General features: G+C 38.7%; 3 protein-coding genes across 17 annotated transcripts; 2 read left to right on the forward strand and 1 right to left on the reverse strand.

Moving 5' to 3' along the window:
• Positions 1–2,920: 2,920 nt before the first annotated feature.
• Positions 2,921–50,921, reverse strand: TOR1AIP1 (torsin 1A interacting protein 1). Of its 8 annotated transcripts, XM_025285538.3 has the most exons (12): positions 50,009–50,915; positions 47,545–47,622; positions 41,236–41,295; positions 39,834–39,878; positions 22,238–22,279; positions 21,233–21,316; positions 19,209–19,265; positions 16,679–16,720; positions 16,081–16,149; positions 7,801–7,845; positions 7,387–7,443; positions 2,921–5,446 (listed from the first exon to the last, which is right to left on the reverse strand). In XM_025285538.3, exons 1-12 carry the CDS (start codon positions 50,487–50,489, stop codon positions 4,659–4,661), a joined length of 1,848 nt encoding a protein of 615 aa, XP_025141323.3. In that variant the 5' UTR covers positions 50,490–50,915; the 3' UTR covers positions 2,921–4,658. The 8 variants fall into 8 exon arrangements, with proteins under 8 accessions (XP_025141323.3, XP_044798710.2, XP_025141324.3 ...); XM_044942775.2 differs by lacking the exon at positions 47,545–47,622 and having other exon boundaries at positions 50,009–50,921; XM_025285539.3 differs by lacking the exon at positions 7,801–7,845 and having other exon boundaries at positions 50,009–50,921.
• TOR1AIP2 (torsin 1A interacting protein 2) lies at positions 50,038–71,315 on the forward strand. 4 transcript variants are annotated; one of them, XM_006048583.4, is made up of 3 exons: positions 55,632–55,770; positions 67,484–67,577; positions 68,699–71,315. In XM_006048583.4, exon 3 carries the CDS (start codon positions 69,363–69,365, stop codon positions 69,756–69,758), a length of 396 nt encoding a protein of 131 aa, XP_006048645.1. In that variant the 5' UTR covers positions 55,632–55,770; positions 67,484–67,577; positions 68,699–69,362; the 3' UTR covers positions 69,759–71,315. The 4 variants fall into 4 exon arrangements, with proteins under 4 accessions (XP_025141331.1, XP_006048645.1, XP_006048644.1 ...); XM_025285546.3 differs by lacking the exons at positions 55,632–55,770; positions 67,484–67,577 and adding an exon at positions 50,038–50,171; XM_006048582.4 differs by lacking the exon at positions 67,484–67,577.
• Positions 50,039–90,837, forward strand: LOC102405684 (torsin-1A-interacting protein 2). 5 transcript variants are annotated; one of them, XM_025285543.3, is made up of 5 exons: positions 50,039–50,171; positions 82,991–83,169; positions 85,083–85,592; positions 88,464–88,568; positions 89,383–90,837. In XM_025285543.3, the coding sequence occupies exons 2-5, from the start codon at positions 83,136–83,138 to the stop codon at positions 90,141–90,143; spliced, it is 1,410 nt and encodes a 469-aa protein (XP_025141328.3). In that variant the 5' UTR covers positions 50,039–50,171; positions 82,991–83,135; the 3' UTR covers positions 90,144–90,837. The 5 variants fall into 5 exon arrangements, with proteins under 5 accessions (XP_025141328.3, XP_006048643.3, XP_025141327.3 ...); XM_006048581.4 differs by having other exon boundaries at positions 50,040–50,171; positions 83,026–83,169; XM_025285542.3 differs by lacking the exon at positions 50,039–50,171 and adding an exon at positions 55,639–55,770.
• Positions 90,838–110,416: the final 19,579 nt, after the last annotated feature.

Raw genomic sequence — 110,416 nt, forward strand, 5'->3', positions numbered from 1 at the left:
GAAAAAAAGAGGAATACAAATACCGTGTTATCACTTATATGTGGAATTTAAAGTGACACAAATGAATATATCCATATTACAGAACCACATTTACAGACAACTGACTTGTGGCAGCCAATGGGGGAGGAATGGTATGGAAGGGAAGGATTGGGAGTTTGAGATTAGCAGATAAAAACAATTATATATAGGATGGATAAACAACAAGGTCCTACTGTATAACTACAGGGAACTATATTTAATATCCTGTAATAAACCATAATAAAAATAACATGAAAAAGACTATATAGTTAACTGAATCACTTTAGTGTAGAGCAGAAATTAACACAATATTATAAATCTAATTCCATTGTAAATACAATTTTTTAAAAAATAGGTATAAAAACATCCACTTCTGCTTCATTGACTATGGTAAAGCCTTTGACTGTGGATCACAACAAACTGGAAAATTCTGAGAGATAGGAATACCAAACCACCTTACCTGCCTTAGAAACCTATATGCAGGTCAAGAAGCAACAGTTAGAACCAGGCACGGAACAACTGACTGGTTCCAAATTGGGAAAGGAGTATGTCCAGGCTGTATATTGTCACCCTGCTTATTTAATTTATATATGCAGAGTACATCATGCAAAATGCTGGGCTGGATGAAGCACAAGCTGGAATCAAGATTTCTGGGATTAATATCAATAACCTTAGATACACAGATGACACCACCCTACTGGCAGAAAGTGAAGAGGAACTAAAGAGCCTTTTGATGAAGGTGAAGGAGGAGTGTGAAAAAACTGGCTTAAAACTCAACATTCTAAAAACTAAGATCATGGCATCAGGTCTCATTACTTCATAACAAATAGATGAGGAAACAATGGAAATAATGACAGGCTTTATTTTCTTGAGCTCCAAAATCACTGCTGTTGGTGACTGCAGTCATGAATTTAAAGGATACTTGCTCCTTGGAAGAAAAGCTGACAAACCTAGACAGCATATTAAAAAGCACAGACACTATTTTGCTGACAAAGGTCTGTCTAGTCAAAGCTATGGTTTTTCCAGTAGTCATGTATGGATGTGAGAGTTGGACCATAAAGTTGAGCACTGAAGAATTGGTGCTTTTGAACCATGGTATTGGAGAAGACTCTTGAGAGTCCCTTGGACTGCAAGATCAAACCAGTCAATTGTAAAGGAAATCAGTCCTGAGTATTCATTGGGAGCGCTGACGCTGAAGCTGAAGCTCCAAGACTTTGGCCACCTGATTCCAGTTGGCGAAGAGCCAACTCATTGGAAAAGGTCTCGATGCGGGAAAGATTGAAGGCAGGAGAAGGGGACGACAGAGTTCGAGGTGGTTGGATGCCATCGCCGACTCAATGTACATGAATTTGAGCAAACTCCAGAAGATGGTGAAGGACAGGGAAGTCTGGCGTGTTGTAGTCCTTGGAATCACAGAGTTAGATATGACTGAGCGACTAGACAACAAATATGGTAGTGGGAATGAGCTAAATGTGGTGTCAGGAGTAATACAGGCTGAACAAAAGCATAAAGAGGCACCTGCACCAGTATTCCATAGTAGGGACTTAAGGAAGGTTTCAGTGAATTTTTGCCTAAAAAAATAAAGGCTTCAGAAAAATTAAGAATTAGCAGAGCATAATTAGCAGAGACGAGAAAGAGAGAAGGCAAGATATATGAATATTTCTGAAGTGTTCAAGAGTATGCAGAAAAACAACAATTTGAAAATTGCCAAAGGTTTCTCCTGTTTATCCTCAGATGATGGGTTATATTTCCCCTACCATCCAAAAGAACCTGAAAGCCAAACAGGACTTCTCTGAATCTAGGCCAAAGACAGGCTTAAAGCAGGAGTTTCCTCTTTTTCCAAGTCAATGGCAAACAATGGAAGACTTCTCAGTTTGGTTTCCCAAACTCAGGACTTACACTTTCATCTCAGGTTGTTAAGGTCAGTAAAAATCTTCATAAGATTTTACTCTGTGGCCTTGATAACAACAATGTAGAAAAGTCCACTGGTTTTTTTTGCAGTCAATGAGAAATGTTTCTTCATACTGTGAACATCAAGTCCACTTTCTGATGATCTAAGATCAGAGGTAAATTTGGCTTTACAGCTTCAGTTTAGGTATTAACTATGCAAATTCTAAGTTACAAATTATAATTTCTTAGAAATTCTAAGTTTCTAAATTCTCTTCATAGAACGAAAATCAGGTTTTCTTTCAGTTTTTGTTTTGAAGATTAGAGATTAAGAAAACTTTTTTACAAGTAATATGAATCATTAAAAGACGGGAAGCAAATTATGTTTACAGAAATCTGTAAGGTCAGCATTGCACTGCGGTTTTCCCTGGGCCCATGTAGTCACCCAAAGTCACAATGGCCTAATTTCTAGAGGCCCAAGTTCCTATTTTCAAGCCAATGATTTATTACAATTTCCCCTCCAAAAGTATTATTGGTAACATGAACAAAACAGTGTTTCAGGCATCAATGATCTAAAATACAGATGTTCTTGAGCACCCATTTTTAGTGAGGGCAACAAAACCTTACCCTTCATGTGTATAAAGCATAAAAATATGTATATGATTCACAGTCTGTATGAAGTATTAAAATTTCATGGGGGTAGATGATTAGGGGGGAAAAAAAACCTAAAAAGGTTCCTTAGGGAGGTGAGAATGAAAAAATTGAGAAACATGGTGTAGATTTTTACCAAGTGAGGAATACTTTAATTCAACTTTCGTGATAATTCAAAATCCCCAGATGAAACAGAAAACCACAGTGACTGTATTTTCTACCAACGTACTTGTGAGCAGCTCCAGTTTTCTCTTTGCCCTTTGTTTCTCCAAGCAGAAGTCACTAAAATTGTTCAAGTATAAAGAAAACCCTAGGAATAATTTTTTAAAAGGTATACGAGTCATTAAACTTACAACACACAGAGTACAAACCAAAAAAGTAAATTTATTTAAATTACTAAAATAGCTTTTAAAGTCATTTACAGATTAGCTGCTACAATCATTTTTCCTGATATAAGTAATATTATTTTAAAATTTTGGTCAATGAAACAGTTAATAAAAACATCTGTTTCTCCATATAATACATATATGTATAAAATAAGCCTTTTCAAAAATTCTTGTTTTAGAATCCTCTATAAATCAAGAATATCTGACTTCTGACAGTGTCGGGAACAAATTATAATAAGGAGTATAAATTTACGAATACTGGTAGTCCTAGTGGGAAGAAATAAGACCATACTCTACCATCAGTTATGGGATCCTCAAAAGGTAAATGAAGAAGCCACTGACAGGCTTTAGTATTCTAAAAACAATATTGTCATTTAAAGGTTTGTAGACAATAAAAAAATAAAGAAAGTTGATCCAGAATTTTAAGATTCTAAGAAAACCAAAGCTGTTGACAGATGAGAAAGCTGTTAAGAGATGCAAAGTTAAAACTGAAATCCTATGGTACAGTTATGTACAGCAGAACATCTTAACATCCTTCATATACAGTAAACTTCACTTTCTTTTTGGCTTGAGGCACTCAATAGAATTTATCACATGCACAGTAAATCTTTATACTTGTTACAAGAGTGTCATTAATGGATGTAGACTGCAACAAATGGGCATTCAGAAAATCAAATCCCTCTTCAGTCACTGAGAGGTGGTTGACAAAACGGTTTACCAATTTCTGACATTATCTTTCTTAACAAAATTTTCAGGATATGAACAAAATAAACTGCCTGGATTTGCCTGTTCTTAAGAGCCAAGTGAGCAAATATACTAAACCTCATCATATACATGCTTCAGAATCCTTGGGAGGAATAAAAATTTCTTAAAGAAAAATAAAAGTCTCAACAGAATTCACTGAGAATGGAGTTCATATAGCTATGTTTGATGAACCCCTGGTGACAGTGACTTTTTTTTTTTTAATTTCTGAGTGTGCATGGGGTGGCTTGCAGAATCTTAGCACCCCAACCAAGGATGGAATCCAGGCCCTTGGCAGTGAGAGCATGGAATTCCACCCACTAGACCATCAAGTAATTCCCCCAGTGACTTATTTTAATATTTCATCTTGAAGACTTTTCCTCCCCTTTCTTTCTCCATTCCACAACTTTTCCCTGGTATCCTTTTCCCTGCCCTCCAAAATTAAAGAAAAAAAGAAAGAAACACCCAAACACTCAGATGGCTCTCATTATTGCCCTTCATTATTTTTGTTCCTATAAGGAGAAGCTGACTAAGGAATTCACATCTAACTGATGTAAAAAGAGAACAAAACAGGAAAGCCCACAGTTGCGTTCAGGGAGCTGTCTTACTAATAACGAACTCTGTGAAAAAAAATCCAAATTAAAAAATTGGGCAGGATTTATAGGAAGGAGCCAAATCCCTCCCACTGGTCATACCACAGCAATAATGATTCACTCTGGAATCTAAGTAGATCCTCTATGGGACTGTATATAATTTATAGTCTGTAGATATCATTAACACAGATCTCAGTGGGAAACGAGTCTCTTATGTAACAGATAATTAGGCTGAATAAACAATACAGATGTTCTATGTTTACCTAAGAACCTAACCTCCTTTAAAAAGAAACCAGTTCTTTCAAAAAGAACTGAGTGCTGTCTCGTTCAAGTTTGAAAAAATTCTCAGCACTTGAGACATAATTTTCTCTTCTGTCTTCCTTTATAAGCAGATGCCCTTTTTCAGGTCATTTTCAGGTTGTACAGGCAAGACTAAGTGAGAAATACGGCTCCAGAGCCCACTCAATTTGTCTGGGTCCATATGTTTGTAGGAGTTGGGTGTGTCAGAGTTGGTGAACTTGACTTGGAGGAAATCTCTCACTTTTTCTTCAATTTCCTTTAGGCCTAGACTGGTTCCGAGCGTCTCCTCCTCCAACAAGACAGTTAGGACTAAGGCTACATCTTTGAAGGCTGCACTTTCATGGTCACAATACTTATAGAAGATCAAAGTAGAGCCTGCAGGCAGTGACTCAAAGCGGTGGACCACAGCCGCATTCTGGCCATTTCTGAATCCATTGCTCAGTTCCTGGTCTACTTCTTCTTTGACAGTATCACTGTCTCGAGTAGCTTTGCTGGCCCCATCGATCCGTATGGCAGGAACACTCCGGAAGGAAGAGTAGGCATCAGCGATTTGTTCGCTCAGACACCTGAGTGCTTCTTCAGCATCTCGGGCGGCAGTGAGCAGCAAAATCGCAGGCTGAGGCCGAGATTGGGAACCATTGAGATGTTTTTCTAGGAATGTTTGGCTCCTTTTCCACAGCTTCTCATCTTGACCTTGGTACTTATTCATCAGTTGTTTCATCTGGTTCTGGAACTCTTGAACAGCAGTGGTTTCTGCTTCAGGAGGACGAGTGTACAAAAAACTCCCAATGAGAAGAGCGGCTATCACAACAAGGGGCCAATACCACTTTGTCTTGACAGAAGATGCACTTTTGTGTTGCCCAGTCATTTCTGCTCAGGAAAAAAAAAATGACACGCACAAATATTTTCTTAGATTCAAGAGCAAGTGACTTTTAAAGCCCACATTAATATTTACAAACATTAGATAAGAGAGGGAGGAATTTAAAGAAGGGAGCTGATAACTTACTTTCTTAAAGAAATAATTCAACACATGTATTTTAAGTTATGTATTTACATATGTATGAGTATGTATATGTCTCTTCAATATCAAAATGATAGGAAGTCTTAGAGGAAAAGTAGAATTTAAGTATATGAAATGGCATATGCAAATTGGAAAGAATATAATTTACAAAGCAGAGCTATCATTACTACTGCTAATATCTGGGAGGTAAACAATATTAGAAGACTCTGTACAAAATAGTTTTAAATTTAGAAACTAACATGGATTATTCTCCAATGTGAAATATTTAATTATAAAAAGGGATAAACAAAAGGATGCATTATAAATTAAATCTTCCATATAATTGCACTGATGCCTATCTTTTGTGGCATGCAGTTGTTAATATTGGCAAATTTTGTTTGTAACTCACTCCTAATTATTATCGGCAATGATATCAATTTATATTTACCTAGTGCTTTGCAGCTGCAGTTTATAAAGCATTTTCTCATATACTGTATCATTTAACCATTTAAATATGACAGCAATAATATTTTTACTTTCTCTTTATGGACCCTGTAGACCAACAGGTCTCAAAGTACGGCTGGTAGGCTATCTCAAGATCTCCTCAAGGGGGTCTTTGAGGTTAAAGCTGTTCTCCTATCTTATTCAACCTTTTCCCCGCCATATTGGTACCTGCACCAATGGTGTAGAAAGCCTTGGTAGGAAAAACAACTGACGCTTTAGATGAATCCCAGGGCAGTGGCACCAAACTATACCAGGACTGTCTTTGTATTCTTCATGGCCATGTATTTAAGGTTATCAATTTCACCTAAGAACATCCTTCATGAAGCATTCAAAGCTATTTACCTTATTAACACTCAATCCTTGAGTATAACATTCTATGTGAAAAAATGGGAAGTATATATAAAGCACTTTGTGCAATTGAGTTGTCAGCTGAACTAGTGCTTTTTTCATAGAATTTTTACTGGAAAGGACAAGTGACAAACCATGGCCCGTCAGACTTCATATTTGGGAGAAATTTTCTTGAAAAGGAACAATGTGAGCCTCTTGCCTTCAAGGAAACTGACAATCTTTGTTCCCAGTGATAAAATTCAAGGTTTCAAGTGAAAATTAGAATTGCAGGATATCTGCCATCATGAATTTAACAGTTCTCAATACTTATGACTTCTTTGTCTTGAGACTGGTGGTGATCTTAACAAATGTGATCTTTTTATATAGTATTAAAAACATGTCAGCATTTGGAAGGTCTATATAACTTAGTGAACCAACCTTTTCCAAATGACCAGTGCATGATACTCCAAGTACAAGAAATACCAATGGGTTTTAACAGAATGTAAAATGTAACAGAATACAAAAAGTTCATTAATATGGCTTCAGATTTCATATTTCAAATAACATTTAGAAACTAATGTTATCTGAGTTTGGGAGAGTATCAAAAGAGAATATTCACAACTGTCTAAAGACTATTAAAACATTATATATCCGTACAAAGCTAAATTTTTGCAGATACCTCAACCAAAACAATATATGGTAACAGGCTAAATACAGAAGCAGAATGAAATTCCAGCTCATTTTATTAAACCAGGCATTTAGAGATTAGAGAAAACACAAAATTACTTAAAAATAATTGACAAACATTAAAAAAATTTTTTTTTCAGTTTTAATCTCTAGGTTAATTATGGACAGGTATAACCCTTTTTTTCTCAAAGGTCTCTAGGGATACTTATTAAGGGATACTTACTAACTTTCCTAGTGGAAAGTGGTATTGAGACAGAGACTCATTTAATAAAAGGTGAATAGACAAACTTACGTTGGTTGGAGGTTGATGGAGATTGGTTTCCAAGCTCTGATTTCTGAACACTGTCATCTAAAGATAGGAGTAATAAAGATTATCAATTTATGTTTCATAATTTCAGTATTTCCAATAGAAAAAATAAAATTTCACGAAGAGAAAATAAGGGAGAGATCAGCCAGAAACAGAAGAAAAAGCAGAAGATTCAGGTGTCTACTAGATTGACAGATGTTTGAGACATAAGATCCATTTCTTTCATAATTATTCATGGCATGTAAGAGTCTAGTACAAAGCATACTCTTAATACATTAGTTTTGTGAGAAAGCCTTGAATTTGATCCAAATTATTTAATGGGAGTGGTGAAATTTCCGGGACAAAAGTAAGAGGACAAAGAAAACAAGTACAACTATAATAAAAGGAAACATATTATACCATCTGAAAAACTGCCATATATTGAACGCATGCCTGGTGATGATGCTGTAAAGAGGGAAAGAAGGACAAAATATAGATTATGGATTACTGAGCTATTTGGATGAGGGATTTTTAAGGTAAAACTCAATCTTAAATCTTATTTTCCACCTCAAACTGACTCAATACTGCCTCTGATGCTTCTGACCATTACAAATATCAGTAATATTTTAGAAATTACACTAAAAAACTTTTCACCATTTCTGTTAATAGACAAGTAATTCTGTTTTAGCTTTGTGGCTAAACAATAGACATAAAAAATAATTTTCTCACAACTCCATCAAATCTCTATTTCCATCGTTACTTTAGAAAATAAATAAAAAACTACCCAGCTCTTTCCTTTTCCCCCTCCATCTTTTTTGGCATGGTGACAGATTTTAACATCTAAGAAAATGGAAATGGAAACACAGCATTCAGAAGGTGAAGAGGATAAGTTATTCACTTGTATGAATTACCAATATTGTCTACAATATTGTCTACATTACTAATTTGTCTACATTACCAATATTGTCATCCATCACTTGCCTGGGACTTTATAGCTTTTATGTGTATAAGTGATCTTTCTAGGTATATTTACCAACATTTTTCATTGGAGAAACACTGGACTAAACTGGAGGAATACAATTTATGCTGTTGTTTTTAATAGAAATAGCCTTAAAAAAAAAAAAAAAAAGAAAAAGAAATAGCCTTATTTCTGGTCATATGACAAAAAACCTCAAATGAAACAAAATGACATCAACCGTAACTCTAAACTAATAATTGCTTTGCCACTACTAGTTTAGTCTAGGAAATGTCATTATTTAGAAGCTTCAAAGTTAGGTCACCAAAATTAAAATTAAAATTCCACTAGATAATGTTTATTTTAAATACCTTACTCCATGACTGCAAAGATCAAATGAGACAATATATGAAAAATCTGTGACGTACATGATGATATTAATAATGGAGAATAGCTACTAGTTATTATGAAACATATGTAACATTTATAACTCATAGAACATAGAATTAAGAAAACGAAGTTAACACAAACAGAACTCCCATTTACAACAGCAACAAAAAGAAGAAAATATTTAGGAACAACAGACTCATTCCAAATAGGAAAAGGAGTTCGTCAGGGCTGTATATTGTCACCCTGCTTATTTAACTTATATGCAGAGTACATCATGAGAAATGCTGGGCTGGAAGAAGCACAAGCTGGAATCAAGATTGCCGGGAGAAATATCAATCACCTCAGATATGCAGATGACACCACCCTTATCGCAGAAAGTGAAGAGGAACTAAAAAGCCTCTTGATGAAGGTGAAAGAGGAGAGTGAAAAAGTTGACTTCAAACTCAACATTCAGAAAACAAAGATCATGGCATCTGGTCCCATCACTTCATGGGAAATAGATGGGGAAACAGTGGAAACAGAGTCAGACTTTATTTTTCTGGGCTCCAAAATCACTGCAGATGGTGACTGCAGCCATGAAATTAAAAGACACTTACTCCTTGAAAGGAAAGTTATGACCAACCTAGATAGCATATTCAAAAGCAGGGACACTACTTTGCCAACAAAGGTCTGTCTAGTCAAGGCTGTGGTTTTTCCTGTGGTCATGTATGGATGTGAGAGTTGGACTGTGAAGAAAGCTGAGTGCTGAAGAATTGATGCTTTTGAACTGTGGTGTTGGAGAAGACTCTTGAGAGTCCCTTAGACTGCAAGGAGATCCAACCAGTCCATTCTGAAGGAGATCAACCCTGGGATTTCTTTGGAAGGAATGATGCCAAAGCTGAAACTCCAGTACTTTGGCCACCTCATGTGAAGAGTTGACTCATTGGAAAAGACTCTGATGCTGGGAGGGATTGGGGGCAGGAGGAGAAGGGGACGACAGAGAATGAGATGGCTGGATGGCATCACTGACTCGATGGACATGAATCTGAGTGAACTCTGGGAGTTGGTGATGGACAGGGAGGCCTGGCATGCTGCGATTCATGGGGTCACAAAGAGTCGGACACAACTGAGCGACTGAACTGAACTGAAGACTAATCGAGGAGGCAAAAGAATTATAACTGAAACTTCTAAAACACTGATGAAAGAAATTAAAGCAGATATAAGTAAATGGAAAAGACATCCCATGGTAATGGATTAGAGAATATTCTTAAAGTGTTCATACTACCAAAAGCAAGCTACAGATTCAGTGCAATCCCTATAAAAATTCCAATGGCATTTCTTTTTTATAGAAAAGGAAAACAATCCTAAAATTCATATGGAACCACAGAAGATCCCAAATAACCAAAACAGCTTTGAATAAGAACAAAACTGGAGGCACCACACTTCCTGATTTCAAAATGCATCACAAAGCTAGAGTAATCACAGCACTATGGTACTGCCATAAAAACAGACATAATAGACCAATGGAAGAGAAGAGAGTCAGAAATAAACCTAAGATGTGGTCAACTGATCCTCAATAAGGGTGTCAAGAATATGCAATGAAGAAAAGACAGTCTCATCAAGAAATGGTGTTGGGGAAATTGGATATCCACATATAAAAGAATGATATTGGATCCATATCATATACCACACCCCAAAATCAACTCAAAACAGACTAAAGACTTAAACTAAGAACTGAAATAATACAACTCCCAGAAGAAATATGGGGCAAAAGCTTCTTGAAGTTGGCATTGGCAATGATTTCTTGGTTATGACACCAAAAGCACAGACAACAAAAGTAAAATTAGACCATGGGATTACATTGAACTTAAAAAAGCACAATGATTTACGCGATCAAAATCACAACATCACCTCACATTATCAAATGTATTGTGTAGCTATTATCAAAAAGCAAAAGTGCAAGGTATGTGGAGAAGATGTGGAGAAAACAGAATCCCTGTACATTGTTGGTGGGAATATAAACTGGTACAATCTCTAGGAAAAGAATTATGGAGGTTCCTCAAAAGATAAAAATGGACAACCATATGATCTGGCAATTCAACTTTTGGATATATATCCAAAAGAAATGAAATTAGGTACTTGGGAGAGATATATACACACTCATGTTAACTGCAGTAATATTGACAATAGCCAAAACATGTATGCAAACTAAATGTCCATTGACAAATGAATGGATAAAATGTGATACACACACAAAGTGGAATTATTATTCATCTTTTAAAAAGAAGGGAAATTTGCCACTTTTGACAACATGGAAAGCATTATCCCAACGAAATAAGTCAGATCAGTTCAGTTCAGTTCAGTCGCTCAGTCGTGTCCGACTCTTTGCGACCCCATGAATCACAGCACACTAGGCCTCCCTGTCCATCACCAACTCCTGGAGTTCACCCAAACTCATGTCCATTGATTCGGTGATGCCATCCAGCCATCCCATCCTCTGTCGTCCCCTTCTCCTCCTGCCCCCAATCCCTCCCAGCATCTGAGTCTTTTCCAATGAGTCAACTCTTCGCATGAGGTGGCCAAAGTACTGGAGTTTCAGCTTTAGCATCAGTCCTTCCAAAGAACCCCCAGGACTGATCTCCCTTAGAATGGACTGGTTGGATCTCCTTGCAGTCCAAGGGTCTCTCAAGAGTCTTCTCCAACATCACAGTTCAAAAGCATCAACTCTTTGGCGTTCAGCTTTCTTCACAATCTAACTTTCACATCCATACATGACCACTGGAAAAACCATAGCCAGTATGAAAAGGCAAAATGATAGGATACTGAAAGAGGAACTCCCCAGGTCAGTAGGTGTCCAATATGCTACTGGAGATCAGTGGAGAAATAACTCCAGAAAGAATGAAGGAATGGAGCCAAAGCAAAAATAATACCTAGTTGTGGATGTGACTGGTAATAGAAGCAAGGTCTGATGCAGTAAAAAGCAATATTGGATAGGAACCGGGAATGTTAGGTCCATAAATCAAGGCAAACTGGAAGTAGTCAAACAGGAAATAGCAAGAGTGAACATCGACACTCTTGGTATCAGTGAACTAAAATGGACTGGAATGGGTGAATTTAACTCAGATGACCATTAAATCTACTACTGTGGGCAGGAATCCCTTAGAAGAAATGGAGTAGCCATCATGGTCAACACAAGAGTCCGAAATGCAGTGCTTGGATGCAATCTCAAAAATGACAGAATGATCTCTGTTCGTTTCCAAGGCAAACCATTCAATATCACAGTAATCCAAGTCTATGCCCTGACCAGTAATGCTGAAGAAGCTGAACAGTTCTATGAAGATCTCCAAGACCTTTTAGAACTAACACCCAAAAAAGATGTCTTTTTCATTATAGGGGACTGGAATGCAAAAGTAGGAAGTCAAGAAGCACCTGGGGTAACAGGCAAATTTGGCCTTGGAATACAGAATGAAGCAGGGCAAAGGCTAATAGAGTTTTACCAAGAGGATGCACTGGTCATAGCAAACACCCTCTTCAACAACACAAGAGAAGACGCTACACATGGACATCACCAGATGGTCAACACCGAAATCAGATTGATTATACTCTTTGCAGCCAAAGATGGAGAAGCTCTATACAGTCAGCAAAACGAAGACCAGGAGCTGACTGTGGCTCAGATCATGAACTCCTTATTGCCAAATTCAGACTTACATTGAAGAAAGTAGGGAAAACCACTAGACCGTTCAGGTACAACCTAAAGCAAATTCCTTATGATTTTACAGTGGAAGTGAGAAATAGATTTAAGGGACTAGATCTGATAGACAGAGTGCCTAATGAACTACGGACGGAGGTTCGTGACATTGTACAGGAGACAGGGATCAAGACCATCCCCATGGAAAAGAAATAAGTCAGATACAGATGTGCAAATACTTCATGATGTCATTTATGTGAGAAATCTAAAATAGTCAAATTCATAGAAGCATGTAGTTTTCAGTGCCTGGGACAGGGGGATATCAGAAGATACTAGTCAAAGAGTACACAGTTTCAGTTAAATAAGATGAATAAATCCTAGACATCTACTGTATAGTACCTGCATTTATTGTCCTATATATTAAAAACTTGCTAAGAGGGGTAGATCTTATTTAAGTGTTCTTATCTCACATACATAACAATAAGTAAAGAGGGTGGGAAAAAACTTTTGGAGGTGATACATATGTTATGGTATAGATTATGGTGATGGTTTCACAGATGTATACTTATGTTCAAACTCATCAAGTTGTATACATTAAATACATAAGTTGTATACATAAAATGTATGTCAGTTACAGATGAATTGATAAAGATGTGGCATATATATATATATACACATACATACATACATAATAGAATATTAGCCATAAAAGAGAATTAAATAATGCTATTTGCATTGGATGGACCCAGAGACTATCAAACTAAGTGAAGTAAGTCAGAGAAAGACAAATACCGTATGATATTCTATATGTGGAATCTAAAATACAACACAAAATGAACATATCTACAAAACAGAAACAGACTCATAGACATAGATAGACATAGAGAACAGGTTGACCTGCCAAGAGGGTGAGGGTAGGGGAGGAATGGACTGGAGTCTTGGATTAGCAGATGCAAACTATTATGTATAGGCTGGATAAACAAGGTCCCTGTGTGTAGCACAGGGAAGTTTATTTAATATCCTGTGATAAACCATAATGGAAAAGAATATGATAAAGAATATACATATATATATATAAAACTGGATCACTGTGCTATACAGCAGAAATTAACATAATGCTGTAAATCAACTATACTTCAATAAAATATTCTTAAAAGGAAGAAAATCCACCAAGATGTTTATCTGGAATCCATGGTTGCAAAGATCCAATGTGACAACACATAAAAATGTTTTTATGTGCCCCTGATGATTTTAAAGATTATGGAATAGCTACTACATCCTGTATGAAAATTTACTATTAACAGTTACTATACACTGTATGAAATATTTATTTGTAGAATTCAAAGAACACAAACTTTGCAGGGCATATACTGTTGAGGCAGCACACTGTCTAAAAGGTAAACTCTATCTTCCTTATTAAAAATATTTTTAGAGACAGTAATAAAAATTCCTTTAAAAAAGATCTTTTTAAAAAGATAAAGCTCAGAGTTTTTTTTAGTATGAAGAGTAGGTAACAATCAATCATTCTATAAAGTCAAAAACAGAGGGCATGAATATTTCATAGGTATTACTACTGATTATTACACATATATAATTAACAATAAATAAGTATTAATTTTATGTGATACATGGGGCTTCCCTTGTGGCTCAGCTGGTAAAGAATCTGCCTGCAATTCGGGAGACCTGGGTTGGATCCCTGGGTTGGGAAAAACCCCTGAAAGCCTACCCACTCCAGTATTCTGGCCTGGAGAATTCCATTGACTATATAGTTCACAGGGTTGCAGAGAGTCAGACAGAGTGACTTTCACTTTTCATGTGATACATTGAGACCTGGGCTTCCCTAGTGGCCCAAATGGTCAAAGAATCCACCTACAATGCAGGAAACCTGGGTTGGGAAGATCCCTTGGAGAAGGGAATAGCAACCCCCACTCCAGTGTTCTTGCCTGGAAAATCCAATGGACAGAGGTGCCTGGCAGGCTATAAAGTCCATGGGGACAAAAAGAGCTGGACATGACTGAGTAACTAATACACTGCGACTTAAAAAATGTGTTCACATATCGAGCTCATTAGAATAACCCAGTTATAGGTACTACCGTCTCAACTTTTAAGTTAAGAAAATTGAAGTTGTCAACAGTTAAGTGACTTTACCAAGATCACTCAATTAGTAAATAGAAGATCTGGGACCACAACCCAGTAGCTCTAATTCCAAGCTCTCCTCTTTTCTCTATACTACTTTCGAGGCAGGTTCCAAAACATGTATACTGAGGAAGCACAGACTTAGAGGCCTGACTTTCCATGGACAGTCTTCCTTACTCTCACTATTTTATCACCTGGGAAACACCAAAAGTAAAGACAGTGGCTCTATCTTTCCCAAAAGGTTTGGATACAGGCAGAAACCTCAACTGGGACCTGTCTACCCAGGAAGCCAGGGCTAACAAGGAATAATAACAATCTGAAATCCAAGTTCACACAAATCTAAAAATGAGTATTTTTTTCCTCAAAGAAGCAGAAGTTCAGAGTTAAGACAATGAGATATGAAACTCGGAAACCTAAGGAAAAGTTTTTTCAAATGATCTTAGGTTGAAGAGAAATTTATAAGGCTGTCTAGAAACCACTGCAGTCTTCTACTTTGAAAATTCTTCCTGTTTATTGTTCTTATCTTCAAGTCCTTGTGCAGTCAAAAATCTAAAAATCTTGTTATCTGCACCTTGATGTACAAACTTCTGCTACATAATTTCTATTTAATTCTGGAAGTCCTATATATAAAGTGGATGGCTATCAATCAGCATATAACTGTTTAAGCCATAGCAAATGTACAAACTTAAGACAAAGCAGAAATGCAAACAGAGAATATACTACATAGGAGTTATCAATTTAGTTTAAGGCATGGCATGGATTTTTTTTTAACACAAAGTTTAATGTGGATACATTGCTATAGATGTTACGATAGACACTGAATTCAAAGTTTTACAGCACCTATTTATTTCTTAAATAAATATTTCTTAAACTCTATGACATCTACTCTATCTTAAACCTAAACATGAAAATACAATTTGAGGATTTCAGCATTTATAACTTAAAATAATGGGTATGCAAAGCTGGTCTAAGTGTTTATTTACATAATGGTAAACAACTGTTTACCTTCCCTCGTGGCTCAGCTGGTAAAGAATCCACCTACAATGCTGGAGACCTGGATTCGATCTCTGGGTTGGGAAGATCCCAACCAGAAGAGAACAGCTACCCACTTCAGTATTCTGGCCTGGAGAATTCCACGGACTGTAGAGTCCATAGGGTCGCAAAGAGTCGGACACTACCGAGCGACTTTCACACAAACAATTGTTAAATATAAAAAAAAACAACGAAAAACAGGTATTGTCAAAAGATCAGAATTTCATTTTCATGTGCAGATTGTACAACTGCTGGATAGAACTGACAACTTGTCAAGTACAGACGTATCATCCACTGGTTTTCTCACACTATCTACATTTTTTACCAGTCCAAACATAGAAATAACTACACTAGCAATTATAATAAAAGTCCTTTATTAATGAGATCACAAACAACTCAAATGCTTATCTGAAGAATTAAACAGCTTTATCCGTTAAATAATCAAGAAAACAGCAAATAAAATTACTTCAATAACAGATTTAAAAATACTTCAATAACAGGTACAGATTTATCAACTTACTTTGCATCTTAGTCCTTATTCTTACGGTTTGTTCAGTCCTTTCCTGAGGAGTTTTCTGATATCCTGAGCCTGCAACATATCAAGATATCACTGCACATACTTTGAAAATGTATACTATATCTAAGTGTTATAAGGTACATTTATCAGAAAGGTACAACAAAGTTAAGGAGGGAAAAAACAAAAGCAATAGGTTCAGAAGTAAACAATAATGTCAAAAGATCACATCAGTGAGGATGAACTACTTCCCACAACAAAAAAGGCAACAAATAAACACATAATCTCCTAACAGACAAAACTATGTACAAGTCCTTTGCTATGGTCTATGAGACTGGGATTGTCAATACTTAATTAACACTTTGGTGTTAATTAAGAACAGAAAGGTTAACCATTTACTTTTGAAAATAAATTATGTTTGGTAAAGTAGTCCTGAACACATTTCCACATTACAGAGTACCAATATTACATATAGTACCAATCTGTGGTGGATTAAAAGGCAAAGGGGGTAAAATGACTTTCAATCCTATTCAAATTTTTGTTGGCAGAATAAGACTGGGTTAGACTTGGTTAACTGATAAAGAATAGACAACCAACCACTTACTTAGCTTTAATGGTTGCTCATCAAAAGCTGTGAAGTCTCCACCTGAAACAGAAGCCAGAGATAAGGTCATAGAAACCTTGGGGAAAAAAATGAAGATGGCTGGATGCATAGACATTTTGCTTGTTTACTACTGACACCAAAACCAAACAAAAAAAATCAAACCTTTCTGTCATCAGTCCCAAACATATACAACCTGTGTTTTCCTTTCCTAAACTTCAAAATGTTCAGGAATTGGATAATAAGAAGCTAGCTTTAAGAGGAACACCATCAAAATAATGGCTAAATGTACTGACTGCTTAACCAGTACTAAGTATAATTTTATTAATTCTCACACTTTATGTGGTAGATACTATTATTCCTATTTCATAAATAAGGAAACTGAAAATTTCCCCAAGATTAAATATGTAAAGGTAGTAGGACTGAGATATAAACCCAGCAGTTCATATATGACAGTATATACCACACAAGCAGATTTGTGAACACCATATAAGCAAAGTAGTGCAAGACGCTACTTCATGTTTTGGGATGCTATTTAAGGACAACTATAAAATGATGCAAGGGGATAATTAGAAAATGATATTACAATTATAATGTGGTAGATTTCCAAATCTGCCCTGAAGAAACAAGTTACTTCTACCTACTGATACAAGCATCAATATAAATTTATGTTCAACGTAATTTTTTTTCCTGACTATAAATGTAATATATATGCTGGCTGTAATACAAACACACCATTCTAGAAATGCATAACCTAAAAATTCATTAACATCTACTATGTGTCTACTATGTGCAAAACACTGTAGGGAAATTATGATGAATAACACAGACAGACGTATATTCCAGATTTGTTTTCAGTCTATACTAACAAAGAACTTCAAAAAAGTAGACACATGCTTTTTTGTATTGTCTTTCATTGATTCTATGAAGTAATTTTTAAAAAAACACCTTTGCATTAGGGCTGTAACTTACAATCAATGGTATGACACAGTTTAACTAGATGGTTTTCTTTCTCAGTGACATGTAAAAGCGATGGCATTTTACATTCAATGAAATATATACTGATCACCTAACTGTATACAAACAACTCATTTTCCATAACTGTATATACCATAAGTATACCATAAGTATAGCATAATTAATATAGGGAGACACATTTCAGAGCTTCCAAAGAGTAAAGATTTAGAATAACAAAGGGCAAATATATAAGATGATTCAGAGAGTAATTTTCCATAAAAGACTGATTTTTGTTTCAGCTGCTTTAAATTCCAAACTCAGAACCTACTAAAAACTAATACATTTATAGTATATATATATATACACACACACACATATATATGTATGTATATAGGTTTAGTAGGTTTGTGTGTGTATATATGTATACACACACACATATATATGTATACATACATACATACATATATATATACACACACACACACACACACACACACACACATATATAAAGTGGAATTCTCTGAACATATTAAATAGTCTCACGGCTAGTCTCATGGCTTCACTGGTGGCTCAATGGTAAAGAATCTGCCTGTTAAGGCAGGAGACATGTGTTCAATCCCTGATCCAAGAAGATTCCACATTCCATGGAGCAACTAAGCCCATGTGTCACAACTATTAAGCCTGTGCTCTAGAGCCCAGCAGTGGCAACTACTGAAGCCCACGTACCCTAGAGCCCAGGCTTCACAACAAGAGAAGTCACTGCAATGAGAAGCCTGCGCCACCGCAACTGGAGAGGAGCCCCTGCTCTCTGCAACCAGAGAAAAGCCAGTGCAGCAATGAAGACTCAGCACAGCCATAAATAAATAAATAAAATTACATATATTAAAAAACATGTTTCTTTAAAAATATAAAAAGTCTCATTTTTAAAATGGTCATGTGGGAGGAAAACGAAGTCCTTGAAGATTTTACATTCCAGGATATTTTTGATTGATTATTAATTTGAATTTTGGAATTTTACTTAAAAATGGAAAAGAAAAAAACACTGCAACTTCTGCTTAATCTAAGAAATACATACTCATTATAGATAATCTATAAAATATAGATTAAAAAAATGAAAAACATCAACAACGGTTTTACTGTCCTGAACAAATCATTGTTAGCATCTTCATATTACCTCCCAATCTGTGTTACATTTTCTCAACATTTTATTATGAAAAATTTCAAAGTTGGAAGCAAGGCTGTAAGACTGTTATATACACACCAACCAATGTACCATGAATTTACTATACCTGATTTATCAACAAATGTGTACTGCAAACAAGGACATTCAACAAGCCACAGAAAGCAGTAGTTTTTTGTTTTTCTTTCATTCAAAATCAAGGTTGAGTACAGAGGTGATTAACTCAAGAAGCAAATTCAAGATATAAGATGAGTTTTTTTTTTTTTTTTAAACATTCACTATACCCTCTTTCAACATTTTACACTAAACTGCAAAAGAAAATCTTCAAAAATAAGAATAGCATTTGACCACAATCACATCTAGACTTTTAAGAGTGTAAATTACGGTTTTACCTACTTTGTGATGACTGCCAAAATGATTCTTTATATTGACTTGACGATCTGGTGGTTTGGTCTAAAAACAAAAAAGAAATATAGTATACTATAAAGCACATTTAACTTTCTAAGTGCACATTTACCAGAAAATAATGAATAATCAAAAGAGCAAAAATATTCAGATAAACCTCAGGGAATTCAACACTTAAATGTGAATGTATAATTTATTTAAAAAAATAGTTTCTAAAGGGTCATGTTATATCTGAAAAATTAATTATCTGTCTTTTCTTTTTAAAGATAAAAGTAAGACACAGAACATGGCAGGAGATAAAAGAAATAATGACACCTGTGAATGGGGGAAAATCTTAAAATTTTACAATAATGGATCTTCCTGGAATCATTACCATCCATTTTGCTTTAAATTTTTCTTATAAGTGATCAATATGTTATGTATTTTAGTCTTCCCTTCTTAAAAAATCTGCATTTTTTTTTTCATTTACAAGTAGAATTTATAACAAATTATGTTTAAAAGCAATCAGATTGCTATCTTGGGAGCAAAAGTACTTGACACATCCAGGCAGTGGCTAAGTAGTTTTGCTAGCGTACTCCTATGAACTAAAAAACTTTTGAGCATCAATCTCCAAAATATACTTTAAATTTATATATAAGCATTACTAAAATAACATTAACTAATGTACGTATTATAAACAAGCTAAAATAGACATTTTAAATGGATGAAATAAAAGCTGTAACACACTAAAATCTAGTATTTCCCTTCTGCACTCCAGTGGGTTTTCTCCCACCTCTGTGGTGACAATAGGCCCAGAAGAGAATCTAGAGACATCAGTACTCCTCCTAATATGCTTCACTTCTTTGTTCTTTAGCTAGAGTTTACTTCTGCATGGGGTATATGTGGTTCAGTAAGAATTTATTAGAATTCAAAGTGATTACAGAGCCTGTGGTTTATGTAGTTTCAAAGAGTAGCCCTGGTGGCAATGGTATCGAGCCAGCGGCTATACGAATGGCTTACTCAGTCTCTCAGTTTTAGAGCATAGGTGTATGCATATAGGAAAACTAACAAACACTAACAACAGCACATAATTTGAGTGTTTACTATTTGCCAGGCACTCTGAGTAATTCAACCTCACAACAAACCAGTGAGGAAACTGAGGAACAGAAAAGTTAAGCAATTGCCTGAGGGCACACCACCTATCGATAGTACTGGAAGAGTGAAACCCAGTGAAACTCAAGAGCCACAATCTTAACCACTATATTAGACTCTTGCACATCTCCCTTGGGATTTATGTGTCAAGAAAGGATGGGGAAAAGTGACAAAGGATGGGAAATATAAAGAATATCAACTGCCCATAAACTGGCTTCTGAGCTCATTTTGAAAGTACAATGATTAAGTAAAACATAAACAAATTATAGAAATTCTCGAAAGGTGGGGAAGAGTAAATAGAGATTTAATTGTTAATGGGACTAACATATAAATAAAACTACTCATAAGTTACACTGTTTACAAATTTGATCGGCACTCTCATTAAGCCTCAAGCTGGTACTTCTTTTTCCTTCAGTTGATTTTTTTCCTTGAATAAACTTAAACATCAATTTTCATGAACAATCAGAAACTGTTACTGCTAACTTGGTGTGAATTTGAACAATTCAGAGATAAAAGTAGTAATCTAAGTTTACCAAAACTTCCTAAAACCTAGCTAACACTCCTGACAGTATAGTGAGTCTATGCCAGTGTGATCAGTTTCTCTACCAAAGTTTTTTAAAAACCACAAATAACTTTTTTTTGGTGCAAAAAAATATGTTCCACAAATAACAAGGCAAGGTAGAAGTGATTTGTTTGTTTAGATATTATATTACTAATCCAGATACATAAGTGGAATTTTAATAAATGTTTAAAAGTACACTTTTTAAAAAGTAGTTTTAATACTTTAAAATATTTTTTAAAAAAGCAAATTCACAGAATACTTTATACGCTACCTAGAACTACAGCTCCTAAGATAAGAGTCATAAAGCATAAAGCAATGTTACCTCCAGACTCAACAGAATCCCCGGATCTGACCTTAACAGTAACATCACTGTCAGAGTTGTCTTGATCATTTTCCTCAGTTTCCCCTAAAACAAAATAAAAACACACCATTATAGTCTTTATTCTATGTCTTAAAAGATCTGGATTAAAAAAAAATAAAAACAATGACATTAAAATGAAGCCTTTTAAATAATCAGATATAGAACTATTATGCTTACTATCCAGAGTCACAAAGTTCTAAATAAGCTAAAGTTGAGCTCATTTATTTCATGTTCTCTGAAGTACATAATTATATCCCAAACGAATATTCAGTAAGATTGTATTCTAAGGCTTTAGACTAAAAAAGTAAACAAACGAACATTAAACAGAAGGAAAGTTTTACCTTATGGTGAGGAAAAGTACATACAATTAGTGTACAAATTCATACAAGATTAGCATATGCACTAATGTGTTTACATATATGTGTGTATGTTTGCGAACAGGGTGTGTGTATACATACACCCATACACAAACATTTCAGTATGCAGGGGACTAATCTCAGATTACGGTGAACTTAAAAGCAGACTAAGCGATGGCTGATTCATGTTGAGGTTTGACAGAAAACAACAAAATTCTGTAAAGCAATTATATTTCAATTAAAAAATAAATAAATTTTAAAAAACACACTAAATTTTATGGTACTATTCAAATATAAGATTTGGAAAACTGGTTATTTTAATACCATAATCAAAGGCTAGAACATGACAGAAATGGAACATATTAGCTTTGCTTAAATTAATTTCAACATACAAAAGATGCTTAAAATATACATAAGAGCCATCATCATGCATTCTATCCTATTTTATCTGTTCATTTAACAGTTCAGACTTTAAGCATGAATATTTTTTTCTTGAAGAAAAAGGCCTTCTTTACTGTCCTCTCTCTTAAATACCTACCAAAATTGCTTCTAATCTTAACAACAACAAAAAGATTTAGAAAATACTGCATGGTATTTTAAGCGAAAATACCTTCTTCCAAGAAATTGACCTTCTGTTGGACACTGGCAGCTTCTAGAAAAGAAAAGCATACATGTTGTATATAACATCATAAACCAAAATTCAGGAATAAATAAGAACATTTAATTTAGTTAAGTGAATATTACATCACACCAATTAAACTTTTTTCCCCGTTAAATCATAAAAAAGAAAGGATTATTTCCCTTTACACTATTTCAGAAATAAGTGTGCTACAAACTAGAATCAGAAACTTTGTTTCTTCAGAGAGGTCGATTTATATTATAAAATGTAACCTGTGTTTGTAGAAAATGTGAAGCTCTATGTTGATAAAGAGGCCCCTAGGTTGGTAAATAGGTTTACTGTATTCTCTTTCTCATATCTGCTAGATTTCCCATACTCCTTTGAAAAAGCCAACCACAAAAGCGGAGCTGAAAAACCAGTGTTTTAATGCACAGGTGTGTCTAAAGAGATTGTAAGAAAGGTAAAGAAACGCTCCTAGTTCCAGCAGGTCCATATACACCACTATTCTCAGAGTCAGAGAATTTGGACAAAGATAAATGAGTAAAATGTGTCAAAGAAATGCAGTATTTTCACATGGGCTATTCTGATTTTTGGGGGGTTTTTTGGCCATGTAGCTTCGCTTGTGGTATCTTAGTTCCCCAATCAGGGATTGAAGCTGGGGCCTTGGCAGTGGAAGAGCAGAGTCCCAACCACTGGACCACAGGGAATTTCCTGATTTTTTGTTTTTTAATAAAGGAACATATACCCAAATGTTAAGCATTGCACAATTGGGCTAAAATATTGCTGAATGATCATATGAGAATAGAATGAACCAGAATGAAAATTTGTTTCCTTTCAGATCTTCCTCTGTTGACTGTAACTCCTATTTGCTTTTCAAAAGAAAAAAGGATTGTATTGTAGAAGGCAACTACCAACAACCCATCGTACTATGAATGTGGAAATACTTTTTAAAAATCAGTTTAATTAGACTGGTATAACATCAATACTAGCCAAGCTACTTTTACTTGATAGTGCCAAGTGCAAATTGACATTTGACAACATTTTTGCTATAAAAAAAATTAACTCTGAGAAAACGGCTAATAATACTATGCAATTCTTTCTTTGGGTTTCCCTAGTTGCTCAGCTGGTAAAGAATCTGCCTGCAATGCAGGAGACTCAGATTCGACTCCTGGGTCAAGGTCTCCTGGAGAAGTGTTAGGCTATCCACCCCAGTATTCTTGGGCTTTCCCGGTGACTCAGAGGTAAAGAATCCACCTGCAGTGTGGGAGACTTGGGTTCAATCCCTGGGTCAGGAAGATCCCCTGAAGGAGGGCATGGCAACCCATTCCAGTATTCTTGCCTGAGAATCATGGACAGAGGAGCCTGGTGGGCTATAGTCTGTGGGGTTGCAAAGAGTCGGACACAACTAAGCACAGCACAGCACAGGATTCTTTCTTTAGAAAGACTGTCTTTTCATTTTATCTTCTTTTTCCCAAGCAGAAAACTGCAAAGTCAAACTTGTTTTATCGTTATTCTATTAAAATGTTAATATTTCCATTCACATTAAAAGGTATTGCCCTCTTTGACATTTTATTTTCTAAATTCATAACCATTAACAGTACTTCTTTTTTATACAGCAGTTTTGCTTTATTCATTTATGCAACTATTTACAAAGCATATAAAAAATATTTTAAGAGCCAAAGCATTTCCTCTAAAGTCAGGAACAAGACAAGGGTGCCCACTTTCACCATTACTATTCAACATAGTTTTGGAAGTTTTGGCCACAGCAATCAGAGCAGAAAAAGAAATAAAAGGAATCCAAATTGGAAAAGAAGAAGTAAAGCTCTCACTGTTTGCAGATGACATGATCCTCTACATAGAAAACCCTAAAGACTCCACCAGAAAATTACTAGAACTAATCAATGACTATAGTAAAGTTGCAGGATATAAAATCAACACACAGAAATCACTTGCATTCCTATACACTAATAATGAGAAAACAGAAAGAGAAATTAAGGAAACAATTCCATTCACCATTGCAACGGAAAGAATAAAATACTTAGGAATATATCTACCTAAAGAAACTAAAGACCTATATATATAAAACTATAAAACACTGGTGAAAGAAATCAAAGAGGACACTAACAGATGGAGAAATATACCATGTTCATGGATTGGAAGAATCAATATAGTGAAAATGAGTATACTACCCAAAGCAATCTATAGATTCAATGCAATCCCTATCAAGCTACCAACAGCATTCTACACGGAGCTAGAACAAAGAATTTCACAATTTGTATGGAAATACAAAAAACCTCGAATAGCCAAAGCGATCTTGAGAAAGAAGAATGGAACTGGAGGAATCAACCTTACCTGACTTCAGGCTCTACTACAAAGCCACAGTCATCAAGACAGTATGGTACTGGCACAAAGACAGAAATATAGATCAATGGAACAAAATAGAAAGCCCAGAGATAAATCCACACACCTATGGACACCTTATCTTTGACAAAGGAGGCAAGAATATACAATGGATTAAAGACAATCTCTTTAACAAGTGGTGCTGGGAAATCTTGTCAACCACTTGTAAAAGAATGAAACTAGAACACTTTCTAACACCATACACAAAAATAAACTCAAAATGGATTAAAGATCTAAATGTAAGACCAGAAACTATAAAACTCCTAGAGGAGAACATAGGCAAAACACTCTCTGACATACATCACAGCAGGATCCTCTATGACCCACCTCCCAGAATATTGGAAATAAAAGCAAAAATAAACAAATGGGACCTAATTAACCTTAAAAGCTTCCGCACATCAAAGGAAACTATTAGCAAGGTGAAAAGACAGCCTTCAGAATGGGAGAAGCTAATAGCAAATGAAGCAACTGACAAACAACTAATCTTGAGAATATACAAGCAACTCCTACAGCTCAACTCCAGAAAAATAAATGACCCAGTCAAAAAATGGGCCAAAGAACTAAATAGACATTTCTCCAAAGAAGACATACAGATGGCTAACAAACACATGAAAAGATGCTCAACATCACTCATTATCAGAGAAATGCAAATCAAAACCACTATGAGGTACCATTTCACACCAGTCAGAATGGCTGCGATCCAAAAGTCTACAAGTAATAAATGCTGGAGAGGGTGTGGAGAAAAGGGAACCCTCTTACACTGTTGGTGGGAATGCAAACTAGTACAGCCACTATGGAGAACAGTGTGAAGATTCCTTAAAAAACTGGAAATAGAACTGCCTTATGATCCAGCAATCCCACTGCTGGGCATACACACTGAGGAAACCAGAAGGGAAAGAGACACGTGTACCCCAATGTTCATCGCAGCACTGTTTATAATAGCCAGGACATGGAAGCAACCTAGATGTCCATCAGCAGATGAATGGATAAGAAAGCTGTGGTACATATACACAATGGAGTATTACTCAGCCATTAAAAAGAATACATTTGAATCAGTTCTAATGAGGTGGATGAAACTGGAGCCTATTATACAGAGTGAAGTAAGCCAGAAAGAAAAACACCAATACAGTATACTAATGCATATATATGGAATTTAGAAAGATGGTAACAATAACCCTGTGTACGAGACAGCAAAAGAGACACTGATATATAGAACAGTCTTATGGACTCTGAGAGAGAGGGAGAGGGTGGGAAGATTTGGGAGAATGGCATTGAAACATGTAAAATATCATGTATGAAACGAGCTGCCAGTCCAGGTTCGATGCACGATACTGGATGCTTGGGGCTGGTGCACTGGGATGACCCAGAGGGATGGAATGGGGAGGGAGGAGGGAGGAGGGTTCAGGATGGGGAACACATGTATATCTGTGGCGGATTCATTTTGATATTTGGCAAAACTAATACAATTATGTAAAGTTTAAAAATAAAATAAAATGAAAAAAAAATATTTTAAGAGCCAATGGTCACGTCTTAGTTATTTTAATAATAGTAATCCTTAGTATCTTCATGTTGCTAGTTTTCAAAAAACTTCATGTGTTAATCTGATTCCCATAGCATCATAAGAGATACTATCATAGGTAAGGCTCAAAGATACCAAGTGCCCTGTCTAAGGGTGTCAAGACTAACAAGTGACAAAAAAGGACTGGAATAGACTCTTCTGATTTCGAGTCTACTATTCTACCACATCGGCTTTGTTCATAATAATAGCACATAGTAAGCACTCAGTAATTTAGAAAATTTTATTTTTAAATTAATTTTTTAAAGCAGTTTAAGATTCATGAAACTGGGGGAGGGACAGAGATTGCCCATATGCTCCCGGCCTCTACACATGCATCGTCTTCCCCATTACCAACATTCCTATCACAGTGGCACATTTATTACACCTGATAAACCTACACAGATACATCATAACCACCCAAAGACCGTAATTTACATTACAGCTCTTTTCTTTCTTTTTTCAGTTCTATCTTGATGCTGCACCTTCTATGGGTTTAGACAAATGTACAATGACATGTATAATACCATTATGGTATTATACAGAATATTTTCACTGTCCTAGAAATCTTCTGTGCCAGACTTATTCGTTGCTCCCCCATCTCCTACCCCCAATCCTTGGCAATCACTGATCTTTTTACTGTCTCAAGAGTTTTGCATTTTCCAGGATGCCATATAGTGAGAATCATACAGTATGCAGCACTTTCAGATTAGTTTCTTTCACTCAGTAAGATACATTTAAGGTTCTTCCATGTCTCTTCATGACTTGATAGTTCTTAACACAATATTATCCCATTGTCTGGATGTTTATTTAGCCATTCACCTATGGAAAGATATCTTGGTTGCTTTTAAGGTTTGGCACTTATGAATAAAAAGGTGCCACACACGTGTACAGGTTTGTGTGTGGACCTAAGTTTTCAACTCCTTTGGGTAAATATCCAGGAGTGTGATTGCTGGGTTGCATACTAAGGGTATGTTTAGTTTTTTAAGAAACTATAAAAGTAACCTCAAAGGGGACCACTCTGCATTCCCACCAGCAACAAACAGGACTTCCTGTTGCTACACATTCATATCAGCATTTGGTATTAAGTGTATATGGCACCCCACTCCAGTACTCTTGCCTGGAAAATCCCATGGACGGAGGAGCCTGGTAGGCTGCAGTCCATGGGGTCACGAAGAGTCGGACACTTACTGAGCGACTTGACTTTCACTTTTCACTTTCATGCACTGGAGAAGGAAATGGCAACCCACTCCAGTATTCTTGCCTGGAGAATCCCAGGGACAGGGGACCCCGGTGGGCTGCCGTCTATGGGGTCGCACAGAGTCGGACACGACTGAAGGGACTAGTGGTAGTGGTGGTAGTTGTGGTGGTGGTAGTAGCAGTGGTATCTCATTGTTTTCAATTGCATTTCCCTGATGACATACAATAGAGAGCATCTTTACATATGTTTGCCATCTAACTTCTTTGGTGAGGTATCTATTATGCTCTTTGACCCATTTTTAAATTAAGTTGTTTTCTTATTGTTGAGTTTTGAGAGTTCTTTGTATATTTTGGATAACAGTACTTTCTCAAATATGTCACTTGCAAATATTTGCTTCCTATCTATAGCTTACCTTCTCATTCCCTTGACACTGTCTTTTGCTGAGCAGAAGTTTTTAATTCTAACAAAATTTGGCCTATCAATTATTTCTCATGGATTCTGCTTTTGGTTTATACCTAAGAAGGCATCACCAAATCCAAGATCATCTAGGTTTTCTTCAATGTAATCTACAAGTTTTATAGCTTTGTGCTTACGTTTGGGTCTGTGATCTATTTTGAGTTAATTTTTGTGATAGGTGTTAAGGTCTACGTGCAAATTCTTTTTTTTTTTCTTCATGTAGATGTCCAGTTGTTTCAGTATCATCTGTTGAAAAGACTCTCTGTTCCATTATATTGCCTTCACTCCTTTGTCAAAGATCAGTTGACTGTATATGGCTCTACCTATGGGCTCTGTACTCTACTCCAATGATATATTTGTTTATTCTTTTGACAGTAGCACATTGTCTCAGTTATTGTAGCTTTAGGTTTAGTTTAGCTTGGAGTTCTGTCCTACTTTATTCTTCCAGTATTCTGTTAGTTACTCGGGGTCTTTTGTTTCTCCACATAAACTTTAGGGCTGATTTGTTGATATCCATGAGCTAACTTGCTGGGATTTCGTTCAGTGTTGCATTGAATCTACTGATTAAGTTGGGAAGAAATGACATCTTGACAATATTGGGTCCTCCTATCCATAAACATGGAACATCTCCCCATTTACTTAGTAATTATTTTATTTTACTCATCAAGTTTTGTATTTTTTTAAAATATAGTTCTTATATATATTTTGTTAGACTTATATCTAAGTATTACATTGTGGGATATGCTAATGATAATTATATTGTTTTCATTTTCAAATATCTCGTTCATTGCTGGTATGTAAGAAATTGCTTGACTTTTGTGTATTAACCTTGTATCCTACAAACTTGCATGACTGCTTGTAAGTGCCAGGAAGTTTTTGGTCCATTCTTTTGGATTTTCTACATAGACAGTCATATCATCTGTGAATAAAGACAGTTTTAGTTCTTCCTTCTCAATCTCTATACCTTTTATTTCCTTTTCTCTTACTGCACTAGCTAGAACTTCGAGCCTGATGTTTAAAAGTGGTGAGCAAAGTCATCTTTGCCTTGTACTTGAGGTTAGTACAAAATGTTCCAGTTCCTTACCATTATACATGATGCTAGCTGTACTTTCTGCAGATAGTCTTTATCAAGTTGAGACAGTTTACCTCTATTCCTAATTTTTTATCATGAGTGAGTGTTAGACTCTATCAAATGCTTTTTTCTGCATCTACTGATATTATTGTATGATTTTTCTTTACTCTGTTAATGATTATATGAGTTGATTTTCAAATGTTAAATCAGGCTTTGAACACCTGGAATAAATCCTATTTGGTTGTAGTGTATTCTTCTTGTACTTTCAGTGTCTGTGTTCATGAGAAATATTAGTCTGTAGTTTGTAAAACAATTTCAAATATTTAAGTAACACTGATCTATAGGTTTCATGCATACATCATTACATATCTACATCTATGTGCTCACAATCAAATATTTTATCCCCCTTTACCTACTTCCCCTTCCCCACTGTTCTTTCCCTTTTGATAATCAATACTTTGTTCTCTATATATCTACATGCTTACTTTTGTTTGGTTTGTTCACTTAAATATTAGCTTTTTATATGCTACATATGAATGAAATCATATGTATGTCTTCCTCTGACTTATCTTAGCATCATGCCCTCAAGATCCATACATGTTGTCACAAATGGCAAAATGCCATCTTTTTATTAGTCATATTACACTGTATGTATGTTATATATATATGTGTGTCTGTGTGTGTATATATATACACCACATCTTCTTTATCCACTTATCTGTTGATAGGCACTTGGGTTGTTTCCGTATCTTGGATACTGTACGTAATGCTGTGATGATCGGTAAGTGGCGATGCAGATATCACTTCAGATTAGTATTTTCATATTCTTTGGATAAATGCCCAGGAGTGGGAAAGCTGGATCATATGGTAGTTCTATTCTTAATTTTTTGAGGAATTTTCATACAGTCTTCCAGTCACTGTATCAATTTACATTTCCACCAATAATGTATGAAGAGTCCTTTTCTACATCCTTGCCAACACTTGCTTTATCTTTCCTTTTTTGAGAATTCTGACATGTGTGAGGTGATATCTCACTGTGATTTTGATTTGCATTTCCTTAATAATCAGTTATAAACATTTTTTCATGAATCTGTTAGCTATCTGTATGTCTCTTAGAAAAAAACATCTATTCAGCTCCTCTGTCCAATTTTTAACCAGGTTGTTTGGGGTTTTTTAATTTTTGAGTTGTATGAGATCTTCATATATTTTTGATATTAACCCCATATTTGATATATCATTTGCAAAAACTTTCTCCCGTTCAGTAGGTTATTTTTTCATTCTCTCAATGGTTTCCTTTGCTGTGCGCAGGTTTCTTAGTTTGATGTAATCTCACTTGTTAAATTTTGCATTTGTCTCATCATTTATCCAATAGTTGTTCAGTTTCCGTATTTGTGACTTTTCCAGTTTTCTTCTTGTAGTTGATTTCCAGTTTCATTCCACTGTGATCAGAGAGGATGCATATGATTTCAATCTTCTTAAACTTACTGAGACTTGTTTTATGCCACAACATATTGTCTATCTTTGAGAAAGCTCTGTGTTCACTTGAGAAGAAAGCATATTCTGCTGCATTTGGACGGAATGTTCTTTAAAAATCTATCAAATCAATCTGGTCTAATGTTTAATTTAAAGTCAGTGTTTCCTTGTTGACTTTCATCTGAAAGATCTACTCATTGATGAAAGTGAGGTGTTATGCCCTATTATTATTATGTTGCTGTCGCTTTCTCCCTTTAGGTCTGCTAACAATTGCTTTAATACACTTTGGTGTGCCTATGTCAGATGCAAATATGATAATCATTGTAGTGTCTTCTTGATGGGTTGTCTCATTACTATATACTGTTCATTTTTACATCTTGCTACCTTTTTTGGCTTGAAGTCTATTTTTCCAGATATGAGTATGGAGATAGCTTTCTTTTGGCTGCTATTTGCTTCATGTATTATCTTCCATGCCTTTACTTCTAGCCTATGTTTAGAGTTCTAGCCTCTTTAGAGCCGAGGTCTAGAGGCAGCATGTACTTGTTTTTCAACCCATCCAGCCACTCTGTGTCTTTTGACTGGTGAGTACAATCCATTTATATTTGTGGTAATTACTGTAAAGACAGTTACTACTATTATATATATATATATATATATTTTTTTTTTTTTCCTGGTTGATCTATATCTTCATTGTTTCTCCTTGTATTTCTGTTGCCATTCTGGTTTGGTGATTTTCTAAGATATTTTCCACAGGTTCCTCTCATGTTTTGTGTCTCTGCTTAATGTTTATCCTAAGTTTTGTATGAAATATCTCAGTTAAAATAGTCCATTTTCTGTTGATAGCATCTTATCTTCATTCACCTATACAAGTTCTGTCCTTTTCCTCTTCTCCTTTTATGTTTTTGTTGTCTTAAATTATCCCTTTTAAAGTTGTGAGTCTGTTATCAAAGTGAGATAGCTCTATTTATTCTTCTTTTTTTTTCTCCCTTTAATCTTTATGTAATAAAAGATGGTTTAAAAACCTTTTTTGATAGACAGTTGTAATTTTCTGGCTCTACTTATCACCTTGCTCAAAGTTTTGCACATTTTGGCCACTTTGTTTCTGGTTGAAGATCCCCTTTCAATATATTTTGCAAGGCACGTTTAGTGTTGATGAACTCCATCAGTTTTTGTCTGGGAGAGTCTTTTTCTCCTCTATATCTGAATGGTAACTTTGGAGGATCGAGTATTCTTTTGTGACAGTTTCTATTTTTCAGTATTTTGAAAATGTCATTCTATTCCTTCTTGGCCTATAGGGTTTCTGCTGAGAAATTCACCAATAGCCTAATGAGGGTTCCTTTGTAGGTCACCATTTTTTGTCTGGCTGCCTTTAAAATACTGTTATTGAATTTTGAGAATTTAGGCCTCCTTCATTTTTAAAACATCTTATTTCTCTTTTCTCATCTACTTGTATCATTTCTAGATTTCTATCTAGACATCACTACCTCTCTCTTCATTACTTTGACATTACTTTGCCAACAAAGGTCTGTCTAGTCAAAGCTGTGGTTTTTCCAGTTGTCATGTATGGATGTGAGAACTGGACTATAAAGAAAGCTGAGCATCGAAGAATTGATGCTTTGGAACTGTGGTATGGAGAAGACTCTTGAGAGTCCCTTGGACTGCAAGGCAATCAAACCAGTTAATCTTAAAGGAAATCAGTACTGAATATTCATTGGAAGGACCGACGCTGAAGCTGAAACTCCAATACTTTGGCCACCTGATGCAAAGAACTGACTCATCTGAAAAGACTCTGATGCTGGGAAAGATTGAAGGCGGAAGGAGAAGGGGACGACAGAGGATGAGATGGTTGGATGGCATCATCGATGTGATGGACATGAGTTTGAGCAAGCTCCGGGAGTTGGTGATGGACAGGGAGGCCTGGCGTGCTGCAGTCCATGGGGTTGCAATGAGTTGGACACGACTGAGCGACTGAACTGAACTGAACTCTCTCTTCATGTGGTCTGCTCTCATTCTAATGAATTCTTCATCTTATTTATTGTGTTCTTTAGCTCCAGAATTTGTTTCAGAATTTTAATATCTTGGTAAGGTAGTCTTTCTGCCCATTGGTTTTATCAGTGAGCTCATTAAACTGAGTTTTATTATATCTTTGAGTATTATATCTTTATTACATCTTTGAGTATCTTCATGATAACTTTTTAATTCTCTAACAGATTACAATATTTCATGACTTTTTGTTTTTGGAGATCTGTTTTCTTTTTGTGGTATACTGTTACTGTGATTCTTCGTGTTGTTTGATGATGAACTGTTCCTCTGTCAGTGCATTTGATATTAAATGATAGGTTAGCAGTTAGACCTTTGTTTTCCAGTTGGTGGCACTATCACATGGGTTTTGTTTTTCTTACCTAAGCTGCCACTGGTTACATCTGAATGGCATTTTACAGACTCCACCTTCTCTGTAAGAGGTGTGACTGTGCCTTTGTTGTAGGTTTTTGTGCCACCAGGGTCACAGCTCCTTGCTTGTGCTAGAGCCTTTGTCATCACCAGGATGGTGGGCTCTTTCCATTCCTTGCATCTGGGACCCCCTGAGACACAAGCTCCATCATGAGGGAAGATGATGGAGGGGGCAGAGGGACTGGAGTCACACAGGCAACTCTACCTTGTCTGTTATAAGGTTTGCAGGCTCTGCCACTGTGAATGTGAGGTGATGTGGATGTGGGCACCTCAGCAGCTATTGATTTGGGGTCCCAGGCCCCACTGCTGCCATCGACCAGTTACCTGTGGCCTTGGGTGCCAGGCTGGTTGGTTCGCTCGAGTCATGTGTATAGCCTTTCTTGCTGTTTCTGGGTTCTCTGTCTCTGGGCTCTGCTGTTCCCATCAATGGACCCAAATTGCAGCCCCATTTCCACTATTACCTCAGTTCCCCTTCCACTAAGTGTTACATTTCACCCACCTGTAGATGCACAGGTGTGTGGAATTCTCCAGCATCCTGTTGCTTTTAGCAGAGACACCTTTGTTAAGCTGTGGATTTTTCACTGGTTATGGAGTGAAGAGGAGACAAAGGTAGATGTTTCACACTGCTGTGTTTCTGAGGCTGGTGGTCTATAGTTTTTTCTAATGTTTTTGTCTGGTTTTGGTATCAGCATAATGCTGGCCTCACAGAATGAGTTAGAAAGTACTTCCTCTGCTTCCATCCTCCAAGAGACTGTAGAGAATTGGCATAATTTCTTCCTTAAATGTTTGATAGAATTCACTAAGAAACTCACTTGGGCCTCATGCTTTCTATTTTGGAAGGTTATTAATTGTTGATTCAATTTATTTAAGAGATATAGAGCTATTCAGATCACCTATTTCGAGTGAGTTTTGGCCAATTATATCTTTCAAGGAATCAGTTACATCTCATCTAGGTTATCAAATTGGTGGGCATAAAGTTGTTCATAATATTCCCATGTTATCCTTTTAATTTCCATAGGATATACAGTGTCCCCTCTTTAATTATTGACATTAGTAACTTGCATCCTACCTTTTATTCCCCTCCATTTTTTTCCTTCTTTTTCTTTTTTTCTTAGTTAACTTGGGCAGAGGCTTCACCTTTGAAGGACAGGTTTGCATGGTACAATATTCCAGGTTGGTGGGTTTTTTTCTTTGAACACTTTAAATCTTTTACTCTGATCTCTTCTTGCTTGCATGCTTTCTGAGATGTTAGATGTAATTCTGACCTTTATTCCTTTACAGGTCACGTGTTGTCTTCCTCAGGCTTTGTTCAGGTTTCTTTTTTTTTAATTTTGACTTTCTGTGGCTTAACAAAGATAGGCCTAAGTGCATTTTTATTTTTGGCATTTATCTTTCTTGGTGTTTGTGAGATTACTGGATCTGAGTTTAGTGTTTGACATTAACCTGGGAAATTCTCAGTCATTACTGGGCTTCCCAGGTGGCTCAAGTGGTAAAGAATCCACATGGCAATGCAGGAGATGCAGTGGATGCAGGTTCAATCCCGTGGATCAGGAAGACACCCTGGAGGAAGAAATGGCAACCCACTCGAGTATTCTTGCCTAAATCCCAAGGACAGAGGAGCCTGGCAGGCTACAGTTCATGCGGTAGCAAAGAGTCGGATGCAACTGAGCACACAGGCACACAGTCATTAGTATTTCAAACATTTCCTCTGTTCCTTTCTTCTCTGTTATTCACAGTATGCATACATTATACCTTTTGTAGCTGTTGCACAGTCTAGGATATTCTGTATTATTTAGTCATTGTTCTCTTTGCTTTTTGGTTTTTAAGGATTCTATTTTTTAAATTGAGATATAACTGATATTTAACATTGTGTTATGTGTAAGGTATATAATGTGTTGATTTGATATATTGCTGTATGATTATCATCATAGCACTAGCTAATAAATCATGTCATATATTATCATTTCTTTGAGAATGCTATTGATATTCTATTGCTAGAGAGTCTAAGCCATGTCCACTCCAACAAGCCCATCAAGATTCTTCATTTCTGTTAGTGTTTTTTTATCTGCAGCATTTGACTTTCTTAGGATTTCTACTTCTTTGCTGACATTGTTCATCTATTCTTGCATGTAGTCTACCTTATCTATTAGAGTCTACATCATATTAATCATAGTTGTTTTAAATTCCTGATCTGATAATTCTAACATCCATGCCATATCTGGTTGATATTGCTCTATCTTTTCAAACTGCTTTTTTGCATTTCGTCATGTTTTATAATTTTTTTCTTGATGTACTGGGTAAAAAGAATACTGCTGTAAATATGTCTTTAGTAAAGTGGTGGTAAGATGTTGAGGGAGGGGCAGTATCCTGGGAGAAGGGAAGTGTCTTCCAGCTCTGCTACTGCTACTGCTAAGTCACTTCAGTCGTGTCCGACTCTGTGCGACCCCATAGACGGGAGCCCACCAGGCTCTCCCGTCCCTGGGATTCTCCAGGCAAGAACATGGAGTGGGTTGCCATTTCCTTCTCCGATGCATGAAAGTGAAAAGTGAAAGTGAAGTCACTCAGTCGTGTCCGACTCTTAGCGACCCCATGGACTGTAGCTCACCAGGCTCCTCCGTCCATGGGATTTTCCAGGCAAGAGTACCGGAGTGGGGTGCCATTGCCTTCTCTGATCTTCCAGCTCTAGGTGTCCACTTTTTAGTAAGCTCATGCCTCAAGACCATGAACTTCACAACAGTTCAAAGATTTTCCTCTTCCTGTTTAGGTGAAATAGAGAGCTCAGAGTTGTCTGGAGTTGGGTTTATTTCCCATCTCTCAAGTGAGCTGGGCTTTGATATAGTAGGTTCAGTTCGGTTCAGTTCAGCCGCTCAGTTGTGTCCGACTCTTTGCAACCCCATGAATCGCAGCACGCCAGGCCTTCATGTCCATCGCCAACTGCCGGAGTTCACCCAAACTCATGTCCATTGAGTTGGTGATGCCATCCAATCATCTCATCCTCTGTCGTCCCCTTCTTCTGCCCTCAATCTTTCCCAGCATCAGGGTCTTTTCCAGTGAGTCAACTCTTTGCATCAGGTGGCCAAAGGATTGGAGTTTCAGCTTCAGCATCAGTCCTTCCAATGAACACCCAGGACTGATCTCCTTTAGGATAGACTGGTTGGATCTCCTTGCAGTCCAAGGGACTCTCAAGAGTCTTCTCTAACACCACAGTTCAAAAGCATCAATTCTTCGGCGCTCAGCTTTCTTCATAGTCCAACTCTCACATCCATACATGACCACTGGAAAAACCATAGCCTTGACTAGACGGACAGGCTCCAGTTAACGAGATTTCCTTGAGGGCTTGTCTTGTTAAGAACAGAATACCCTGACATGTTTCAAAATGCTGCCTTTCTCCCTCTACCTTGCAGAAGTATGAAGGGATTTTTTTTTTTTTTTTAATGTGAGCCTGGCTGAGCCTCTGGAGGTAAATTTCACAACACAGTAGGGGCCCGCCATAGACTGGGTCCTGTGAAATTTTTTAACTCTTCAGACTTGTCCACACAGAACATCCAACAATTCATGAACTGCAGTTCAGGTTTTCCTACCCAGCACTACCTCCCGCAGAGGCTTCCACTTGTGAGTTTCGGCTCCAGCAAGCTATGACTTCCTGTATTTGCCCATTTCTCCAACCTTGGGGGCAGTGATTTGACCTGTGTCATTTCCTCTCTTATGGATCTAAGAAGAGTTGTTGATTTTTCAGTTGTCAGTTTTTGACTTGTTATTAGGCTAAAGTGGTGACTTCCAAGCTCCTTACATGTGGAACCTTTTAAAAAGTCTCCATCAATAATTTTTTGAGTAAATGAATGAATGGGGGGAAAGCTGAAAAGTGAATTCTTTCTAAAATGAGAGGTTTCAACAATACCTAAATGTAATACAGTAGCTTTGTTAAAATCACATTCATATTGAGGCATTATGGTTTTATATATTTCAAAAATTATTTGTTGTAGCAAAATTTAAGGCTGAACTGATTTTTGAATCTATTAATGGAAATAAAAGTATGTTGAAAATTTACATTCATTCACCAAACTATCAGAAAAAAACAAACAGTACAGTAATCCCTCTTTTTTCATCCTGATAAAATATATTTCCACAATACTTTTGCAAATCTGTGTCAATTGTCTAGAGCAAATTAACTAATAATCAATCCTTCCTATACCAGGTTGCCTACAGTTCAATCTCCCTTTTTTCAGTTTATGTTAGTTATGTCAATTAGTTTTAATTAGCACAATGAAGGATTTAGAAGTATTTTTAAATCAGCTTCTATAAGGGAGTTCTGCACTTACTTTTAATACTTTTAATATGAAGTATTAAATAAATCATGGATTTAATCTAGTTTTGAACACTTTTAAGACTTTTAATATAGGGTCTAAAAATCCTTTCTTTAGAATTCCATGTTCCTAACAGTAAATATTTATCAGCACTATATAAGACATAAAAAATAATTTTTCAAGCAAGGCTATCATGGTAACATCACTAAGAACAAAATCAGTATTATTTTGTGCCTTATAATCCAGCAGTATTTTATGAATTAAGACACCTTAAACAATAATACATTTTATATAGTTGACAAATACTCGTCACTGTAATAGGCTTTTGTCCTGGTTGTATACACATTTTAAAACATAGTTCTCACTCTAAAAACCCAAGTTTACCAATTGAGAATGTCATTCTGAAAATCATTTACCACAAGATAGTTCAAGGAGCCGCACTTAATGTGAGTGTTGTTTCTAACGTAGAGGAGTTTCTCACATTGCCTGAACTCTAAACGTAAAAGAGTGACATTCTATTACAAGACAAACTGTAGTATTTATAACTCTCCTTCTCATTTTGCCTGTTCTGCATCCTTCAAAATTCTAATGCCATAGCCATTAAACTTTCCTGACCTCTTCCACAGAGTAGGGCTCTTCTCTACCATATACATATACCACTATTATAATGCTTATAACAATTTTTTTACCCAAGCGGCAAAGAATGTATAGATAAATATCCAAATACAATTTGATGATGAATCAGCAGTATCTATGACTATATAGCTTTTAATTTCATTTCCCTCTTTTGTCATTCAGCTTCCTTTATTCTAAACTTCTTGGCTGCTACATGGGGGAAGTTAAAGCATTTAAAAAAATTTTTTTTTTAAAGTATTACTCTTTCCTACACACATGCGAAAACTTTCAAGACATTAGAATTCTATTTGGAGCAATAATATCCTAACCAAAAAAAGGTTATTTAAAAAAAATTACAAAGGCTGTGGCTTTTAGACAAATGGCAGTAATTAAATGTGCTATTAAGGAGGTGTCACTTTTCTAACAGTTTCAACCAATTAGGAAAAGGTACTTTCAGAAGTTTAAGGTCTTTTTGTTTGTTATAAAAAACAGATCACTTAAAACCACCTCCTCTGGTAGACATCAACCATTATCTGTATCACTTCCTGTTCACTTTCTTTTGTCTGGTCACAGTTTTAAAGAAAAATACAAAGTCCCAGGATATTTCTACTATAGGCTTTCTTATTCCAAGAAGACAGGAGTCACTGTGTCTCCTTTTTGTGTTGTCAGTAAAACCTAGTGTGGAATGTTCAATCTATGTGTGGACATAAATCTACGTCCAAGCAGTTATTTAACTCTCTGAATTTATTCTTAGAACAAATGATAATTTAGGTGATTTGCTTTCTTTAGGTCTGCCATTAATGCAATTAGAGATGGGTAAACTTTCTCCGTCAAGGGCCAAATAGTAAATATTTTAGGCTTCTCTAGCCACATAAGGTCTCTGTCATATGCGTGTGTATACATATATGTATATATTTATTCCACAAAATGTAAAAATTTTTCTTAGCTTACAGGCTGTATAAAAACAAGACCACACGTCAGGTTTTACTCAGAGGCTGTACTCTGGGGATCCCCGGTATAGATACCTTACTATTCAATGCCAATTATGCTTTGGAGAACAAGAGAGTGGCGCAGCAAGAAGAGAATAAAGAATAGTCTGGAAATATCACAAATGTTCAAGCTCCATGAACAGCCATTTTATACATTTCTAGATTTACTAGCATTACTATTGGGGAAGAAAAAGGGGTGTCATTATTGATCTCACAGAAATTTCCTTTAAGCTGGAAAGTACTTTTTTTAAAGTTAGTTTTTATTATAAAGTACTTACAGAAATAATTTCTAAATCTAGCATAGAAAGAACAGAAAAGTACTAGATTATTTCATCTACAAGTTTGCTTCTATTTAAGACTCTATGACTTAAAAAAAAATTCTTTTTTAAGTTTTTACATAGAGCATTTGAGAAACTGGTAGGTAAAAGTACACATGATAAGCTGCATACTACAAGGATCATTTTCAGTACCCAGACACTATAAATTTTGAAGTCTCTAAAAAAAATTGAGCTTAAGTGGAAGACAAATTTAAACCAAGCTGCAACTATTTATAAAGAAAAATGAAGCTTCTCTCCTTTGACTCATCTCCAAATTTAGAAAATTTGTAACTTAAGACTAAGTCCAACCACAATCAATGTAAGTTCACTTAAAGCCACAGATCTTGGTAGCTCAAGTCTTATATCAAGGCAAATCCTGAAAAGAATATAAACCACTTCAACAAACATGGCAAAGGACACAACTTACTACAGAAAAATTTCCAATTCACTTTCTAAAGCAAGAAAAAACTTAATTGGTAAGTTGTTATCTTTTTTCTTGTGATAGTGTTAACAACTGCTAATAAAAACTAAAATATAGGTTATGACATTTTCTTACATGAACTTAATAATATAACAAAGGACATAATTTCAGAGAATAAAAACCAAGGCTATTGGTCATAAAGACACTGTCCCTCAAGCTGAAATAATGAACAAAGTAATATTTTCAAGCCAGTGACCAAATGAAAGTACTCCTGTATTCTACTGCTAATTCGAAGCCTCAAAGAGAACCTATAAGAATTAGAGATAAACAAACCTAATTCACTCATTTTAGTATTTCCGTTTGTTTTGTGTGCCAAATCTGCAAGAGAGATAGCAACAAAATGATTAGTGCTTAAAAGGAAATGCATCATATGGTTCTTTACCACAGGTTCATCATCAAAACCTTAACAGATTTTTATCACTTAAAAGGACAGTCATCTATCAGGAAAAAAAAAAACAAACAAACAACCTAACTCTTTTAAAAAGAGAGTAACTGAGGAGTAGAAACCTCATGTGAAGGTAAATGTTTCCTTTTTTAGTTCCCACAATAAAGCACCCTTATGGGCTGGGAAACTCTAAAAATGAAGTAGATCTCTTGGAATGACATTCCTAGTTTTCTTTCATAGTCATGAAATCAATTTAAAGGCAATACTCTTCTAAGGTCTTAAAGTGAAAGTTGTTCAGTCATGTCCAACTCTTTGTGACCCCATGACTCTACAGTCCATGGAATTCTCCAGGCAGGATACTGGAGTGGGTAGCCTTTCCCTTCTCCAGGGGATCTTTCCATCCCAGGGATTAAACCCAGGTCTTCTGCATAGAAGGCGAATTCTTTACCAGCTGAGCCACAAGGGAAGAAATGCAGTTAAGGCAGGAAAAATTTATAGCCCTGAGCCACAAAGCCTCAGTCTTCAATTTTTTATTAGTATTATACTGGGAAAAATAAAAAGTCCCTGACATTAATTTAAAACCATTTTGCTAACAAAAAGAATCATAGCAACATACAAGGACGCAACTGCTAAAAAAGAATGAAGAAATTATTTTATACACTTATATGGAAGGATGTCTCAATATATTTTAAGTAAAAATCAACAGTAAGAAGGTACAGAAAAGAGTAATTATTGGGCTAAAATGTGGGTTAAAAAAGACAGGAAAGGATGATTTATACATGAATTCCCTTATATCTCCATAAAATATCTCTGGAAGACTACCTAAGAAACTGACAACACTGGTTGCTTAAGGAAACTGGGTGGACAAACAACGAAGGGAGCCGGGAGACTTTTCATCGTATATTTATAGAAATTTTGAATTTCGAACCATATAAATACATGTTCCTGCTGCTGCTAAGTCGCTTCAGTCATGTCCGACTCTGTGCGACCCCATAGACGGCAGCCCACCAGGCTCCCCCATCCCTGGGATTCTCCAGGCAAGAATACTGGAGTGGGTTGCCATTTCCTTCTCCAATGCATGAAAGTGAAAAGTGAAAGTGAAGTCGCTTCAGTCATGTCTGACTCTTAGTGACCCCATGGACTGCAGCCTACCGGGCTCCTCCGTCCATGGGATTTTCCAGAGACAAGAGTACTGGAGCGGGGTGCTATTGCCTTTTCCAATAAATACATGTTAAGTACCTTATTTAAAAATATGAGAAAGCTGAACCAACAGACAAAACAATCTCTTACCAGATCTTGAGCTTCTTAGAGGAGGTCTACGCAAGCTGATTAGAGGATCTTCACTCATCACTAATATGGGAAGAGAAAAAAATAAAATACATATATAAAATGTCTAACATATTAGATTTATTATACAATCACCTATTTAGTCAGCAAAGTTTTTTTCTGAGCTCTCCATTATGCTAAGTATGGGAATACAATAGCAAACTAGAGAAAGGTTTGCTGCCATGAAAAACATATGGGTTTGATGTAAAATTTGGCAGTTTTTCTCGCCAGACCATATTTGTATAAAAAGAAAGGAGTATCAAATAAAACTTCTAAATGTCTCAATTAAGAACCAAAATCTGTACCATAGCACCAACTCAATTATCTATTCCATTGTGGCATACCCTCACTGTGGATTATTTATGTCAAACTTTGATTTGAGAGTTAACTTCCTAAGAGTCAATACATTCCCTCCAATTATTTAACCTTGTGTGTTTCAGGAAATACAAGCTCTAATTTAAAAAAATCATGTTAATGTTAGCCATAATTTATTTCAGACTGTCTACAGTTCAATGGCACAGGGTTAATGAGGAAGCCAATCCCATTAAATAATAAGTTAATGTTAGCCTAGAAATCCAAGGTGTATGTCCTCAAAGAGCCTCGCACAACATAATATAAAACCCAATCTATATTTAAATTTGGATTATATTACACTTAGTTTCATTTGTATCTATAAAAAAAGCAGTATGTTTGCCTTTGCGTGAGAAGTGCAAAAACCATGCTCTGAACCAGCTATCACTGACCCCCTCTCGACTATATTGGCTGCCTATGTTTGTTCTCATAAAACTGACTTAACCCCATTTCCTCTTCACAGTATCAAGAAGAGAAATCCTGAAGGGACATCCATTTATTTGTTCTAAAAATACTTATTGAGCATGTTTTTGTACATCTTAAAGACAGAGATATAGAGAAGTAATTAAGTTGATTTTATGTAGCTCGAAAGGCAGAATTAAGATCAAGAGAAATTTACAGCAAAGTAGCTTTTAGTTCAACGGTAAAAACAAAAGCAACCAAATTATTAGTGTTGTCTCCAAAACAGAACTGATGGGGAGGGAGTGATTTCCACATCACTGCAGATGATCAACAGTGCATGAATGGATGTTAACAGAGGGACACCTACACTGATAGAAACTCTGAGTGCATGACTCTCCTAAACCTTCCAGCTCTAAGAGTCTATGCAATGTATCAGTTGTTAGCATTCTACATAACACATATTTAGAACTTACATAAATAGCTTTAAAAAGAAATATCACATATGTCCGTTACTCTTATTATTACAATGACTTTCCTCTTTTTTCCCCCCTATATTCCCATCCTTTGCAGGTTTAATTAAAACCTAAAACTCAACTTTAATCTATAGATATCAATTACTATTTCAGACCCCATCTTTTCATTTAAGCTTTTCTTGTATGCTCTACCAAATACATAGCCCTATGTAAGAGGGGTTGAAGGAGAGAGAGTAGCAGAGAGGGGTATTAGGGAATAAAATAACAAGGATTCTTCTTTCGTAGCAATCTCCTTGTCTTGTCTGCTGCTCTTGCTCACCATTGCACCCCCAGAATCTAGCAACGGCACTAGTATAAAGTAGGTGCTCAATAAACATCTGGAGAATGAATTCTGTAATTACAGCAGTCAGAGAATCAAATGTTCATGACAAAATGTTGTTTAGTCACTCGGTCATGTCTGACTCTATTGCAACCCCATGGACTAGATGGAGCGCACCAGGCTCCTGTGTTTATGGGATTTCCCAGGCAGGAATACTGGAGTGGGTAGCCGTTCCCTTCTCCAGGGGTTCTTCCCAACCCAGGGATCGAACCCAGGTCTCTCACAGCGCAGGTGGATTCTTAATCAGCTGAGCCACCAGGGAAGTCCCTTGGTATAGGTCATCATTTTTAAGGACATTTTTGGATAAAGTTTTGTCAGACCACACCAGTGGTCCTATATACAATTACACCACGATTTTGAAAACCAAAGTTGAATTGAAAGTCTGCAATTCTCAAGGAGGAGGAAGAGCCTATATATATTTTTTAACTGAAGTACAGTTGATTTACAATTTTGTATTATTAAGTTTCTGGTGTATAGTAAAGTGGTTCAGTTCTATATATATATATATTCTTTTTCATATTCTTTTCTATTATGGTTTATTACAGGATATTGAATACAGTTTCCTGCGTTATACTGTAGAATTTTGTTGTTTATCTATTTTATATATAGTAGTTTATATCTGCTAATCCCAAACTCCTAACTTATTCCTCCTCTACCCTCCTGCCCCTGTGGTAACTGCAAGTCTGTGAATCTGTTTCCGTTTTGTAAATAAGTTTATTTGTATCATATTTTAGATTCTATGTACAAGTGATACTATATATATATCTTTCTCTTTCTGACTTATTTCACTGTAATATGATAACCTCTAGGTCCTTCTATGTTGCTGCAAATGGCAGTATTTCATTCATTTTTATGACTGAGTATTATTCCATTTTGCACATGTGTGTGTATACATATATATACACACAAACATACATACATACACACACACACACACACACACCACTTTCACATCTTTATTCCATTCATCTGTTGATGGACATTTAGGTGGCTTCCATGTCTTGGCTATTGTAAATAGTGCTGCTAAGAACCTGTGGGTGCATATATATTTCTGAATTACGAGTTTTCTCCTGGTATATGCCCAGGAGTGGGATTGCAGGATTATATGGCAACTCTATTTTTAGTTTTAAGGAACCTCCTAATGTTTTCCATAGTGGTTGTACCAGTTAATATTCCCTCAAACAAGGAAGGGCCTATCTTAAACTTGCGCTTAAAGTAGTTTTCCATCAAACTGACTCCTGTTTAAGTAATTCCTCTGCTAGACAGACTTTCAGTTCAGTTCAGTTGCTCACTTGTGTCCTACTCTTTACGACCCCATGGACTGCAGCAAGCCAGGCTTTCCTATCCATCACTAACTCCCAGAACATGCTCAAACTCATGCCCACAGAGTTGGTGATGCCATCCAACCATCTCATCCTCTGTCATCCAATTCTCCTCCTGCCTTCAATCTTTCCCAGCATCAGGGTCTTTTCCAATAAGTCAGTTATTCACATCAGGTAGCCAAAGTTCTCGAGTTTCAGCTTCAGCATCAGTCCTTCCAATGAATATTCAGTACTTTACAAAGCTTGTAAAGACAGACTTTATAAGCGTTCATTTAATGACTTTCCTAAACATTCTACTTTTTTAAGAGGAATGACAGAGGACCAAGACAAGTACTAGATATAGTATGATTTTTAAAAGCACCTTTTATAGTAAAAGAACCCAGAGTATCTCAAATCTCCCCAAAATGCACATATCTTTATATCTAGTTATACTGTAGCACAATATATTCTAGGTAATATGTGCATGAGTTCCATCAATCTACCATCTACATTGGGAAATGTTTTGTCTTTTCCATTATCAACCATAGCATGAGATTTGTCAGAAAAAGAAATGCTTAAGCAAAATTTTATGAACTTCACACTGCCTGCAAAGTGCTGTGAGGAAAAAAAAAAAAAAAACCCACTTTATATCCATGTTTTACTGTATACTAAGTGATTTTGCAAGTACTGTTTCACTTTTGCAGTGAGCTTGTGAGTTAGGACACGTTAAGTCATACAGATAAAGGCCTGAGGGTCAACATGGCTAGCTAATATGACCAAGGTCCAGTGCTCTTTGCACAACATTATGCAGCCATGTACCTCAACAGCAGTCCTAAAATACAAGCTTAATGTGAATTCCAAAAGACTGTACGAGACATTCTATTGTTTAATAGTTTTATAATGGTCTGTATGGTCTATAGGCTGGTGCTCAACTGTCTTCATTATATCAATTTACTTAACCCCATAAATTTTATAAATTTATTGTAGATTTTATTTATTTTTGTTGTAGATTTTAAAAATGAGAAACTTTTGTTTTTCCAGGCATAAGCGTCATGTAATTAAAGCTACTGTAAATAAAATTTCAAGAATATAGTTTTCTCAAATGGCCTGAAAAATGTGATTATAGAGCCTATCACTCAAAGCACTTTTCTAAAATAGTTTCTAATCTTAACACAGGAACAGAGGCTGTTCAAGGAATTAAGCATAAAGGGTGTGTTATTTGGAATTGATCCTTAACCAGATATTTATTTACTCTAAACAGAATAGTTTAAACTACAAAGCATAATCTTATTAGCAGGAATGGGTAAGGAAGTAAGTCAGGATTTAGGTTAAAAAAAAAAAAGCCACAGATAATCAGTTTCAATAGCTACAGTCATTATTATTGTGGATTTCCTAATATCAAGAAGAGCAAACTAAAAATAAACAGAACCATAAAGCAAAGGATACTATGCATTAATAACTGAACTTAATCCTTTCCCTTGCTTTTCAAAATAGGTTTTAAAATGGCTACTATCGTCACCCTGTTTATTTAACTTATATGCAGAGTACATCATGAGAAACACTGGACTGGAAGAAACACAAGCTGGAATCAAGATTGCCGGGAGAAATATCAATAACCTCAGATATGCAGATGACACCACCCTTATGGCAGAAAGTGAAGAGGAACTCAAAAGCCTCTTGATGAAAGTGAAAGTGGAGAGTGAAAAAGTTGGCTTCAAGCTCAACATTCAGAAAACTAAGATCATGGCATCCGGTCCCATCACTTCATGGGAAACAGATGGAGAAACAGTGGAAACAGTGTCAGACTTTATTTTTCTGGGCTCCAAAATCACTGCAGATGGTGACTGCAGCCATGAAATTAAAAGACGCTTACTCCTTGGAAGGAAAGTTATGACCAACCTAGACAGCATATTCAAAAGCAGAGACATTCCTTTGCCAACAAAGGTTCGTCTAGTCAAGGCTATGGTTTTTCCTGTGGTCATGTATGGATGTGAGAGTTGGACTGTGAAGAAGGCTGAGCGCCGAAGAATTGATGCTTTTGAACTGTGGTGTTGGAGAAGACTCTTGAGAGTCCCTTGGACTGCAAGGAGATCCAACCAGTCCATTCTGAAAGAGATCAGCCCTGGGATTTCTTTGGAAGGAATGATGCTAAAGCTGAAACTCCAGTACTTTGGCCACCTCATGTGAAGAGTTGACTCACTGGAAAAGACTCTGATGCTGGGAGGGATTGGGGGCAAGAGGAGAAGGGGACGACAGAGGATGAGATGGCTGGATGGCATCACTGACTCAATGGACGTGAGTCTGAGTGAACTCTGGGAGTTGGTGATGGATAGGGAGGCCTGGCGTGCTGCAATTCATGGGGTTACAGAGTCGGACATGACTGAGCGACTGATCTGATCTGATCTGACTATCAAATGTAGCCTAATGCCACTTGATACTAAGATGCAAATAGTTCTATACTTTAACATCTCTAAAATTGGGATATATTATACAATCTAAGGCACATTACCCTTAACTGGCAGCATTTTTTCCTCCTAAGTGAAAGTGAAAGACACTCAGTTGTGTTCGACTCTTTGTGACCAATGGACTATACAGTCCATAGAATTCTTTAGGCCAGAATACTAGAGTGGGTAGCCTTTCCCTTCTCCAGGGGATCTTCCCAAACCAGGGTTAGAACCCAGGTCTCCCGCATTGCAGGCAGATTCTTTACCAGCTGAGCCACAGGGAAACCCAAGAATACTGGAGTGGGTAGCCTATCCCTCCTCCAGCAGATTTTCCCCATCCAGGAATCAAACCCGGTCTCCAGCATTGCAAGCAGATTCTCTACCAACTGAGCTATCAGAGAAGCCCAAGAAGAGGATGTATCTTACAACTGATGAGATCTTAGATTTAATAAAATAGAGTATCAAATTGATATTGATTATATTGTATCATGATTTTACTATGCAGACCATTTAATCCATTTTACATGACACTTACTCATTCAACACTTAACAAGCTTTACTGAGCAGCTAATTATTCCATGGGAGAGTGACAGTGAGGTACTTGGGGCAAGTGAAGGGGCTTTGGAGAAGACAAGCCTAGGTCTGAATTTAGCTCAGTTACAGAGCAAGTAATCTTAAGAGAAAAGTCAGCTACTCTGAGCTCCAGTTTCCTCACCAAAAAAGTAGGTACATCTATCCTGACAAATGCTACTATTGCTTAATTCAATTTAACAACCTAAAAATAAGATTCACTGAAACTTTGAATGAGGTATGATTTGGGACCCCTGATTGACCCAATAATCCAATAACCCAATAATTACAGGCTATAATCTATACATAAAAAAAGCTGACAGGTTGGAAAAAACAAACTCAACTCTTCTTACCTGGAGTCTCTTGTGTTCTCCTGATAGCTTTCTTTGTGACTGTTTGGCTTAAAACAGTTTGTGAAGGTGGTTCATCCTCTAAAGAACAGACATAACAATTGTAAAATTCACAATATGCAAAATGAGTAGAGATTATGTATATTAACAGCAATATATAAACAGAAACACAAGTAATTCATTCTGTTATGAAAACTTGGTCTCTCTGTGCACGGGTGCCACATCAAATCCCAGAGACAGAGTTGTGAGTGAAGCAGAAAAGGATAGCTTTACTACTTTGCCAGGCAAAGGGAGACACACCAGGCTTCTGCCTTGAAAAACTATGTGTCCCTTCCCCGGAGGACTTCATGAGAGTTTTTATAAGTGGGTCAAAGGTGGGGTGTCTGACAAGATAAGGGTGTGAGCAGGGTCTGCACTCCCTTACTCTCATCTCAGGTGGTCAGTCTCCTAATCCTGATGATTAGTCTGGGCCTTTTAATCTTGCATCAGGTGACTTCTTGGTTGTTCTTCCCTTGATTAGCAACTGTTGGAACCTGCCATTTGGAACTCAGAGAAGGTCATAATGGTTGGTGTACTGCCTCCAAACAATTTGGAGACTCACAGGGGCCCACTCAGTTTCAATCCCTTCAGAAATGTGTAATTAAGGGGTTCCCTGGAGACTCAGTGGTAAAGAATCTGCCTGCCAATGCAGAAGACTCGGGTTTGACCCCTGGGTAGGGAAGATCCTCTAGAGACGGAAATAGCAACCCATTCCAGTATTCTTGCCTGGGAAATCCCATGGACAGAAGAGCCTAGTGCGTTACAGTCCATAGGGTGGCAAAAAGAGTCAGACACGACTTAGGGGACACTAAACAACAAAAAATTAGGTTTACCAAAACTTGGGAATTGAACTAGTAAGAGCTACTCTTTAGGACAACATAAAAATAAACTACTCACCAATGATGCTTTACAAAATAAATATAGAAATATTACTCTAGAAAATTTAAAAGATGGACTAAAGAGGAAGACTGAAAAACGTGTAGATTCTCATAGATTTACTAAAAATAGAAGTAAATCCTTTGTGTGTTAAAAAAAAAAAAAACAACTAGCTTATACATTTGCATCGGCCTGTGTGGAAGAGTCAATACAACTTAGCATATTCCCTTTGCCTTCCAAAGCATTCTTCTAGCTACTGGAGATATAAAAAGGAAATAAACACTGAAGTATACCATGGTCCCTCAAATATATATGTAGGATCTTTGTCTTCACAAGTTTATAATCTTAAAAGAGAGATAAAACATGTATAGGGGTTAAACGGTCTTGCATTGCTACTCCCAACAGTAACTCACATATCTTTAACATAATTTCCAAAATCATCAACACTTCTACTGTGTCCGCATTTTAGGCATCAGCAGGCAATGTGCAGTCTATTACCCAGCTCTAAATTGAAAATCCACCTCCTCTTCATCATATCCACCAATGGTCGATCACCAACTATGTAATCCCATTATGATTCAAACCCCTTGGTTTTACCTCATAGGTGCCCTACCTGGAGCCAACATGAAACTCCATCTGTGACTCAGTGTTAGATGGGGAAGAAGGGGCAGTGTGGCAAAGGATGCATTACCGGCGTTGATTCATCTGTGCCTTTCCTAAGACTACACAATCACTTTGTCAGTAACCCTGTGGCCCATTTAGATGAAAACTAATTAAAGTCTTGCTTTGTCACGCTACTACTTAACTACTGAGGTTACACTGACGGTCCCCAACATGCGAATTTCTGGCAGAGAGCACCACACTAGAGACAGATCGATCAGTTCAAGTTTATCACACACTGGGAAGCTTCAGGTTCAGGATGACTGCCTTGACCCCATTTCAGTGTAAACATGTGGGTGGGATCTCAAATCAATTCATCAACTACGCTAGTCCTCAAAACGGCCACTCACGAAATTCCCCTTACTTTCTCCCGTCCTGGATAGTGACGGGGAAAGACTGGAAGATTAGATGAGGACCAAAAATCTCATTGAAGAGCTTCTGGTCTCGGAGTTAAAGGAGGAAATGGAAGTGGCTTAGGCAGAAACATCCGCAGGGTAGAGAGAACCGATATGAAACCGATGTGAAACTGAACTCTGAGTGATTCGGTGTCCTGCCTTTTGCCTAACTCGCCGCCCCGAAGTGCAGGCCTGCAGAAAAGAGGCAATTTCCTGACACCTCTAAATTGATGCCCAGGGAAGCACGCGGCTCCTCGACTCTGCTCAGGTCACTACGCACGACCGCCTTTCCTTCCGGCGCCCCCGCCCTGCCACCTTCCCGCCAGCCGACGGGGCGGCCCGGAGGAGGGGGCTCACGTCCATCCCGGAGAAGCTCAGAGGGGATGAGCTCAAGGCAGGCACACGCCCGCCCAGGGAGCGCACACCCTTCACGGGTACCCGCCCACGGCACTCCCTCCCTGACTCGCGGCTGACACCGTTACCTCCGACTGTCTCACCTTCGGATGAATGGGAGTCCCGTAATCCTCTTCTGGTCGTAACCGGAGAGGGTCGTAGCGGAGGCGGCGACGAGTGCGGCTGCTGCTGGAGGCGAGTAGCTCTCCGCGTCTGCATCTCCTCGGCTTCGTGGAGTCGGGGCTGCCTTCGCTGTCGAGACCGAAGGTAATAGGCGCTTTCTCTCACTTCCTCTTTCGCCGAATCGGGCCGGAACCTTTCTAGCGGAATCTGTCTTCCCACCCGGGCCTTTTCTTTGGCCGCCCGGGGCTCGAAGTCGCCGTACACTTCGGGCGGCTCTTCTGAGAACCTCACTTCCCGCCGGCCGTGGCGCGACGGCGTAGGAGTTCCGTACGCAGGCACGTCTCCGCTGCCGCCATTTTGAGGGGCGAGCCGGGGCCTTCCCTCCCGTAGCGGAGCCCTGGGCGTGACGTACAGCGCCCATCCTTCTCTCTCCGGCTCCGCCCGCTGCCCCTCGCCTGCCATAGTTGTTGACGTATCTTGAGTCGATCGCGAAGGTGTTTTGCGGTGCCCTTAAGAGTCTCCTGCCGTTGGTGGCGATCGTTTTTCGGGGGTGTAGGGCGGTGGTGTCGGCGGTCAGGGAGGCAGTTGAGCGTCGCCGGGGTTGCCGCCTGCGTCGTCGCTGCTGTGCTGCAAACCGGCCTCTGGGCCCATGGTGTGCTCCGAGGGCTGTGGGAGAGGCAGTGCCTGTGCTGGGTCAGCTGCCGCGGGTCACTCCCGCCTCCTGGCTGAAGGCGCCAAAGAGGAGGAGAAGCGCGAGGAGGCGTCGCTGTCCTCGGCCTTCGGGGAGGGAGGGAGGGAAGACGGAGAAGGCACAAGTGGCTGGGCAAATTGCCGGTCCAAAGTCCAGCTGCTCCTGGCAACTGCTGCCTGCTCGCAAGAGGCGTTCGGTCGGGCCCCCAGCACAGCGTAGCTGGGAAAGGCGGAGTGAAACGCGGGTGGAGGTTTCGCTCCTCAGCCCCAGGCTGTTGCGCAGTTTTCCCGCAGCCTTTTTGATCGACTCCTGCCTTCGCCGTACCTTTCCAAGTGTCCCTTTGCAGGGCTGATAAGACATATTCGCAGGTGTCATCTTTCCCTGGAGAAAATTTTAGTTTCAAGTTCCTTGGGAAGGCAGTTTACCAGTTTTAGGTTTTAAAAGTCACTTGTTGAGTGTACGAAATCGGATTTACAGGTTTACTTGGGTGGATTTCCATTTACAAAATGTACGCAGCAACCAGTATTACTCCTGATTTCGTATAAAGGCTCTACTTCAGCAACACTGTTCAGAGACTTTGTTAGTGCTGTGTTATGGAGTGAGAAATCAACAAATACTTTGATTAAAGACAGCACTGTAATTTTCAGTTGTGATCCATTATTTTCACTTTGATTCTGAGCATGACTTGATATACTGCGTTTGATACAGGGTTTTTTCTGCGTTTAGTTTACTGAATAAGCATGACAAAGCCATTTGTTTCACTTCTGTGTACCGTATTTGCAGATGTGGAAAATCTGCAAATATCTAAAGTTAGACACACTGAGGGAATGTTATTGAAAAATCGGTTAATCTTGCCTTCACATACACACACCCTTCTCGGACGATTTTCTATAATTGATTTTAGTGACTAGATTTAAAAATTTGCAGTTTGGATAGCAGTTAGAGTGAATGGGCCTGAAAATTTTGAAGTGAAGTGAAAGGCGCTCAGTCATGTCCGACGCTTTGGGACCCCATGGTGTACAGTCCGTGGAATTCTCCAGGCCAGAATACTAGAGTTAGTCTTTCCCTTCTCCAGGGGATCTTCCCAATCAGGATTCGAACCCAGGTCTCCCGTATTGTGGGCATATTCTTTACCAGCTGAGCCACAAAGGTGTTTACTGTTTCAAGTATTTAAAATCACTTTAGAATGTTTTTGAGCAACTCATTGTCCAAACTGGGCACATATTTCATTTTAATGAAATCTTAACGATGTCGTGTTTTCACTAATAGTCCATAAATTTGGTCACAGACACGAGTAATTACATGCTTTAGAATCACCTAGGTTTTTGCTTGATGGAAGCTCTCGTTTAGTTTTCTGGTTTTTTTGTGTGTGTGTTTTTTTTAATTATATACAATATAGCCAAAGAAACTGTAGAAATAGCAACATGAGAGATGCTACTTTTTAAAGAATCTTTTATCTTAGGGAAAATTAAAAGCATGTTCTCCCTTCTCAGCCTGAGTTAGTATATTTGGAAAATTTGTGAGACTTTTCTCTGACAAAATGCTGAGAAGTGTTGATACTTGATTAATACCGGGCTTTTACTGGTTTTAACTACTGCTTTATAAGGTCCCTATAATATTACTCTATTAATATGTAACAGGAAAAGTACTATAATAGATGAAAAGATATAATAGATTCAAGGATATAATAGATTAAAGGATATAAAACTTTATACAAGTAGTACTAATAAAATTCATATTATAGTGGTAATATTAATACAAATATTAAGAAGCTCTTTAAAACAGTTACCAGGACAGTTAACTATATAGAAACTTGGATACAGATTGTTAAACAGATTTGGGGGGATGTATTAAAAAGACAGGAGATGCAATACATTAGTACATGTATTATTGCTGCTAATTTGCTTCAGTCCTGTCCCAGACTGCAGGCCCACAGACTGTAGCCCACCAGGTCCTCTGTCCATGGGATTCTCCAGGCAAGAATACTGGAGTGGTTGCCATGCCCTCCTCCAGGGGATCTTCCCGACCCAGGCATTGAAGCTGCATGTTTATGTCTTCTGCATTGGCAGGCGGGTTCTTTACCACTAGCATCATTGTGTCATCTTGTAATTAAAAATGCTTGAAGAACTTAGGAATGGTTTTCAAAATCATGAGCTTGACACAGGATCAGAGGAATAGTAACTTTAGCATTAAAACATACATTTTTTTAGGGTTTTCCCTCTTTTGTCTAGGTAATAAGGGTACATAATCCTAGTTCTGCCATACGTGCCTCCCACACTTAGCAACCTGACAAATAACCAACTTTCATTACCAACTGTGAGGTAAAGCTAAACCCTTGTCGAACCAGATATTCTGCTGTAGATGTTTTCCAAACCCAAGGGTGGCACAAAAGAGGTAACATTATAGAGACGGTAGACTCCGCTAATATCATAAGGGAACTGCTGGACTGCTAATACCAAGAGGAAGCATGAGCTCTGAATGTTAAACAGTTATTGTGGGAGTTTGAGATCTGTGGAGGAATTCAATGAATTGAAAGAGAACAAGAGAAGAAATGATTAGAACAAAGGATGCTATGCTATGCTAAGTCACTTCAGTAGTGTCCGACTCTGTGCGACCCCATAGATGGCAGCCCACCAGGCTCCCCCGTCCCTGGGATTCTCCAGGCAAGAACACTGGAGTGGGCTGCCATTTCCTTCTCCAATGCATGAAAGTGAAAAGTGAAAGTGAAGTCGCTCAGTGTCCGACTGTTAGCGAGTGTCTAACTGTTAGTGACCCCATGGATTGCAGCCTAACAGGCTCCTCCGTCCATGGGATTTTCCAAGCAAGAGTACTGGAGTGGGGTGCCATTGCCTTCTCCAAGAACAAACAATAGACTCATTAATTCATGTATTTATTAAACATCTGTGTTGAAACAGAATAGATACTTAATAAATATATGAATTCAATTAAGAGTATTTTTCACCCTGAGGGAATTTGCCATATATTAGGGAAGACAGATATATACAAAATTATAATGCCAATTATATATTGGCATTGATTTAAATACCTATTAGGCCTCAGTCTAGAAATCTAATGTTCTTGACACTGGATTTCTAAGTAAAGCAGCTATTTTAATAAGATAATTTTTGTACATGAGTTTTTTGTTTGCTGTTCCGTTGCTAAGTCATGTCCGACTCTTTGCAACCCCATGGACTCCAGCAGCCAGGCTCCTCTGTCCTCCACTATCTCCTGGAGTGTTTAGTTCAGGGTAAGCAGAAATCCTGTTATGTAGTGAGAAAGCATTTATCAATTCATTGTACATAGTGTTCATAGTTTTGGTCAGAAAAATAACTTTGGGGTTATATCTTAGTAGAAAAAGGTAACATTGTTATTTTTAATAAAAAGATTAAAATATTAAATAAGAGGAAGTAAAGACATGGTAGCCAGCTGCATTTATTCCCCATTCTCACAAGTGATAGAAAAAATATTTTGAAGACAATATAAATGAAAATGTCTTGCTGGAAATGAAGTGACAACAATAAATGGCCTTCCATTCTTTGTTAAATTCGAAATTGCAATTAAACTTCCAAAAATGTTCCCAAATCCTGCAACTTCTGCCAAAAAAGGATGGTTGAAGACACCAAAAAAATGTTATTTACATGAAGAATCATTAACCCAATAAAATTTTGAGCTTGTGCTGTGTACTGCTGCTGCTACTGCTGCTAAGTCACTTCAGTCGTGTCCGACTGGGTGACCCCATAGACGGCCGCCCACCAGGCTTCCCTGTCCCTGGGATTCTCCAGGCAAGAACACTGGAGTGGGTTGCCATTTCCTTCTCCAATGCAGGAAAGTGAAAAGTGAAAGGGAATTCGCTCAGTCGCGTGCGACTCTTCGAGACCCCATGGGCTGCAGCCCACCAGGCTCCTCCGTCCAGGGGATTTTCCAGGCAAGAGTACTGGAGTTGGGTGCCATCGCCTTCTCCGGTGCTGTGTACTAGGTAAACCCTATTCTAAGTGCTGGGGATATAGCAGAAAAGAATAGACCAAAGACAACCCTCTTTTCCTTCTAGGATTGTATATTCTATGGGAGTCAGACAACAAATCAATGTAAGTAAAATAGTACGTTGGTCAGGAGTTTTATAGGAAAAAATTAGGAAAGGGGAAGTGAGATTTATGTGAGCAGATTTCTTCTCTGTTGTCTTGAATGGCCCAGTTCAGGAACAGGACTTTGACTGACTTGACAGTTGCCCTTAACCAGTTATGTGTTCTTGGGTAAACTGCTTTCCATCTCTCAATTTTCATTTTTATAAAATTAATAGATCAAGAAAACAGATCTTTTATCCATTTAGCCGACACTTTTGTTCATTATCTCATTTACTCACAACCACCTTATGAGGTATGTATATAGCGTTGTCCGCATTTAACATGGGGACACGCACCTCATAAAGGTGGCAATCGGTTTCCAAATCAAGCCTGACTGGTGCTTGCCATTATCATTGGCTAGTGCCGCTCACTGCGTTGGTTCCATTGGTTCCTCAAGCCTGTGAGCTTTAGGTCTTTTTAAGGGCTCAGTTCAGTTCAGTTCCGTCGCTCAGTCGTGTCCGACTCTTTGCGGCCCCAAGGGCTGCGCCAGGCTTCTCTGGCCATTCACCAACTCCAGGGCCCTCCAATATGTTGCAGAGATGTCTGCCTTCGGGTCAGAGAGCAGCGCGAGAAAACTCCCAGAACTGCGAGAAAACTCCCAGAACTTCAAACTGCGAGAACGCTGGGAGGCTTTGCGGTTCTGTCTCTGCACTCCCCACGCCTCCAGCTTCCCGCCCCGCCGCCGGCTGGCCGGGGGAGTGGAGCCGGGGGTGACGCCTGGGGGAGGCGGGGGAGGGGCCGGCGCCTACCAGTCCCGGCATTCCGCGGGCGCCTACCCTCCCCGCGGAGGTCGCCATCACGTGGGCAGGGACGGGGCGACGTTCAGTTCGGCGGCGTCCGAGGGGTGCAGCCCCGCGTCGTGAAGCAGAAAGAACGCTCGAAAGGCTCTCCTGACGTTGACAGTCGACGTTTTAAAACCTCGCTAGACATTGTAAGTAAAATGTGTGTACAACTTTCCCATGTTTTAATATTTGATCTGATACCTTCTTTTTAAATATCTTTCAGAAAAGATCCCTCCCCACCCCCACCTCCTTACCGCAAAAACCTTAAACGGAGCAGGTTGGAGGTATATTTTTGTTTTGGAATGAAAAAGAGAGAATCGCGTAAACATTAAACACAGGAAGGTGAGAATAAATGTTTGGTTTGGACAGACGAGAAGCAGAATTCCTCTAAGGTTCAAATGTAAACGGGAAATCGACCAGTGCAGGTGTTGGTTACTCCCTTACCTCCGTGTTTGACTGGATTCCGTCATTCGTCGTCTTCATCCTTGTAAGATAGTGCCCCGGCCGCCCCTCACTCCCCAACTCCTCACTCGTTAACACTCATAATGCTTCTTTCATGTAGGTGGTGTTATTCTATTTTGTGGTTATTAAGAAAATCAGCCTTAATGGTGCTAAAAAGAGCAAAGTTTGAAGTTTTAATGAGACCCTGCAATTACCAATTCATTACATATTATATATGTATTCCCAATTGTATTTCATAGCCGGTGAGAAAGGTTATCCCCTTTTCGTTCCTTCAAAAAAATGTACTGCTTACTTAATCAGTAGTGCTTAATTGAAAGATTTTATACACAAGATACAAAAATCAGTTATCTTAATCTGATTCAATACACTTTTTATTTCAATTTTACCTCTCTTAAGGTTCTAAAACATTTTATTTTGGATCTCTATAAGAGATTCCTTCATTGTGTCTGTTTGTTGAGAGTTAGGGCTGTGACTGTTCTCCATATCTATCAGTTCAGTTTTGTTTTTCAAGCACAGGATTAGTATGTAACTGGCCGGTGGAAAATAATTTTAAAAGGAACTTAATGGTAGAGGAACTGAAAATGTTCCTGGAATCTTTTATGTGGATTAGAATAGTTTGGAAAACTGGCTTTTGCTTTGAAAACTTTGAAAGCCTCTCCTCAGCAATATTTTTTATACTGAACGCAGAGTCCAGAACTTGATTACCAGTTTTGCTTCTGGTTTATCATGTAAACCATAAATGACTCATTTAAACAGTATTTCACTTGTTTTTTTTAAACTTATGTAGAGATAATACTAGCCTGAGAGCGTCTGTAATTCACAAATAAAGTTACAAGAATTTATCTAATTATTTGGGGGTTATTGGGTATTTTAATAATATACAGTGCCTTGTATGTAATCTATCTTTGCCATGGAAGTAGTTTTGAAAACTGAATGAGAATCCACATTCCTCTGAAGTGAAACTTGAATTTCCTGAAGGAAAGTTTGCTCAGAGAAGCTTGATATGCTTTATGCTGTTTCTTATTTTGCATTTAGAAACTTAATTGTGTTAAAATTTCATTGCTAGTCAATATTTTATGACTATTATGCCCAGCAAGAGATAATTCAGTACACTGATTATACTTTATCGTAGGTTTTGGACAGCAAATTAAGCACTTATGAGTAAAGAAAGATGGCTCCCACATTGGTTATTAGCATAGACTTTGGAGTCACAGCTGAATTTAAATTCCTGTCCTGTCACTTTGTAACTTGGGCAGATTACTTTATCACTCTGAGCCCATGAAAGCAGAGATTTAGAGTTGTTTGGAACATTAAATGGGATAGTTTAAGAACCTAAGTGGAATCAGTTATTGCCAATTGGGCTAATTTTCTCTTTACTAATATTAAAATAAGTGGCATATGGTTCTGATAATCAAAATAGAGTGGAGGAAAATTTACCTGTAATTCCACTACCTCAACAAAATCAAAAAGTTTAATCAATCAAAAGTTTAAAATTTTTATATACTCTTTTTAGCATCCGTTCATGGATATACATAATGTAAATAACATTTTTGCAAATAGGCAAGTTTAAGACATTAGTTTGTAAACTTCTGAAGGTTTTGTCTTAATTATACAAATAGAGCTTTCTGGTTCTGCCTCTCTGATCTACTAGTGATGCAAGAGCAGAACTTTCCTTTAGCACAGTTTCCACTTGTTTTCCTCAGTCCGAAAAGTAACTGTCTAGTTGCACTTTCACTTAGTTAGACTAATAATAAACATTTTCTGAGACTTATTTTGTGGTAAGGACCGCACATTATCTCTTTAACACTCATAATGCTTCTTTCATGTAGGTAATGTTATTCTATTTTGTGGTTGTTAAGAAAATCAGAGAAACAGGGAAGAGTTCACCAAGTCAGGTGCTGGAGTAGTCATTCAGGCCTAGGCAGTCTGACTTGAGGGGACTGTGCTGCCAGTCTTTCCTATTTATAGAGTCACTATATGGATGTCAAGTTGTATGTGTATGCAGGAGATGATCCTGGAGGCTGACTTAAAACTTCTTTGTGTAAAAACAACAAACAGTATTTGTACCTTACAACAACCATGACCACCACATGTAAAAAAAAATGTTTAGGAAAACAGGAGTAGGGAGGTGTTTAGTATCTTCACAGTTGAGGCATTCACCTATTGTTTTAATAGTTGTGGCAGTAAAAAATATGATTTATACACCAGACAAGTTATTAAGACTAAATTTTCCCTTTTTTTTATATTAGAGATAAACATCATAAAGTAAATACGGTTTCTAGTGAAAGAGAGCTACCTTTTCTTCACTAAAACAGTGTTTATAAGTGTTTTTTAAACTTTATAAGGAGCATCAGATTCATCTGGTGAGCCTCTTAACACAGATTCCTGTACACCCTCAAAGTCTCTGATCTAATCAGTCTAGGGTGGGGCCCAAGAGTTTACATTTCTAATAAGTTCCCAGGTGATGCTAATGATTTCCAGCTAATGAGTTTAGTAAGGAAACAAATATTAGTGGTGGTTGTCCAAATTGTTGGCCTGATAGTGAAACCTCAGTAGCATTGAGCACCCAGCTCCTGTTTTAAAACACTATCCTCTAATAAAAGGAACCAGGACTTTTTTGGCAGGGAGGGAAGCTCTTGAATCTAGGACATGGGCAGGGAAAATATAAGAGGAGCCTGAAACATTTTGTGGTGCTGGAAATTAAGGAGATGCTCAAAATGGTTTGGGAGCTCGTTGAAAAAACACAAGAGTGACTTGAAGGAGCTCCTCCTGATTGCCAAAGTTGGAACAATTTGAGTAATAGAATGCATAATGGTAGTACTGGATTTTAACTCATAGAATAAGTGGCCACAAGTCCATATTGACATAGCTGAGTACATAAATAGGATTCAAGAAGGGACAGCTCTTTCTTATAGAAGAATTCCAATAAATAAACATGGCAAGAAGGAAATAGAAAATCACTATTAGGCAAAACAGCAGCATAGTAATTATTGCAAACAAAATGTGCCTGTAATGCTGGTAGGTGAAAGTTTGAGGAAATACAGGCTATTTGTGCAGTCTCAGAGTGTCTCCCCAAGATAATTATTAGTAACTTGACAGTGGAGATACCATGATAACCAACTGACCAAGGTTAAAATCTCCACAGAAATAAGGCTTATGGATATCATGAACCCAGTGATGTGATGCACTTAGAAACACATCATTTCTTTGGTATTATTCTTGCCCAAAATGCATAACCTCTTTATCTTTCTACTCATGCTGCTGCTGCTACTCAGTCGCTTCAGTGGTGTCCGACTCTGTTCAACTCCATAGACAGCAGCCCACCAGGCTCCTATCCCTGGGATCCTCCAGGCAAGAACACTGGGGTGGGTTGCCATTTCCTTCTCCAATGCATGAAAGTGAAAAGTGGAAGTGAAGTCACTCAGTCATGTCCGACTCTTAGCGACCCCATGGACTGCAACCTACCAGGCTCCTCGGTCCATGGGATTTTCCAGGCAAGAGTACTGGAGTGGGGTGCCAGTGCCTTTTTTCCTACTCATGGGAAAACATAAACACAAATTGAGGGACATTCTACAAAATAACCAACTAATATTTTTCATAAGTATCAAGGTTGCAAAGACCGTGAAAAGTCACAAAAGATAATGACAGAAACTCACAGATTGGAGACTCAGGAGAATAAACAACTAAATGCAATGAGGGATCCCAGATTGAACCATGGAACAGAAAAGGAACATTAGTGGAGAAACTGGCAGAATTCTAACAGTCTGTAGTTAATTGACTTGTACCATGTTAATGTCTTGGTTTTATAATAGATATAAAATTAGCTCAAAATAAAATGTTTAATAAAAACGTGCTGGCTTCATGTAGATACTAAAGATGATCAGTGGAGTTGAACTGACACTGGGAATCAGTTGTGCTGCCCACTGTTGGAATCATAGCCCACTCTCTGAACCTTTGCTTTTTGCCTCTACATAAGTCATCCTAAACCTGAGATACAAATCAGAGGAGTTGGGAGGGAGCAGAACAAAGGGTAAGAAGGAAAAGAAGACTTTCTGTATTCAAGAAAGGTATATATCTGAACTGCTCCAGGCCCTTGAAAAGAAACAGTTCCCTAGGGAAGTAAGTGGAGTGCTTGTTGTTTTTAGTGTTTAGTACTTTCTCAACTTGCCTTTTAAAAATACCGGATAAGTACTACCTAGGGAAAACACTGGGAAGTAACTTTAATTTGTGATCATAGTAATCCTAACTTATTATGACAATGGATATGGTACAGAGGAGGGGGCAAGACTTAGGTACTTAGTTCTCAACACAGACATGCGTAGTGTTGGTTGTTGTTCAGTTAGTCTAACTCTTTTGGGATTCCATGGACGAGCCTGCCAGGTTCCTCTGTCCATGGAATTCTCCAGGCAAGAATACTGGAGTGGGTTGCCTTTTCCTTCTCTAGGGGATCTTCCTGACCCAGGAAGTCTTCCACATTGGCAGGTGGATTCTTCATCACTGATCCACCAGGGAAACCCAGATTGCTGGTACACATTCAGAAATAATGTAACCTTAGCTCTACCAGGTCTCACTATTGAAAACTACGAATTAACTTTTAAAAGTTTGGCTCCTAGTGTGTTAAATTGAAACTGTAGGCAGAATTGAACCATGGACTCATGTCCATTAGGGCAAAGTAGATTGAAATGCACCAGTAAGTGTCTAAACCAGTTGTTCCCCTTTGTGGAATGCCAGCAATGCACAAACACACCTGTTAAGTTTGTCAGTTCTTCACTTTTTTTTTTTTTTTGGACTGTACCTCTCGAGGCTTGTGGGATCTTAGTTCCCCAACCAGGGATTGAACCCTGGTCCTCGGCATTAAGAGCTCAGAGTCCTAACCACTGGACCACCAGGGGAATTCTCTTTGTGTCAATTCCTGTGCAACTCAGGATATTTTTTGTTCAGCTTATCTTCTTTCGAAGAGGGAATAGTGTGTGTGCCAGATAGTGCTGGAGTGTGCCTTCTCTCTGTGATCTCAAGACTTTGCCAAATTAAAGGTAATTCCTCACAAAACAGACTGAAAACTTCTTTAAGGAGCATGTATTTTCATAATATATTTTAAGCAAATAATTATTTTAGATTATGTGAATTTAAAAAGAAGAGGAATTCTTTTTTTTCATACTTTTTAATCTGTGCTGTGTGTGCTCAGTTGCTCAGTCGTATTCGACTCTTTGGGATCCCTTGAAATGTAGCCCACCAGGCTCCTCTGTCCATGGAATTTTTTCAGGCAAGAATACTGGAGCCGGTTGCATTTCTTCCTCCAAGGGATCTTCCCAACCCAAGGATTGAGGCACCTCTTGCGTCTCCTGCATTGGCAGGCAGATTCTTTACCACTTTACTTGGGAAGCCTTACTTCTTAACTCTCAAATCTAAATTTAGAACTGGTTAATGAAATAAGAAGCTTTTGAGATTTCACTTTATATGTGAGAGTTATAGGGGAAGATACCCTGGAGTAGGAAATGGCAACCCACGCCACTATTCTTGCCAGTTAATTCCATGGATAGAGGAGCCTCATGGGCTACGGCCCATGGAGTCACAAAGAGTCAGACATGACAGAGCACACATGCATGAGACTTCTAGAGAAACTGTCTCATACAAAAAATAGTTTTGATTATTGATTAACTTTAGAATAAAATATTCCATGGAAGAAAATATTTAAAATGGAAACTCAAGAAAATTTAGAGCATTTGTATTTTTTCTGTGTCTGTCTATTGGTTTTATGTATTATATGAGGACTTGGCTGAACTGATATATTTGCCTGGAGAAGTCGCCCCAACTCTACTCAATCTGAAACATATTATGCAGCCTAAAAAGAATAAGGTGGTTTTTGTCTTTCAAAGGCAGCTTTAAGCTGGCTAACTAACATGCATTCAGGAAATAGTGATTCTTGATATAGACTCACAATATTTAGAGATGATTATTTAATATATATTGAGCTGCCACTTTTTAGTAGATGTAAATTTCACTGGTTTAAATAGAACTGCATTTTCTATTTTGATGTTAAAGTGCTGTTTTCTAAATTTTCCACTAATAAAGCTGCAGAAAACATCTCACACACAAAAATTTTGACTTAGGGAGATCCCTGGTAGTCCAGTGGTTAGAACTGGGCACATTCACTGCCATGGCCTAGGTTCAGTTTCTGGTTGGGGAACTAAGCCTCACAGTGCAGTAAAAAAAAAAAAAAAAAAAAAAAATTTGATTTGTGTTTTTCTTTTGTAGTGTTGGTCTTCTGTATCTACAAGTCCCATGTCTGTGGATTCAACCAACCATGAATAGAAAATATTTGTGAAAAAAATTCCAGAAAGTTCCAAAAAGCAAAACTTGAACTTGCTGTGCTCTGGCAGCTATTTACTTAGAATTTACTTTGTATAAGGTATCGTAAGTAATCTTGCGATGTGCATAAGTTATATGAAATTCTATGCCATTTTATGTAAGGGACTGGAGTGTTCATTCCTCCGTGTATTTTGGTATCTCTGGGTGATCCTGGATTGAATCCCCCACTTATATAGCATGACCATAGAGAGTTTATGTGGTAAAGAAGCCTTTTAAACTTTGTTTTTTGCCCACTATTGTTGGCTGGAAGGTTCTTGAAAATAAAAACATTCCAACTTCTTCTGTGGGCCTTCCATAATTTTCTGTGATTTCTATAGGTAATCTTTTTACATCCATCTAAAAGCCCTTAATGGAGAAGGCAATGGCAACCCACTCCAGTACTCTTGCCTGGAGAATCCCATGGACGGAGGAGCCTGGTAGGCTGCAGTCCATGGGGTCACTAAGAGTCGGACACGACTGAGCGCTTTCACTTTCACTTTTCACTTTCATGCATTGGAGAAGGAAATGGCAACCCGCTCCAGTGTTCTTGCCTGGAGAATCCCAGGGACGGGGGAGCCTGGTGGGCTGCCGTCTCTGGGGTCGCACAGAGTCAGACACGACTGAAGCGACTTAGCAGCAGCAGCAGCAAAAGCCCTTAAAACCCACCCTGGTGGCTCAGACACTAAAAGCATCTGCCTACAGTGCAGGAGACCCGGGTTCGGTCCCTGGGTCGGGAAGAACCCCTGAAGTAGGAAATGGCAACCCCTCCAGTACTTTTGCCTTGAAAAGCCCATGGACGGAGGATCCTGGTAGGCTATAGTCCGTGGGGTCGCAGAGTCAGACGTGACTGAGCGACTTCACTTTCAAAAGCCCTTATAAGACCTTTACCTAAAGCATTGGTTCCACTCTGGATTCCCTGGACATCTAGAAGTTCTGTACGGTTTTTTTCTCTTTGTATTTATAATATTTAGCATTGTGCCTAGTACATGGTGGTTTCCTCAGTAACTTAAACAATACAGTAATCAGTCGAGTACTGGTTGTTCCCTGGGTACTTTCAGCATTTCTACAAGCCTAATGATGCACAGTGGTAAAGATGTGGGTTTGATCTCTGGGTCTGAAAGATCCCCTAGAGGAGGAAATGGCAACCCACTTCAGTATTCTTGCCTGGAGAATTCCACGGACAGAGAAGCCTGGTGGGCTACAGTCCATGGGGGTCACAAAGGGTCACATGTGACTGCATGCATGTGAAAATGGTTATCATATATTCACCTCAAATCAACCACTTCTGACTTAAGCTAGTGGTGTTGAGAAAGGAAACAAATCCAGAATGTCTCTTTCCAACTTTGTTACAGGTGCTTTGAATATTATCTCTAATTTAAAGTATTGAAAATTTCTAAACCAGGGCTATTAACACTGGTTTTTCACTTGTTTTATTAGAAGTTCTGACTGGCAGAGTTACACGTCTAATTAATAAAATGTGAAAATGACATCATTACAAGAATGGTAGTTGTTCTGGCATCCTTCCAAAGTGAGATCTGAGGGGCGAGCCTACGAATAAAAATTGCCTTTGATAGTGAAATGATTAGGAGCCATTCCTGCTCAATGGTTCTGAACCATTTCAGGTTCCTTTGGGAATCAAAATGTGTGTACAGTTGACTTTTGAACAACACAGTTTGAATTGTGTGGGTCATCTTACATGCAGATTTTTTTCAATGATAAATAGTATGGTACTGCATAGTCTGTGGTTGTTTGAATCTTAGGATGCGGAGGATCCCTGCTTCCAATGCAGGGGGCGCATCCCTGGTGCAGAACTAAGATCCCTACTTGCCATGCTGTGTGGCCAGGAAAAAAAAAAAGGATTATTATTTCACAGATGGAGGATTACTGTTGAATGCTTGGCCAGGTGAGGCCAATTGAGGTTCTTTGGGCTTCATCTTGCCTGGAAGGAGAGTGCTTCTTTTCTAATATGCACAAAGGCACCATATGAAAAAACAAAGTGCTGCAAAGAGATGCGTGCCTTTATAGAATATGCCAAGATAAACTTTGCTTTCCATTAGGTAGCTAATGGAGAAATTAATTCCATTAATTAACATTAGGTAGGGCTTCCCAGGTAGCTCAGCTGGTAAAGAATCTGCCTTCGATGCAGGAGACCCTGGTTCGATTCCTGGGTCGGGAGGATCCTCTGGAGACAGGATAGGCTACCCACTCCCAATATTCTTGGGCTTCCCTGGTTACTCAGACAATAAAGAATCCACCTGCAATGTGGGAGACCTGGCTTAGATCCCTGGGTTGGGGAGATCCCCAGGAGGAGAGCATGGCAACCCACTCCAGTATTCTTTCCTGGAGAATCTCATGGACAGAGGAGCCTGGCGGGCTATTGTCTGTGGGGTCTCAAAGAGTCAGACATGACTGAGTGACTGAACAACAACAACAAATAGTTGATTTACAATATTATATTTTCTTTTACCTTGTTTCTAGAAAGAGATAGTTGCTTGTAGACACAGCTCTGTGTCTTTCTATAGGGTTCCTCTTCCTCAGTCACCCACCTTGCCTCTGAACAGAATAATTGCTGCTGATCTTGTCCACGGTGTGAAAGTTTGGTTTTGCCTATTAATCTGTTTTTCTAGCCCACTCCTATTTTTTCTCTGCTCTAAAGAGTGGATATATGTTTAAGTATAACTGATTCACTTTGCTGTACAGCAGAAACTTAACCTTGTAAATCAACTGTACTCCAGTAAAAATTATTTAAAATACAAAAATGAAGATAGAAATAGAAAATAAAATAAAATACCAAGTAGAGGTTATGTAAATTGTTAGGATTTGTGATACTGTGACCATTCATGTACCTCCAACCATTCAAAGAAAAAATGTTTATAATTATCTTTGAAATACTCTGCATGCCTTTCCTGACCCCATCTTCTTCCCTCTCCTATCAAAGGTAGTCATTATCCTTGTGCTTATCTTTTCTTTTTTAGCTTTATTGCATATTTATTCCTAAGCAATATATTGAAACTATGTAAATGGAAACTATTACATAAGAGAGAGTGAGTATATGCTTTTTATAAGAATGTCAGGTTTTTTTTTAGCCATTCTACTGTTTGTGGACATTTTAGCTGTTATTTTGCTATTCTACAGAGAACTACCATGAATATTTTAATTCATGTTTTTAAATAAACATGTAATTTTCTCTAGGGTAGTTACCTGAGAGTGGAGTTACTAAGTTACAGGAAACACCAATGGTTATACTAATTTATGTTCCTGTCATTAGGGTATAAGAATTCAAGTTACTCTATGTTCTCTGATATATATTTAATATATCAAAATGGTACATGTTTTATGGGGAGGAATAGTAAAGAAGGAGAGGGAATATTGTCTCACTGTGCTCAGAGCCATAGGAGATTAGAGACTAAGGGGATGAAGTATAATCAGGAAGCTTTGGGCTCCATGTGGTGATTGACATAAACAGAGGTACAGGTTTGATGGGATTAGTTGGTCCTCATATTTTCAAGCAGGTAATGATAGTGAAGTTGTGAGGGCGAGAAGCGGGAAGGTTTGAGAATCTTGCCAGGAGTATTTTGGGGAAGGCTTCTTCACTCTTCCGGTGATAAGGCTGGGAATGAGTTAGGAGGCTGGTAGTACGTGATCTTGTTCTGAGCATTTAGTGCTTTGGAGCCCCCTTTTAACTCCCCGCTTACCTGTAGTGGCTTGAGGACCAAGGGAGGGTCAGTTTTGTCTGGAACACATGGAACACTAGAGTTCTCTTGGTTCAGGAATACTTGGAGCTCTCAGTTCAGTTCAGTTGCTCAGTCGTGTCCGACTCTTTGCGAGCCCAAGGACTGCAGCACGCCAGGCCTCCCTGCCCATCACCAACTCCCAGAGTTTACTCAAACTCATGTCCATTGAGTCAGTGATGCCATCCAACCATCTCATCCTCTGTCATCCTCTTCTCCTCCGGCCCTCAATCTTTCCCAGTATCGGGGTCTTTTCCAATGAGTCAGCTCTTCACATCAGGTGGCCAAAGTACTGGAGTTTTAGCTTCAGCATCAGTCCTTCCAATGAATATTCAGGACTGATTTCCTTTAGGATTGACTGGTTGAATCTCCTTGCAGTCCAAGGGACTCTCAAAAGTCTTCTCCAATACCACAGTTCAAAAGTATCAATTCTTTGGTGCTCAGCTTTCTTTATAATCAACTCTCACATCCATACATGACTACTGGAAAAACCATAGCTTTGACTAGATGGACCTTTGTTGGTAAAGTAATGTCACTGCTTTTTAATATGCTGTCTAGGTTGTTCATAACTTTTCTTTCAAGGAGCAAGCGTCTTTTAATTTCATGGCTTCAGTCACCATCTGCAGTGATTTTGAAGCCCCCAAATATAAAGTCTCTCACTGTTTTCATTGTTTCCCCATCTATTTGCCATGAAGTGATGGGACCAGATGCCATGATCTTAGTAGTTTTCTGAATGTTGAGTTTTAAGCCAACTTTTTCACTCTCCTCTTTCACTTTCATCAAGAGGCTCTTTAGTTCTTCGCTTTCTGCCCTAGGGGTGGTGTCATCTGCGTATCTGAGTTTATTGATATTTCTCCTAGCAGTCTTGATTCCAGCTTGTGCTTCATCCAGCCCAGCGTTTCTCATCATGTACTCTGCATAGAAGTTAAGCACTTAACATATAAGCACTGGGAGCTCTAGTGCTTTCTTAACTCTTGAAGTTGGAGAAACGAAGGTTGGGAGAAGGGTGGATTTATTCTGAGCATTTGGAGCTTTAGGACTTCTTGACTCTGCTATACAGAGATGTGGAGTCACGGTGGAGGGGAAGTCTTGCCTAGGGTGTATAGAGCCCACATTGTCAAACTTGTTAATTTTTGCCAGTCTGGTGGAAATGAAATATGGTATCTTGTGGTTTTAATTGAGTTTCCCCTTTTTACTCTAAAAATTCCAAAATTCTATATCTTTTCAACATCAAACTTAGTCATATAACTTTACCACTAACTTCTGTGTTAAACCCCACAGTAATGTGGGTTTTATTCATCATCTCTTTCATGTACCCAAGATTTCCTGATTCAGCAAGTGAAACTTCTACTGTAGTGGCTCCTGACAGCAGACCCTCAGGGCGATCTGCTGTACCCTGTGTTTTCACCACAAAGGTCAGAAATCCTATTTTGTGTTCACTCTTGCCTGAGAGGCTGGATTGGTAGCCTTCACACATTGTCACCTAACCTCATAAAACACATCAGTGTATCAACTCTGGTTCTGTCTCACCCCGTCTGGAGCCCCCACCAAAATATTCGCTCCGTGTTGCAGCCCTGTCAGAGGTGGCTCTTCAAGGAAAATGCTTTGGCTGATCACAGCTAAGGCTATAACTGCCTCTGCTTTTCAGGCTCTATCTTTATACAGTTTTAACCCTGTGTAAATGGGACACCCATCTTCCCCAGTGTTCCTTAGTGCTCTCACAAAATCAGGCCTCAATCACAAAAAAATTGCTGGAGAAAGGCAGGCTATATTCTGATGATCTGTGGCACACTGTAGGTGGCTATCTACTGTTCAGCACATCCTACTTTTCCCCACCTTGTTTACTTGTTACATTTAAAGGTCATGAAGGAGTGCAAAGATGGTGAAAGTGTCTCTCAGTCCCAACTGATTTACTATGTATGTCCCAAGAATAGTTCAGGACTTGGCCTTAATTGGCTTAAACTTAAATGTGTATAAGCCTATAAAGATGGATGTGGGCAGTGAGACATGTCCCTTATGGTTTCTTTTCCAGCCTTCAGAAGGATTTCACCCAACGTTCTATGCTTGGTTGTTAAGAATATTATCTAATAATTTTGTAAGGTTTTCCTTGCATTGAAATCTGTTTTAGAAGACTGTCACCATTGTTAACATTATCCCACCCATTATGGTAATACTATATATATGGCACCCATTTCATGGAAGACAGATAAAAGAAGTCTCAAAGTTTTACCATGTATATGATTATACAGACCGTATTATTCCCAGAGTGCAAAAGGAGTAGGAAAAATAAATACATAGTAAATGAGACTAGTACAAATCTTAAATGAACTAAAATCTTCCCTGTTGCCCAGTCGAGCATAAGAATAACTCCCAACAGATAAGTTGGTTTGAACCCATGTAAAGTTGTCATGGGGAGTCCCATGAGACAATTCTTATGCACCTTGACTGACCCAAATGATTTCCAAATGCATGTTTCTAATGATATTGTGAGCAACTCAAAGCCCATATGAGTTGTCTGAAGTTTTATTATTTACAGGTATGTGAAGCATTCCCAGAACCGTTCAACCAACTCAGCAGCAGCTACTTCCCTGTGACTGGGTCCTGATTAAGGTCCTCCCAAGAAAGACTTCATTGGATCCACGCTCAAGAGGACACTGCCAAGTTTTCCTGACCCCTCTACATCGCTATAAAGTGCTAAGGCCTTAAGACTTGGGTATTTGTATTACAGCGGCAAGAGTGCCAGCACCCACCAAAGACTCATTGGACTGTCAGCTTCTGTTTCACCAAACAGACATAATAACTTACCAGCAAAGCAGAGTAAGCCAAGTGCCTCTGCAAATACCACCAGCTGATAACACACAAGAAAAAGTAACTTAGACTAGAACCCTGTCTTTTCTTAAGAAGCTGAGATTTAAAGGAGCTGTTGTGACATCTGTGCTGCTAGTAGTGACTGATAACATAGACTGGATCAGTCCCTGAGTTTGGAGACTGGCTACAAGTGAGTGAAAAATAGACAACGAAATCTTGAAGAATTGCACGGAGGTGCAAGCCAACTTTTACCCTCTCCAAGTAATGGTGGTTGGACTCAGAAAGTGCTAAACCAAAATTGTAATAGGTCTGGTTACTTGGGTCTCTCTCTTTATTATCATTGTTGCCTCTTACTGTTATATTTGCTTTCTGTGTTGTCTCTCCAGGTCCCAATGTTCTCAGATAATTCACATTGCCCTGACTGTGGGCAGCAGTGGTTCCCTAGTTTAGAACTAGGGCATTGGTTGTACCAAACTGAACTGGTTGAGAATGAATGTTACCAAGTCTTCTTAGACCGTATTAACAGAGCTGATTATTGCCCTGAGTGTTATCCTGATAATCCTGCTAATAGAAGCCTTGTTCTTCCTTGGTCTTTCCCACTTGAGTGGGCTCCTCAAAATCTTACCAGGTGGACCTTTGAAAAAGCTTGCCACCCATTTCTTCTGGGTCCTCCACTGGTTAGAAAAAGAATACATGATTCTAGAGTTGCTGGTTTTAACCCTGCACTACAGTTAATCCTGACGAGGACAGACAAAACCTTAAACAAAAAACTTGGCCAAAGCAAATAACTTCTTAAACAGTCAAGATCTTGGAGACTCTAGAGGATTTTTGTACTAGTAACCCAAGGAAGATGGAAAAATGACTCCTTTTTAAATCTGATTCAGACTGTCACTGCTTTGGGAAACTGCTTAAATTGTTGGATCTGCTTCCAGGGTCTATGCATCTCTTGTTCAGCATGAATTTAATTAGTAGTCCAAGCCAGACTGTTCCTCTGGAACCTGACTAATCCATATTTCCTATGTTTTGGAATTAGCTTGCTCTTCCTAAAAATCTCCACAGCCTAATCATTGATGTTATTATGACAAGGTAGTCCTGAGGAGAAGCCTCATACTGTGTGTACTTTAATTATATTCTAGTAATAACTTTTGTGGGAAAGCATCCTTGTAGCTGAATTCTAGATTATTCCAGTAAAACAATTAGACATTTAATAAGGATCTATATTGTTCTAAATTCCACTTCTTATATATTAATCAGTGATAACTATATATATATATATATAAGATTTATTCATATCTAACCAAACATTCATCATTGGCTCTATTTGGTTTATCCTCAGTGTGGCTTTGACATTATTAACTGGTCACTGTCAGAGAAACCACATTCAATCAGGCAACACCTATATAGGTTACAGAATAATATGCAGAAATGCCACTATCTAGTTACTTGGCTCTACATAAGCAAAGACTATCCTGTCTTTGTGGTGACTGAACTTAGAATGTCCTCCTCTGGAAATGGAAAAGTACCTGTATTAGGAGCTAGGTGACAGAAGGAGTTATCAAACTTGACTCCGTATAGATAATGAACAGTTTAGGGGAAGCATTTTTCTTGGAACTAAGAAGGACTTACCTGACATTGGCCTCATTCTGGCCTTCACTTGTTCATAAGAATCATGGAACCAGAGTTTGAGTTAAGAAACTTGGAAAAAGCAGCTGAAAACATCTCAGAGTCCACTTAACAATTTAAAAATTCCACTTAAGATGCTAAATAATCCATTGCTTATGTAGCAACTCAACAATGTTCTCAAGGTCCCAGGTTCTTTCTGTCTTTCCCCTCTGGGATCCTTATTGTATTGGCTTTTTGTCCTCATGGTTTTCTCAGTGAGTACAGTATAGCTTGTTGCTGCTCCAGACATTTCAATCTCTCTCAAAGACTGGAAGTGGGGAGCAAAAAGCTTTGTCCTTTCAGGTCTCTATTTTTTATTTGGGAAGAAAATCTTTCTCTCAAAAGTCCCTCAGATTTTTCCTTACATCTCATTACATCAGGGATTTTCCCTTACATCCTTGATTCACAAGGGAGCCTGGAAACCTGACAGAGGGGAATGGAGTTGACATTGCCTGGGTAGGACACATTATCTCCCCTAATAAAATCAGGGCTCTTTTAGGAAGAAGTGAGGAATGAATGGCTGTTGGTATGCAACAAATCATGCCTGCCACATGTTGTTAAAAGTCATTTGTTAGTCTGTATAAAGAATGTACCCCAGAGATCTACCCTGTATCTGCCTTATGTCTGTCATGATTGACGTTCTCTTCTGTTCTGTTGCTGAATAAATTGTGTGTGGACTGCTATACTGAGTGAAGACTAATTAGTTGATTATTAATCCTTGGTTAAGAACTACACTATCCTAAAGCTTTATCTAAAAAGTGAAAATTTACTTTGAGGTATTGCTTTTGAGGATGGTATTATAGTCAATATTACTGTCTCCTAAACTTTTTTAGACACACACCAAAAAACACTGCTTATGTTCAATTCAGGAGAATAGAGAAAGGTCCTTTTGTTTTTGTTTTAACAAATCTCATTCTTAAATAGTGGCTTCCCTGGTGGCTCAGAGGGTAAAGAATCTGCCTGCAATGCGGGAGACCTGGGTTCGATCCATGGGTCAGGAAGATCCCCTGGAGAAGGAAGTGGCAACCCCCTCCAGTATTCTTGCCTGGAAAATCCCATGGACGGAGAAGCCTGGTAGGTTAGTCCATGGGGTCTCAAAGAGTTGGACACGACTGAGCAACTTCACTTAGAGAATAGAGAAAGGTCCTTTTGTTTTTGTTTTAACCAATCTCATTCTTAAATAGTAGGACATTAAATGGATTTATACAGTTGAGTTTCAAGTCAGTGCCTCGGTGAGCTTGTCAGAAATGCAAATTTCCTGATCTTACAGAAGTTTTGATTTCCAAGGTTTCTTATGGGGCCCAGGAATCTACATTTTATAAATAGTGCCTCAGAAGATTCTTATGCAGATACTGTATGAACCATACCTTGAAAAATACCATAGCAGCATATCCATCATACTTAGTTACCTAGCTTAAAAGACTAGGAACCAAGAGTACTCATAATACTGTAAGATAGTGGTAGTTATTGTACTTTGCCAGTGACATATAAAGAGGTTTCATAGCAGACTGAAGGACTCTGCTGATATTTCAGGTCATAACTTAGTCACATTTTTCTCAACTGTTTGTGGGGAGGGCTCTATTGTCGCCCTTAAATAGTTCTGTAGGGTGTCGTCATAAACTTTGTGAGTATATGGGCAAGAGAAAGGAATCAAAAATACTAATTTTAATATTACATTAAGAAGGGTACTTTGCCTTCATACATGATTATTATCACATACCCGATATGGTCAGGTCTCAGAAATAACATCGTGTGGTAGAGGTCATAAAATGGAGCAAGGGAGAAAATTTAGAAAACTTCATAGCTTTTCAACTTAGGTCTTTAGTAGGACTTCACTGGGTTTAAAACATTGCAGACTATTTTAAATACTCATTCATGGTTATGAATAATGAATTTGAAAGTATAAGTGTATTCCTAAAATTAATTCTTATGACAGATGATCCACTGTTTAGGATGATGTAAGCCATATTAAGCTCTACTTCCATCCTCTGGGAGAGTTGATAATATTACTTACATGTAATGGTGGCCATTTCTAAAATGACTTCCAGAACTACTATCTGTTACTTTAATGCAGACCTAGGAGGAGAAATTTAATGGAAAGTACTAAAGAGAAGGCTATCTTGGGTTGTGGGTGACTGAATTAAGATTCATCTCTAAGTTGTAGCAGAACATAGTCCAGGCAAGCACACATGCAAGAAAGAATTCCATGACATCCAAGGGTAGGTGGCAATCATAATACACGTGTCTGTAAAAGTGAGTTGAGAGCCACACCCCTCTATTTCAGGAGTCTCCCCTGGCAGCCCTTGAGCCAATGCAGTCTTTGGAACACAGCTTAAAAACTGCTTGTTACAGAGGAAAAATAATGGCCTTGCAGCCAGCTGACCTGAGTTTGTCTTCTAATTCTGACATTATTAAATGAGCTTGGGCATTTTAACCTTTTTTGTCCAGTTTCATCTGTGAAATAAGTTGTGTAATAATACCTACTTCATACTGTTGTGAGGTTTAAATGTGATACATGTCTATCAGCACAGTAAGTCTTTAGGATGAGGAGAGGTATAAGAGAATGAGGCAAAAGTTAGAACTAGGGATAAGATAGAGTCTCAGTTTTAGAATAAGGATTAAGGCCAACTGTTAGAACTGGATGCTAAATTATCAAAAATTTCTTAGGTCTTTTCTGATGAAGGACAAGATTTATCTTATAACTGAGGCTGAGCCTGTAGTTGTGTGATTCAGTGGTCTGAGATGAAGATTAAGAGGCTTAGAGGGATGAATGACCCAAGGCAGATCCTTGTCACTTTTTTAAGGCCCATTTATAGTCATAATTGTGGTAGATATAACTTATTATATGATTTATTATCACCTGAGACTTTACACAATGCTAAAAAAGCAATTAGAGAAAAGTTGAATGTGTGTAAATTTACCCAGGTCATAGGTGCTCGAGTCACAATTCAGACCTAGATTTGGAGTGCCTTGTAGTAGGTTTACTATGGGGTTTTATTTTTGTTGTTGTTTAGTATCATGGTTAACAGCTAGGGTCCCACAGTCAGAATACCTGAGTTCAGATCACCTGAGTTCAAATCCTAACTGCCTCTACTACTTGTGGGTTCTTGGGTAAGATTCTTAGCCTTTCTCTGTCTCAATTTCCTCATCTGTAAAATAGAAGGAATACTAAGTCCATACATCGTAAGACTGAAGTTCCCAGGATGGAATAGAGGTTGGGTAAGGTCCTACTGCTCTCCCAGCCCCAGTTTTATTCTTGAGAGTAGCTTTCCTTTGTTCTATCTCCTCTCAGCTGGTTGTGACAAAATGCATAGGAAACTATTGTTGAAGTGTGCCTTTGTAACATAAGTTCCCTGTGTGTGGGCTCAGAGTTAACCCTTACAGGTTTTTCATTTTGATTCTTAACTTTTCCTCACAGAAGCTAATACATTACATTTTATTACTCATTTAAAAAATTTATTAACATCAGTCATTTTATAGAAAAGTGCTGAAAATAGTATTCACCTATGCACCCAGATCTAAAATATATTAACATAGGAAAGATGTCCTGTGCTCTTGGATTGGAAGAATTAATATTGTTAAAATGGCCATACTACCCAAAGCAAAGCAGTCTACAAAATGTAATGTGATTCCTTATCAAATTACCCATGACATTTTTCACAGAAATAGAACAAATAATCCTAAACTTTATATGGAACCATAAAAGACCCAGAATTGCCAAAGCAATCCTACGGAAAAAGAACAAAGGAGAAGGCATAACCCTCCCAGACTTCAGGCAGTACTACAAAGCTACAGCAATCAAAATGGAATGATATTAGCACAAAAACAGACATACATGGGTCAGTGGTACAGAATAGAGAGCCCAAAATTAAACCCCCACCCCTGTGATCAGTCTTCCAACAGAGGAGACCAAAAATATACAATGGGAAAAAGACAGTCTCTTCTGCAGGTGATGTTGGAAAAGTTGGACAGCCACAGGTAAATCTGTGAAGTTGAAACACACTCTCATAGCATACAGAAAAGTAAATTAAAATGTCCTAAAGACTTAAACATTGAAACCATAAAACTCCTAGAAAGAACATATACAAAACATTTGACATAAATCATACCAATATTTTCTTAGGTCTGTCTCCCAATGCAATAGAAATAAAAACAAAAATAAATGGGACCTAATTAAACTTACAAGCTTTTGCACAGCAAAAGAAGCTGTAAACAAAAAGACAACCTACAGACTGGGAAAAAATATTTGCAAGTGATGCAACTGACAAAGTCTTAATTTCCAAAATACACGAACAGCTGATACAATTCAACAACAACAAACAACGAACCCAAATGAAAAATGGGCAATTTTCATACAATAGTAGGATACAAATTCTACTCAAGTTTTTATAAACTAGGAGACACTAAAACATATACAGGGACATAAAACAGTTGCAAAAATTTCATGAACTAAAGATACTGAAATCATACACTATAAATCTTAATCATGTTGAATTGGTTCATGGTGCTTCTACTTTTCTGTATATTCATTTTGATAATTTTTGAGAGTTTTATATTGAAACTCCAAATAAAAATCTTAATTTTAGTGGAACTATCTGTAATTTTGTTCTGTATTGTCCAAGTCTCCTGTAATTGTGAAAGAGAAAAATAAAAATGGGCAGAAGACCTAAATAGACATTTCTGAAAGAAGACATATAGATGACCAATAGGCACATGAAAAAGATGTTCAGCGTCACTAATTACAGGAATGCAGATCAAGACTAGAATACAATGAGGTACCACCTTAAACCAGTCAGAATGGCCAAGATTAAAAAATCTACAAATGCAATTTTCCTGGTGCGCAGTGAATAAGAATCTGTCTGCCAGTGCAGGGGGCATGGGTTTGATCCCTGGTCTGGGAAGATTCCACATGTTGAGGAGTAACTTAAGACCACGTGCCACAACTGCTGAGCCTGAGCTCTAGAGCCCACAAGCCACAACTCCTGAGCCCACTTGCTATAACTCCTGAAGCCTGCGAACCCGAGAGCCTGTACTCCACAAGAGAAAGCCACCACAATGAGAAGCCTACTCATCGCAAGAAGAGCAGCCCCCACGCTCTGCAGCTATAGAAAGCCCAGCCCACAAAGCAACAAAGACCCAGTGCAGCTGAAAATAAATAAAAATATTAAAAGAGAAAAAGCAGCTCTTCTTAGAAAAAAGGTCTACAAATAGCAAATGCTAGAGAGGGTGTGGAGAAAAGGGAACCCTCCTACACTGTTGCTGGAAGTGTAAGTTGGTGCAGCCGCTACAGAAAACAGTATGGAGCTTCCTCAAGAAAACTAAAAATAGAATGACCATACGACCTAACAGTCCCACTCCAGACAAAACTATGATTCAGAAAGATAGGGAATTCCCTGGTGGGTCGGTGGTTGGGATTCTTTGCTTTCACTACTGAGGCCCTGGGTTTAATCCCGGTGGGGGAACATCCTGCAAGGTTCTTGGCATGGCAAAAACAAAAAGATACATGTTCCTCTATGTTCATAGTGCCAAGACTGTTCACAGTAGCCAAGACATAGAAACAGTGTATATGTCCATGGATAGAAGATGAAATGTATAATCTAAAATATGACTCTAATGAATTTATGGAAGGGAAAGACTCACAGACAGAGAATGGACTTGTGGTTGCCAATGGGGGAGGGAAGGTAGGGAGAGGCGTGGAGTGGGAGTTTGGGGTTAGCAGATACAGAGTATTATATACAGAACAGATAGGCAACAAGGTCCTTGTGTAGCACAGGAATTCTGTTCATAGATAAAGTATACTAACATGTTGCCACATATACCTCATTTTTTAAAAAATGCTTAACAGATGACAGTTGAAACTCATTCTTATTCTCAGCCTCTTCCTATCCTTTCCTCCACAGAAGCAAACATGTATCTTTTGTGATCATATGTTTAATTTTTATGTACATTTAAACAATGTACATTGCAATAAAAAAGTTGAACACTTTCAACATTTTATTACTCAGTAACAGTTGTATATGAACTGTGTTATGCATCAGTTTGTAAAATCACTCTTACAACTTGTAATTTTGTGTGTTCCAGGCTGCTAAACTTGGTTTTATTACTGCAGTGCAGAGATCATTCTATGTACCAAACAGTGAACAACACCTGCCAGGTTGTCAAAGCATTACCATTGGTGCATTGAGACGGAGCAGAAAGGGTGCGCCCTAAAAGACAGAGCCAGGGGACATCCATGGTGGTCCAGGGGCTAAGACTCCGACTCCCAAAGCAAAGAGCCCAGGTTCAATCCCTGGTCAGGGATCTAGATCCTGCATGTCACAACTAAGAGTTCACATGCCGCAACTAAGACCCAGTGCAGCCAAGGTTAAGGCTCTGTGTGACCCCGTAGACGGCAGCCCACAAGGCTCCACCGTCCCTGGGAGTCTCCAGGCAAGAACACTGGAGTGGGTTGCCATTTCCTGCTCCAATGCATGAAAGTGAAAAGTGAAAGTGAAGTCACTCAGTCGTGTCTGACTCTTAGCGACTCCATGGACTGCAGCCTACCAGGCTCCTCCGTCCATGGGATTTTCCAGGCAAGAGTGCTGGAGTGGGGTGCCATTGCCTTCTCCATCCCTCAGCCTACTTCCTGTTATATTCTCCATAGACAATAAAACCTTATCACTTGAACCTGATTTGAGCCCTCATGGAGACAGTTTAAGGAAAACAGGAAGTTTTGCTGCAGATTTCAGGATCACAGGAAAGCAAAGATACCTACCAATGATAAGGCTAGGTTTTATTTAAGTGGGAAAATGAATCATTGTAACCTCTATAAATGGGGCACTGAAAACCAGTATTTCACAATTGAACTTGTAAGGAAGGGATTCACTAAAAGCAAACATCCTCTATGCTAAATGAAGCATGTAGGTCTTCATCAGTTTTTTTTTTTTTTTTCCTTTCAAGATACCATCAAAGATGGGTGGTGGTGTATTTTGAGATGCTCATGGATGGTTTTTCCTGAAGCTGCAAAAAGTTTTCAACATGTCCATTTTCCATCAGAATGAGGTGCTACCTCAGTTCTGTTATGCAGTCCAGAGGTTTCTAATGTGCACATTTCCTGGTATGGATTAGACACAGTTCAAAAAATTGACCTGCCTCTGGAATCTGCCTCCAGGTCTCCCAGATACCCCACCATGTAATTTTTTCTGAAGATACATCAAGAACTTCTGTGATTACACCATTTCTTCCTTGTAGCCTTGAGGGAATACTGGTTCAGCTATGAACAGCAGTGTGTGTCAAAGGGTCTGAGTAAAATGGGCTACAGAAATGATGTGTGCCTTGTGATAAGAAAGGCATATATTGAGCACTTGTAAAATTATAGATATATCTCTGGTGTTCCTTTGCAGATTACTTACTGACTGCAACCTAGTTTCCAAGTAATATGTTGTTTTTTTTTTTTAAGCATTCAGTTAGGTTTACATGAAATAAAGTTTATTGAAGATATCCTACATGCAACAAGATGCACAGATTTTAAGCTTGATGACAAATGTAACCACCACCCCAGTAAAAATATAGAACACTTTAATTACCCCAAAAGGTTTTCTCATGCCCTTTTCTAGTCAGTAGTCCTTATCCTCGGAACCACTTCACTGTTTTCCATCCCTGTAGACCATTGGCCATTCTAGAACTTCATATAAATGGGATCATTTGGCATATAATCTTGTGTGTGGCTTTTTTCCCTCATCACATTTTCAGATTCATCCATCTTATGTATCAGTAGTTGGTTCATTTTTTTTCCATATGTTTAATTATTTTTGAATCACTCTATAGTATTTATCAGAGAAGGTAATGGCACCCCACTCCAGTACTCTTGCCTGGAAAATCCCATGGACGGAGGGGCCTGGTAGGCTGCAGTCCATGGGGTCGCTAGGAGTCGGACACGACTGAGTGATTCCCTTTCACTTTTCACTTCCATGCATTGGAGAAGGACATGGCAACCCACTCCAGTGTTCTTGCCTGGAGAATCCCAGGGATGGGGGAGCCTGGTGGGCTGCTGTCTATGGGGTCACACAGAGTCGGACACGACTGAAGTGACTTAGCAACAACAACATAGTATTTATAGGCTTCCCAGGTGGCGCAGGTAAAGAATCCGCCTGCCAATACAGGAGACACACAAGACTCAGGTTTGATTCCTGGATTGAGAAGATCCCCTGAAGTAGGAAATGGCAACCTACTCCAGTATTCTTGCATGGAAAATTCTTTGGACAATGGAACCTGGTGGGCTATAGTCCATGGGGTTGCAGAGTTGGACATGACTGAGCGCGCGCGCACACACACACACACACATACCCCACACACACACACACACACACACATAGTATTTTATGCTTCTTAAATTGTATATAAAGGCTTTAATATTGTACATTTATGAATTTTTGATACATAAGTTGTTAATTGCTGTATATAATATTACATTTAAAGAATATGCCACAATTTAAAAAATCTAGTTCCTTATTTATATAGACATTTAAGATTTTCTCAATTTTTCCTCATTTTTTTTTAACAATGCTGCCACAAACACCATTGGGCACTTTAGGAAAAGTTTCTCTAAGGTACATGTCTAAAAGCAGAATTGCTGATTTGTAGAATGTGTGTGTCAACTCCGTATTACCGTATTGCCCTCCCAAGTTGTAACAGGTAGCCTCATTGTCAATACAGGTCTGCTGCTACTAAGTCGCTTCAGTCGTTCCAACTCTTAGCGACCCCATGGACTGCAGCCCACCAGGCTCCTCCGTCCGTGGGATTTTCCAGGCAAGAGTACTGGAGTACTGCCATTGCCTTCTCCTCAATACAGGTCTGGGTATCTCCAAATCCTCACCAACACTTGGTATTACATTTTTTTTTCCAATCTCGTGGTCGTGAAATGGTATCTCATCATTAATTTTTGCATTTCCTTGCCTACATTTCTTACCAATTCATTAGACTTTTAAAGTCCTCTTTTTATTTAACTGCTTGTTCATCTCTTTTGCTCACTTAAAAAAACAAAATAGCAGTATTTGTCTCTTAACTGATCTGGGGTAGTTTTTATGTATTCTAGATATTAATCCGTTGATGATTGTATGTGTTGCTGATAGTTTTCTAGTCAGTGAATTTATCTTTTAACATTGATTTTGATGATTTGTATAGAGATTTAACTTTTTAAATGTCATCACGTTTGTTCCCCTCATGGTTTAACCTTGAGGTTATAATGGTATTCCCCACTTTCTTCTGAAAATTTCAAAGTTTTGCACTTTACATTTAGGTCTCTAATCTTCAATTGATTTTTGTGGAGGTAGAAATCTAGTTTTTTTCCCATTTGAAAAATCAGTTGTCCCCAAAATGTTTATTCGATAATCCATTCTTTCTCTTTGTCACTCAGTTTCCTTTACTTAAGTGTGTACATCTTTCCTGGCTGTCTATGCTGTGTTATGTTTGTCTGTTCTAATGCCAGTGCCCTATTGTTTTTAATATCTTGATATATTTGGTAAAGATTTCCCTCTTTCAGAATTCTTTTTTCTTCCTTCAGAATTATCTTGACTCTTAATTCTTTACTGCTTTTTGTGAATTTTAGGGTCAGCTCACTCATTCCATAAGAAACATATAACAGTAAAAAAAAATTGTCTGAAGATATTGTTTCAAATTGCAATGAACTTACAGATTATTTTGGAGGGAATTGGTGTTCAGTTCAGTTGCTCAGTTGTGTCTGACTCTTTGCTACCCCATGAACTACAGCTGACCAGGCTTCCCCGTCCATCACCAACTCCCAGAGCTTGCTCAAACTCATGGCCATTACGTCAGTGATGCCATCCAACCGTATCACCCTCTATCGTCCCCTTCTCCTCCCACCTTCAATCTTTCCCAGCATCAGGGTCTTTTCCAGGGAGTCAATTCTTTGCATCAAGGGGCCAAAGTATTGGAGTTTCAGCTTCAGCATCAATCCTTCCAATGAATATTCAGGACTGATTTCCTTTAGGATTGACTGGTTGAATCTCCTTGCAGTCCAAGGGATTCTCAAGAGTCTTCTCCAACAACACAGTTCAAAAGCATCAATTCTTTAGCGCTCAGCTTCCTTTATAGTCCAACTCTCACATCCATACATGACTACTGGAAAAAACATAGCTTTGACTAGACAGACCTTTGTTGGTAAAGTAATGTCTCTGCTTTTTAACATGTTTTCTAGGTTGGTCATAGCTTTTCTTCCAAGGAGCAAGTGTCTTTTAATTTCATGGCTGCAATCACCATCTGCAGTGATTTTGGAGCCCCCCAAAATAAAGTCAGCCAGTGTTTCTACTGTTTCCCCTTCTATTTGCCATGAACTGATGGGATCAGATTGAATGTAGAGTTTTAAGCCACCTTTTTCACTCTTCCTCTTTCACTTTTCATCAGGAGGCTCTTTAGTCCTTCTTCGCTTTCTGCCATAAGGGTGGTATCATCTGCATATCTGAGGTTATTGATATTTCTCCTGGCAGTCTTGATTACAGCTTGTGCTTCATCCAGTCCAGCATTTCTCATGATATACTGTGCATATAAGTTAAATAAGCAGGATGATAACATACTGCCTTGATGTACTCCTTTCCTGATTTGGAACCAGTCTGTTGTTCCATGTTCTAACTGTTGCTTCTTGACCTGCATACAGATTTCTCAGAAGGCAGGTCAGGTGGTCTGGTGTTCCCATCTCTTGGAGAATTTTCCACAATTTATTGTGATCCACACAGTCAAAGGCTTTGGTGTAGTCAATAAAGCAAAAGTAAATATTTTTCTGGAACTCTCTTGCTTTTTCAGTGATCCAGCGGATGTTGGCAGTTTGATCTCTGGTTCTTCTGCCTTTTCTAAATCCAGCTTGAACATCTGGAAGTTCACAGTCCACGTACTGCTGAAGCCTGGCTTGGAGCATTACTTTGCTAGCGTGTGAAATGAGTGCAATTAGCATTAAATGGCCTTGAATCTTTCTGTCGATACACACAGTATATTTTTCTACTTGGGTCCTTTTTATGTTCTTCAGTAAAGTTTTAATACTTTTCTCCCTAAAAGTTCTTTTTTTAAAAAATAGTTTTATTGAGGTATAATTTACATACCATAAGCTTCACTCCACTCCAAAGTCCTTGCATATGTGCTGTAGATTCATTACTAGGTACCTTTTAGTTTTTATTATGAGGTGCATGCATGTGTGCTTGGTTGCTTTAGTCGTGTCCGACTCTTTGCAACCCTATGGACTGTAGCCCACCAGACTCCTCTGTCGCTGGATTTTCTATGTATTTTTGAAGTATTCACCTGACCTCTTGCCAACTGACTACCACTTCTTCAAGCATCTCGAAAACTTTTTGCAGGGAAAACACTTCCACAACCAACAGAATGCAGAAAATGCTTTCCAAGAGTTTGTCAAATCATGAAGCATAGATTTTCATGCTACAGGACTAAACAAACTTATTTCTTGTTAGCAAAAATGTGTTGATTGTAATGGTTCCTATTTTGATTAATTAAGATGTATTCAAGCCTAGTTATAATGATTTAAAATTAAAAAACCCAAACCACAATTACGTTTGCACCAACTGAATATAAGATATAATTGAGTTTTTATTGCTTATAAGTTACCTCTGGTTTTGATTCCTTTTGTATACAGCTTTTAATAATTTATATATATATTCTTCTTTGATCTACAGTCCATGGGGTTGCAAAGAGTCAGACATGATTGAGTGACTAAACACAACAACTTCTTTGAGCAGTGTATAGAAGGGCATTGTATAAAGAGATAACTATCTCCATATTTTATAAAAGAATACTGTAAGAGAACCACTCTTAGTGATGAAACTCCAAATGTGTATTTGCTCTTCCTAATACCAAAACAGCCACCTTCATCTGTAGGTCACCCCTGTGCATGTTCCTTGTTAATGATAAATGGAAGTTTCTGGTAGGCAAACTCTGAGAAATTTATATGGGACAGAAATTGAAGATATAAGGGAAATCTGCGGTGATTAACTCAGCAGTGACTTAAATTTTTACTCTTGGAATTACTTTTTATTTCAGTTTCAAAGGTGTTTCCTTCAAGATTCTGGTCACTTGTTCTTACTTTTTACATCCTTCCAGACACACTAGAATATATTAGGAGGTTATGTCATCTATACAACGGTTAATAATCTGAAGCTTTTTTTTTTTTTTTTCTGTTTATCGTCTAAGATTTGGAATATGAGCCTCATAAAAGCCAGAAAACATTTTTTCTCCATTAGAAAAGTTTCAGAGAGGAAATAGTACTCAAACTAAACAGATTTAGTAAATAAAGATGAACTAGTCATTTTTCTTATGTATGAATAAAAAAGTCTTTTAAATTTTTCTCATTTTGTTTTAGTCACTGTGTATATGCCTTGTTTCCTGGGTCCACAGGAAGCATGAGCCTGTTGGAACTTGGGAGAAGAAGAAACCAAGACATCTTTACAAGGAAATCCAGATACTAACAGAAAGTACCCCAAAGTCTGAAGAGATAGAACTCAAACATGACCGACAGAGGACTTAGGGATCCTCCAGAGGGTAAGACTCGTTTGTACAGCACGAAGTTTGTGCTGTCGGAAACTAGGGCTGTGCTGAGAGAGAAAGTCGCTGGTGATTAAAACTGAAGTTTGGAAGTGAAAAAGAAGTTAGTTTATTGATTTATTATGATTCTTATTATTTGATATTTACTGAATTTTACCATCATACCAGACCCTAATTATGAAGAAGATTAAGTTTTGGAGACTCCTGTAGTATTGGGAAAATACATCTTAAAAAAATATGATAGATCTTTAGAGTTATATTTTTAAAAGTCAAGTTAGCTGTGATATGCTATATATAGAGAGCAAGATCTTTCAATTATAAGGAAAGATGAAATTTAAATTCTTCATCCTGCCTAACTGTATATATAGGAAATATAGGCAAAATATGAAATAGGTTTTTTGGAAAGAAGGGCAAATTTAAATATTTTATTAAGGATATTTTTCAATATATAAAAATAGCACAGTATAATGAAGTCGCATGTACTCAACATCTAACTTCAACTTTTACCTACATAATGCTACTCTTGTTACCTGCCTTGAAATATTTAAGTGCAAATCCAAGACATGATATAATTTTGTTAGTACTTTAGTTTACATCTATTAAAGCTACATTAAAAAAAAAAAAGAAGCAAAATAGCTCTGTCACACCTAAAAATAAGTTGTTATTCCACACTATTCTTCATATATACAGCCAATATTCACATTCTCCAATTGTCTCATAATCTCCTTTTCTTCACAGTTGGGTTTCTAATTTTTTTTTTCTTTACATTTGGGTCACAGACTGCATTTCATTGATATGTCTTTTTGGTTGCTTTTTTTTTAAACTTTATTATGGAAAATTCAAACATATATAAAGTAGAGAGATGAAATGAATTCCATGACCCAGCTTCATCTGCTGTCAACATATGGCTAACGCTGTTTCATTTATACTCTCTTACTTCTCCTTATGCCCATATCATTGTATTGAAGCAAAATCTAGATACCATATAATTTTAGCCAAAATACTTGAACACTTATCTCTAAATGGTAGAGATTCCTTTTTAAAAGCATTACCCCATTCCTTTATCATACCTAGAAGATGAACCAATAATTCCTTAGTTTCATCAAATAGCTGGTATTCAGATTTTCCTGATTATCTCATTAATACTTCTTTAAAAGTTGGTTTGTGGGACACTGGATCTATAATGTGGTCCACACATTGTTGATGTGTCTCAAGTATCTCAATCAATCGGTCACCCCTCCTTTTTTTTATCTTTTCTTGCCATTTATTTTTATTTCTTGCTGTTACTAAAACAACAGAGTCTTTTGTCTCTTAGAATTTCAATCATTTTGAGTTTTTCTGATTACATTCCTGAGGCATAATTTAATGTATTCCTCTATCCCTGTGTTTCTTGGGAACCGGTAATTAGCTTTAGAAGCTTGATCAGATTCTGCTCCAGTGTGGCAAGAATACCTCATAGGTAGTATAGTGTACTTCCTATTGCTTTGAATTCGGGAAGTTAGAAATGTCTAATTTTCCTTCTTTTTGTGGTATTAAGATTCATCAGTGGGTTCAGGAATTGTCAGCCAGGTTCATTCATTATAAAATTCCTATTCAGTCTTTCGAATAATGGTTTCAGTTGCTATTGATGATTATTGCCTAGGTTGTTTCATTAGGGAAGAGGATGTATTTAATATTACCAAAAGTTGATTTGCCATTCAAAATAATTTTCAATTAATATTATTTGTTAGATCATCATGATAATAAATTTGGGTAATCAATCACCTTTAGTGAAAGTCAAGAGAAATAATGTTTAGGAAGAGTGCCTCTTAAGCCATAAAAATCTATATAAATATTTTTATTAATCAGGGACCTTGTTGAAATAAAAAATATAGGGAAATTTTTAAAATTATAAATTTTTGTCTCAATAGACCCTCAAAAGGATTTGGAAAATGATCCATCACTAAATACTCAGGAGGCTACAGTCACTACAAGTACCACTGAAGAAGCTCAGACCCCAGACCCTGCCCCTGGGCTTAACAAAGACCACCAAGAAATAGAAACAATTGGCCCAGGAAGTACAGATACGGATGCTCAATCAGAAAATCCAGATGAAATAGATTATGGGAAATATCTAAAGGATACAGAAGGTGAGAACAGCCAGAGTTTTCAAGGTGGAGAACAAGGCCATCAGCTCCCTTCAGAGAGTCTGAGTGAAGACCCTGTGGATCCAGAAACCAAGTGTTCTCCAAGTGACAAGGTAGGAAGAACAGACGCACACGTAGTGGGCAGCTCTGCAGCCCTCCCTGAGCACGTCAGTGACGGACCCGGAGCATCTCAGGAGCCACCAATCGTTGACCCTCAGGATGCCCAGAGCCCTGGCCATTCCAGTGCAGGGCTGGAGGGCCAGCACACACTGAGGAGGCGACTGCTGGCACCAGGTGAGAGAAGCCCTGAGCCTGTGTTGTTGTGTACTGTTCTGTCCTGGGAACACAGCATAGGTGGGACCCTTCTTTTCAGAGAGCTTCTCTTTACTTCATAGGATTAAGGCCTTTGCATCTTGCCCAAGCTCACAAAGAGATATGACTGCGTTGAGATTAAATGAGGTTTCTTATCTCCTAAGACTTCCCTGGTGGCTCAGAAGGTAAAGGCTCTTCCTGCAATGTGAGAGATCCGGGTTCGATCCCTGGGTTGGGAAGATCCCCTGGAGAAGGGAATGGCAACCCACTCCAGTATTCTTGCCTGGAGAATCCCATGGACAGAGGAGCCTAGCAGGCTATAGTCCATGGGGTTGCAGAGTCAGACACAATTGAGCAACTAATGCTTCACTTTCAAGCTAGCTCATTCTGCTTACTACATTAAGATGCTTCCCACTTATACATAAGCTGCATTTTTTAACAGTTTCTATGTATTTACTGTATGTATGATTTTTTAAATTTTTTACAGGTATAACTTAAAAAATTCGCCCCTGGCCTTTTCTTTATTTCTTATGAGCATATTTCACTTTCACTTTTTAAAATCTTTTATTTTGGGGGAAACTAAACGCTACATGAATCAAGAGATAGGTATATTTAAAAACCAGCATCAGTGGTATTAGTACCCTTGAAGTGAAGTGTTAGTCACTACAGTCTGTGTCTGATTCTTCGTGACCCCATGGACTGTAACCCGCCAGGCTTCTCTGTCCATGGGATTCTCCAGGCAAGAATACTGGAGTGGGTAGCCATTCCCTCCTCCAGGAGTTCTTCCCAACCCAGGGATTGAACCTGGGTCTCCTGCATTGCAGGCAAATTCTTTACCAGCTGAGCCAGTACCTTTAACTCAGTCATATTTCAGTTTTATAGGACTTTGAGCAAATTAGTTATTTCTCTATACTTGATTTTTCCCCACCTGTATATTAAGGAGAACAGCATGCTGTCTTTCCTCATGAAGAATAGTTGCAGTGTGCTCAGTCTTTAACTGGAACTCAAGAGATATGGATTCTAGTTGCAGCCCTACCACTTCCTAACTTGGGTGATTTTAAGCAAATCTCCCAACTTCCTGGTACTTCAGTTTCCTATTTGTAGAAATGAAGAAGTTGAACAAGATGATATCCAGCTGGTTTCTTCCAGCTTTTACCTTCTGTGATATTATGGAGTTGGATTGTGTGGATTTGTGTTTTATAAGTACTCTAAAAGCTCAGCCTGAAATGCCTATTTGCCAGAGCAAAGGAATATAAAATGTAAGACATTGTTTTTGTTGGACTTAAATGCGGGCTAGAATTCCATGTTTCAGTGTAAGTCAATGACTGATCTCAAATATGCATTTCATTAGTTTACTATTAACTTGAGTGAAGACAAGGGCTGTGTCTCACTCATTGTGTTTCTGTGGCTCTTGGCACAGAGAAGTGACTTTATGAATATTTGTTAAATGAGCAAATGATAGGATTTGTATATGGACCAATATGTGCCATCAGAATTTCAGTGGTATGCAGGTTCACTGAGTAGGGGAAGAAAACATTGTTTTAAAAATGCAGTTTAATGTGTGAGAAGCAGCTTAATATAATGGAATGAGCTCATCTAATCCCATGGACGGAGGAGCCTGGTGGGCTGCAGTCCATGGGGTCGTGAAGAGTCGGAGATGACTGAGCAACTTCACTTTCACTTTTCGCTTTCATGCATTGGAGAAGGAAATGGCAACCCACTCCAGTGTTCTTGCCTGGAGAATCCCAGGGATGGGGGAGCCTGGTGGGCTGCTGTCTATGGGATCGCACAGAGTCAGACACGACTGAAGCGACTTAGCAGCAGCAGCAGCAGCAGCAGTTGATAAGAAACCTCTTTCTAATCTCAGTTTGGCCTTGGGCAAAGCTCTTGACATCTCTGGACCTCTTGTCACAGTAGGTAAGGTAGGAGGCTAGAGTAGGTGATCGTTACAGATCCTTTCGGTCCTTAAATTCTGTGACATGATATTTTAAAAACCCATATTTTGGTGTGATCTGACTAAATGAACTATTCTTTATAGGTGAAGATGACTGTACTCCTTTATGTTAATAGAGTATGCTATTTGAGTTATTTCTGTAGTAAGGATTATGGGCAGTAGTCAGCTGTCATTGTTATATGAGGTGCCTGGCTGGGGTCAGGCACACATTTTGACTCTAGAGGGACTTAGCTCAGAGTCTACAAAATACTGCCTCCTTTTCACCAACACATTTTAAGATTGATATCACACCCCATACCTGCAATTTTATGTAGTTCATAAATTTTCTTAACCTTGTCGTCCTTGTTTCATATACCTCACTCATTAAGTTTCAGGCTTGCTTTTTTGTAAGCTATTTTGCAAAGTAAGCTATTAGTGTATAGTAATCTCTTCTGTCTTTAAACTTAGTGTCTATTATTTGTATATTTGGGAGTTGAGGAACCTTCTGAAATATAAATACTGAAATTAGAGCATCATTGCCCTGTGATGTTGAGTCTTGTGTGTAGTTAACATTTCTTAAATTCCTTCTTAGTTCTGTACATTTTGTCAAATCACATTTTAGATAGGTTTGGCTGCAATCTTGTTTCTTGGTCCTTGATGTAAGGGCTAGTGAAGAATTGTGGATGTAACAACAGTATCCTTAAGTGATTTCACAGCATTTTATTTTATTCTTCTAAGTAGAATGAAGTAGAATAGTGAGCCTTAAGTAAAAGACAGGAAAAATAATTAGCTTTGTACAAAACAAACTTTTATGAAGTATGGCATCCTCAGTCAAATTCTTTGCTTTGATAAGAAATATAAAGGAATGCACACTCTCATTAGTGGACTGCCTAATAATAATGTTTTGTTTTGTTTTCCAGAGGCTGAGACACATCAACAAGAAACACAAGAATTGGAAGAAAACAAAGAGAAGAATGCACAGGGTACCGTAAGAAGGATTGATAAAAAGGATTTTTTGAGCTATGGTGAGAACAAAAGTGGTCTTACTGCAGTAATTCACATTCAGAAATATGCAGAGAAATACCCAGAAAACTAGCAGATTTAACAGCTTTAGCATTGTTTTAAGTTTGTTTTTTTTTTTTTTTTTTTTTTAATGTTTGATAGTAATATGAGAGCAAAGCAATTGAGTTTTAGGGATTTTTTCTTTAGGTGTGTTAGCCAATATTTTGCCATCCTTAATAAAATGGGAATCCCCAGTGGAGGAAGGTCTTTTCATAAACAAGAAACTAAAACGTTTTTTTGATCGAAGTAAACCTGATTTACAATGTAGTGCTAATTTCAGGTGGGCAATAAAGTGATTAGTTATATATATGTATATTTTTTCAGATTATTTTCCATTATAGTCTATTAAAGGATATTCCATATAGCTTCCTATTAAAGCTGCCTCTTCAGTGAGAAAGAAAGTATTAACTTTTGAAGTGGCATTTTTACATTTTGACCATTTAGGAAAAAATGGCCTGTAGGTAGTAGATACTTCTGAGAAGGTATTAATAGAAGAATATGCTGATAGTTCGTTTCTAAATCACATCATTAGATATAGCAAAATATACATAAATTAGATTTTACCTCTTAACAAAGGTATTGTATCTTTAAATAATTTAAGAAATTAAAAAATTTCTGATAGATTTCAACAGCTAAAAATTGTAAGGATTTAGGCAAAAGAAACACAGCACAGTCAGTAAAATCTGACAGTGTATCTGCCTCTTTTTAGTTTGCCACAGGCTTTATTTCTGACTCATTCTCTCTAATTTTGTCTTTTATTTTCTCTTTCTCTGACAGGCTCCATCTTTTTTTGCTTCCTGGTTCTTATCATAGTTTTGCTAAGTTCTGTTAAGAGCTACTATTCGTCTCCAGCCCAGCAAGTCCCCAAAAATCCAGCTTTGGAGGCTTTCTTGGTTCATTTTAGCCAACTGAAGGATAAATTTCCAGGCCAGAGTTCCTTTCTGTGGCAGAGAGGACGAAAATTTCTCCAGAAGCACCTCAACGCTTCACACCCCAGTGAGCCAGCCACCATCATATTCACAGCAGCCCGAGAGGGAAGAGAGACCCTGAAGTGCCTCAGCCACCATGTCGCGGATGCCTACACATCTGCCCAGAGGGTCCCTGCCATTCAGATTGATGGGGCTGGGAAAACCCTGCAGGACAGTGATAAGGTCAAGCGTTCAGTTGACATGGAGCTGAGCTCTGGATTTGAGAAGGGCCAGAAGGCAGCTGTGGTCCATCACTTTGAATCCCTTCCTGCAGGCTCCACCTTGATTTTCTATAAGTATTGTGACCATGAGAATGCTGCCTTTAAAGATGTGGCCCTGGTCTTGACCGTCCTACTGGAGGAGGAAACATTAGAAGCAAGCGTCAGCCCAAGGGAAACCGAAGAGAAAGTGCGAGATTTACTCTGGGCGAGGTTTACCAACTCTAACACTCCCAGCTCCTTCAACCACATGGATTCAGACAAATTGAGTGGGCTGTGGAGCCGTATTTCCCACCTGGTGCTGCCCGTCCAGCCAGTGAGGAGCATAGAAGAACGGGGCTGCATTGTATAAGCTAAGCGCAGAGGTGGTTATGGTCGGCATGGGATTATTAAAAAGTTAGTTGAAAAGCCTTTTTATGTGGAAGGAGGTTGATGAATGTGAGGAAATGCCTGGAAAGCACAAACAAGCTTATTTTAGAAAAGAAATTTTCATTTTTTACTTTCTGTAAAATCTTTCTAATCTAAGCTTGGCAAAGCTAAAAGTTGACCTGACTTTCTTTCCTTGCCTTTCAAGTGAATCAGGTATATACAACTGAGGAATTTTTTCCAATCCAAAAATAGAGCGACAGAATGATTAAATGGGAAGATAATCTTCTCACAGTAACTACAGAGTGATTTTTGTTTTCTTGAGACTCTAAGGAGCCTTTTGGATAGTATTTGGACTCAGATTAAAGTAATTACAGTTATAAAGCAGTTCAAAATTTTTAAAATTTTCTATTACATGTTAAATATTTTTAAAACTCATTTTAATAACGTAGTTGCAGGACTACATCTTATGCTTTTTTGCACTTTTGAATAGTATGAAAAAGGAAATAAGAATTCAAATACTTATTTACCTAAATACTATATGTAAGGCAGTATGTTTTTCTTCCGTTAATGAGCTCTAAGGGAAAAGCAGCCTATGCTCAAGAAATGTTCTTAAAAATTGGAAATGATGGGGGAACTGTTTATAATCATTGCAAATGAATAAATTGCAACTGGCTGTATCTTTGCTTCAATTTTCTGATATAGAGCAGTGATTTCCAAGCCGTCTACTGGCCCCTCTCCCTTTTGTATCAAAGAAGTTCTTTTTTTGCCTGTTTTACATATTGGGATCCTACATAAGATTTAATTGGAATAAAGAGTTCTGCTGATAAGTTTGAAAATCACTGATTAAGGGAAAAGACAGCTTGGAAGATAGGAAATGGGTAAAAAGAAATGAATTAAAACTCATGAGTAGTTAGAAGATGAAATACAAGTTTATCATAGAGACATGCTATTTATGAAGAATACAAAGACCTACAGATGATTAGCAGAATGTGTAAACTTGTATTTACTAGCATATTTCTATGCGTTTGTTAATTTCTGTTACTCAGCATTTCTGTCTCTCCTGATGAAATTCTGTAATTGTCTAAGATGCGTTTGAATGCTTTATGCAGAACTGATTTTAATAACCAGTTGAATAGTAGGTTTTTATATGGGTACATTGGCATAACTTTACCATGCTGTTTACTTATTGTACAGTGATGGAACATTATATAATGGAGTTCATTTCTTGACCTTCTAGTTAGAAGTACCAGTAGGTTAACAATTAGAAAAATGCAGGAGATATTATACTTAGTGAGAGGAAGTAGAAATGGTAGGTAGATTCTAAGAGGTTTTAACAGCTAGTATTAATTGTTGGATCATGTTCTGTGATTGTAAGAAAGCTCTAGAACAGTGTTTATGGAGACAGTGATTATTGATTTGCATTTCACCCCTAAAGCAGAAACTTTAGTAAAATGATCTTGACCTAGTGAAGGATCTAACCCATTACATGGCACACCTAGGAACTATCACCATGAACCTCGAATATTTCAGCTAGGTTTTGACCTCTAAAGTCAAGTGACTAAAGGGTAGAAGGATTTTCAAAAACAGTAATAAGATATAGGGGTTTTTACTGATGCCTATAGAGAGATAATAAAGATATGGGAGGAAGAATCTATTTGAAAGTGTTTGTCACAGGAAAAACATACAAATCTGTTATAACCAAGACCTGACACTGTGTTCAGTTGAGTGTAGGGCCACATACCTAAAGGAACTGTTTTCACTGGGGCCTTTGTGAAGGACTCTTCTGCTCGATTTGAGGCGAGACCTTCCTGAACAAATAGTTAAAACATAGTGTATATAAGATCAATATCAATACAGTATAAAATCAATAGAAATGGAAGGAAAATCTATATACCATATTCAATTTTTTTTCAATATTTCTAGATCTCAGATGCTAGCATTACATCACACAAAACCAGTGGTGCCTTGTAGAACTTGATGCATGCTGACCTGTGCTACTTGGATCTATAGAGAACCAGTGTGGAGTATGCACGTGTCATCAGTGACTCAGATCACAGACAAAGATTGTTTCTTCATTCAGTTGAATATGGTGTTTCCTCATTTCCTTTCAGTATAATTTAGAAAAACATTTCCAAATGTCACTTTTCTTTAAAAAAAAAAAAAAAAAAAAAAAACTCTTTGGTCTTTGTTAAAAAACAGCTTCCCTGGTGGCTCAGCTGGTAAAGAATCCACCTGCAGTACAGGAGACCTGGGTTTGATCCCTGGGTTGGGAAGATCTCCTGGAGAAGGGAACGGCTACCCACTCCAGTATTCTGGCCTGGAGAATTCCATGGATTGTATAGTCCATGGGGTCGCAAAGAGTCAGACACGACTTTCATGCACTCGCTCACTTGGTTAAAAAAGTCTCCTTCAATGTGGAAGTGCAGTCAGCTGAAACTGTTGTCAGTTTTCTGTCCACTATTTCAAAAATCATTTTTAAAAGAAGCAGTATGTTAGCTCTGGGTCTTCTCATGAATAAAATGATTTATTCTTAAAGCATAGAACTTTATATTTTTTAAATGTACAAATAAAATCTATTATATAATGTACTCAAGTTAATTTCTCTTCAGTTGTACTTTTTTTTTTACATTTTTCAAGTTGCCAAATTTTCTTTTATGTTCATCTTTCATTACTGTGATAGATAGTTTGACTTCGAACAATGACTTGTGAGCATACGATAACCATGCATGATATCCAAGCATCGCCGTGTTATCACAGAACAATTCTCATTATGTTATACATTAATGTAAGTCACTTCTTTGAGTGATACCAGAGTTCTGGAAGCAACTGGTAGAACTATAGACCATCTCTAGACTTAAGTGTCTTTCCCCATGGGGTAAATTTTGAGTTTCCCAGTTGCCACGGGTTAGCAGTGAAGTTCTAAGGGATTCATAAAACCAAAGGTAGCAATGCTGTTGTTTCTATTTCTAATTTTTAAATCAATTAAGTAATTTAAATATATTTCATCTGAAACCTGCCAAGCTTATGTGGTGAGTAAGGTACAGCAGGCCTGTGACCCACCATCCTCCAGGTAAAGACCCAGGTAAACAGTGTTAGCTGCTGAGGTGGTTTTGTCCCTTTCACAGTTTTTAATTGTTTGATTTATATAGGAAGCATAAGGAGCACTGCTGTTAAAAATACAACGAATTCATCATGTGGAAGTAGTAATTCAGCAAGATGGTCTTCACTGGGACTGTATTTGCATACATCTGACCAGTTTTTATGCAGCATAATCAGGTGTCTAGTACTTCAGAACCTAAGCAGAAGATATAATCATTTTATCTGATTATCATTTAATGGGAATAAAGCTTATATCTATATATAGTTTACTGATAGAGAAGGACTTTCAAATAGGAACCTGACACCTTATTTTTATCATCTGGAAATAAAAAATAATTATAAAAGTAAGACATCTTTATAAAGCCTTCAATATATCATTTTATAAAAGCAGTTTTTAATCTATTTGTCATGTTGAATATGTAGTTAAATACTAATCTTCATTTTAATATTTTGTCAATCAGCATAATATATTTCACTTTGAAATTTATTTATTAAAAAGTCATAGTGGTTCTGTTTTCTGTTTGTGTTTTTCCAAAATTAAAATACCTTGGACACTATATCACTTGCTCAATGGGACTGTTGATACTTGTCTTTATATGTGTATTATTGTTAATGATTACAAATACTATAATCCATAGAACTATGATGAAATGATTATTTTAAAATATTTTAAGGGTTCTATGAGTTTATGAAATACTGAGGCTTGTGAGTCACATGGGAAATACTTGTTTTGAATAATACATTTACAAAGAAGGTATTACCAATTCTAGAGAGAACTAACTAAAAATATCTGTGTAAAACTGTTTTTCCAGATAACTTTAAAATATCCCTTATTCCTATTATGTTAAGTTTTAGGCTTTAGGCTGTAAAGTAGCTGATGATGTGGGGCCTAAATTTGCCTCATTCAGAGACTGGGCTATTGAAACTCATTTCCAAAATACTGCCCTATCAGATCTGTATATGGCAATGCTCCTCGACTGGTTTAAAAAATTTATTAACTAGTTAAGAGCACTAGCCTTGTCTAAACGGCCTGAGAACACAACCAGTATCCCCTAATCTGTAAATAATTGGTAAAGGTACAAATAATTTAGTCTTCAATGCCTTTCCTTCCAGGGTTACATGCTCTGTTTACTTCAGTTTGTTTTGATGGCTTTAAAAATCCATAGATTGGTTCCTATACTGAGAAATGATCTCCCACTTTTCCTTATTGAGGCTCATAAACTGAATTTGTCCTTGGCTAAGAGCCGTCACCTGAACCAGAAAGAACATTTTGGACTTGGGAAGCAGCGGGCTGAGTAGGCAGGAAGATGTGCTGCTTGGCACCCCCGCCCACAGCAGTCAGAGCCTTCTTCCTGTGCCCACACTGGCCTCTGCCTTCTCAGCCCAAAGCTCCAGGCAGTTGCTTCTGGTTGGTCAGATTACAGGAGATTAAAATCTTTTTGTCATCCCTGTCATAAAAGAAGCACACATTGACCTTCAAACAACTGCATTTTGCTTTTTTTCCTACTTAACAAACATAAGTGGCCCGTATTAATGTCTAAATTCTGGGTATTCCCCTTCTTCCTTATGTAACCATGATTGTGTTTTCATTTGTTTCTCATTGATGTTGACGAATGTGCCTTATTCAAATTAGTTATGTGGTTTTACCAAAAATAAATCTCCTTAATTTTTCTCTGTTGACTAATTCTTGATTCTGTTTCTCAAAATGGCAAGTTTATAGAAATGGGTATATTGTCATTGATGATGGGAAGGGAAACCGCCATCACTTGGTAGTAAGTTCAAGAGCCAAAGAATCCTGTGAATGTCAGGTGGCTCTTGGCCATCAGTTACTGGCCTTGTTGGGCATTCTACGTGTGCTCTTTTTACTTAACAAGGCTTTCTTGAGTAAAAGAGAAACAGGACTTGGCTTAATAAGTAGAGCTCAGGGAATTGCTCCTAACCTTGGTGTGCTGATTGGGAATTGTGTTACTCTTAAGGGCAGACATCTTTCAGTGTGTTGGGGTTGGGTGAACTGAGTTTTGAAAATCTGAGATTTATTCTTACAGTTCAGAATAATAGGAACTCTTGGGAATCAGCATGTCTTAAAATAAGAGCTTTCCATGGAAAGGGCTAAAGTCAAAGGATAAATCGAGCCTGAAGGTAAAGAACATTCAGTTCTCCAAACAGCCACAGTGGGTTTGCAGCAACATGATTTTTTGATTCTTATTCATAAACTCACCACTAGAGGATGTTAACATACTTCTCCAAATACATTGGAACAGACTGAGGCATCAGTACTGTGAAAATTGTTTAATAAGGAAAAGAGGTGCTATGAATTATTTGGTTACTGTAGAAATTGTAATTTTAAATGTATACTATAAAAATGATGTCTGAAGTTGCATTCTGGATCATGGTATATTTGATACAGAAGCTGACAATGATTCTTTGCTTGCCCAAACTTTAGTCAGGCTCCTGAATATCTTCCTAGGCCTATCTGTGTACTTCAGAATGAATATCTTCCTAGGCCTATCTGTGTACTTCAGAAAATAAAGTTTTCACAAGAATCCCAGTTTAACTAGGACCCTCCACCCTCAGTATCTAACCTGTTTCCTCATCCTTCAGCATCCCTTAGTTAGTGGTCTGCAACCTTTTTTGGCACCAGGGACTGATTTCATGAAAGACAGTTTTTCCACAGACAATGGGTAGGGACATGGTTTGGGGATGGTTCAGTTCAGTTCAGTCGCTCAGTCGTGTCCGACTCTGCGACCCCATGAGTCGCAGCACGCCAGGCCTCCCTGTCCATCACCAACTCCTGGAGTATACTCAGACTCACGTCCATCGAGTCAGTGATGCCATCTAGCCATCTCATCCTCTGTCGTCCCCTTCTCCTCTTGCCCCCAGTCCCTCCCAGCATCGGAGTCTTTTCCAATGAGTCAACTCTTCGCATGAGGTGGCCAAAGTACTGGAGTTTCAGCTTTAGCATCATTCTTTCCAAAGAAATCCCAGGGCTGATCTCCTTCAGAATGGACTGGTTGGATCTCCTGCAGTCCAAGGGACTCTCAAGAGTCTTCTCCAACACTGCAGTTCAAAAGCATCAATTCTTCGGTGCTCAGCCTTCTTCACAGTCCAACTCTCACATCCATACATGACCACAGCAAACACCATAGCCTTGACTAGATGGACCTTTGTTGGCAAAGTAATGTCTGCTTTTGAATATGCTATCTAGGTTGGTCATAACTTTCCTTCCAAGGAGTAAGTGTCTTTTCATTTCATGGCTGCAGTCCCCATCTGCAGTGATTTTGGAGCCCAAAAAAATAAAGTCTGCCACTGTTTCCACTGTTTCTCCATCTATTTCCTATGAAGTGGTGGGACCGGATGCCATGATCTTCATTTTCTGAATGTTGAGCTTTAAGCCAACTTTTTCACTCTCCACTTTCACTTTCATCAAGAGGCTTTTTAGTTCCTCTTCGCTTTCTGCCATAAGGGTGATGTCATCTGCATATCTGAGGTGATTGATATTTCTTCCGGCAATCTTGATTCCAGCTTGTGTTTCTTCCAGTCCAGCGTTTCTCATGATGTACTCTGCATATAAGTTAAATAAGCAGGGTGACAATATACAGCCTTGACGTACTCCTTTTCCTATTTGGAACCAGTCTGTTGTTTCATGTCCAGTTCTAGCACATTACATTTATTCTGCACTTTCTTTCTAGTCTAATGCCACCACTGATCTGACAGGAGGTATGGGTCTGCAGCCTGGAGGCTGGGGACCCCTGCCCTAGGTAATGTCTCATCACCCTGGCCTGCCTTCAGCAAGAATTCCATTAAGTCAGTTTAGCCAGAACCCCTGTTATCCCTGGTGTTTCCTCTTAGTTGTTTTCTATCCCTGCACCTTGGCTCTAAATTCCCTCTTGCCCAAGCTGTGTTTGGAGTTGAACCCTGTCTTTCTCCACACTGTAACATCCCATTGCAGTGGTCCCTATACCAGCATTAATGTCCTGGATGAAGTCTGCCTTATCATTTTTAGCACGTGTCATTGAGTATTTTTTCTTTAACAAGTAGCTTCATCAAGCTAAACTAGGGAAGGAACTTAGCTACTGAAGTCCTTAGCTACTTTAAGAAAAGGGAACAAATCCTGTTTGATATATGTGCAGGGTACTCTTTACCGAGGAATCCACCCACATGATATATGAATTTAGGGCCTGCAGAAGGCCTTCATACACACAGACACTACAAATGAGACACAAATCATTTTTTTTTGACTTGTAGCCTGACACCTTTTAGGATCTCTAATTTTCTAATATACAAACCAGTACTTAAGATGAACCCTCAACTTGGTAATGCCTTTTATTATAATACCAAAGATGCCATTTTAAGTTCTCACTTTAACATCTTTTTGTAACTCTGAACATGTAACAATAATAGATAAAAGAAATTCAAGGGAACTTACAAAAAACAGAGCCATCATCATTGCTAATTATTAGAGAAATGCAAATCATAACAATTTAATGAGGTACCACTTCACACCAAACAGAATGGCCATCATTTAAAAAGTCTACAAATAACAAATGCTGCAGAGGGTGTGGGAAAAAAGGGAACCCTCCTACACTGTTGGTGAGAATGTAAGTTGGTGCTGTCGCTATGGAAACCAATATGGCGCTTCCTCAGAAAACTAAAAATAGAGCTGCTATATGATCCTGCAATCCCACTCCTGGGCATATACCTAGACAAAACTAAATCAAAAAGATACATGCACCTCTATGTTCATAGCAGCACTATTCACAATAGCCAAGACTTGGGAACAACCTAAATGTCAATTGACAGGTGAATGGATAAGGAAGATGTGGTAGATATATGCAATGGAATATTACTCAGCCATAGAAAAGGATGAAGCATCATTTGCAGAAACATGGGTGGACCTAGAGATTATCATACTAAGCTAAGTCAGATGGAGAAAGACAAATACCATATGCTTGCCTGTGAAATATAAAATGACATGGTCTGAGAAACAGAAACAGGCTCACAAACATAGAATACAGAATTGTGGTTGCCAAGGGGGAGGGGGGTGAGGGAGGGAAGGATTGGGAGTTTGGGGTTAGATACAAGCTGTTATATATAAGATAGATGAACAGCAAAGTCCTATTATATAGCACAGGGAATAATATTTAATATCCTAAACTATAATGGAAAAGAATATGAAGAATGTATATATAACTGAATCACTTTGCCACATAGCAGAAATTAACGCAATGTAAATCAACTATACATCAATAAAATTAGAAAACAAAACACAAAGCCAGGTTCAAAAGCAAAAGATGCACCTTTGAGGATCAGAAACTGTACAAACAAAGTGGTAAGTGGGGCTGAAGCCACAGGCCTGCTGGGTCCTGCATCCAGTCAGGCAGAGGCTTCTGGGTGCTTAGAACCAAGTGCCCCATGTGAGGCACACGAGTTTAGTTATATAAACAAGACAGCTGATAGCCAAGCCCTGCAAAATTGGTATTGTTATCCACAAAATTGAGTAATTCTTTGCTTCAAGCAGCTTTTTAAGAAAACACCTTGTTTGACTGCCTCTTATAAGTGCACTGCCAGTCAGTTTCATAATTTCTTATATTCCATGTAGTTTGACTGGAGAAAGTTAATTTAAAAAGTCCCCACTATCTTTCTGATTATAGCCAGTAGTTCCATTACTTGATGTGGGGCTATAATTATTCATCAGACACATTACTGAACAGTGTGAACAAAAGCCACACACTTCTGGTTACTAAATCACCATCCTGGTCTGTTGTCAGCGATATGGCATCACATTTTATCAATTTTTCATTCATTTATTTATGAGTTTCACAGAGATGGTAAGCCACATGTAGAATATTCCCCAGGTAAAATCTAGAGCAAATGGTTTTTAGAAGGATGTCAATACGTTCTATGGAAACTAGAGAAAAAGTAACAAAACAAAAACTTGAACAATTACATTTGATTTGCAAATTTTATACAGCAGCAATCAGAAAGAACAGGAGCTGGGACTTCCCTGGTGGTCCAGTGATTAAGAATCTGCCTTCCAATACAGGGAACATGGGTTCAATCCCTGGTTAGGGAGCCAGAATCCCACATGCCACGGGACAACTAAGCCAGCACACCACAGCTACAGAGCTCTTGCGCTCTGGAGCCCCCATGCCGCAACTAGAGAGCACCCGGAACACTGCAAGGAAAGATCCCACCTGCCGCAACTGAAGACCCAACACAGCCAAATAAATTTAAAAATATATATACAGGAGCCACAACAGAGGAGCTGGTGTCATTTTTTTAAAAATTTATATTCTTGGTAGGTACAGGAAGAGAAACTATTCTCCCTCTTTCTTTAATTAAAGAATCAGATCAGATCAGTTGCTCAGTCGTGTCCGACTCTTTGCGAACCCATGAATCGCAGCACGCCAGGCCTCCCTGTCCATCACCAACTCCCGGAGTTCACTCAGACTCACGTCCATCGAGTCAGTGATGCCATCCAGCCATCTCATCCTCTGTCGTCCCCTTCTCCTCCTGCCCCCAATCCCTCCCAGCATCAGAGTCTTTTCCAATGAGTCAACTCTTCACATGAGGTGGCCAAAGTACTGGAGTTTCAGCTGTAACATCATTCCTTCCAAAGAAATCCCAGGGCTGATCTCCTTCAGAATGGACTGGTTGGATCTCCTGCAGTCCAAGGGACTCTCAAGAGTCTTCTCCAACACCACAGTTCAAAAGCATCAATTCTTCGGCACTCAGCCTTCTTCACAGTCCAAATCTCACATCCATACACGACCACAGGAAAAACCATAGCCTTGACTAGACGAACCTTTGTTGGCAAAGTAATGTCTCTGCTTTTGAATATGCTATCTAGGTTGGTCATAACTTTCCTTTCAAGGAGTAAGCGTCTTTTAATTTCATGGCTGCAGTCACCATCTGTAGTGATTTTGGAGCCCAGAAAAATAGTCTGCCACTGTTTCCACTGTTTCCCCATCTATTTCCCATGAAGTGGTGGGACCAGATGCCATGATCTTCGTTTTCTGAATGAGCCCTCAATAATTACTCCATGTGAACTCAAGGTAATAGTCTTTCTAGAGAGTTGTCTTTAAACTTCATGCCCGAATTAGCAAATTTAAACAAAGAGGAAAGTACCTTTTAGAATAGCCATCAGTTCGGTGGGTTTTATTTAGTGATGAAAGTATGGGGCAGATTTACCAAGAAGTTAGCCATTCCAATTACCAAAAAAAAAAAAACAAAAACCCCAGCATAGATAAAATGTATATTTCTTCAATCAGATTTTTACCATAATGCTTCCTGAGTGAGATCAGGAATCCTCAGAAATTTCTCAGAAAGCAAGAAAAGCAGAAGCACAGATGAATTCACCATCAGTCCACCATGATGTCAAAACCACTAACGATTCTTTTCATATAACCAAATGTCCCCTTGTATTATTAAATGAGTATTATTTAATATTAGTTAGCATTTATATTGTACTTCTACTGCTTCTCGGCCTTTTGGCTAAGATTAAGTGTAGTGTATTGTACTTCTGTTCGTCATATACTTTGCCCTTTATTATATCTGATTCATAGGTGTTTTATACATAATTTTGGAATTATTTCCTTCCCATAATACTTCAATGTAGCAAAGTTGACATCTTATTTTCAACACATCTGTGCAAGATGTGAAAAATTCCTAGTAAGTCTAAAAGAAAAAAAAAAAAAAAAACTCTTGACTTAAATGGAAATAAATACCTGTTATCAAGTCCAACTTCATACTGCTAGCTGCACGACAGGCCAATAGGCTGAGAGATGAGCTGTTGGGGCAAGGAATAGTGACTTTATTCCCAAAGCCAGCAGACTAAGATAACGAACTCATATGGCAAAAAACTATCTTACCTGAGTTAGAATCAGGCTTCTTTTATACTAAAAAGGGAGGGTGTAAAGTCAAGCACTTCCTGGTTCCCATCAGCCTCTGGAGGGGATGTGTTAATTTCTTCCTCCTTGCAGTCATTCACACGTAGACCTGGTCAGGATGATTCCTCTGAGCTAAACAAAGGTGTTTTAGTTTAATGCTCATTATCTGGGAGGCAAGGTTCCCAGAGTTGGGCCATTATGTGTATTTAAGCATATAGGCAACATCCCCTTAGTGATTAGTTTATAAGAGAACACAAAGGTTCTTCCCTATTACACACCTAAAAATTAAATGTAGTTTTTAAAGACTAGGTTGTTAACTAATAGCACCCCAAATAATCATAGGAAGATAGAATATTAGAATTATGATATCTAATCTCTCATCTGCTTTGAATTACTTACATTTTTCCCAGGTTTATGAGGTACAATTGGCAAATAAAATTATATATATTTCAAGTGTACAACATGATAATTTGATATATGTATATTGTGAAATGATCACCGCAGATCAGATCAGTCGCTCAGTCATGTCCGACTCTTTGCAACCCCATGAATTGCAGCACGCCAGGCATCCCTGTCCATCACCAACTCCCGGAGTTCACTCAGACTCACGTCCATCGAGTCAGTGATGCCATCCAGCCATCTCATCCTCTGTCGTCCCCTTCTCCTCTTGCCCCCAATCCCTCCCAGCATCAGAGTCTTCTCCAATGAGTCAACTCTTCGCATGAGGTGGCCAAAGTACTGGAGTTTCAATTTTAGTATCATTCGTTCCAAAGAAATCCCACGACTGATCTCCTTCAGAATGGACTGGTTGGATCTCCTTGCAGTCCAAGGGACTCTCAAGAGTCTTCTCCAACACCACAGTTCAAATGATCACCACAAATCAAGTTAATTAACATATTCATGACCTTACATATTCACCTTTTTTGTGTTACAAATGCTCAAGATTTACTCTTTTAGAAAATTTCAAGTATACAATGCAGCGTAAGCTACAGTCACATACTGTATTGGATTTCCAGAACTTACATTTTATAGCTGAAAGTTTGTACCTTTTGACTAACATTTCCTCACTATTATTTACATTTTAATAAGTGGTGTTTATCTTAAAAAGAATGTAATGTTATTCTCCTAAAGGTTTAGTTTAGTTGCTAAGTCATGTCCAACTTTGTAACTCCATGGACTGTAGCCTGCCAGGCTTCTCTGTCTATGGGATTTCCCAGACAGGAGTACTGGAGTGGCTTGCCATTCCAGGGGATCTCCCCAACCCAGGGACTGAACCTGCGTTTTCCTCTTGGTAGGTGGATTCTTTACCACTGCACCACCTGGGAAGCCCCTTAGTTCCCTGTGTGTATGTGTGTGTTGGTTGCACAGTTGTGTCCAATTCTTTGCGACCCTGTGGACTGTAGCCCGCCAGGCTTCTCCGTCCATGGGATTTTCCAGGCAAGAATACTGGAGTGGGTTGCCATTTCCACCTGCACCCCATGCAGTGGAAGCGTGGAGTCCTAACCACCGGACTACCAGCGAAACCCAAAGAGCGTGCATGTGTATTTTGTTTTGCTGCACCAAACAGCATGAGGGATCCTAGTTCTCTAAACAGGGATCACATCTGTGTCCCCTGCAGAGGAATCACAGATTTTTAATCACTGGACCACCAGGGAAGTACTCCCTGCCAGATGGTTTCTAATGGTTGATGGAAGAAATTTTCACATATTGAGATTTGAGAAAGACTTTCTAGCTTGTACATGATTTGGCTTGAACTTTATACCAGTTAGGACATTCTGTCTGTGCTCCATCACACGTATATTGTACAGCTGCTCTAACCATTAAAGAAAAGGGCGTGCTGTCCAGAAGTAAAGAATGTCTGTTTTGAAGACAGAGATAAATGCCCCACTTCCTGGGACATCAATGCAAGTATTCCTTTGATGATAAGGATCCCTTCCCGGCACCAAGGTCATACTGACTCACTGGATGTGCTAATCTGTCTTTTTTTTTTTTTTTTAAACTTGAAGGAATGTACCCCGGTCATGTTTGATGTTCTTTGTTCTGATAAGATATAAAACTGCTGAAAACCATGCTTCTCTGGGGTAAATTCTCAGAGCTACTGAGAAGCTGTCTCCTGGGCTATAATTCTCAGTTTGGCTTGAATAAAATGCCCCTCTATTTTTAGATTGGTTATTAATTATTTGCATTGACAGTACATTGAGGTGAGGGTGATTATGTGACCTCTGACTGCCCTCTATCCCTAGGACTCTGATCCTCACAATGGTATTAACTCTTCCAGTCTATCTTTTTTATTCTCTCTTTAATTTACCACATTATGTATCTCCATCTTCTCAAGGCTCTAGCACATCCTCTACATATCTGTGCCCACTCTGGTTGAATTTCAGTTTGTGTTTACCACCTAAAAATTGCCTTTATTAATGGTTTCTGCCCCAGGGACCTGGGACCCATCTGTTATGGATTGAATGCTTTTGTCTCCCCCAATTTTACATATTGAAATCCTACGCATAGTGTGATAATATTAGGAGGCACAGTCTTTAGGGGGTGATTAGGTCATGAGAATGGAGCCCTCCTGATAGGATTGAAGAGGCCCCAGAGAGCTCTCTAGTTCCTTCCACAACATGAGGACACAGTGTAAGATGGACATCCATGAACCAGGAAGCGGGCCCTCCCCAGACATCAGATTTGATAGTACCTTGATCTTGAGCGTCCCAGTCTCCAGAACTGCGAGGAATAAATGTTTACCGTTTAAGCTAGCTATCTATGGTAATTTGTCAGCCTGAGCTAAGACACTGTCCTTAGCAATTTCACTCTTTCTAACATGAGGACAAAGTCTGGCAGGAAAGAAAAGCTGAGGCTGGTATCGACTTCCTAAAGTAACGAAGCCACGTTTGACAGGCGGACGGACCCCTCTGCCCCCGGCTTTGACCATGCCAATATGAAGACAATGGACTCTATCGTATACTCTTTGAGTATCCACTCTGCTTTTTGTCTTTTTTAAATTTTTTGGCCATGCCACGTAGCATGTGGGATCTTAGTTCCCTGACCAGGGATTGAACCCATGCCTCTTGTATTGGAAGCATGGAATCTTACTTAACCACTGGACTGCCAGAGAAGTTCCTCCACTCTGCGTTTTAGTTAAGGGCAAGTAAATACCTGGAAAGTTTATTATTTTACCTGTGAAATATGTGTTAATTTTCTATCCTAGAATATAACCCACTTGAGGACAAGGGTGGTACTTTTCATTTCTCTCTCTCTAACTCTTAGCACAATGCTTAGCACCTAGTGTTACATCCCCAGCAAATGGTAGTTGAATGAAGAGTTTTGCCTATGTTAGCCCTGCTCTCTCATGACTGTTTTCCTCCATTTGTGCTTTTTTCCCACCTAGCTCAGCCTGGGAGCACTTTGGTTGGAGTTGGAGTTGGAGTTGGGTCACACAGCTCAAAGCTATGGACATGGCTGCAGAGGGAAGCACTTGGCTCACCAAGAGAATGATGGTTTCTGGCCCCTTGCCTTCATTTAGAACTTTCTGCCACATACCGATTTCTGAAGGTTACAAATGTGTCAGATTTCTGACAACCAGGAAGTTTTGTCTTTGCTGAAATGTGAATTCACTTGATTGGATTTAGATAACCAGTAGGTTCCTTGCACTTTGGCTTTGAGTTTCTTTGCCTAGAATCTCCTTAAAAAGTGGACGTGAATTACTAAAACAAAATGATTGAAATAATTGTGTAGTCTAAATAGTCTAAATCCCTAATTTTACAGATGAGAGAACTGAGGGACTAAGTGACCACTTAAGGCTATGTGTTTACTAGTTGAAAACTGAGACCAGAACCCAGATCCTGCGCCCTTGGCCCCACTGCCCTCTCTAGGGGAGAAACCTAGCAAATGAACTAGAGAAGCACAGTGTTAAAAGAACCTACTGTGACATCAAAAATATAGCATGTGGCACTCAAAGCCAGTGCACTGGGACAACCCTGAGGGATGGGATGGGGAGGGAGGTGGAAGTGGGGTTCAGGATGGGAGACACATGTACACCCATGGCTGATTCATGTCAATGTATGGCCAAAACCACTATAGTATTATAAAGTAATTAGCCTCCAATTAAAATAAATTAATTAAAATAAAATAAAATATCACAAAAAATATAGCATGTTGGGGTGAGAGCAGGTGGGTAAAAAGGTAGAGCTTTAGAATGCATTTGAACTTGTCATCAACTTAAAAAAAGTAAAATTTGCAGTTATGAGATAAAAAGTCCTGGAGATGTAATGTGCAGCATGGTCACTACAGTTAATAATTATGTATTTTAAAAAATTACCGAGGACTACCCTGGTGGTCCAGTGGCTAAGACTCTGCGCTCCCAACGCAGGAGGCCCGGGTTCAATCTCTGGTCAGGCAGCTAGATCCCACATACCACAACGAAAACCCAGTGCAGCCAAATAAGTATTTTAAAAATTACTGTATTGCATTTGGGAAAGTTGCTAAGAGAATAGATCTTAAAATCTCATCACAAGAAACAACAAATGTGTCTCCATATGTGGTAATGGACATTAAATTTATAGCAGTGATCATTAAATTATGTTGTACACCTAAAACTAATACAGTGTTATATGTCAATTATATCTCAAATAAATAGGTAAATAAACACATCCACTATTGAACTAACACCACTGAATTGTATACCTCGAAATGTTTAAAACTGTAAATTTTATGTTATAGAAAATTTACCACAACAGAAAGCAATTCAAAAAATATTTATCTGATATGAACCTATGTGGGTTGACACTGTTTTTCCCTTTAGTCTTCTGCCTGCTGGTCTTGTGGAGAGAAAATTGCTCCAAACTTGTAGCACAGAAGCCCCTTTGCCTGTGGAGAGCGGGCACACATGAGCCGTGACCCAGCCCCAGAGCTGGGAGAGTCCAAACACGGCAACATCTGAAGAGACTCCTGACCACTTGGCATCTCTTCAGATCTGAGCACAGGCCTCAGCAGGCTTGCCCCAAGGGCTCTGCTCATAGCCAGGTATGTACCTGCATATGACTGCCCAGAGGGTACTTGCTATTCTAAGACACAGTCGGGTATAATTTAACTGAGAGAAAACACTTTTCAAAATATAAAGTTACCAAAGCAAAATAACATAACCAGGTATGTATTCAAAGAGGCTTCCCAGGTAGCGCTAGTGGTAAAGAACCTTCCTGCCAATGCAGGAGACATAAGAGACATGGGTTCGGTCCCTGAATTCGGAAGATCCCCTGCAGGAGGGCATGACAACACACTCCAGTATTCTTGCCTGGAGAATCACATGGACAGAGGCGCCTGGAGGGCTACAGTCCATAGGCTCACACAGCGTGGGTCACGACTGAAGCAACCTACCACCTGCGTACACTGGAAAGTTTTGTTTCTGCTTTCATCTCACCAATTCCCTCTCCCTTCCAACAGGAAGCCATTTGTCTGTGTGTGTGTGTGTGTGTGCGCGCGCGCGTGTGTGTGTGTGTGCGTGCGTGTGTGTGTATGTGTGTATTCCTCCAGTGTCAGACATTTTATATTACCACTTTTTTCCCCTCTCCAAAAATACTCGATTCTTAATTTTTCTCTTTTGGGTTCCTCCTCATTCACTGACACCAGCTCACGACTCCTTCCTAGATGCGAAGACAAGGGACCACAGGCGGTGGGAGGGAGGCAGAGGAAGGGGAGGGTGAGGGGGCTGGTGAGACCCTTGATCTCTAGGTAGGGGTCTGGGGTTTGAGGTCTTCTGATCATTCTAGATTCCTGGGTTGGGCCCTACATGTTTGCAGAAAGAACTCAGATGTTGTGAGGAGGGTCAGGCCTCAGTTATGAATTTAGGAGGTTTGATTAGACCCAGAACATGGATCTTCTCAGGGGAAAGATCTTTTGTTAGGAATAAGGATGTAATTCCCAATGGGTAGAAAGAAAATCTCTGGCCTAAGGCAAAACCCAGCCTAGGAGGATACATAGATACTGTGATGGGTTGGCGTGGGTGTGGGACCTGGCCCGTACCTGCAGGCAGGTCAGCACTGGAGCTCAGATGTCCAGTCACCCAGTTTCTGGACGTTCACCCCTGTGAAGACTGGACCTGTCCTGCCCACTGGGTGGAGCAGGCCTGGGAGCCAGTGAGCTCAGGGAAACGGCTGCCTTGCCTACCTGCCAGCTCCAAGCTATGGCTGGGGTTCCTTGCTGGTGGTAGTGGTGGTGTGTGTAAGAAGGAGTTGGGGGTTGCTTCATGACAGGATGGAAAGGAAGTTGGGGCGTCAACTTCCTGGAGGCCTGGGCAGATCGTCCCCCTGAGACCAATCACCCTTGGAAAAGGACCAGCCTGGGAAGCAGGCTCACTTAGGATTGTGGGGGGCAGTTCGCTGGAGAAAGGGGGACTTCCGCCATGTTTAGGGCTGGCACCCTGGATGGATGTTCATCTCCTAAGCTTCAGGAAGAGTTCATGGCTGCCCAACAAACGGATTACAAGGCAGAAAATATTATCCTTAAGAATATTCATGAGAAGGGTGTTATTCCTGGATGTATTTGAATTTTTTTGTTGGACAATGCTTTCACAGATTTGGTGAGTGTTGAGGCTTTTCATAGCCTGCGTGCGGTTGCTTTTGACGATCTTGCCTTTTAGACATTAGAAGGTGGAGGTGCCATTCTCCACCCTCCTTCCACCCTCCACCAGGGCTCTGCCCTGCTCAGGATTCCTGCCAGAAGGAGAGTTCAAGAGACTCCCTCCCTGCAGAGTGAGCCATGGCCTCCTCACTACATTGATATTGTGGGCAACAGCACCGATTGGTTATCTGGAGAAGATCTGTTCCCTGGTTGGGTTCTATGTTTGGGAAGAGTTCAGAGAACTTTGTGAGGAGGGTCAGGCTTCTGTTTAACCTTGAGTTTAGTTAGGTCCAGAACAGAACTCGTGATTAAAGTGTCAACATTACTTCCTCAGTTGCTCAGATGATAAAGAATCTGCCTGCAACACAGGAAATCCAGGTTTGGTCCCTGGGTTGGGAAGATTACCTGGAGAAGGGAATGGCTACCCACTCTAGTATTCTTGTCTGGAGAACTCCATGGACAGAGGAGCCTGGTGGATTACAGTCCACCTGGTCGCAAAGAGTTGGACACGACTGAGCACCTAACACTTTCACTTTTTTACACTCATAGGTTCTCTTTCCTCCCATCTAAAAGTACCCTGTAGGGACTTCTCTATTGATCCAGTGGTTAGGGCTCTGTGCTTCCATTGCAGGGAGAACTGGTTTAATTCCTGAGCAAGGAATTAAAATCCTGCATGACACATCCAAAAAAAGATAAAAGGTACAGGATTGTAAGCCCCTGATGTAAAGGATGTATTTTTGCTTTACTTTGGTTACCTGATGCAAAGAACTGACTCATTGGAAAAACCCCTGATGCTGGGAAAGACTGAAGGCAGGAGAAGGGGACGACAAAGGATGAGATGGTTGGATGGCAACACTGACTCAATGGACATGAGTTTGAGCAGGCTCCAGGAGTTGGTGATGGACATGGAAGCCTGGCATGCTGCAGTCCATGGGGTTGCAAAGAGTCGGACACAACTGAATGGCTGAACTGAACTGAAGCAAAGGGAAAGGGAGGAAAGCAATATGATCTGGCCTGATGAAGCCTTTTCGCACTTGTATCCACAGCAAGACACAGAGGAGGGATGAAGGCAGGCGGGGCAGGAGGTGGGTGGGTGGTGCTTGGTGGCTGTCTGGATCTGGCTGGCCACCCCCCTCTAAGGATGCATGTGGAAGTGGGGCATGGGAATGGTTTGATGCCCTTTTACAGAACTAGTAGAGTTAGGTCCCAGAGTTTTATTTCCCAGCTCTCAGTCTCCTAGTGCCAGTCAAGCCGCCTTAGCTCATCTTGAAGTGGAAACAAGTCCGTGGATACATTTCCCCAAATAACTTAGAATTACATGAAAAACTTCCCTAAAGTCACACTTTAAGTGTTATGACAAAAACAGATGAACAGAAGCGCAACAGGGTTGCAGAATCGGCTTAGCCTTTTGGAAGCTAAATAGAGAAAGATGACTTTGATTTTATTTCTTAGGAATTCTCCCCCACCCACCCCGCAGATAGGAGGGATTAGAAGTGATGATATGGTGGTTAGCCAGGGAAATAGAGTCCTTCGTGGCCTGTGGGTTATGTTGCAGAGCTCAGCTATGGTTTCCCTTTGCTCTCTGTGGGTTTAGGCAGAACACAAGGAGGGGGACTCAGGGCCGAGTGGAGGTGGGTCCTATAGAGCCTACCGCCAGAGGCAATAGGGTGGGGCAGGTCCCATTCTCCTCTGGTTTCCCGACTCTGTCACAATGCAGATGGTGTCTTACAGAAGTGCATTCCTGTCCCTCCCAGCCAGACGTTGCGACTCCCTCCCTCTACTCTTTCTCCCACTCTCACCTCCCCACCAACACCTGGAGGCCTTCGTCCACGCCTCGACAGAGAAGCCAGGATGTCTAGCAGGTTCTGGGTGAGACTCAGCAGGGCCAGGGATGGACAATCTGGGGAGTCCAGGCTCAAGAGGAAGGGCTGGAGGGGTCCCCTGGACCCCTTCTGACCTGACTTTTGAACCCAAGCCTTGAACTTGAACTTGAAAGCCAATGAAATAAGCACAGAACCCAGCTGAGAGCTGAACTATTGTATGTATGAATATTCTCTCCCTTATTTGTATAGTTTACTGGGGCAAATGTGAGGCCAAAAGGCAGTCCTAGGTTGATGGGGGCTCCCCAGGTAGCTCAGCTGGTAAAGAATCCACCTGCAACGCAGAAGAGCCCAGTTAGATTCCTGGGTCAGGAAGTTCCCCTGGAGAAGGGATAGGCTACCTACTCCAGTATTCTTAGGCTTCCCTGGTGGCTCAGGTGGTAAAGAATCTGCCTGCAAGGTGGGAGGACTGGGTTTGATCCCTGGGTTGGGAAGATTCCCTGGAGGAGGGCATGGCAACCAACTCCAGTATTCTTGCCCAGAGAATCCCCATAGACAGAGGAGCCTGGCGGGCTACATTCCATGGGGTTGGAGTTGGACATGACTGAGCGATTAAGCGCAGCACAGCACAGGTTGATGGGACCCTGGGTCCCTCCCTCCAAGAGTCACAGGAAGTTATGGGGAGGAAAGTTCCAAATGAAGGGAGAGGCAGTGATGGGCAGAGATGGTCCAGTAGTGTCTGGAAGAGACAGGGAGAGGTGGCAATGGAGGAGAGGCTTCAGAAGTCTTGGCGAGGAGCAGAGATGAAAATGAGCCCAGAGAAGCCTTTCACCCAG

The sequence above is a fragment of the Bubalus bubalis genome, chromosome 5 (genome assembly GCF_019923935.1).
Source record: "Bubalus bubalis isolate 160015118507 breed Murrah chromosome 5, NDDB_SH_1, whole genome shotgun sequence".
NCBI classification, from domain to species: domain Eukaryota; kingdom Metazoa; phylum Chordata; class Mammalia; order Artiodactyla; family Bovidae; genus Bubalus; species Bubalus bubalis.

What these genes read in the sequence shown, in the direction of transcription:
- TOR1AIP1 (XM_025285538.3), bottom strand. Translation starts at nt 50,489, where the DNA reads ATGGCAGGCGAGGGGCAGCGGGCGGAGCCGGAGAGAGAAGGATGGGCG. An exon ending in GAGAACACAAGAGACTCCAG is followed by an intron (nt 41,296 to 47,544) that starts GTAAGAAGAGTT and finishes TTCCCATATTAG; the next exon opens with TGATGAGTGAAGATCCTCTA. An exon ending in TCTAAGAAGCTCAAGATCTG is followed by an intron (nt 39,879 to 41,235) that starts GTAAGAGATTGT and finishes TCTCTCTTGCAG; the next exon opens with ATTTGGCACACAAAACAAAC.
- LOC102405684 (XM_025285543.3), top strand. Translation starts at nt 83,136, where the DNA reads ATGACCGACAGAGGACTTAGGGATCCTCCAGAGG. An exon ending in ACTTAGGGATCCTCCAGAGG is followed by an intron (nt 83,170 to 85,082) that starts GTAAGACTCGTT and finishes TTGTCTCAATAG; the next exon opens with ACCCTCAAAAGGATTTGGAA. An exon ending in AAAGGATTTTTTGAGCTATG is followed by an intron (nt 88,569 to 89,382) that starts GTGAGAACAAAA and finishes TTTCTCTGACAG; the next exon opens with GCTCCATCTTTTTTTGCTTC.
- TOR1AIP2 (XM_025285546.3), top strand. Translation starts at nt 69,363, where the DNA reads ATGTTCTCAGATAATTCACATTGCCCTGACTGTGGGCAGCAGTGGTTC.